The sequence below is a fragment of the Martes martes genome (assembly GCF_963455335.1).
Source record: "Martes martes genome assembly, chromosome: 6".
Lineage (NCBI taxonomy): Eukaryota > Metazoa > Chordata > Mammalia > Carnivora > Mustelidae > Martes > Martes martes.
In genome coordinates this window covers 42,920,642-43,064,820 of record NC_137893.1, presented here as the reverse complement: position 1 = coordinate 43,064,820, position 144,179 = coordinate 42,920,642, and the positions used below count along the sequence as shown (strand labels likewise).

General features: G+C 37.9%; 1 protein-coding gene across 1 annotated transcript; it reads left to right on the top strand.

Annotated features, from left to right (window-relative positions):
* The first annotated feature begins 45,408 nt into the window (after positions 1 to 45,408).
* Positions 45,409 to 136,986, top strand: ZNF292 (zinc finger protein 292). The gene is made up of 8 exons (XM_080806085.1): positions 45,409 to 45,597; positions 92,031 to 92,185; positions 92,750 to 92,828; positions 95,031 to 95,166; positions 110,966 to 111,168; positions 117,543 to 117,679; positions 120,091 to 120,232; positions 127,898 to 136,986. The coding sequence occupies exons 1-8, from the start codon at positions 45,430 to 45,432 to the stop codon at positions 135,044 to 135,046; spliced, it is 8,169 nt and encodes a 2,722-aa protein (XP_080662211.1). The 5' UTR covers positions 45,409 to 45,429; the 3' UTR covers positions 135,047 to 136,986.
* The last annotated feature ends 7,193 nt before the right edge of the window (positions 136,987 to 144,179 follow it).

The following is a 144,179-nucleotide window of genomic DNA, read 5'->3' as shown; positions in this document are numbered from 1 at the left end:
TAGAAAATTTTTAATACATATATATTTTTTTTTAAGATTTTGTTTATTTATTTGAGAGAGAGAGAAAGAGTGGGAGGGAGAGGGAGAGAATCTGAAGCAGACTCCACCACTGAGCTCAGAACTGGACTCCGGGCTCAATCCCACCAACGTGAGATCACAACCTAAGCCAAAACCAAGAGTCAGATGCTTAACCAACTGAGCCACCCAGGTGCCCCCCCAAATTTTTAATATATTTTTAAAATGAAGACAGAACCAGAATGTTGACTTGGCAATCAAGAGGAAGAAGCAGGACTTGTTTGTTTGGTTTTTTTAAAATCTTAATAATATATTCTATTTAACCCAACATATCCAAAGAGGCAGAGCTGTTTTTAATGGAGAGGAAACTATTTAAAGTCCAAAAAAGACTACGTAAAATCAAAACTTGACCACAACTACATTCAATCTGACCACACTGTCTGTTCGGCTTTTGTGAGACTGGTAAGATAAAGAGCAGAATTTAATCTAAACTGTTCAACACGGGGCTCCTGGCTGACTCGGTCAATGGAGCACGTGACTCTTGATTTCAGTGTTGGGAGTTTGAGCCTCATGTTGGGTGTAGAGATTACTTAAAAATAAAATCTTTCAAAAATAAATCAATAAGTAAACACTTCAACGGGCGAATTTTTTAAAAGCTTAAAACTGGAAAACTGTGCCCTCAGCAAGCACTTATTTCTGCTTTTGTGACTGCTGGCGCTGACTGTGTGGGAGAGTCAACTGCTGTGTAAAAAGTGAAATTAAAATTTAAAAGTTCTTATGTATATTTTTAGAGAACAGAAACAATTAAGATTAAATGTAGCTCAAAATACAGTTAGTTGAGTTGGCACTTAAATTGGCTGTTTAATTAGCAAAATTCTATATGATTAAAGTAGTCACTTGAAAATATCTTTCAAAGCAAAGCATTTATTTATTTATTTATTTATTTTAATTTAAGTATTTGACAGAGAGAGATCACAAGTAGGCAGAGAGGCAGACAGAGAGAGGGGGAAGCAGGCTCCCCACCTAGCAGAGAGCCCGACGCGGGGCTCGATCCCAGGACCCTGGGATCATGACCCGAGCCGAAGGCAGAGGCTTTAACCCACTGAGTCACCCAGGCGCCCCCAAAGCAAAGCATTTTAATATGCCTCAGTTCTTAGATGATCTGAATCACTGGACCTTCGTGCCTCCTCTGGAATTGATTTGCTCTGCAGTCTGAGTGAAGGTGCTCCTGGACTAAAGATTTCAAAGGGAGCTTATCAAAACGAGAGCAGAAAGTGAATCTTATTTGACAATGAAATACCCAAGACCTTCAAAAACTTGTTAGCTATCTCTAGTAAATGAAGGATTATAGGGAGAAAACTTTTTCCATATTGAAGTCTTAGATTCCTAGCCTACATTTCATCTGAGACACTGAGAGGGTGATTACCTGTGAGTGCATTAATGAATCACAGAGTTCTTCAGGTTGTGACCCTGATCTAAAATGGGTTTTAAAGCACACACTTTTAAAAACCCTTATACACAATCATAAGAAGGTCTTTGAGAAAGGATATATAGTTCGACCCCCCTTTTTCACTTAGAACTAGAACAAAACTGTAACAAGTAAATAAAAATCCGGATAGTTTTTTTATTTTTTATTTACTTTTTTAAATTTTGTTTTTAAGTAATCTCTAAGCCCAAGGTGGGGCTGGAATTTACAATCCCCAAGATCAAGAGTCACGCACTCTAACCACTGACTCAGCCAGCCACCCCCAAATGGTGTTTTAAAACTCCCCATGGCAGAGACTAGCTAGATATTCACCAAATGTCTTTCCCCTCCCTGGGCACCCAGATAAACTACATTTTTCTGACTTTCTTGCACCTAGAAGTGGGATCTTTGGAACGAAATGTGAAAAAGGATGTGCAATTGCCTCATCATGGCAGTTAAAAGGGGCGTGCCTTCCCCTTTGTGCCACCTGGATGATGCCAGGGCCTTTGAGGTGATACACTGAAGCTGGCAGAACCACAGCATGAAAGGACGCTATCTTTAAAAGTCTGTATACAGGAGACCTCCCCTCCACATTGTCATGCACAGCCCTGTACCTCCCCACCTCCCACCACTGATTGCATTGATTTGTGAGGTGAGCCAGAATTCAATTGCAATTATGGTAAGTCTCTGGGTTTTGGGAGCTTGTTTATTAGACCACTGGGTGTTGGCCTACCTGCGAACTCTACATTGCCTTGGGAAGAAATTCCCACTACCACTGTAATTCACAATGCAATGTCCAAACAATGTTGCTTCATGTCCTTTTGTATTAGTTGCCTATAATAGGGCCCTGTGAATCCTAATCTTTTTGGAGACAAGGACTTTTTGGAACCTAAAAAAAATTCAAAACTCTCTCCTTTGGAAAATAAATGCATATGTACTCAAAATTTTGCCTAAAATTTCAAGGTGTCTTGAGAACCTCAAGAAGCTCATCAATAAATTCCCAGTTTAGACCCCTGCTATCAGTAATTAGTGTATTAGAAATGTAGAGGGACTCTGAACAAGTAGTAATGTGTATTATCCCAAGCTTTCTAGTTGTCTTCATCATTCCTTTCATATACAGCTGCCCTGTCATATTCATGCCTGTGATCTTTGGATTTTAAAAATGCAGAAAATTAAACATTTCAACATCTATGTTTCTCTCCCAAAGCAAAAACATCAGTGTAACAGTCCCAATGCCAAACATCAATTCTGTGACCATGCCTTTTGATTTCTGGATCGATTGTGAGCAGCCTGTACATCAGAACCACCAGCAATGGTTCTGTGATGATCAATATTTTATGCCTGGTACTGTGCAATTGTTTTTGGAAACAGAATCTTACCTACCTAGCATGACCCTTGAAATGTTTTCTTTTTCTTTTCCTTTTTTTTTTTTTTGACCCTTGAAATGTTTTCAATTTTGCTTTGTCAGACTCCCTAACTTCATTGTCATCATCCCTACATCAACTATTTGTTCTTTTAATTAATTAAAAAATTAATTAATTAATTTTACATTTAGAAGATTTTTATTTATTTATTTGACAGAGGTCACAAGTAGGCAGAGAGACAGGCAGAGAGAGAGGAGGAAGCAGGCTCCCCGCTGAGCAGAGAGTCTGATGCGGGGCTCGATCCGAGGACCCTGGGATCATGACCTGAGCCAAAGGCAGAGGCTTTAACTCACTGAGCCACCCAGGCGCCCCTAATTTATTTATTTTTAAATATTTATGGGGTAACTTGGGTGGCTTAGTTGGTTAAACATCTGCATTCAGCTCAGGTCATGATCCCAGGGTCCTAGGGTCAAGTGCCACATCAGGGTCCCTGCTCAGCAGAGAGCTTGCTTCTCCCTCTCCCTCTGCCTGCTGCTTTGCCTACTTGTGCTCTCTCACTTTCTATCAAATGAATAAATAATTAATTAAATCTCTAAAAAAAAATATTTATGGGTGCCTGGGTGGCTCAGTCAGTTAAGCATCTGCTTTCAGCTAAGATCAGGATCCCAGGGTCCTGCGATAGAGTCCCACATCAGGTTCCCTGCTCAGTGGGGAATCTGCTTCTCCCTCTCCCTCCTGCTTGTGCTCTCTCTCTATATATTAAATAAATAAATAAATAAATAAATAATCTTTAAAAAATATTTATTTAGTGATTTGAGAGAGATAGAGAGGGAGACAGCGAGCAAGTACACAAGTAGGGGGAGGGGCAGAGTGGAGCCCATGCCGTGCTCGAGCTCACAACCCTAAAATCATGACCTGAGCCAAAACCAAGAGTCCCATGCTCAATTGATTGAGCCACCCAGGTGCCTCGACTTTTTTATCCTTTTAATACCACAGTGATCATGATGCACTGAACATGTTCTTCAATGTTTCATGACTTTGGCTGCAATGTCCTTTCCTTGACTGTCCAAAAGCTCCTACTATCCTCTAAGATTCAGCCCTAGCATCACCTTTCAGGTAATTATCCCTGGCCTACCCTCTCCTGAATGAAACATCCCCAAGAGTGCTCCTACTGTGTGGCGCAACCCCTGCCATAGTCCTCATCATGCACGGTGAGGATTTACTTCTCTGCCTCCCACGGAACTGCTGGCTCCTTTGGGGTAAAGACTATCTTCTATCCTTCATGCAGCACAGTGCCTGGAGCAGATAGAAGCCTGCCACCCATATAGCATGTCTATGCTCCAGACAACATGAGGGAATGAATAGCTGTGAAGTTTTTTTACTTGATTAAGCTATTAAACTCCTCTGAGTACCCTCAACAACTAAGACTTCTTTATTGTAATATGACCAGTTGGTAAATTAAAGGCAAGGATTCTAATATGTTGGCTTTCTGGGGCATATATATTTTCTTTGGGTAGAAAATATATATGTGCATATTCTAAAAAGGAATTAACTTTATCACATATATAAAAATATAACATAAGATGTAATGGCATATTCAATAGCTTTCATTGGATGTCTCCCACATAACAGACACTGTTCATCCAGACACCGACGATGGACAAACAAAACTTATACATGAACAAGATATGTATGATCCCTGCCTTCTCAGTGCTTATAGGGATAATAAATACTAAATAAGCACAAATGAATATGTACTTATAAGTTGCAATAATGTTCTGAAGGAAAAGAGGAGACAAAATGTGAAACAAAACTTAAGGGAAATAAATTTAGCTGGGAAACAGGTCAGAGAAATTTTAGAGTTTTTCTCTCTAAATTTTCTCTCTAAATTTCTGATTTTTAAAATAAAATCAGAAATGAAGATGAATTAGGTAATTCAACACTCACACTTCCCTAATAAAGCCCACCCTGAGTTTTGGGTGTATGGCTTTTCTTTTATGTTCTTCTCTCTCTCTCTCTCTCTTTTTTTGTTTAAATAGCCCATGAAGGATTGGTGGTGACTTCCTGAGGAGCCCTATCTTAAGCATTCTAGTGAGCCATTCCCTAAGATTTAGACATATTTACCCAAAAGGAAAAATTCTCTCTAAAAGTATTTAAGCACAGAATCTGGGTGTGCTGAAAGGTAGCAAGTAAGATAAATATAGAACAAATTTTGACTGTATCTCCACCTTGGATATAGTTACAGATGATATCATGTTTATTTCCCCCTGCTTTCTCTCAAATTGAATATTTGGATAAGAATAAAGTGATTATTTTTCCCCTTTTCCATTCCTTTACAGAGTTTACCTAGAAGCCATTTACTCTCGGAATTGGATGGCAAAATTTAAGGTGCTGGAAAGGTGAAAGGGATCGAGAATATTCTTGGTTCTATGGGTGTCTTCCAAAATTCAGCATTGCTGTTTGCTCCCCTCACCTCTTATCTATGGATTGCTGATCACATACATGCCACACTCTTGATAAAGATCGTAGGAGTCAAAAAGCCATAAAAGTAACAAGACTTCTAAAACAAACTGGAAGATGCTATTGATTTATTAGTCCCTAAAAATGATTAATCTCCTTAGTTCTCTTTTTTAAAAAAAGAAGGAAAGAAATTCAAACTCATCTTGGATTACAACAGGATCTGAGATTTTAACTATCAGATCAGATGGTATAATGAGGGAAAGTTCTGGGGCCAAGTTATTCGAGATATAAATTTGTGAGTTAAACTGAGGACCTCATATCTTTATCATCACAGTTACAAGTGATTTCTGAGGGTCAAAACTCAGACTAAGCAATTGATATACATCATATTACTACAATACGGTCATTACAACTCTGAATGAAAGGAACAGCCCTGAGAAATGGGGAAAATTATCCCCATTTTACAAATGAATGAAAAGTCACTTCAAAAACTGGAAAGCAGTAGAACCAACATTAGAACTCAATCGCCAACTTCCCACATCCCAGGATGCTCTCTGATTAAGTATCACTATTGTTTTCATCTGTTGTATATTGACTTTAAAAGCTCAACCTAAATGAATAAAAGAGTAGGAGCACAAGATTTTGTGGCTGTAAATTGTCAAGCCTGAAGCATCGTTTTTTAATGCATGCTACTTTGTTTAACTTCATTAACTCTACACATAGAAACCTGTCAATTTAGACACCAATAGTAATTTAATCCCATTTTTCTAAGGGCAATTCTTTAACCTAGTAACTTACCACATCTTCCATCCAATGTGTATTTTAAGTGCTGGCTTTCTCAAACCAATGTTGGCTGTGAAAAGCAGGCATTCTTTAGAGAAAGTCATTTCCCTATTAACATTATTAAGCTCTCCAATTATCTTGTGGAGAAATCTGTTTCAAAAATGTATTAGTAGATTGCAAGCTGGTGCAACCACTCTGGAAAACAGCATGGAGGTTCCTCAAAAAGTTGAAAATAGAGCTACCCTATGACCCAGCAATTACACTACTGGGTATTTACCCTAAAGATACAAACGTAGTGATCCCAAGCGGCACATGTACCCAAATGTTTATAGCAGCAATGTCCACAATAGCCAAACCATAGAAAGAACCTAGATGTCCATCAACAGATGAATGGATAAAGAAGATGTGATATATATATATAATGGAATACTATGCAGCCATCAAAAGAAATGAAATCTTGCCATTTGCGACAACGTGGATGGAAATCGAGAGGGTATTATGCTTAGCGAAATAAGCCCATCGGAGAAAGACAACTATCATATGATCTCCCTGATATGAGGAAGTGGAGATGCAATATGGGGGGCTTTGGGGGTAAGAAAAGAATAAATGAAACAAGGTGGGATCAGGAGGGAGACAAACCATAAGAGACTCTTAATCTCACAAAACAAACTGAGGGTTGCTGGGGGGAGGCGGGTCAGGAAAGGGTGGTGGGGTTATGGACATTGGGGAGGGTATGTGCTATGGTGATTGCTGTGAAGTGTGTAAACCTGGCGAATCACAGACCTGTACCCCTGGGGCTAATAATACATTATATGTTTATAAAAAGTTTAAAAATTAAAAAAAATATATGTTAGGGGCGCCTAGGTGGCTCAGTGGGTTAAGGTCTCTGCCTTCGGCTCAGGTCATGATCCCAGGGTCCTGGGATCGAGTCCCGCATTGGGCTCTGGGCTCTGTGGGGAGCCTGCTTCCTCCTCTCTCTCTATCTGCCTCCCTGCCTACTTGTGATTTCTGCCTAAAAATCTCTGCAGAGATCTCTGATCTCTGCCTAAATAAATAAAATCTAAAAAAAAAATTTTTTTTAAATATGTTAGTAAAGAAGGGAAAAAGAAAAATATATTAATTGAAAGCCAATAGGTAAGGCATCATTTCCACCTTCCCACAGCAATTCCTGTCGATTCAGCCTCCAGAGTTGCAGCAAGTCTGATCACCTATGTGTCTCTCCCACCCCCTCGCCCCACAAAACCCTGCCAGTCTGCTTTTCAGCAGTGCCAATGACAGTCTTTTAAAGCACAGCCTCATCCGCTCCCCGCTTACAATTCTTTCATTGCTGCCTTTGCCAACTGGACAGTCTCCCAGCCCTCTCCCATCATCCCTTGAGCCTTGAGGGGTCTGCCCAACTCAGGCCCACCTCTTTAGCCTTCTCTTTGTGCACCTGTTCTTGGAACACACCAGTGTCTCTCCTCCCTTTGCATGTGCTGCCCTGCTAAACCTTCACTTTCATTTTGCTTGTCCACCCCACTGCCCACCCTTCCCTTTCAGGGATGGAGTGAGACCATCCATCCTGACCTTCTCACACTGGCCCATCTCTGTCCTCTGTTTCCTGACCCTCTACTCTCTCCTTTGTTGTCTGCTCCAGGCATGTCTTCCTTGCTGATTCTAGAGAGAGCAGGCAGTTTTCCCCTTCAGGGCTATGCCTCCTGCCCCAAACGCACTTTCCTCGGACACAGCTTATCCTCTCCCCTGCTTCACATCTGCTCAGGTGCAGATTTCTCAGTGGGGCCTTCCCTGAGCACTACATTTAACATAACATTTCCTTGCACCTCCTACTCCTCTCCTCTTTGTTTCTCCCCAAGCAGCCATTTAGTGTAAAGCCACCCTTTAATACATTCTATCGCCTACTTTTTTTTAAAAAAAGTATTAGCTGAAATGTACGGGTTCCACAGTGATTACAAATTAATCCTGATTTCTCAATGGCTTAACATAATGCAGATTTATTTCTTGCTCATACTACACATCCATCACAGGTCAGCTGTTTCTACTCCACTCAAGGACCCAGGCTGACAAAAGCCCCACCAACACGTAGATGCTCTGTAGGGAACACACAACATCCCTGATCAGAAGAAAAGAGAGACTGGAAAATCATACATAGCTTTTCACTGCCTCAGTCCGAAGATCACTTTTTTTCCTACTTCATTGGCCAAAGTAGTCACAAGGGCTTACAAACTACGAGACTCATAAATGCAGGAGGTCAAATGGAACGTTTGTGAGCATTACTGTCTCTGTCACAAATAATAGTTTTCTTGTCTTTTATTCATCCATCTTGTCCCTTGAGAATAGAATAAATTATTGGTCAGGTTACATGAACTCAAATAGAAATCCTTTTGAAATTTTGTTTTATGCTTATTTGAAATCCATATATAGTTGAAGTAGCTTGAGAATAAGAGTCTGAGAAAAGGAAGAATCTTTTTAAGAGTGGTTTCTTTATGTGTTAGCTAATAATTTCCATTGAGGCAAAATGGGAATCTGCAAGGGCTTCCCCCTTTGATATCTTTTTGTCCTTGTGATTTGACACTTTTCCATGATCTGGTTACATGACCCAACTATGAAGAAAAGAAAGATAAATATTTTCTTATATAGATGATATATCTCTATTCAAAGGTTCTAAGATTGGCTTTAAGAAAGAATTAACCATTGCTTCCCCCACCACCACCAAATGGTTAGAGACCAAGCATTCTAGAAATAAAGTTATCATTTTTTTAAAAGATTTTATTTATATATTTGACAGACAAAGATCACAAGTAGGCAGAGAAACAGGCAGAGAGAGAGAAGGAAGCAGGCTCCCTGCTGAGCAGAGAGCCCAACTCAAGGGCTTGATCCCAGGACCCTGTGATCATGACCTGAGCCGAAGGCAGAGGCTTTAACCCACTGAACCACCCAGGTGCCCCTAAAGTTATCATTTTTGTTCAAAATCACCCCACATTAAATGGGTTTATGACTTTAAACTCCGTAAATCTACTTATCAATATTTAACAATCACTTTAACTTAATATGTTCACTAGGAAATTATATTTCTTAAAGGTATACATCCTCTGGATCCTTTACTAAAATAGCTTTATGGCCAAGGCCAGTGTCTAGTTACAACTGCTCTATAGTTTTTCTAGGATGAAATAATCGTGGATATAATTAGGGTGAAGAACTTTGACCTTCTGAGAGCTCATTTGCCTATGTTTTAGAGCTCACCACATACCACTTTTGGAGAAGAATTTTGCCCTGCCTAAAGATGTTGCCATAGCTATCTTCGTGCAGAGGTGAGGTAGCTTCCTCATCAGACTCTAAATTGTGCTTGCAACCAGTACACTGTTAAATACTAAAGCCTGTGTTTCTACACATTTGCATCACCAGAGAGTTTGTTAGATTTGCAGAAAGCAGGGCCCTAAGTCAGACCAGTAAATCAGAATCTGAACTTTTAACAAGATTTATATGTCCAGTAACATTCAAGAAGCAGTACTCTAACCCACATTAACCTTGGGGTCCAAGGATCCCTGGATGGGCCTCAGGAAAACTCTAAATCCCTTGAAATTGTATTTAAGTGTTGTGCATTTGTACATTTTCTAGGGAAAGACTACATGATCATCACCAAATTTTTGAAAGGTTTCACTTCAAACATATTTGTCTCCATCTGTAGATTTTCTAAAATATTTACTAAATTATTCTTTGGTCTTAATTAAAGAATCAGAGAGGTTTGGACCTTTACCACTTCTATTAGTTATTCATCGCTGCATAACATATTACTCCCAAATTTGGTGGTTTAAAGTAACATTTATTATCTCAGTTTTTATGGGTCAGGAATCTGGAAATGGCTTGGCTGGGTACTGTGCCTCAGGATCTCCTATGAGGAGGCAGTCAAACTACTGACCACGTTGCAATCTTATGAAGGCTCAGCTGTGGCTGGAAAATCTACCTCCAAGCTCCCTCATACAGGTGTTGGCAGAAGCCCTCAGTTCCTTACCGGCTGTTGGCTGGAGACCTTAGTTGCTCAGTTAAGTGGGTCTCTCCATAACCTGCCTGAGTGCTCTCTCAACATGGTTGGGGGGGGCACTTCCCCCAGAGTAAGTGAGCCAAGAGAAAGACATAAGGAGGCAGGAAACCACACTGCCTTTTGTGACCTATCTCCAAGTCCCATTGCATCACTTTGGCCTGTTTCTAGTCTGTATCACAATGTTTTTATGAGGATTAATTGACATATGTGTGTAAATAAATACCTTAGCCAAGTGTTTCTCACATGGTAAGTTCTCAGGAAGTGTCATCATTTCACTGAAGGGTGCTATAAGGACCAATCCTATAAAGATCACTGTTACAGAAACATAAAGGTATTACTAAGAACATTGTCCACTATGCTCCTCAGAAATCTCTTCACAAAGTACTATGCAAGGATTTCTATTTGGTCTCAGAGAAATGAATAGGGGAATCCATCTCCTAGACATTGTTAGTTAGATGATTGTGTCCTTCTTGTGTTGACTGGTAGAAGGATATAACCACAAACATGGCCTGACCTAATAAGGGAGCAAAGACCCTCTCAACAAGCATTTTGTGCTCTACTCTTGCTCTTAACTTTACATTACTTTCCTACACTATGTCCTATCTACTCTGGTCCCCTCACATATCTAAAGTAATATTTTATCTTGTTTCATTATATTTAGTTTTTGAAAACTTTTTGAACCATGCAAGATATAAAATAATCTTTCAAATTTCACTAACAAGAAAGAATACATGAGTTATAGGAAATTTTACTTAGTACATTCTCTCCATAATATGAAATTTAAACATTTTTAGTAGTAGTTACTTACTGATAAAAGCTATGGAAATTCTCCCTCCCTCCAAAATGCACAAACACAAAAGACATTTAGCAGAATTTTAGGAGGTTTATGCACTACACTAAAGCCCATCCACAAGTCCCACAAGTCCCACTAAACCATCCACAAATGGATTAGAACCCATTCTCTGCAGGGGTTTCCTTGATATTTAATTCAAAAGATTCCTCTTCCCCAAACTTCCTATGAGTAAAGCATAGTCGTTAAGTGGAGCTCACATGATCCTGGGAGTATTGTAAGACTTTTCAAAGAATAAAGGACATGAATAGTTTTGAGACCATCAATTTCCAAATCCTCAAATTCCATAGGCATTATTTTCTAAACTTGATCTGTCTGAGAACACCTCACACAGTCAAGACACGCCTGTTCTCCTTTCCCACCTTCCCTTTCTTTTCATATTTGCATTTCCCACATTACAGAATAAAGACATGTCTCTCATGCAGCCCAGAGCTTACTACATTGTATTGCCCTGAGAGTAAAAATCCACAGACTGAAAATGGAGGAAGATCCAAAATAATCCAAAATATCTGTATCAATGAAGCCATCTTTATTTTTTTAAAGATCGTATTTATTTATTTATTTATTTAAGAGTGAGAGGGGGAGAAAGAGCACACAAGTGGGGTGAGGAGGCTCTCCACTGAGGCTCTCCACTGAGCAGGTGTGCCGATGTTGGGCTCGATCCCAGCATTCTGGGATCATGACTCTGGCCAAAGGCAGATGCCCAACTGACTGAGATACCCAGTGCCCCTGAAGCCATCTTTGAGATGCCATAAGCCCACAGTAGACCTTAGCACCTTTCTTTGTCTTAAATCTTTATTTCCATTAAGAGTGAAGGTAGGTGCTAGAAATCTTTGCTGAGATGTTTCAATTTAAAATTTTTAAAGTAATCTCAAGCACCCTGAGATGTTTCCATTACAGATGGATAGTAAAGTCGGGCAGCAGTGGTCATGGCAATTGTTGCTCAAAGACCTCATTACCTGGATCATCTACACAGTGTTACAATGTGCATTGCCCCTGAGGATAGGCTCTCTTGAGAGCAAAACAAAAGAATCTGGGACACCTGGGTGGCTCAGTTGGTTAAGCGGCTGCCTTCGGCTCAGGTCATGATCCCAGTGTCCTGGGATTCAAGGCCCACATCGGGCTCCTTGCTCGGCGGGGAGCCTGCTTCTCCCTCTGCCTCTGCCTACCACTCTGTCTGCCTGTGCTCGCTCGCTCTCTCTCTAACAAATAAAAAAAAAAAAAAAAAAAAAAAAAGAATCTTAGCAAAGCAAAGTAATAGTCTTTTCTTTCTTTCAGTAACAAACTTCCAGCAAAGTTCCGTGACTTAATCTACACACTTACCCTAGCACTAGAACTAGGAAGGACAGTGGTAATTGATGGGATGCATACTAACTCATACATTTGATTCAAAAAAGAAATCAGATTTCTTCTGATGGAAAGTAAATGTTATTTGATTCACTGGTTGAACAAAAGGGCTGGTGTGGCCATTTTATACTTTGGACATTTTCATAGATTGAAAAAAGCTCTAAGGATTTTGCCCCCTCTTAGAAAAAAAAAAAAAGTAAATCACAAGATAGAATATATTTGCAAAGGTGAATTGACATCAATGGTTTCTCAATTTCCCCAGTCCTTTCTGAATATATTGGGATGCCTCTAAGGGATCGAGTAAGAGTAAGAGTTACTAATACTCATTTGATAACTCTTAGTGAAGACTCTTTGGGAGACTTCCCAGAAATCAAAGGACTCCCATGAATGAGTAAGTTAGGTGGTTTCTAATTCTGTGCTTTCAACAAAATTGGAGGAGCCACTAATCAAGATGTCAGTTGCAATATTTTTAGCATATAACTTGAAAGAAATTTTTTAAATTGATTAAATTGCCACAATAAAACTTCTTCTATTCCCTTAGTTATAGGAATAAAGATTTCTCAGAGCTTACTTTATTAAAATAAACAAATATAGAATAGAACCGAGGCTGAAAATCCCCTCTTATAATGATAACAGTTACCCATAGATGCACCTAAAATGTGAGTGGTAAGCATCACCACACCGTAGGATTGGTGTACAAAGTAAATAAACTAACATGAAAAGGACTTAGACAATGTGTGGCACAAAATGAATGGCAATACACATGACCTATGACTATTACCATCCTCGTCATTATCATCATCATAGAGTGGACAATTGTGAATCACAGGTATCTCCACGTACATTGCCCAAATGTTTTGTGTTAATAATTATCAAATCATAATATATGTATGTTGTTTTGCTGAATTGGCACTAAAAATATTTTTTGTGGCAAAGAAGGATTTTAGGATTATCTGATAAGAATTTTCAAATATTGAAATATGTTATGTTGGGATAAAATTATGCGGGGAAATGCAATAGAAATGAGCTTGGGGAAAAAAGGCAACAATGTAAAACTCCTTTATTAAAGAAGAGTTCATATATTTTTTTAAATAGCTTATGATAGATATCAAATTGGTACAGCATTTGCATTATATGTGATACATTCAAAAGAGTGATATAACCATTTCAATTTAAAATGTCAAGCTTAGAATAAGCAGGAAATTACACACTTTGCAACTACTTAAATTTACAATGGAAATTTTTTAGAACCTAAAAAATATATTGACTGGGCACATATATAATGAAAATATTATGAAGACCACTGCCCTGGAGCTCTGTCTTTGATTTTCCACTTACTGTATAACACCTGCTTAGTCACACTCATTGTTCCATCAGCCTCCTTACCACCAAATTTAACTGTTAAAGGGAGATTCTCTGAGCAGACATCTCCATATATTTGCATTTTCGTTTATATTTCCAAATGTCTGTGGAACATCTCCAGTTACTGTTCTAACAACCTCATGCACAACTTGTTCAAACCAAACATTTCTCTTCCAAATTCTTATTCTATTTTTGCTAGTGTATATATTTTGAAGTTATCAGAAAACTAATACAAATGGAGCTCATTTTAGAAGGGAATCTATTGGCTCATATAACCGAAGCTTTCATTAAGAGGGATAGTTGGACTGGCTTCGGGGCTCAAAACCTGTCTTTGGAGCTTAGCATCCCTCCTTATTCCCTCCGGATTCTCCCTTCCACTGTGCGGGCATTAGTCACAGGCGTCACATGATAGCAGCCAGCTGTAGCAGCTCTGGACTTCACAGTCTCTGAGTTCTAACCCAGCAGCCTAGAGCATCTGTCTTTCTCCTCAAGAAGGGCTCCTACTGTCCTACTGTCTTAGGGACTCCTTTGGGATTGGTCACCCCCAGATGACTAGGGCCAAGGGAACTGAAGGTCTGGCCAGGATGGAATCACCCAAATAACCTTTACACATTTCAGGGCCTGATGGAACTCAGTGCATGAGAGCTACACAGACTGAGATTCTGAAAGGAGAGATTCCAAAACGAAACTTGAAGGCTATAGCTAACTCAAAGGAGTTCAGATGCCAGGCCACAATGCCACTGTCGGCCCTACAACCTCACTTCCATTCCAACCTTATCCTCCATCTTGGGACTACTTTTGACTTTTCCTCTTGTTTGATCCCTATACTCATTCACTCAGAGTGAAGGCGGTCTGGGCTTAAATCCCACCTCTACTCTTTCCTAGCTCTGTAAATTTGGGCAAGTTTGCTTCACTGCTTGTTTTGTTAGTTTCTTCATCTATAAGATGTGGATATAGAATCCTTTTCATGGGGTTGCTGTGAGAAGTAAATATGCTAATTCAGGGGTACTTGGGTAGCTCAGTCAGTTAGGGGTCTGACACTTGATTTCAGCTCAGGTCATGATCTCAGCGTAGTGAGACGGAGCCCACCTTGGCCTCTGCGCTGGGCATGGAGCCTGCTTAAGATTCTCTCTCTTCCTCTCTCTCTGCTCCTCCCCCACCCTCTCTCTCCCTCTCTAAAAAAAGGCTAGTTCACATAATGCACTTAGACAATGACTGGCACATAAAAAAAATTCTATGCAAAATTATCATCATGATCCCCCCTATGCTTGGCACAAAAGTTACAAAGATTAGTAATGGAAACAATGTAGCACATGCATATCAGTCCCTACCTGGTCCCACACTGCTTTTCCAGCTTTCTTTTCCATTATGATCCCCAATGGAGTTGCCCTGGGAGGCTTTTATCTACTTTCCTTACATTCTCTGCATTTCCTGCCTTCTGCTTCTCTGCTTTGTTCCCTCTATTCACTTTTCTCAAAATGTTCCTGCTTTACACATCTGGGTTTACCAGGGTTTGTTGTTGGTATTTGTTTCTTTTGCTTTGTTGGAGGCACAGGTTAAAATAATTACAGACCGGGCTGCAGTTTTTGAAGACATAAAGGCCGGTTAGTTAAGGAAGGACACAGGACACACTTGTTCTCAGTCTGACTTCTAGTAAGAGTCCATGCAGCTTCTCTTTTAGCAGCACCATCGGGATCTTGTTGATGAAGAGAGAGAGAATGCTGCTGGTGAATAATAAAATATACACTTCATCATAAAAGGTGAGAAGAATGTGTTCTTCACCGTTTGCAGGGCAAACTGGAGTTTGATGGAATGAGTTGGCATTCTGGGATGAGTAAGCTAAGCAGCCCAGAATTGAAAGACCCTGGACTCCTGACCATCTGTAAGGCCCAGACAGATGCTAATAAGATTGCCTATCTCCTAGGCGCCTGGGTAGCTCAGTGTGTTAAAGCCTCCGCCTTCGGCTTGGGTCATGGTCCCAGGGTCCTGGGATCGAGCCCCACATCGGGCTCTCTGCTCTGCGGGGAGCCTGCTTCCCCCCCCCCCTCTCTGCCTGCCTCTCTGCCTACTTGTGATCTCTCTCTCTCTGTCAAATAAATAAATAAATAATCTTAAAAACAAAAACAAAAACAAAAAAGATTGCCTAACTCCTCAACCTCATCAAAGTCATTTGTTGAAATTGTGGAACATTCGAACATGTCCTTCTGACCAGCATCACAAAGCAAGATTATTCCAAGGTTCTGGGCACACCTGGTCTCTATGAGGAGATGTCTTCATAGTCCACTCCCATGGGGGACACCATATCAGCCCATCCACTCTATACTTGGTCCAACCCAGATTCTCTGACCACAGCTGTCACGGAAAAAGTATAACTTGGCATACATAACTCCAGAGTTCTTAGCCAAAACGGAGTTTTGGCTTTAAAAGAAAGTCATGTAAGTTCATAATCCCACAGCCTTACATCTGAAATCTAAAAATCTCTTAAAACTGAAATTTTATTCATAATTCAGTTGACAATAAAACCTGACCCAATTTAGATTCATTTGGCAGTAAATCCTGGCCTGAACTGAGGAAACCATTTATAACCTTTATTTTACTTTGTGTGAATATTTATGTTATGCTGAGAAATGTTTGTACACTTGATTATGAGTTATTTTCCCAAACTGTACCAAAGAGAGATACCAAACAATATTGTATTCTCTCTATATAGCTATATCTATGTCTATAGCCTCCAGTAGAGCTGGGGAAAGTAACTTGTAATCAAGTAATCTAGCACCCCAATATTTCTTAACAAAACATACATACACATATACTTCTTAAAAAAATTAATACCTCTTAAAAATGTCTATAAATTGTGAAATACATCTATCCCCAAGGGTTGTAGACATGGAATTATTGACCTGAACAGATATAAAAACAGCTACCAAATACAGTCTTCCTTTTGCCACATGTTTAACCCATTAGATAGGGACTGGGGTTGATTGAGGCTGGGTCTAAAAACATTTTAAATAGGTAATAATGGGCACCATACAATTAATTTTCATTTACTAGTTCCTGCTTGCTAGAAAGTTTTCCAAATCTCCTTCTCTTGCAGTCTCATGGAAATGCTGGTAAACTTGTTTTGGTTCCTTGGAGACAGTGCACATCCTAAAAGTTATCCTTTTTTTTGCAGCTGCTGCTTGCTGCAAATGCTAAAGCCTTTCTGCTCTTATTACCCAGGACTTGCACCGTTGTCCCAGATTCCCAATGTAGGCCTGAGGGGAGGCCCCAATTCACCTGCTCCTTTAGAGTTATCTCAGTGTCCTTTGTTCTAACAGAGGTAGCAGACTCGTTCCAAAGTGTGGCTTCTTTTTTTCCATCTTTGTCTAACTCAAGATTTCTAAAATCCTGCTCTCCTCATTTGCTATTAACACTTTTGTCCTTTTCCTCTTTTTTGTTTTCAACGCTCTCTTTCTTTTATTGCTCCCAAAATAATTGTGCACTTATTTTGGAAATAAAATTTTCATAATTATCAAAATACATGTAGAAATAAAATTAAGTACACTAGAATTTCATATAGAAGGAACTTGCACCTAGGGAAGGATCGCAGACTTTATAAGATTTCAAATATAATTTCTAGGCATCACTTTCATGCAGACAGCCCTGATTGTGTACATGCAGCATAGTCGTAATAATTTACTGGATAATGTGACTTTGACCCAAAGCCAGGACCGATAATTCTTGTTCCTGGCTTATGAGTGGCTTAAAAATTTCAAGCGGTCCCCCCCACTCCCCATGTCTTCACACCCAGTGCAAGCCATTACCAATCTGGGATTTGTTTAATCATTCAGTCTGATTATCCTGACGGTTCTCTACCCCACATTTTTCTAAGGAGACATTGCTAGAGAGCCGGGCATTTTCTCTGGTAGATAGTTCACATCTTCAGTAGTAAACTGTGCTTTTTAGTTTTATACTCATTAAACTAGACATACACAACAAGCAAAAAATCTTGAGCTCTGTGTCTGCACCAATAATCAGCAGCACAGGATTATTTTTCCATAAGATTCTCAGAGAAAGCTCGTAATCTGTACAAATTGTAAAAGCATGGTCTTACCACAGGAAGACGTGAGACTTCCTAATCCCTGAGATAACACGAAGGGCTTCTCTGTCATTTGCGCGTCGTTTGTTCTCTAAGTGATCTTCTCTTAAATAAGTAACAATTGGCGTGTCTTTGCCAGCGGCATTTTATGACTAGACCCAGCTCTGGCACAGACGTGCTGACATGGAAGTGGTAAGAAGCAGCAGTTTATGTTCATGCTAATGCTTTCCTGTAGACTAAAAGTCAATAACCACTTGACATTCAGAAAACATGCTCATGCTGGCGAGTCCAATTCTTCTGCCTTCGTTTGTTCAGGCTGCCATAACAAAATACTTTATGGGGTTTAAACAACAGAAATTAATTTTCTCACAGTTCTGGAAGCTGGGAGTCCGAGATCGGGATGCCAGTATGGTCAGTTCTGGTGAGAATCCTTCTCCTGGCTTGTAGACAAACACCTTCTCACCGTGTCCTCCCATGGCAGAGAGAAAGACCAGGCTCTGGCATCTCTCCTTAAAGGGGCACTAAACCCACCACCAGGGCCCCACCCTGATGACCTCGTCTAAACCCAATCACCTCCCCAGAAGCCCATCTCCAAACATCATGAAACTGGGGGTGAGGGCTTAACCATTCATTGAGGAGAAGGGACACCATTCAGTCCACAGCAACTTCATAATACTTCATCAGAATGAGCTATGGAATAGTTACGCAGAAGCTAAGCTTTGTGTGAAAGCACCTGGAGAGGGGTACCTGGGTGGCTCAGTGGGTTAAAGCCTCTGCCTTTGGCTCTGATCATGATCCTAGGGTCCTGGGATCGAGCCCCAAATCAGGCTTTCTGCTCAGCAGGGAGCCTGCTTACCCCTCTCTCTCTCTATGCCTGCCTCTCTGTCTACTTGTGACTTGTGATCTCTGTCTGTCAAATAAATAAATAAAATCTTAAAAAAAAAAAAAAAGAAAAAGAAAAGCACCTGGAGAGAATGATGTAGTAGGTACAAAGCAAGGGCCCTATTTTGAACTACATACATGCACACACACACACAGACACACACACACACACATATGATTTCACAACATGGCATCTGAGAAAATCCCCAAAGCTATGGTGCTTGGTTCTTCACACAAGCCACAATGCGGTCTCTAGTTTGATGATTCTATTAGGGAAATTTACATTTCAGAATAATTTCTGGTGTTTTTGATAATTCCACCTGGAGGCTAGCCACAGAAATAAAAACAGGGAGCAGTAATTTTCCCCTAGCCCTCTTTCCTGCTGAACTAGTCTCCTTGCATGCCTGTGTCCACAACTGAACCTCCACAAAGGCACTCCTTTGCCCATTACTGGATTGGACATGTTGAAGGGAAAAATGAATTGTCATTTACTGTTCACTTACAATTCTTTTCAGTTTCTGTACAGCTGTGCTTCAGTGATTGGGTTTAACCTACAGGGGATTCCAGGAATAAAAGACTATTTGGGGTTTTTTAAAAGATTTTATTTATTTACTTATTTATTTGCCAGAGAAAGAGACAGAGCACAAGCAGGGGGAGCAGCAGGCAGAGGGAGAAGCAGGCTCCCCACTGAGCAGGGAGCCCAATGTGGAACTCAATCCCTGGACCTTGGGATCATGACCTGAGCCAAGGCAGTTACCTAACCCACTGAGCCACCCAGAAATCCCTAAAATATTATTCTTTTGAACACCTATTCCTTACTTGACTGGCTTCTGTGTTTGGGCTTTGTTATACTTTTACTGAAAATCAATGTCTTCACTTCCCACCCAAGACCTATCTCCTTCATGAAACTTTCTTTGGCTCTTAAAACATGTGTTATGTGGACTGCATCATAATTTTCTCAAAAATTTTTGAAGGTGGTCAGATATGACACTCAATGAATATTTGACTGATTCATTAATATTCTTTATAAATAGCTCTAGTCCATTAATTACAAACCCACAGTGTACAGTTTTTAAAAAGAGAGAGAAAGCAGGGGAGAGAGCAAGTTGTGTGCAATTAATTGGATTTCTTCCTGAAAGCTTCTTTATTGTTTCTGCCACCCAAAGCATCTCATCTGACTCATAGGGCCACCTGGAAGAAGGCAGGACACCAGACACACCCACTCTTGGATACCCAAATTTACCTGGAGAGCCTATTAACATCCCTCTCTTAACCCAGAGTGTTGTTTGAAGAGGTGCAGACCTCTTTTCAAGGGACATGTCACTAACATCTGACTACTGTTTACTTTCCAGTGTTGTCTTCCTCTCCCAGTGCAGGATGAGGTTCATATGGGAGTTTGGTTTTGTTTTGTTGTCCTGTTTCCATTGTTCTCAGGTAGGAACAAAGAGAGGCTGGGGCAGAGTGGAACTCACTTGTCAAGTATTCCTTCCAGTCTTTCTGCTTTATCCTTGGTCCTGGAAATTTGAACTTAAAAAGCAAGCAAGCAAGCAAAAAAAGGAAGTTCCTGCCTCAGCTCTCTGGTTCAGTTGCCCCTGGGGCAACGATGGCCTACCATCCAGTAGTGTGTTATTGGGGAAGAATTAGGGAACAAAAAATAAAAATAATAGAAGGAGACCGCATCCATTCATATTTTGAAACATCATCTAGTTGTAGATTATGGCAATTTGGTTCAATGCCAGTGGTACTGCAATAAGTACTGAAGAACTTATTAAAATGATACTTCTGGGGGCACCTGGGTGGCTCAGATGGTTAAGCATCTGCCTTCAGCTCAGGTCATGATCTCCAGGTCCTGGGCTCGAGCCCCAACTTGTGCTCCCGGTTCAGCAAGGAGTTTGCTTCTTCTTCCTCTGCCTCTTCCCCTGCTTGTGCTCTCTCTCTTTCAAACAAATAAATAAATAAATAAAAATTATACTTCTGGGAACCGGATTTTGTAATAAATTCAAACATTATTTTTAAATGAATCATAAAATTAAGTTTATCCTGGATTCCTTCGTTTTTCCCCAAGTCTTAGCTCAGGCGACAACTTAACACCATCAACAACCTTTTTCCTGTGAAAGTCCATGTGCAATTTCTGTCTATAAAGTGGAATTTTGATCTATGATTGCTGTGAAAGCAGTGGGTTGCTTTCAGCAAAGGTGACATTTTGCCCCTAATCAAGTAAGAGAATAGTTGTGTAAGGAGCTGTTATCTGGGCGTGAAAAAATGGAGACTGTGCATCCCTGACAAGGAATGTATTTGCAAGTTGTTGATCTCGGGGGAGATTTGGGAGAGGAAGTTAATATTTTCTTGCTAAAATCTCTATCACCATGAACTGTGAACTAATTGTAAATAATGCAAAGGCTTGTATGGGCGAAAATTATCTGTATACAAAGAGCTGTAGGAAAGTAAATTAAGCTGCTGAAGATATATGTTATAAAGGCTTTTTATTAAAAAGTGCTTAACATTTCATTCTTCTCCCAATATTTTCTACATTCTTATTACCGCTAGTCAACTATGTTACAAGAGGAATTTATTACATTCGTTGTATTCCTATTAATCTTTTTAAAAATAAATATTATATTCTTTTTCATTTAATCATTGCACAGCTATTGTTTTTCCACTAAGCAATGATTTTTACCATATGGCTGAAATCAATAGACATTTCACAAGTAATATACATAGGTTTATCATCAATCAAAAACCCCAAGGACCTAACATAGCACTTAGTAAATTGAGTTTGAATTCATCCTCGCTATTATTGTCTCTTTTGAAAGCCTTTTAAAAGGTCCTGGTTTGTTTTAATGAGAAAATAATGCAATTCTCAGTAATAATTGACAAAAATTTAAGGAAATATAATTTGGAAAAAAATTATTTATTTCACATAGCTCGAATGTGAAAATTTGGAAACTTTTTCTTTCATATTTGCTCTGCCTCTGGTAATACAGCACAATAGGATATTTTGAGACTACTTTGATTTTCTGCAATTTTTGCATATAAAACCTTCACCTAAAAAAAGAGTTGGAAATAGAGTATTTGCTTTCCAGGAAGGCAAAACCAAACTCCTCTCTTAGGAAAAGGCATATGAAACCATGAATTATTTTGGGTTATTTGATTATACCACCTGCCCCCAAGTCAAGACACTAAAATGAGGAAACTAAAAACTTAAAGGGCCAGGGCACTTGGCTGGCTCACTTTTACAGCATGTGACTCTTGATCTCAGAGTTCTGAGTTCAAGCCCCATGTTGGGTGTGGAGCCTACAAGAAAGAAAGAAAGAAAAGAAGGGAGGGAGGATGGAAGGAAGAAAGAAAGGAAGGAAGGAAGGAGAAAAGAGAAGAAAAGAAAAGCTTAAAGATCAAATTTTTAAAGAAATTGTAGCACCTAAATTAGAATATGACAGTAATTGATATTGAGAGTAGAAAGGGAAATACAGAGTTAAAATTAAGGAAATTTGAAAACATGGCTGTGGATGGGTACACATATCAAAAGAATCTAACTAGCACTTAGAGGTCCTGGTAGAGAAAACCGGACAACTCCAGATACAGAAATTACGGAGATAATAGAAATCAAGTGTTGTTACAATAGGACCTCAAACTTTTCATACATCAGTTTCCATGTTTGCAGAGTATCTGGGAATCCCTGCTTCTTGTGTATAGTATAATCCTCCTTCATATGGTTACCTAGTCCTTCATCATACCCATCATAGTTCAGTCAGCACTTCTTTGGGTTCTAGAACCCACCTGCAGGATTCTCCCACCTGCCAGGAAGAATTTCATGGTTGAGTGTTTACCAATGAATAATTTCTCACTTATATTAACATGGCAGAGCAGCAACAGTGTATAAGCAAGAAACTTGTTGCAATGATTTTTACACATTACCCTCAGGAACTTGAACTCAGTGTTATTTGGAATGACAGTACACGTGTATGCACACACAAAAGTTATAAAGGAAACTTGCCAGGGAATGTTTCGATAGTAGAAAGAAGGAAAAGAAAGGAAGCGAGAAAACACTTTGGACAGAATTAAATTTAACAATTAACTGTAGGGGCACCTGGGTGGCTCAGTTGTTAAGTGTCTGCCTTCAGCTCAGGTCATGATCCCAGAGTCCTGGGATCAAGACCTGCATTGGGCTCCCTGCTTGGTGTGGAGCCTGTTTCTCCCTCTCCCATTCCCCCTGCTTGTGTCTCTCTCATTCTCTCTCTCTGTGTCAAATAAATAAATAAAATCTTTAAAAAGGAAAAAAAAAAAAACCTGTGTTAAAAAAAAAACAATTAACTATAAACCCCTGCAAGATACTGGAAATCATTCCATAGTCCTTCTGACCTCTCCATAAAAGCTGTCAGAGAGCTAGCCTTCTGCCTTTCCTGCCTTTTGATTTAGAAATTAGAATCAGACATGTTTTGTTGAAAAGGACCAACAAACCAAAAGGTAATAAGGACCATTTGAAATTTGCAGTTTGGAGAAAAATCAGAGCCAGAAACTTTTTGACTTCTCTATGGTTAATATTATTTTTGCAGAATATAATACAATTTCGCTATGTAGTAGTAACCCATAAAATGTTAGAAGCAAAATTAGAGTAACAATCACCCCTTCAAGCTTTAGTTAGTATTCCTTTAGAACAGGGTGATTTTCAGAAACTTAAATGCTTGCAACTGAAAACAGTTTTTATGAATAAGAATAAGGTAGATTCTTACCAGATCAATACCTTGTTTTCAAGGGGCCAGGTTCTCATTCCATGTAGCTATGGAAATCAGATTACACGGGAAGGCAATCTTCCCCAGAGGGAGCTGGTTACAGGTGAACTTTCTGATACTGCCAGTGAAATTGAAATTCTGGATCCAAGCTATGTTAATTGAATTCAACACACTCTAATGGGTATATACATCATTATAGTATTTTTATTCTGGTAAAGGGAAAACAAAGCACAAATAATATGACTGAAAGTCTTACTTTTCCTCTAAGTATATGCTCCTGAACAAATGTGGGAACATTCTCTACATGTTTAAAACCCTATTTAACAAGGTATCTTTTAACTACTTCCAGCAGTAACACATTAGCAATTGATTTTGATAAATCACTATCTGAGCCAAATTACTAACTTCTACCCTAAGTATGTCTATTTTAAAGTTTCAAGTTGTTGTTCATCATTATATTAAAATTGACCAGTTTAAATACTATCTCCCTATTATGACACTAGCACTTGTATTAGTCTCCTATGCCTGCTATAATAAAGTTATCACAAACTTGGTGACTTAAAACAATGTCAATTTGTTCTCTTCTAACTCTGGAGGTCAGAAGTCCTAAATGGGTCTTACTGTGCTAAAATCAAGGTTTGGACAGGTCTGCATTCCTTCTGGAGGCTCTAGGACAGAAACCCTTTTCAGGCCTTTTCTAGTTTTGAGAAGCCACTGTACTCCTTGGCTGGTGGCCCTCTTCTATCTTCAAAGCCAGATATGGCTGGTCAAGCTCTTCTCACATCAAATCATTCTGACCTCCTCTTCTGCCTCATTCTTGCACATTTAAAGGACACTTGTGATGACATCAGGTCCCCTCAGAATAATCACCTATCTGAAAGTCAGATTGGCAGGTGTAATTCCATCTGCAACCATAATCCTCCTTGGCCTTGTAACCTGACCTATTCACAGGTTCTGGGGCTTAGGGCATGGACATCCGTAGGTGAGAAGGCATCATTCTGACCACCACAGTATCCCAATGTTTGTTGTAATTAATTTATCACATCCTCAAAGACTCATTTTTGGACTAAGATATATTTCAACTTTTAAGAGGTCTTTATAGGTCATACTCTGTTACAGGTTGGGATTGTGTCCTCCAGAAAGTTAGGTCAAAGTCCTGACCTCTGTTACTGTGACTGTGACCTTACTTGGAAATAAAGTTTATGTGGATGTAATCGAGTTAAGATGAAGTCATTAGGGTGGGCCCTACTCTAATAGGACTGGTGTCCTGAAAAAAAGAGAAAAATGCCTTGTGACACATAGATACATAGACAAACCACCACAGAGACACTTGGGGGGATGCCATGTGATGGCAGAGGTGGAGATCGGGGTTACCATCCAAGCAATGTCAACAACTTACAGCCACCACCACCAGAAGCTAGGAAGAGGCAAAGAACGACTCTCTCACACAGGGTTCAGAGTAAACACAGTGCTGCCAGCATCTTAATTTTGGAACTCTAGCTTTCTGAACTATAAGACAATAAATTTCTGTCATTTTAGGCCATGCAGTTTGTGCTATTAAAGTATGACTCTATTACAGCAGACCTAAGAAACGCATGAAAACTCTATGTTCTTATCACCCTCATTGACTCTGTATGGATACTTTCTAGTCTACCAGCATCTTTCTTCTAATGGGCTCCAAAGTACACAAAACTTTACCCAAAATGGAATTTTACCAAAGATGAGTAGAGATGACTTCTTGCATTTCTTCAAAGTTCCCTGGTTTAGACATGTTCAAGTATTTCCCTCATTTTGTGGCAAAATTTCCCACTGCATTGTGAGCTCCTGTAACTTTCAATCAAACCTGTATTGTTCACTGCGCATTAAGTAAATTATCAGTTTAACTTCACTTTTAATATCAGCATGGTTTCTAGGAACCTTACAATAGAAGTTTTCAGCTCTTTCCTTAACAATTTTTTGAAAGGGTCTATGTGATGATGAGAAAATACAAAAATGAAAAACACTACTTGTGCTCTAATGACCTGATTTTTTTTATACATTAAATATCTTTGGAGCACCTGACCCTGAAGGGACTTTCTCTGAGAACAGCCCAGCCCACATAGGGTGGGCCTTGGAAGCCAGGTTTGTCTGAGATGACCTGTCCTGCTGCTGTGACTGACTGCCTGGCTTAGAATGAGTGCTAACCTGATTCTTTCCCCCAGAATTTGGAATTGGGAAGTAGGGCCCTTCGATCTGTGTGTGGAAGCAAGTGGATGGAAATAACAAGGCCTTAATGGAGAGACGTGTTGCTCCTGGGTATAAGGAGAACTTGAAAAAGTCAAAGTGCAGGGGCAGAAAATGAAGTCCCCAGCAACCCCAAATCAAGAATGATTGAGAGAGTGCCTTCCATGGTTCCTGAGCACTTTCCGGTTCCTGGCTAGCCCACATGTGTGAGTTAATAATTTCCTTCCTTTTTACTTAACTTACTGTGAAGAGTGCAGGTCATCTGTAACTAAGAGAATGTTGACTAAGACGGGGGAAATGAAATAAATGCTAAAAGACAAATTAGAAAGTAAGAGACATCTTAAATAAGTGATATGCCTACAGAACACAGTTCAGCAGGTGTGACTAAAGAGAGTTTTAAAAGGTCAATAAATGGGATTCTGAGCTAGAAAGGTAGGTCAGAGCTGCACTGTTCGGTTGACATGGCACCATTGACAGTTTGGAGCAGCAAAGTGACATGATAATAACTGTTAACATTTATTGAGTGCTAATTTTGTGCCAGGGATGAAAATTTTATGTGCATATTTCCATCAGTTGCACCAACTACAGGTTGGGGGAATTATTAAAATCCACAAAACAAATAAGGGAAGAAGGTATGAGAGATAAAGTGGCTTAACCAAGCCCCCACACTTAGCTCACTCCACATTTGGGGTTCAACTCTTTTAGATTGTCTTCTCTCAAAATCAGAAGGACAGCTCTAGCTAGGAATCCTTAGCACAAAATAGATGAAGAGGCAGATGGTAAAGAGACAAATTAAGAAAACTTACCCTAGGAGAAATTAAGGAGATCCACTGGGAAAGACATTGGGCATGGGGAAGAGAAAGGATGTAGTGATTTCTTTGGCACATCTGAACAGCTTATGGCAACAGGGAAAAAGAAGGGAAATGTCAAAGCTGAACTCAAGCTTTGGAAGCTAAAGCTTGGAGGGATACTAATGCCCCAAACAAAAAGAGGAAAGCCAGAGCTTGGGGGAGAACAAGGGTGGGAGGGGAATTTGATGAGTTCATTTGGGAATTGAATTTCCAGCCAAACATCTAGAGGGGGCTGCCCTACAGGTAGGAGGATGTGTGATGCTAAAACTCAGGGACAAGTTCAGATGGGAGGTATTGGTTTGGGGAGTCATCTTCACAAAATAAAATTTAAAGCCATGGATATGGATGAGGCTGCCAAGGGAGAGATAAAACGAAAAGGTTGATAGTAGAAGAGTCAAAGAAGATGAAGGCAAATATTATATAATCTTGAAAAAGAAAAAAAAAGATTGATAGCAGGAACTTAAAAAACCATTTAGCAGTTTCTGAAGAGTTTCTAGTGAGATCAAAGATGTAATATAATGGAATTACATTATATCACTGGAGGCAAGAACGAAGAAAACAATTAGTAACTCAGTATCTTGAGCAACTAAGATGCAATTTCAGATCTTAAGGACCTAGAAGATACATCTCCAAACTAGATACTTAATGGTGCAAATGTGGCTCTTCCTGGTCTTGGTCCTACTTTGTGGCAACATAGCTAAACACACCAAGGTCAGAATTGTCAGCAAATAGAGGAGCCATTATGGTGTGTCCTTCCAGAAAATGGCTAGGAAAATTGAAATAAGCCAGCATGCCAAGTACACTTTATCCTTTGGTGGCAAATCCAAAGTGAAGAAACCAGCTGTGGGGCTCTGGCGCTGTGGTTCCTGCATGAAAATAGTAGCCAGTGGTGCCTGGGCCCCCAATGCCACTCCTGCCATCACAGTAACATCTGCCATCAAGAGACTGAACGAACTGAAAGACCAGCAGAAGATCCACCATTTGAAACCTTGCTAGCCTGTAAATGATGGGTAAGTGTAGGCAACAAAATTACATGGTTTCTTGTTATTAATTGAATGTTCTGGTTTGCATTACATTGATTTTGCGTTCTCAAAAAAAGATTTGGAAATTAAAATCCTTTTAAGTTTTATGTGGAAAAAACTCCTGGCAAATGTGTCACAAAGGAGTTATTTTCTAAAATAATTGTATAAATAAGGGCTTTATGAGATCAGAGGTGGAAGGAAGGAGCTTGCGGTTCAATTCATGAAAGTCTTCATTGCAAGTTTCTGGGCAACCTACACTATACACTCAAAGTACGTGTGATAATCTTCAGTCACCTTCGACAGAATGAGGGGGTTTACATTTACTGTGCTTTAAAGGGAAAGCATCTGGAGTAACTGTGAAAATTCTCAGTGCAAAAAAAAAAAAAAAAACTTATACAGGGAAGTGATGGTAATCAGTTACCCTTTTAAAAATAGTCTTTTGCTTCCCGTATAAATAGTGCAAGTATATGAAAGATGCAAAATACTCCAAAAGATTGAGTTTGTCATAAAACTAGTTTTTAGAGTGTATAGCTTTATAACCTCAAGAAAAAGTACAAAGCAGTTTCTAACAATCCTGTGAGGAGCAATACAGACTGATCATTTGGAAGTTAAAAACTCATGTTTTGACTTAAATCTTGAAAGTTCATTTGAACCACATCTGGTTCATTTTTAAGTCCTGGTTTTATGCGTTTGACAGGAAACTCGAGCAAAAAGAAAACAAATTTCTCGTGGTTTCTCCTTTCAGCTTTGCTCCCCTGCTGTGTTGTGCCAGTCAGTACTCAGCCAGAAATGATTCTTGCTTTCTAAATGATGCACCAAAGCTGTAGATAGTTGAGTGCTTATAAAGGTTCTGTTACTTTCTACAGTTAAAATAGCGCAGAGCATCGAAGAAGGAAAAGCTTCAGTGGAATAGAAGGGACAGCAAGATTTGAGCATCCTGAAGCAAAGAGGAAAGGAAGTTGCTGCCTTGTTTCACATTATATTTCATGCATAGAATAAGTAATTCTCCCTAGAAATCAAGCCATTTACCTTTGTCTCTAATTCAAAAGAGGAATAATATGCCAGAAAGCTATTCAATGGGCAGAAATATCAAATAAGAAAGAAACATTAGGGGCGCCTGGGTGGCTCAGTTGGTTGAGCAACTGCCTTCGGCTCAGGTCATGATCCCGGACTTCCAGGATCGAGTCCCGCATTGGGCTCCCAGCTCCTTGGGGAGTCTGCTTCTCCCTCTGACCTTCTCCTCTCTCATGCTCTCTCTCACTCATTCTCCCTCAAATATATAAATAAAATAAAATAAAATAAAAAAAAGAAAGAAACATTAGGTCCATCTTAATATTCCCCTATCAACTTAAGAGTAAAGTATTCCCCTAAGAGTATACTTTAAATCTAACTTTAAAAATTTCAAGCACAGTATATTTATGGAATTCCATATTAATGTTATGCAGAGCTAACAATTTCTTAAAATCCTATGTGATTTTAATTGACTATATCCTTCAGAAATCGATAGGAGCAATGATCAAGTCAAGAGATACTCAAATTCACCCCAAATTTAAGAAATGCTCATTAAAATGGAGTACTATTTTTAAACTATAAAATAGTTTTAAAAGTTTGACAAAACAGTTCTACTAAGAATTTAGAGAGAACTGGCTCTCTTCGACTCTGTTGATGGGACTACAAGTTGGTCCAACATTTTGAAAGGTCAATTTGGCAATATGACTAAATTAAAAGCACACATTGCTTTTGACCCAATAATTCCTTGTTGGGAATTTTTCCCATGGATATTTGCTTGCTCAGATAGGTAGATATGTGCACCAGTTTACTTTAAAAAAAAAAAAAAAAAGAAAGAAAGAAAGAAATGATGCAAGGGCCATGAGTTGGAGGGAAGGAAGGAGAGGCAGAAGTAGACAACCATAGGTCTAGAACAGTATGATCTGAAGTCCCCTGCAGTATTAATTAGAAATGCAGGTTTCCAGGGCCCAACCCTAGTCTACTGAATCAGACTTTCTAGAAGTGCAGTCTGGGAAACTGCATGTAAGTTAACTTGTCCAGTTGATCTTTACCATACTAAAATTTGAAAGCTTTTCTCTCAGAGAATTCAGATCCTGAAGAATAAGTCCTACCTGGACCCAGAAGTAGTCTCCTTGCATTCATTTTCTCTTTAGATTTCTAGGAAGGTAGTAAGGGCCCATATTAAGCAGTGCATTAGATGTTAGTTGGTAAACTCGTGGTGAAGAAATTGAGAAAAGAACCAGTCATGTTAAGAAAATTACTGGGTTGGAAATTTAGAATCTCTCAAGAAGACGATGGGAAAAAAATCAATATTGTGACAAAATCCAAGACCTAAGACAAAACTAAATTAGACCTGAAGCACAGATTAAGGTGGTGAAAGAGAAAGCTAGAGCCCACGTATTTGCAGTTCCTCTGTTACCGTGTAACAACTGAGCATATATATTCTCTTCTTTCTATTGTACTTGAGTTACAACTTTTGATTATAGACAATTTTATTGTTCAATTATAGATCCCCCTAATATTTGAAAGACAGTTGTAAATAAGCTTCTAAAGTTTGGAGGGCATATGTTCCCCCTGCAGAGTCTAGGACATTTTAAATAATAAGGATAAGTATAAATCCATATCCGTAGGACTGTAAAATATAAACTGAATTGAATTGGTTTCAATGGGCATTTACTGACTATTTATTATTATCTTGCAACATGCCAAAGGGTTTTAGAGAACTGAGGCTGAATACAAAACAAGATCTCTACCCTCAAAAGGCTTATGGGCTCCCGAGCAAGGTTCATCTATAGATTAACTGTAATAAAGGGCAAAGTGACAGATTCCAAACCAAATGTAGTAAGTAGCAAATCAAAGGTATGGGTATTTGAAGAGCTGTTATTTCTGTATGGGAAGGGTAGGTAAGGGAAAGCAGAACAAATGAGTCAAATGTACTCTAATGACGATGTTACACCTAGACTTCCCTCCACCCAAGCAGACCAAGGAAGGCTTCACACAGGAGCTCAAGAGGACGGGGATGTGGGGAAAGAAATAGTAAGAAAACACTTTTGTAAAGGTAGGAGAGAGGGTAAGTGCTTAGTGGGACTGATTCTGCCCAGTACATGAATAGAATACTAAATACTCCAGTGATATTAATTGAATGATTGTTATTGTTTTATTGAAGAATATGTCTGTAAGAGTCACAGACATCAGCAAAACTTCTTAAAGTGAACCTTTTTAAAGTTGATGTCCGAAAACGGGAAGAGACCTGTGCTTTTCCAAGTTTGTCCCACTTTGGCAGGCCTATTTTTAAAAAACCAGGTGCATCGCTTCTCGGCCTTTTGGCTAAGATCAAGTGTAGTATCTGTTCTTATCAGTTTAAAAAAACCAGATGTTTATGGGTGAAATAGCTGAAGGCCATTGGGAGATACAAGCTTCTAGTTATAAAGTAAATAAGTCACGGTGACGAAAAGTTCAGCATAAGGAAGAAGTATAGTCTAAAATATTGTGATCGCATTGTATGGTGACACATGGTGACCATACTTATTGGGATGAGCATTGCATAATGTATACAATAGTTTAATCGATATTTTACATACATAAAAGTAATATAACATTGTACATCTATTTTATTTCAATAAAAGAAAGCGTTAAAAAAATCCAGATGCCTAAAGGGAGCAGAATTTACCACCCCAAAATGTGTCTCTTTAGCATGAGGTTTATTTTAATTTAAATTCAATTAGCCAACATGCAGTACCTCATTAGTTTCAGATGTTGAGTTCAATAATTCTTCAGTTGTATATAATACCCAGTGCTCATCACATCTCATGTCCTCCTTAATGCCCATCACCCAGTTACCCCATCCCTCCACTCACATCCCCTCCAGCAACCCTCAGTTTGTTTCCTAGAGTTAGGAGTCAGCATTAGTGGGCACTGGGTGGCTCAGTCATTAAGTGTCTGCCTTTGGCTCAGTTCATGACCCCAGAGTACTGTGATCAAGGCCTATGTTGGGCTCCCTGCTCCACTGGAAGCCTGCTTCTCCCTCTCCCTCTCCCACTCCCCTTGCTTGTGCTCCCTCTCTGATGCGCGCTCTCTCTCTCTCTGTCAAATAAATAAATAAAATCTTAAAAAATAAAAAAAAAAGAGACCGCATGAGGATTATTTTAAACTGGTTATTATTATAAACTGATTAAGAAACAGCAGACACAGGTCAAGTTCTGAAAACTGAGAAGTTACTCTTTTTAAGAGACATTTATATTGATGAAGGAAATCTCTGTTTCTAAGGGTGTCTCCCTCTCTGTGCCAGGAAGAGGGGAATGACTCAGTCTCTAGAAACTTTTATCAATAGAGAAAACAAGACTGAAATCTGCATTACAACCATACCCTGGTTTGGTGTGCTTTTTCCTGTAATCTCCCTTAACTGCCCCCACCCCCAACATCTTTTGTCTTTAGCTGAAGATGATATTTAAGGGGCTTTGATGACTTTGGCCATTTGGGGGTTACTCAGTTTTCCAGGGTCTCTTCCATGTATATAGGAAGTATATATGAGGAAGCAAGAATTCTTTTCTGTAGAGGCCACTTTAGGCAACAGGGTTGAACAATGGAAACCCGATGGAGATAAAAGGGCCCATAGCAACCATGGGGCTGAATGCAAACAGGTTCATTAGGCAACCCACCTTGAAATAGCCATAGCCCCTAGCAGACCAATGGGCAACTTACAACTCAGCACGGGGACCAAAAAAGGAAAATTCCATATGTTCTCATACCTCCTCACCTTCCCCCCTTCACTACAGCCTCTCAGCACTGCCTCCTGGCAGACGGTCTCTCCTTTGCTGTCCTGCTGGCTGCTCTTCTGCAGTGTATTCAACCCTTCCACCTCCTGTGACACCTGGGTGGCTCAGTGGGTTAAGAGTCTGCCTTTGGCTCAGGTCATGATGCCAGAGTCCTGGGATGAGCCCTGCATCGGGCTTCCTGTTCATCAGGGAGCCTGCTTCTCCCTCTCATTCTGCCTGCCACTCCCCCTGCTTGCGCTCGCTCTCTCTCTCTCTCTCTCTCTCTCCCAAATACATAAAATCTTTTAAAAATTAAAACTAAACAAAAAACCTTCCAAATCATTAGTTCTGCCTTGGGTATAGTCTTTCACCACCCTTGCCACCAGGCTCCACCCCAGGTCACCCCACATTGTCCCCTCAAATGTCCTTCTAACTGGACTAAGATCCAAATTGACATAAGGCAGATTCATGGGAGAAAGTCAAATTTAATAGGTGTCCACACAGGGAATTCACATAGACAAGGAAATTCCAAAGACAGTCAGGTAAAATGAGGCATATATGTCATTCAGAACTAAGTAGAGGGAGTAGGGGGTCCGGGATTTCAGAGAAGAGGAATGAACTTCTCAGGGTGCCAGGAAGAGCAGATGCTTGGTAATTAGGTGTTTGCCCTACCATACAGAGAGGTCACTCAGATAAAATTTACACCTGCTAATAATTTTTAGTCTGAAAGTCCCCCAGTTTAGATTCTTCTGTGTGACTAAGGGAGGAACAAAAGTTTCACTTGAGCCCATAAGGTCTCAGGTGCTTTCAGCTCAAAATGACCCATAGGCCAAAGTGGCACATTCGGTGAGGGGCCTGTCCTGAACCCCTTCATATACATGTTATTAAACTTCATTTTTCTCCTGTTTATCTATTTTTTTCCTGTTTATCTATTTTATATCAATTTAATGATGAGGCCAGCCAAGGAACCTGGATGGTAAGAAGGGAAAACTTTGCCACCCGTAGAGTTTTAGCAAGTGGGGTGGGACCTTCACCAGCCAGTCACTGATTGTTTTAGGTGATCAGCCGCTGAGAGATTCTGGGACCTCTGACAAAAAGCTGGCAGAAGGTAAGAATTCCTACCAGCATCAGTCTCCCAGATCTCTGCCTGCAGGGTCTGGTGGAAGTGAAAGTGATGAGAGTCCTTTTTTATTTTTTTATTTGCTTTGCTTTTCTAAATTTATATTAGCAGAGAAAATATTTGTGGAACTATTTCCTTGGGTATAGTGATTTTGGTAAAGATTTGTTTTGAGTACAGTTGGGTTTTATTGATCCTTGTTCTCCCAGAGATACTCAATGTTTTTCTTAGTTTCAGTCTGTTGTGTTGTTTGTCATCAAGAGGAAAACCATAAGGTAGGATGTAGGCATAGGCATGCCTCTCCATCAGGTTTTTGAGCCAGCCTTGGACTGGCAGTTCATGGTTCTCACCAGACCAGCATCTGTCTGAACTAACTTGACCGTAGGTTAATGTGAACATGAGGTGAGGTTGTTGCTAAGGGGCATCTCAAAAGCCAAAGCCACTATATCGGTGGGCACAAATAGAGCACTTAAGAGTGGTTAGAGTGCTTGCCCCCAACCCATAGAACCCCCATGTTAGGATACATTGGTCACAGAACAGGTTAGATTGACGCAAGGTCACCCACCAACCCCAGGATAATTTCTGTGCAATGAGACACTCTGTGAAACACCACACATAGTCCCCCTAAGGTATTAGTTTGACTCCAAGAGATCCAAGACTTAAAGCTGTTAACGTGCATATCAGAAAAACCGGATGAGGCTTTCCTTTGGTCTTCTATGTCTAGGGAGCACGGCTTTGTGACCAGAGAGAATATTCTCACTGCCAACCGCAGGATGCACATACTGGTGTACATTTAACAGACAGTCCAGTAGGCTGAGGATCTAAAAAGAGAGGGAGTCATGGGAACCTCTGATTTATAGCCAGTGGGTCAGAAGCATAGGTAACAGCCTGGGCTTGCAACTGGCAACCGCGTTCTGTTTGTCCAACAGTGCCAGTTCTCAGGAGAGTTTGTTATAAGGGGTCCGGGTTCATAAGGGACCTTTGTTGTTTCAACCTCTGTTGTTTTGAGAGTGCTGGAAAAGTCCCAATCCAGTAGCGCCTGCCCAGTGTCACAGATTAGCGGGTCTGTGACCGGAGGCATCTCACATTCTCGTGGGAAACTGGATACACAGCTCTACACCATTCTTATCACCTGTGCCAGTGAAGTCTGACTTCTGAGGCTACTGGTGGGAGTGAGTTTTTTGAATTTTGTGGGTGCTGCATCTTTTGTGTTCTCCCTTGGGGACACCTCTTGTATCTGTGGTTAAGGCATAAAAAGCCTTGTTGGTTTGAGTCATTATTAAGATTAAAATAAGTTCCGGGGCACCTGGGTGGCTCAGTGGGTTAAGCCTCTGACTTCGGCTCAGGTCATGATCTCAGGGTCCCGGGATCGAGCCCCCACATCAGGCTCTCTGCTCAGCAGGGAGCCTGCTTCCCCCTCTCTCCCTGCCCTCTGCCTACTTGTGGTCTCTGTCTGTCAAATAAATAAATAAAATCTTTAAAAAAAAAGATTAAAATAAGTTCCTACTTATCAATCGTTGGATGATGGATCCTTTGCACTGGAAAAATTTCTGTATCTAAATTTTTTTTTTCCAAAGAGCTTTTATCCTAAACAATTGTCTTATTGGAAAGACCAAATTGAAAAGTAAATACAAAGGATGGTGGCTAGCCTTAGGGACCAACTCCCCTAATAAGTTGGAAGAATAGAAATTAAACATTGTAAAAAAATTAGAGTCCTCATCTAACGTAAATTCCCCTTCTCCACTCTCTCATACACTCCTTTATCCTCACCTCCCTGTCCCAGACCCTTCAGAAGATCTTTTATATCTCTGGCCCCCTGGCTTAACCCCCATTTCAAAATCCAGCCTCATTATCCCAGCAAAGTCCCTTACATACCAAAACTTCTCCACTTGCCCCAGAAAATCCCTTAAATACCCAGCTTCCTGTTTTTGTTTATTTGTTTTTAAGATTTTATTTATTTAGGGGTGCCTGGGTGGCTCAAGTGGGTTAAGCCTCTGCCTTCAGCTTAGGTCATGATCTCAGGATTGAGCCCTGCATCAGGCTCTCTGCTTGGGGTGGGGGTGGGGGGGCGCTGCTTCCCCATCTCTCTCTCTCTCTCTCTCTGCCTGCCTCTCTGCCTACTTGTGATCTCTGCCTGTCAAATGAACAAATAAAATCTTTTTTAAAAAGATTTTATTTATTTATGTATTTGAGAGAGAGAACTTGATTCCCCACTGAGCAGGGAGCCCAACGCCACTGCTAATAATAGGGCTCCATCCCAGGACCCTGATCCCAGGACCTTGACATCATGACCTGAACCAAAGGCAGATGCTTAACCAATTGAGCCACCCAGGCACCCTGCCTCCCACCACCGCTGCAGCTGCCTGTTTTGACTTACCTTTCTCTACAAGACTTATAGACGGCCCTCTAGTCTCATTTCCACCCCCAGGGTATACAGGTTACTCATGTAAACATTAAAAGTCAGGAAGTGAATTTAGCAGAAGCACCTTAGACTAGGGTAGAGATCACTCTGCTGTTTCTTACAATTCCTCCTGCTTTCCAGGGCTCTGTAATCACACAGTGCCAACTTCAGGCCTTCCTATACAATGTTCTTTGTGGATGTATCCTGGACCTCCACTGCAAAAAATTCATATCCCCTGGACAGCAACAGATCTTCTAAATTATAAAGCCCTTTCAGAAGACCCCACCAAATTTAGACGGGAGTTGGAAAGATTAGTGGTCATTCACAAGCCCACTTAGAGAGACCTAGATTGGCTGTTAAGGGGTGTTCTTCCCTCCCAAGATTATACTATAGTTATCAGACAAGCCAGATGGCCCCCTGGGGGAACTTCCTCCCCTCACCCCCAAAGGAAACAGATGACCAGAATCTCTTCCAGGCCCTCCTACAAATGACCAGGAAATAGCTCAGCTGGAAGCTGATAGGGGCTTGATAGAAATAATATCAGAGACTTTCTTCCTAAAGTGAATTGGTCTAAGGTTGAGTTATGGTTTGGAAAGAAGAGCATCCAAAGGCCTTTGTTAAATACTGTATACAGACTTTTTAAAGACATAAAATATTAAGCCCTGAAGTTCTAAAACAAAGACATTTTTTTAAATTCCCATTTTATTTGTAATGGAAGTCTTCCTGATATAAAGAAACAAACCGAAGATAATTTAATTGGATGGGTAGGTCAGCCCCTTGATATTCAGGCTGCAATCCAGTTCTTTAAGGAATTTGAAACAGCTGTCTTTATCGTGCAAATCTCTACGAAGCCAGAAATGTGGTTCTAGAAGCAATTCAAAGTTTACTATTCTCACCAATCCCCAAACTCCCTACTCATCTCAAAATACTTATAGGTATTGTAAAAGATCAGGACATTGGAAGCACAAACGTCATGCCCTTAGGGAAAGGAAAACATTTAAATAGTAACTACCATAGGGGAGCCTGGCTGGTTGGTAGAGTGTGCAACTCCTGACCTTGGGGTCATTAGTTCAACCTCCACATTGGGCAAAGAGCTTAATTAACCAAAACAAAACAAGGTAGTAATTAATTTAAACCTCTGCTAAGAGGCAAATATACCCTAAAGCTCCTACTGTGAGGCCTTGCCAGGTCTGAGGACCCAGGAGGGGTCCGGAAGGACCAGCCAGAGGGGTCCTTTGTTATATGCAGGATAGAAATCAAATTTGAGCCAGTAGGAAGTGAGACTAGAGTTTACTGATGATATATGAAGAAAGAGCAGATATAGATGGAGAGGCTGGGAGACTCAGAAAGGAAAAAGAGAATGAGTCTTGTTTAAGCTCGGGGTCTGGTGTTTTTACTGAGGACGGTCATCTGATGTATGTATCTTCTCGGGCATTCAGGAACTGGTTGAACAAGGACAAGGGTTCAGCAGTACTCCCATAGGTTACTTACGCCCTAAAGCCAGGGGTCTTGGTGTCAGGGTGTCTGTAGTCAGTGGTCTTGGAAAATGTACTTGATAACCTTGCCTGGTGACTCTTTAGATGTTATCTATTATGCTGGAAGTCTCAAAAAAAAAAAAAAATCATTAACTCCTTGACCTTTATAAGGAGAATATACATTAAGGCAGGGGTACAGGTTCTAGCAAGAATAGAAGCAGGAAAAGGAGCAAAGGGAAAAAAAAACAGCTGTTTTCCTTTGCATCTCTTCAGTTTCCCTCTTTCACCATCTTGGAGGAAAACTGGATAATTTCTCTGTGTCTTTTTGATGTAGATTTTCTTTCTTTCTTTCTTTCTTTTTTTTAAGATTTTACTTATTTATTTGAGAGAGAGAGAGATTACAACTAAGCAGATAGGCAGGCAGAGAAAGAGGGGGAAGCAAGCTCCCTGCAGGGTCTCCATCCCAGGACCCTGAGTCCATGACCTGAGCCAAAGGCAGAGGCTTAACCCACTGAGCCACCCAGGTGCCCATGATGTAGATTTTCTACTCCCATCTTCTCTGGGAACTAAGAGCCATTTTTTGAAATGCAAACTTTAGGGAGAAGTTTCTCATCAGCAGAAATACAAAGGGGGTAGGTATTTAGAAAGTAGGCTAATAAAAAATCTTAAATAGATTCTTCACAAATATAAGTAGAAAAAGCTTTAGCTATCTAAGGAGGTAAACTTAACTTATTACATTTGCCAGAAACACAGCTTGGATCCAACTTCTCTTTTATAAACCAGTAAGTTTTGCACTATTATGCCCATCTCATAGCTAAAGCTTTTGTTTGTTTGTTTGTTTTTTGTTTTTTTTAACAATATGCATTTTTTTAGATTATTTATTTATTTGATAGACAGAGATCACAAGTTGGCAGAGAGGCAGGCAGAGAGAGAGGAGGAAGCAGGCTCCCTGCCGAGCAGAGAGCCCGATATGGGGCTCGATCCCAGGACCCTGGGATCATGACCTGAGCCGAAGGCAGAGGCTTTAACCCACTGAGCTACCCAGGTGGCCCTCATAGCTAAAGTTTTATTTTACTTTATTTTTTTAAGATTTTATTTATGTATTTATGTATTTATTTATTTAAGAGAGAAAGAGCATGAGCAGGGGGAGGGGCAGAGTGAGAGAGAGAAAGAGAATCTCAAGAAGATGCCACGCTTAGCTTGGGCACCAATGCAAGGCTGGATCTCACAACCCTGAGATCATGACCTGAGCTGAAACCAAGAGTCAGATACTTAACCAGCTGAGCCACCCAGACATCCCTCATAGCTAATATTTTAAAACAAAGCTTTAAGATTTCTTTGAGTCTGTCTATATGTTTATGTGTATCTATGCATGTAAACACATGTTAATAGATATGGGATATTTTTGTTGCTAAAATTAATTTGCAAGAGATCTCTGTTTAATTGGCTTAAAAACAAATTCTTCTAAACAGTTGTTGGGAACAAATGATTTAGAGAGACGTAACTGGGATAAGATGTAAGTTACAGATAAACTTTTTAACAGCAATTATATTTTAAAGTATGTGTCCTTAGAAAAATTTCCCAGATCTCTGGTAATTTGAAACTTTAGTTTTGCTAAGTTAAAATAAAAGATGAGATATTTATTGAATATCTAAATCATTTTCAAATAAGATAAAATATTGATTGTAGAAAGAAAGAATTATGCCTCAGTAGAAATTACAGTGCGTAGTGCATAGATATCAGATTTTAATCCTGTTAACTCCAGTCATGTTAATTGTCTTTGAGGTCTTAATATTTCCTGTAAATTGGATGGATCCTAAATTCTTCTAGTTTCTTCATCTGGTGACAATCTCCAAAGTAACTTTTCCAATTTTTCTCCTACTCTTTGATTTGGGAATCACTGAGAAATAAAACTGTCCTTCACTTTGAAGCCCTGCAAACTGAAACTAGACACTTGATAAAATTTTCAGAGAAATTGGGGTGCTTGGGGGGCTCAGTCCTTTAAGTGTCTGACTCTTGAGTTCAGCTCAGGTCATGATCTCAGGGTCATGAGATCCAGCCAGAAGTTGGGCTCCATGATCGGCTCGGGGTCAGCTTGACTCTCTCTCTTTGACTTTCTTTGACTTTCCTACAGCTCTTCCCCATCCTTGCCCCCATGTTCTCTCTCTCTCAAATTTAAAAATTTAAAATTTAAATTTAATAAACTTAATAAAATTTAATAAAATTTAAAAAGATTTTATTTATTTGATAGAGAGAGAGAGAAAGCACAAGTAGGCAAAGCCGTAGGCAGAGAGAGAGGGAGAAGCAGGATCCCCGCTGAGCAGAGAGCCTGATGCAGGACTCTATCCCAAGACTCCTGGATTATGACCTGAGCTTAAGGCAGATGCTTAACCATCTGAGTCACCCAGGCATCCCTCAAATAAGTCAATCTTTCAGAAAATTCAGAGAAATCGCCACAACAGCTCATATTTAGACAATCTTTTTTTCACACTTGTTATTATATGGTCTTCTCAGGAAGCTTATTGGTACACAGATGATATAATCAGAGGCATTCAAACTGCAAACCACAAAAATCTCTCAGATTGTCATTGCCTCCCCTCGCTCCATCTGAAGGTGCTTCAACCCTGACAACTAGAAATCTTGACTGGCTGTCCCCTGGACTCAGAAACTGATTTATTATGTGCTCCAATCATCAACTTTTGCTTTTCTTTTGTTTCCACAGAAATGGTTCTTGTTAATTATCTGATTGTTTTCACAATACAGCCTAACTTTGGGATCCCATCTAGACTGCCTTCTGAAAGGAGAACTGAGTGCTTAACTGAACTGAACAATTGTCAGGATTAAGAGACAGCTTCAGTGAGAAGGAGCAACTCAAGCCTCTTGATGGTGAAATTTCTTATTTAAGGTTTCAAAGGTAGGACTAAAGGGCAGCAGAACTTGCTACCCCAAAAATGTGTCTCTTAGTCTGGATTATTTAAAACTGGGTGTGTTTTTTTTTTTAAATTCTATTCATTTATTTGACAGAGAGAGATCACAAGTAGGCAGAGAGGCCAGCAGAGAGAGGGAAAACAGGCCCCCCGCCGAGCAGAGAGCCCGACTCTGGACTCAATCCCAGGACCCCGGGATCACGACCACAGCTGAAGGCAGAGGCCCAACCCACTGAGTCACCCAGGCACCCCTTAAACTGGTTATTTTTAAGAAACAGCAGACACAGTTAAGCTCTGAGAACTGAGTGGAAGTTACTCTTTTGTAAGACACATTTATATTTATAAGGGAAATCTCCATTTGTAAGGGTGTCTCCCTCCTTCACGGTGTCTGGAAGAAGCGGAGGATTTGATCTCTAGAAACTCGTTATCAACAGAAGAGACCAGGACTTAGATCTGCATAACAACCATACCTGGCTTACAGTTTTCCTGGGTCTGTATACATGTTATTGAACTTTGTTTTCTCCTGTTAATCTGTCTTATAATGATTTAATCACTAGAACCTAGAAGGGAAGAAGGGAAAACTTTTCTGATCCTTTATGCTACAAAAGTAATACTCTCTGCTGGATTTCCAATGAGGTCAATGAGATACAGTGATTAAAACAGAAATATAAGAAAAGAAAGGCACTTTCTACATTTCTCTCTTTGCTTCTTTGGAGAGATACTGTGAACTAACTCAAGGATTCTTTGCAGAAATGATGCATACTACTTTTGTGCTTCCAAGATTTTATTTTGCTTTATTTAGTGATTATTTTCACCTTAGTTGATTTATAAGTTTGAATAATTGAGACTGTATTAAAAAGCATTTCCTGGGACACCTGGGTGGCTCAGTCAGTTGGGGGGCTGTCTTTCACTGTGGTGGTGATCCCAGGTTCCTGGGATCCAGCCCCACCTGTGGCTCCGGGCTCCATGGAGAGCCGGCTTCTCCCTCCCCTCTGTCTGCCACTCTGCCTACTTGTGCTCTCTATTCCTCTGTCAAATCAATAAGTAAAATCTTAAAAAAAAAAAATTTCCTTAAGTTATTGTTCCTCTTTCTCATTCACACGTGGCTTTTCTTCCTGTGAAAAGAAAAAAATTAACCAAATAGGCAATAAAAATGTCCCTCCTCACTTAATTACCTGTCCATCTTCTTTCTGGGAAAACTCAAGGTCTAAAATTAATCCTCCTAAATGTGGGTCCTGTGACCCGGTGCGTTTGGAATCATTTCCGGCAAGTGTAACAGCACCTGTCTTGTGTTTTCAACATCTTACTTGACTCCCTTCCCTGTTCCTCTCAAGAAAAATGTCTTCCTTGTCAAAGTGTGGTATGTTTTTAACCGATGCCAACAGAGCCTTAAACCCATGCTCCTTCTTTGTGTCTGTGGGCACGGCAGTGGTTCCCAGACTCTGGGGATACTTTCTACTGGACCGAACCCCAGACGGACTCCATTGCTCACTTCTGAGTTCCAGGAGGTGGTCTGTCTGGGGCCGGCGGCCCAGCTCTTTGGAAGAGAGCAGGCTGAGCTGCCAGAGACCAAGCAGCCGTGCCCGCATCGCGGCCTCTTCAGGACAGGAGCATCCTTTCCCGGTCGGTTTCCGGAGGCCCAGCGCCCCGCCGCGCCTTGTTGAAGCTCCAGCATTTCTAGGCCCGGAGGCCCGCGGCGGCCGCTGCTCCTGGGCCAGGAGACACAACCGCTCTGTGGACTTGATCTGCGGCGCTAGGTGGGAAAACCGCCTTGGCCAGGGCTTCGTTGCTAGCGCGCCAGCGGCGGCGGCCCCACCACCGAGGACGCAAGCACTCCCGCGGCTGCCAGGCTAGCGAGCGAGGTGGGCCACGGTCCGGGGAGCCAAGTGTAAGCCTCCGCCGACTGGAGACCCGAACACAGGGTTAGAGGAGCCGAGAGAGATTTTAGTCGGCTCGAGTCCTCTGGACCTTCTCAGCCGCGGGTGACCACAGAGAGAGCCGGGAAGGGAAAAACAGCCGCTCGAGAGCAGCGCGCTGTCTCTGCCACCTCCTTGCCTTGCGCTCTCTCCCTGCGTGTTGGGGTGGGGGTCCGGCTACGGTGGTTCTCTGAGCCCGAGGTTGGAAGGACCTGCCAGGCCTCACCCCTCAGCGATCCGTTTTCTGCAAACATCGCGCTCGCTGCATCCCTGGCACGGCTCTCTGGCTCTGTTAGCAGGCACAACCCACCTCCCTTCATGCCCCTGGGCCCTGCTATTTCAAGAATTCTAGTGAAAAAAATGTGCACTGGCGAGATGCAGGCCGGGGCAGGCAGGGCAACTCGGGAAGCAGGCAGGCACAGGTGGCCTGGATGCAAACCTATCTGTCCCCTAAAGTTTTCCCCAGCTTTATTGATCGCAGGAGTGGGATAGGGGTCTATTCCCGTCTCTCAGATTTACTGTGAAATAGAGCCTCTTGGGAGTGAAAGTCCATATGATTGTAACAGTTGCGCTGTGTCCAAAATGGGCACGGGCATTCGTTGTGCTGACACTGAGTTCCCCAGAGAGACGGATTATCTTGGCCCCAGGGTTTATTCTTATTTCTCGATGGAACAGGCCTCCGATTTCCCCAGGAACGTCTCAGTAAGTAGGTGTGTGTGTGTGTGTGTGTGTGTAATGATTTTCAAGAACTGACAGTTTGGTATTTAAGAACAAATGGACTTAGGTAGAAACAAGTGGCGTACTTGTGGATACATATTTTCTATGGATAAGAATGAGATTTCTGGTATCTCCAAGACAATGTTGACCTCGTAAGGGAGAGTATTTCCAATCCCCCTCATTTCATTAAAAACCTGTACTTTGTTGAGATTCTGTAGACATTCTACTCAGCACCTCAGACTCTTGTGTTCTGAATTGAATCTACATGCATTTTCATAATAGAACACTTATGTTGTAAATAATGCCTTTGCAGGTGACTCTTATCACAACTGTAAGCTTCTCCAAGTCAGGAATAGTGTTTATTCACCTTTGATGTTCCCAAACCAAGCAGTGCCTGTACATAAATACTCAGTAAATGATGATTAACTATTACACCATTTACTCCTAGTTCTTCCATTTTCTGTAGGCTCTAAACAGAGGAATGGGGAGGTAGAGCTCAAAGATAACAGATAAAAGTGAAGGACTTAGTCATTCCTGCTGAGGGACATTTGCAAAACCTTTATAGTGCTCAGAATCGATTTGCTAATCAAGTCTCTTGGTTTTAGGGCTATCCTGGGCGGGAGGAGGGAATGACCTACATTCTCAGGCTATTTTTTAAAATCCGTATTTGGATATATTTCTCTTTTCATGTATTTTCCTTTCTTTGCTCTGTTTTTCTTCCTTTCTGTAGATTAGGTGTGGTGCAAGCCATTATTCTTGAAGTGAAAATATGCCTTCCTAACCTTTTGATATCTATCTTTGGATTTACAGGTACATTTGGCTAAATTTCATATTTCTCACTTTTTATATTTGCACTGTCATCCTAAAATAATATAAATTGAGAAACCTGGTTTTGGATGTCTAAAATATTTCACTTGGGAAAGTGAGCTGCGAATATTAAAATCTATTAGGTGCCTTAATTGTTGCTTTTTCAGCTATCAGTGGTACTTTAAAATATATCCCCATTCCCTAGACTCTTCCATAAGTACATATTTGGAGAACTTGTCTTGTTAATATGTAGTATCAGCACACTCTGTAGTACTAGTATTTTAGCTGATACTGTTTTTCATAAGGGGTTCAGTTGTGTCCACTCATCTTATACATTGGTACTTAACAGATGTCACTACCACTGATGCATTACAAAATATTCATTCTGTGCAACATACTATCTAGAATATTTTCTGTAGCTGCTAGAAATCTCTGAAAGAGGATGCTGCACACAATAGGAATTCTTAAATTCTTGTACTAGAAAAATATCACTTTGAATGATAGTGAAAAGACTAGGTAGGTGCCTGATCAGTATAGTTTCTGAATTTTTGTAGTTTTAAGAAAGATAAGCATCTTGTCTAATTTTCTACTAACAAAATATTCATTTTATTATTCTGAGTATTAGGATTAAGGACGTGACTTTTTGTTGTACCTCTTCTGTTTTGTTCAAGTGTCACCTATTCATTCCTTTCAGGTAACCAAATAAAATATGGTTGAGAATGCCATCTCTATTTGCAGCACCAGGAAAAAAAATGCTGTTGAATTTATAATTCTCGGTAACCTTGCTCTTTTATTTTAGCATCAATTTTCCCACCTCCGTTATCATTTTAATGGAGTTCTTATTGGTTTTTTTTCTCTTGACCTACTTTCAAGAGCTTTCATATAGAGTGTTTTCAGTGATGGTGATTTCTGTAGTGTGTAGGAGAAAAGCCTTCAATAAAAGTGAAACAGATTAGTTGGCTATCACTTATTTTAGAAATGTTTTCGTGGTTTAAAAATCATCTGGTTACATCGTCCACAATTTCATAAAGCGAAATCTTTTAAGCTATGTTTTTCACGAGTTCGCTCCGTTTTCCAGACTGAGGATTTGAACCTCATCCTGCTCTGATCCAATTGTTATTTTTCTTTGTTGCCTCCACCCCCTAGAGATTGTGTTTCCACGGGAGAGGCGTTCTTGGGGCTGAAGAGCAGAGCCCAGTGAGGTATCTGGTACCTCAGGAACTAGATCCCTCCTCCCCCGCCTGGTGAGAAGTCAGAGACAATTTTGACAGCTCATAGTACCGCTTTGGCTCTCACGCTTGCGGTCCATGGGTAGGTTTTCCCTTCTCCCTTTTCCCCTGTTCTGGCTTGCCTACAGGCCAGCCGCATGTGTAGCCATTGCCCCAGCCGACCCAGAGCTTTCTCTCACCTATCTTCTTGGGGAACTGGGGCAAATGTCCGCAGAAGACTTCAGGGACTGGGGAAAGCTACGCCGGAATCGGGACACTCGAAAGGGGAGCCGCTCCCCAGGCTTCCCCCCACCCCGAGTCGCGGGACCCACGTGACCGAGAGCTGGCCTCCACCGGCCCGCCCCTTTCGGCCGCTGCAGCCCACTTCCCGCTCGGGGTAAGTAAACCGCGGTTTTCCGCACCGCCCCAACCCCGCCCTCTTCCTTTCCCCTTCCCTTCACCTCCCTCGGGCTCCCTCGCGCCACTCTCTCCGCTCCCCCATCCTCCCCACCGGGCCCTTTGTACGTGCTCGGCGGCGTGCGAGCGCGCCCGGCACGTGACCCCGCCGAACGTGGCATTGTGTTATCACGTGACCCAGGTGCGTACGCGACGGAGCGGGGTGTGAAGATGGCGGACGAAGAGGCCGAGCAGGAGAGGTTGAGTCGCGGCGGAGGTGGCTGCGTCGCGGAGCTGCAGCGCCTGGGCGAGCGGCTCCAGGAGCTGGAGCGACAGTTGCGGGAGAGCCGCGTGCCGGCCGTGGAAGCGGCCACGGAGTACTGTCAGCATCTGTGCCAGGTGAGGGCGCCTGGGGGTCCCCTCCCCCTTTTCCCCAGCTAGAGGGGGAAGAGGGCGAGCGAGCGTCTGGGGGCTGAGCGGTGGTCGTCTCTTCTTTGCCATCGTTGGCGCCGCCGCCCAGGCGGGAGCGGGGAGTATGAGGAAGGCGCCTTTGTGTGGCTGCCGTTGTGGCGGTTGTTGTCGGTAGCTCCCGACTGGGGGAAGGGAGTTGTGGTCAGGGCGGAAAATCCCCCTCCCCTTTCCTTCCCCCAACTCGGGACTGCTTGTTCCCCGAGGCCAAGGAGATGTAGACGGCCAAGGACCGGAGTCCTCTCTGCCGCAGGGATAGGGTAAAGGAGGAATGGAGGCCAGGTCCTCTTTTTCCTCCTCCTCTTATTGTGCACTGGGGATTACCGCGCCCCCCGCCTCTGCGCCTCTGGTTTCCCACTCCGACGGGCCTCCGCCCCCACTGGTTTGATTCCTTTGCTTCCCCCTGCTTTCATCCGTCCCGCCCCCGGCCCCGTCCTCGCTGTCTCCCGGCCTTTGTTGTTCGAGTTTCGCCTTAGGACTGAAGGGGCCTTTGTTGATGTTCCGTGGAACAGTCCTCGCCGACCCCTTCTAGCTGGCTGAGATGTTCCGGGGTGGGGGCGCAGAGGTTGTCCCTTCCTGCCTTTGCTTGCCTGGTGCACCGCTTCCATGGTAAAGGTTGCTCTCCTCGGTAGAAGAGAGGAGCTCTCTCCGTATCCTGTGGGGCGGCTTTCCAGAGTCTGCTTCTCTTTTTGCTTTCACCCTTCGAGGAGTACGGTTTCCTCTGCCCTTCCTCCCGCATCTCCCCACCGCCTCTATTACTTGGAGCTTTCCCTATTTGGCCTCCTGGTGAAAAAGAGGATTGAGGTTCTTACGGACCTGTGTTCAGGTCAGTTTCAGTCCTTTCCTTCCCTTTCTTGGACAAGGACACTGCTTTCCAGTAACTGCTTTCTAACCAGGATTTAGAATGTTAAAAGCACGTTTGCTCGATAGAAATCGCAGAGTTTGGGTATGCATTTGGCCCTGATTACGAACCTTCCAGTTACGTTTGAAATTTCAAGGAGCTGCTGCTAGCTGTGGTGAAGATTTTGGTTAGATTGTCTTCTCGAGGAGGAAACAGACGATTTATACAGATCACATTTAGAGTTAACTTGTCAGTGTATCGTTATAGAGAAGTTGTTTTGGAATGTTAACTGAGCCCAAGGCCGAACAATGGGTGGACTATTTTGGAATCTCCGAAAAGATTACATTTTCATTTAAATTTTAGTCTTCAGAAATCTTTCCTGTAGAAGATAGGGATACTTGAACCCATAGAAAAAAATTTTCCATTAATGTATGCACGTTATTGTCACTAATTATTTGGTAGTACTTCATATCTTAAAAAAAGAAAAAAAAAACTTTGTGAGATCAAGTGGTGACTTGTTTAGGAGTCTGCAGTGTCAAGAGCTCCCCGCTTAAGGTAATAAAGGTCTGATGAATACCTGTGGCAAAATTAGAGATTCCATCCTTTTGAATCCTTGTTTTAAAGAATTGTTGAAATTTGCCATTTTGACCCACCCTGGGAGTGCCAACTCATTGTTAATTGGTCTTTTAGATATATTTATTTTAGTTGGGAGAGAATACTTAAAGTACCCATAAAAGGAAGTGTTTCTGTTACAAGTAAAGTCTGCTTTAGCCAGTGAAAAGTATTAAAGTCTAGCTTTGCTGAAAGGTACTTTTTAAATAGCAGTATCCACTGATGGGTTTATAGCTAATTACCGTAAATACTCTTAGCCAGCAATATTTATAAGCCTGATTAATAATTCTGGAAAAAGGAATCTCATGCAGGTTGGACTTTTTTGAGTGTGTGCAATATCAGAAACATCACTTTAAAAAGTATTTTTTTTTTTTTTTAAAGATTTTATTTATTTGACATAGATCACAAGTAGGCAGAGAGGCAGACAGAGAGAGAGAGAGAGGGAAGCAGGCTCCCCGCTGAGCAGAGAGCCCGATGTGGGACTCGATCCCAGGACCCTGAGATCATGACCTGAGCCGAAGGCAGCGGCTTAACCCACTGAGCCACCCAGGTGCCCTAAAAAGTATTTTTAATGGATAAAATACCTTTCTTTTTAATCAATATGAAAGGAATTTACTGTTTTAAATGATTAGTTTTATACCATGTAAATAGTTTTTATTGACCAGTGTTGCAGGAAACAGTAATAAAACAAATGCTAGGTTTCTGGATTTCAAGAATAATAAAATATTTCATGCACTAAAATGCCGCAATAATTTAAATGCATTTAAAAGTAATCTCCATTACTTGAAAAGTTACAGAATGTGTCTGATATTTGATCCTCTCTAGAACAAATGTTCTGTTTTTTTGTTTTTTGTTTTTTTAATAATCTGTTTTAGTGATTTGGTCGAATGTGCAGTAACTTGAAACAATTGTTTCTTTAAAATTGTATCCCTGCCATTATTACTTAACATGCTGATAGGAATTGAGCAAAACAGTGGTTAACAATTAAAGAATTTATTGGAGCAATTTAAAAACAGTATTTGAAATGCTAGGAGCTGGAAATTGTTTCTGACCTTGAGATTAGCTTTTTCTTTGTAAGTTTTTCTGTAAAAGTGTGATATTCACATGCTTCAGAAAGGCAAAGATAAACAAATATTTGTCAGAGTTAGTGGGCTTCAGATTTAATATTCTATACCTGTTAACAGTTAGTGCTTGTGCAGTCCTTATTGTTACATTTGTTTTTAAAAAATGAGTTAGTTAAAAAAATTAGTTTAAAAAATGAACTAGTTTGGGACGCCTGGGTGGCTCAGTGTGTTAAAGCCTCTGCCTTCAGCTCGGGTCATGATCTCAGGGTCCTGGGATCGAGCCCTGTGTCGTGCTCTGTGCTCAGCAGGGATCCTGCTTCCTTTCCTCTCTCTCTTACCTGCCTCTCTGCCTACTTGTGATCTCTGCCTGTCAAATAAATAAATAAAATCTTTAAAAAAAATGAACTTGTTTATATTTTGAAGTTTTACCTCAGCAGAAGATGAGTTTCTGGAGAATACAGTGAAACCTACAAAAGAAGAAGTTGCTTATGCATCCTAGTTTGTAGATTTTCTTTCTTTTGCAATGAAGTACAATATAATAGATTTCTTTAGTTCTGAGAAGTAAAATAGAAATAAAAGATATTAAGTAAGTTTTTCTTACTGTTAACAGTATTGTTTATATTGTGTTGGAAGTATGCCCCACTTTTACTTGTTTACCTGAACATTTGCTTAAAGCTTAAGTAGGAGGAGGGAAAGGTGGTAGAGGATGAGTATAAGGGAGTGCCTGTCAAAAATCTCAAATTTATTTAAATCTTTACAAGCTAGCTTTAGTCTAGGTAATGTAGTTTACTTCATTGGTTTTTTTTTTTTTAATCAACTTAGAATAAGAATACAGGATAACCAGAAATAATTTCTTACATTTATTTGTGTCAGGATCATTACTGTACATAAAAATTGATTATAATTGGAACTTCTTGGACTATTTATTGTATTGGACGGGGTCAGTGTTCACTCAGTCACTCAGCATCGTTATTGAATACCTACACTGTGGGCCAGCCAATTATGATCATGGTCCTTGGCTTCACAGAGTCTACAGTCTCTGAAGGAAGGTAGACAACCACTGATTGTTGTGTACTGTGACTTATATCTTTTATTTAGGAGATCAGTGCAGTACAGTGGAAGGTTATTTATTTGGGAGTTTAAACAGAAGCATTTCAAAAGAAGAATTGTTCTAAAAGGATTTTAAAATTATTCATTTAAAAAGTTAAGCCATTTAATAGTTGAAGAATGATTTGTTAGGGGATGGTATTTGTTGACAGCATTATACGCAGGGCTAGATGGCTGGGTTGATTAATACATGAATTGTGACTGGTTTTGCTCATTCATCTTCATATGGCTGATAATTGTTTTAAAAAGATTGACTTGGGGACACCTGGGTGGCTCAGTGGTTAAGCGTCTGCCTTTGGCTCAAGTCATGATCCCAGGGTCCTGGGATCCAGTCCCGCATGGGGCTCCTTGCTCATCGGGGAGCCTGCTTCTCCCTCTGCCTGCCCTGCCTGCTGCTCTCCCTGGGGATGCCTGCTCTTGCTCTCTGACAAATAAATAAATGAAATCTTTAAAAGAGTGGATTGCATTTTTGGAAATACGTATTTTCCATGTGTGCCTACATGCACACACATACTTCATACTTTAATTCATGTAAACAATGATTCTTAACTGCCTAGTACTTTCTCTCCTGAAGATCTCTCTTCAGGGGCATTTGAAAATATGTGGGGTCAGTTGTTTGGTGGTTGCAGTGTCTGTGGATGTGATACTGGCATTTAGTGTCCATGGCCCATGGATACTAAATTTTCTGAGGTGATTAGTAGGACAGTCCCACTCCACCAAAATGGATTCCTCTGCCTAAATACCCACAGTGTTTTTTTGAGAAGCACTGAACAGTAAGAAAAATAATATATTAAGATTTTTTTTAGTTGCTATGATCTTTTCATAAGTATGTAGCTAAGAAATGTAACTAATCCGGAACAGGTCTAGGTAAATGTTGTTCAGCGATACTTAAATTCACACTGAGCTTGAGAGGTCAAGAAAATGTCTACTTCCTTAGTAGAAATTACAAGCAATTACTTAAACAATTACTAAAACAATTCTGTTTTACTGGGATAAGAGATTGGCAATTTAGCATACTTAATTGTCCTGATTAAAGCACAGATTTGACCTTTTAATATAATTAAAATTCTGTACTTTTTAAGAAAGCATTTAATGCAAAGACTAGATTAAGATGTTAGCAGGGGACATAAGATACAGAAGACTCTTGTAGTATATAAAATAAGATTTAAATAAAACTTTAAGATGAAAGTTGAAGAGGTGTCAAAAGGCAGTGTATCATTAACAAGTTTATTTTTTATTCTATTTTTTACTTATTTTTTAAAAAGATTTTATTTATTTACTTGAGAGAGAGAGCATGAGAGGGGAGAAAGTAAGAGGGAGAAGCAGACTCCCCACGGAGCTAGAAGCCAGATGTGGCACTCGATCCCGGGACTCCAGGATCATGACCCAAGCCGAAGGCAGTAGCTTAACCACCTAAGCCACCCAGGAACCCCTTATTCTATTTTTTTAAATTGAAAGTGTAGTGTAGGGATGCCTGGGTGGCTCTGTTGGTTGAGTGTCTGCCTTGCATTCTGGTCATGATCCCAGAGTCCTGGGATCGAGTCCTGTATCCGCCTGCTGCCCCCCTGCTTGTGTGCCCCCCCCCCCGATCCCTGGCAAATAAATAAAATCTTAAAAAAGGAAGTGTAGTGTACTGAAATTTTTTTTTAAATAAATTCAAACAGAGAAAGGGCATATAACAAAAACTTGATCTTCCCATCCCAGACCTCCTGTCACTCTGAACAAAGATAAAGATAGTCTCCTAATAGTTTTTTTATTCCTCTTTCCAGGAATACATGTTTTCTCTTTTTTAAAAAAATTAAGATGATGGGGTGCCTGGGTGGCTCAGTGGGTTAAAGCCTCTGCCTTCCGCTCAGGTTGTGATCCCAGGGTCCTGGGATCGAGCGCCGCATCGGGCTCTCTGCTCAGCCGGAGGCCTACTTCCCTTCCTCTCTGCCTGCCTCTCTGCCTACTTGGGATCTCTGTCTGTCAAATAAATAAATAAAATCTTAAAAAAAAAAATAAAGATGAGGACATACTGTACTTTTATTCACCAAAAAATACATATCTTTGAGATCATTCCACAGCTTCTCATGTAAATTTGTAGCTTTTTTTTTTTTTTTAAGATTTTATTTATTTGTCAGAGAGCACACAAGTAGGGGGAATGGCAGACAGAGGGAGAGGGAGAAGCAGGCTACCCTCTGCTCAGTGAGGAGTCTGCCTCTCCCCCTCCACCTGCTTGTGCTGTCTCTCTCTTTCTCAGATAAATAAATAAATGAATAAAATCTTAAAAAAAAAAACCTGTAATAATTCCAGTCTATGGCAGTGTTTAATCAGTTCATTATTGGTGGCTATTTAGAGAAATAAGTTAATTTTATGTATAGTAATTTCAACAAATTGTTCAAAGTAGGAGGTAAGCATTTCTGGCTGGGGTATGAGAGAAAGCTTTACAAGCTTTACTGAGACAGGATTTGAGCCAGACCTTACTGCTTTTATTAACTGGTGCCTTACTGGAATAAGAAACAAAAATCAAAGTAAAACTGTTAGGAGAGCTTCTGAGTATTTGAATTATGTAATTAAAATATTTCAGAGTATATTTTAGTTTCATCTGTTTGATACAAGTTGATTGTTTTATCTGCATGTTCTGTTTAGCTTTGTTATAATGGCAAATGTTTTGAAAATGCCCACTTCCCTCAAAAAAAAGCTAGGTTTTTTTCTTTTGATTATTAGAGGATACCTTAAGTTAATTTTTAGGACACTTTGAATCGGAAGAAAGGATGGCTTGCTTGTTAATTAGTGATAATTACTTTAGGTATTGAGGGAGTAATAAGTCATTTAAACTTTAAAAGTGTAGGTAATGCTCAGGGGAAATAATTTTTTGAGTGTTCATAATTAGTATGATTGCATATTGGAGATATTAAATTCCACTTTCCAGAATATGCTTCTACCAATTTTAGCAAAGGAAGACTTTGCCAAATTTTGCTTGCCGCCTTCTTGACACTTACTTCCTGGTCCTAAATTGAAATGGAGGAAGATAAGATGTATTCTGCAGTTGCCCCTCATAATATTTTATATGACGAACCTGTAAAACCAAGGATTTTTGAAAATATGTGTTCTTAACCATATGAAGCTTTTGCTGTATTTATGTTCCTTGAAATTCTGTCAGAGTTGAGAATTTACCTTTTTTTCCTAACTCCCACACATAAATCCAGTTCATGAAATTAACCAGTCACTATGGGAGGAGCCTCATTTATAAAATGGAAAGTTTGTTTTTTATTCATGCATTTGTTACATACCCCATATAACTTTTTAACTATGTATTGTTCCCAGGAGAATCTCCTGATTCATTATTCCTTTTTAGCATTGAGAGTTGCACAGTGCATCTCAGAATTAAAATGTTAATCTTTTTCCCCTTAACTTTACATTACAAAAACTTTATGGTCTGTGAATACACATTTTTAGTTAAGAAGATGTGTTAAAATTCAGTCAATTACGTGTATTTTTTCTTAATTTATCCATTTTTTAAAATTTTCTATTTATTTGGCAGAGAGCACAAGCATGGGGAACAGTGGGCATAGGGTGAGGGGGAAGCAGGTTCCCCAACAAGCAGGGAGCCTGATGTGGAGCTCGATACCAGGACTCCGGGATCATGAGCTGAGCTGAAGGCGGCAGACTCCTAACCCACTGAGCCACCCAGGTGCCCTTTTCTTAATTTATTTAATTAGGTAATTAAATTCCTCATGTGGGATGCTAAGGGAGCTGTGGAGAATTATGGAGATCTCTGCCTTCAAAGCCCTTACAAATTTGATGCATATATTAGCAGTTAAACAACAGTATTAGATAGTAAAGTATTTAGTGATAAATAACAGTAAGTAGAGTGTAAATTAAGAGCATTTTGAAATTAATTTAGTAAAAATTGATCTGGAAAGGAAAACACTTATTTACATTGAGTCCTTAATGAATTTGGATAAGTAAACAGAAGTGGGAAGGGTGGGGATAAACAGAAAAATGAAACAATTTCAAACTGGCATCTTGGAGGAAAATGTCAGGGGTTGGGTTGAAAAATAGGATAGAAAAGATAAATTAGAACCAGAGTAAGGGTTTAGGATCCAAACAAAGGAATTTTAACTGTTTTTTTTTTTGTTTTTTTTTTTTAAAGATTCTATTCATTCATTTAACAGACAGAGATCACAAGCAGGCAGAGAGGCAGGCAGAGAGAGAGAGGAAGGGAAGCAGGCTCCCCGCCGAGCAGAGAGCCCGACGCGGGGCTGGATCCCAGGACCCTGGGATCATGACCTGAGCCAAAGGCAGAGGCTTTAACCCACTGAGCCACCCAGGCGCCCTTAACTGGTCTTTTGAGTATAGATAATATATAGTAACATTGCTTAAAGACTCACCCTTCTAAATTTGGGACATTGAAACAGACAAAAAAGCTGAATGTCATAACTTCAGGCTGTTTGTTTGTTTGTTTGTTTGTTTGTTAAGTAGGCTCCGTACCCAGTGTGGTGGTTGAACTCAGCACCCTGAGATCGAGAATCACATGCTCTACTGACTGAGCCCGCCAGGCACCCCCAGCTTTGGTTTTTCTTGAAGTATCATGTATTATTGCAGTGTAACAAACTACCCAAAAACATAGTGGTTTTAGGAGAACAGCTGTTTTTTGTTTATTTGTTTTAAGTAAACTCTGCCCCTGATGTGGGGCTGTAACTCAGCTACCCCAAGATCAAGAGTCACATGCTCTAGCAATGGAGCCAGCCGGGTGCCCCAGAAGAATAGCTGTTTTTACTAATTGTACTCCAGTCTAGGGGTCTGTTGGATGGTTTGCAGTCAGCTGGGAGGTTGTCTGGGGCTGAATGATCCCAGATGGTCTCACTCACTTGTCTTGTTGTCAGGTGGGTTGGATGCCAAGGTTCCTCAGTTGGGTTGGCTCATCTGCTCCACTCTTATCATCTAGTAAGGTAATCTGGGATTTCTTTACATGGAAAGAAGAGATCAAGTTCTGTTGCACAACTGTTTTTTAAGCCTCTGCTTGTGTCATGTTTGCCAAGATCCTTTTGGGCACACGTGGTCAAACCCAGCTTCTTTTGGGTATAAGGAAATGGGATTCTTTCTATAGCATAACAGTCTGACACATATCCCAGTTCCCTTTATTCCCCACTGCAATGTCAGATACTTTATAGGTCAGATTTCATTTTTTCCTCTCTGTAGCCCTACTTCTGCTTTTTTCTTGTCAATCTATATTTTATAATCAAAGCATATCTCTTTGCTCCTTTTCTCGTAGATTGGCTAAAGGCATTTCCATTCCCATTTTCTGATCTCAGTTTCTAAGTAGAAGAAGGGTGTCCCTACTACATCACTCAAATTTTGGGAAATTTGTAGAACAACCTGTTTATTTACAATAGTTCTTTACCTTAATATTAAATCTGGTCTTAGTTTGGTGTTTTGTGCTTTCTGAACATTATGCAGTCCAACAGTAGCCTCCTAGGTCTTGTTCTAATCCTTGGCCTTTTTTTCTTTTTTTTTTTTTTAACTGATAAACTTGCTTTTAACCTTATTTTCAATTTGTGAAAGTCCCCAGTATGCTGCTTTTATCTTTCTGCCTGATTGGCAGTCCAGTATTTGTAACAGTGTTTCTCAAGCTTGAATTTGCAGAAACCATAAAAGTGTGAGTCTTTCAATCTTAGAGTTACAAATTTTGACCTCAGCTTATAGTAATATGTAACTTTTTTTTTTAAATTCACCACTTAGTTGTCACTCTCAAACAAAAATCTCCCAAAACAGTACTTATCCTTACTAAGTATGATGTATTCTATTTTATTATTATTATATTGCAAAGCTGCTCTTGATTTTATAGTCCACTGATAGTCATAACCAACCCCCCTCCTTATAGGGGGAATCATTGTGCTCAGTTTAGTAATTAGCACAAGGGTAAGGCAGGCAGTCCTAAGTTATAAGGCGGCCTTCTAGTCTAGCTGATTCCGAACTTCTTACACTTTATTTAGGAGGAGGATCAACATGAAAATACGGTTTTAAATTTCTTACAATGAATACTAGAAACCCAGCATAATGGCCATGGAACCCAATTCGAGAAATACTGGTGCATAGGATAACATACAAATTTAAGCCTCGGGCCAGGACTGTGCTTGCTCTGTTGTTCACTTTTCCCCCATCCTTTCGCTGTTACAACAGGAACTTTCTGCTCCATTTAAATTGGTCTCTCCATTCCTCACAAGTATGCCTGTTCATTTTACTTTCTTCCTGATTTTGCTTGGAGGAGCAGTGTTACGTAGTTGAAAACCAAATGGATTTGATGTCAGATATGAGCTCATCTCTAATCAGGACAAGATCTTTAGCTCATGCTTTCTTTGAAAAAAAAAAAGCGAGATGAGAGGAAGCTTGGAGTTAGAGAGGCTGGACTAAGATTGAAGAGGAAGAGAATTAATGTTCAGAAAGGCACTGTTAGATTCTTTACTAGAATTGTTTGTTCTGAAGACCTGTGAGATCATAGGATTAAATACCAGTTTGTTTAAATGTCTCACTTAATCCAGAGTGCCTCCTAGGATCTCATCATTACTAAATAATAGTTGTTTAGTATGACACTGAATCATTAGAAAATATTAAATTTTATTAGGCATTTGTTTAGGAAGACAGGTATTTGGATAAATGGCTAAAATGAAAACAATTCAAATATCCTGGACATTGTGTTCATGTGGAACATTTGGCATCCTTATTGATGCCTGACATAGGCAGCGTTATATTTTAAGTTCATAACTCAGATACAGGTTTTATATTTAAAAGAAAGTAATCTGAATTTAAAAGTGGTAATTAACAATTGACTGGATTCCCATCCCAGTTTTATCAGGATATCAAGTATTTAAATTGATTGCTGTGGTAATTTTAGCTTACCAAAGTTAATTGAAGCAGATATTTGTGATTTTTGAAAGAAAATTATTTCATTAAATAAGAATGATTTTACTACTACTTTTGGATGAACCATTATCATTAAAATGAGGCATTTAGAATCTTACTCCAAATTAATAGCGTACATTTTGTATTATCTGTATAAACGTTGTACATATTCTTGATCTTTCCCAGATTTTTGCAAATATGATAAATCTCAGTCTGTAAAAAACCTGAAACATATATTTAACTCAAAAGCATTATCATTTTGTCAGTTTATATTCTGAAAACTACAAATTTTTGTTTTTAATTTTTGAACAAAACTTTCGTAAGATTATCTTTCAAAAGAATAAAACATAAAGTTTAATACAATACTTACTAAAATTGATACTTAAGTAGTTTGAATCTTGTGACTTACCACAACTTATCCAAACTGTATTTGTATAACTTTATTTTTAAAAAATATGTATTTATTTCAGAGAGAGAGAGAAGTGCACCCTTGTGGTGGCAAGCAGGGTTGGGGAAGGTGCAAGGGAGAGGATGAGAGATGCTTTAAGCAGACTCCATGCTGAGCACAGAGCCCAACTTGGGGCTCCATCTCATGACTTAGCTGAAACCTGAAGTCCCACACTTAACTGTTCCACCCAGGCACCCCGGTGTAACTATTTTAAAGCTCTATTGGGATAATTACAAAAAAAAAAGTTGCCTGCCTAAAATGAGATATTGCACATAAAAACAGATAAGATGAATAAAATGTATATCCTCGAACAAATTGATCATGAACTTTTTTGTTAGCATGAAAATATTTTATAGGAACAGTTCTGAATGTGCCATAACTGCTGTTTCTTTAGTAATTAAGAATTCACCACCATAATGTGTAAAACTGAATATGTTGGCAAGTCACGCTTAGCATACTCAATATTGTGACCTATTTATAAAATATTTCTGAAAAGGTGACCTGATGTTGCAAATGCTACCAGAGAGAAATTATTTTTAACACCAAAAAGACCTTTGAGGGTTTACTTATCTCGAATGAAACCATTTGTGGTGTTTGATTTCCACCCCACCCCGAGAATCATCTTTTATAGATCGCGTTTTACTTAATGGAAAAAACTTGCTCTTTATATCCTGTCCCTCAAAGATACTTTGCTTGACAGCCCATTAGATACTGTGAATTAAAGTTGGGATTCTAAGGACACTGGTTTTAATTTCCACAAAATTGTTTATTATGACCCTTGGCATGCTGCTTACAACTCTGCTTGATCCTTGAAATGGAAATGGTACAGACCTTTGTTGTTGTTGTAAGAATTGATCAAGGACATGTAGTTATTTTAAATGATTGTTACAATATAAAGCAACATTTTCATTTACACTTAGAGACTACTTTGGAAACACCTTTGATATTTTATATATGATAATGACCTAGCATAATTTAAAAACAAAAATTCTGTCATATTCAATGCCATCTATTATCATCACATTGAAAAATAACATTATAGAATACCGATCTACCAACTTTTTTGAAGTCTGTATTTTAGAGAAGGTGGAATTTTATTTCGTAGTAATTTATAAAAAATTGTTTTGATTTTGGGGGTGTGAGCAGGAGAGAGATTACTTGATGTGTGGAATGTACCAGGAGTAGATTATTGGCTTTACAATTGAAACCTTTCCTTTGTCCAAAATTTAAACCTAGGATTTGAGAGGCTGGGGATGGGAGGAGGTTTTACAGAGTAACTAAAAGTACAGTTTTTGAACTGTGATTCAAATTACAACTCCCTTACTTCCTTTAGGACTTCAGGCTTCATTTTGTGTCTGTGTTCTCATCTACACAGTGGAGGTAATACCTGCCTTAAAGCTGTCATGATTAAGGCATAATATTTGCTGAGCACTTCGCATGTTATAATGCTGGAAGTACACAGTGATTGCTAGCTGTTAATACACTTAAGAGGACTAGATCTGAAATTTTCCCTTGTAAAAGAACATTAATCTTAGTGTTAGTAAAATACTCCCTAATTTATTGCTATCTAGATAGTGGTCTTAAAACTTTAAAAAATTGGGGTGCCTGGGTGGCTCAGTGGGTTAAGCCTCTGCCTTCGGCTCAGGTTATGATATCAGGGTCCTGGGATTGAGCCCCGCATCACACTCTGCTTGGTGGGGAGCCTGCTTTCCCCTCTCTCTCTCTGCCTGCCTCTCTGCCTACTTGTGATCTCTGTCTGTCAAATAAATAAATAAAGTCTTAAAAAAAAAAAACACTTTAAAAAAATTAAGGGAACTCCTTCCCTTTACCCCAAACTCTTACTTGGTATCTTGATGTATAAAACAGAAAAGTTACCTCTGCAGAAAAGTTTGAGAAGTACTAATCTAGCATATATAACAATACCATTGCCAGAAGTTGCAACGGGAGTTACAGTATACTGAACTTCTTAAACAGGTGTGGGTTTTTTCCCTTTTGTTTCTTTCATTTTACTGCTTTCTTCTCTGTATTCTGGAGGACATAATGAATGTTCTTGTCTTAGAGACATAATAAAGCCATCACTCAGAACTTTCATTTATTTTTCATTTCATTCATTTCATTTCATTCACTCATTTCATTTCATTTAATTTTTAAAGAGTTGTAATTGTGTGGCTTGCTTTTGTTTTATGTACTAAGTCACATTAAATAAACTCGGGTTTTTTTGTATCTAATAATTAAAATACATTTATTTCTTAGGAAGCATGGCACTGAGATGTATATAATGTGAATAGAGAAATTGTACCTTATCAGAATAACAGTAAATGTTAATAGTGAAACTTGTGCGCCCTTCCACAAATATACTCATTGCTAACATTTAATTCTTCTTGAAAGTTCATGAAGAAGACCTGCACCATCTTACACATTACCCCCAATCTTCATCTGTTTTTCTCTGGATCTTTCATTTTCTTCCTTAGGTTTTGGAGAATGCTACATCACAGTGCCTATGTCGTTCACCTCACTTTATCTCATTGGGTAGGCATTACATAATTTCATCCTAAGAAGAACAAGGGTTACTGTAGCACAATAAGATATTTTGAGAGAGTGTACACACACACCATATATATGTACTATTACAGCTTATGTAGTTATTTGAGTATGTTTACTAAATTACAAAGTTTATGTTTTAGATAAATTCAATAGAAGAAGAAGTTTTTTCCCCTTCTGTACTTCACTGTGTACTCTTTCTTTGGAAACCTCTGGTTTATAGTGCTATGAGTAGCTGATATTTCTGAGATAAATTATTAAATAACTGCCTGATTTATTTTACCCATTTTCAGAGTGTACTGGAGATATGACAACAGGACAGCAGATTTTAGTTACTATCTTTTAGTCAAATTTAATGTAGTATGTATTTCTGGTTTATTGCTTCTGTCACGCTTTACCCTTTATAAAGATACCTGAGTATTAAGTTGTCCCAGTTAACAGATTCCCTCTCAGCTCTAAATCAACTCAGTTACTTGCTCTGTGATATTGGAGCTTGACCCATTAAGCATTTCTTTTTTGATTGATGTTCCGCTTTGTTCGTAGAGCATACTGAAGGTATGCTACACAAGGAAGGGGCTTTAGTTTTTGTTTCTCACTCCTACTGCATGACTGCTAGTGGGACAGGTATGGGGACATCCCGTGGTGCTCTGTCCCAGGATGAGTGTCCACAGTAAACACACTTTTGGTGAGCTCACAGTCCCAGCCCCAACTTCATGACCATCTCACCGTAGTTCCCCTGACATGTACATTGCACACCCCGAACATATGTCTCCTTTCTGGAGAGCCAGCGACTAGCACCCCAGTTCTCCCTGCATGTCTTCTTATACCATTGAGAGTTGTTTTCCATGGCCCTCCATGTAGGCACTGTTGGGTCAGGTTCTTTGTGTTTCATCTCCCTATGTGTGCTCACTAACCAGCCTGTTAGGTCCAGGCATCCCAACCTGGTGAACTTCCTTGCCATCCAGCAGGCTGCAAGCACACCTTTTCCTTGGTGCATACCCTAGTTTGGGGGGAGGGCCCTCTTCTGTGTTTGTTTCTGCCTTGGATACTTTCACCCAGCCCTCTGGTATTCTTTAGAGTTCTCCTTACACATTTATATATGTTACTCCCTTGTTTTATTTCTTTAAGTGCAACTTCCCCTTTTCAAATTACTATGTGGTTCCTATTTCTTGGTTGAACCCTGATGCAGTAGGCTAAAATGAAATAAATTATATACCATATTTATGCATAAAACCTATAGATTGGTATACTTTTTCCCTCATATACACGGTATTATTTGGGTCATCACCTAGTCCATGGAAACTTAGTTTAGTATTAAAGAAATAAAATAACATGGTTATAAAATTCAGTTATTCATTCCAGTGGGCTTATAACTGTCTAGGAGTCATCCTTATAAAAGTCTCTGGCACCTGGGTGGCTCAGTCAGTTGAGCATCCAACTCTTGCTTTTGGCTCAGATCATGATCTTAGGGTCCTCGGATTCAGCCCTCAGTTGGGCTCTGGGCTCAGCGGGGAAATCTGCTTCCACTCTCCCTCTGCACCCCCTCCATCCCACTTGTGTGTGTGCTCATGTGCATGCACGCTCTCTCTCTCTGAAATGAATAAATAAATCTGAAAAAAGTCACTGGCCTCAAAAATTGTTGAGATGAGGGAATGGAATAATTGTGTTTTCATAGTTAATTTTGTCTCTAAACAGTCAAGAAACACCAAGTGAGAACATCTCAATCCTGTTAAGTTATGAGCATATTTGATAACTCAGAAAATTTCCACCTGGTCATTTCTTTTCGAATAAATTAGCAAATGACAGTCAAGTGAATTATCTTTTTAAAATTTACCCAAATAGGAGGTTGGATTAAAAGAAAAGCACACCCACAGTCTTAGAGGATGTGGGGCTGGTAAGGAATGGAGAGACAGAAAAGCTGTTGTGACCAATTTATTAGTAATGCTAACTTGTTAAATGTTATTTGTAGACATGTAAATTTGTTCATTTTCATATCTGAATCTTGTGGGTATTTAAAATCAGTACTTTTGCTAATTTTATGATCCCCTTATATCTCTCATAACATCGCATATCTGTAGTTATTTCTTTGCAGTTGACTAAAGTGTTCTGTTAATACTACCTTCATTCCCAAGCATTTTTCTCAATTCGGTGGATACTGAATTTCTGACTTAATATGTTGGCTTCTGTGCAACCTAGTGCTTGTTTTTTCTTTGAAGCTGTGATATATATTTAAAATGGATAATGACAGTAGCTCCAGAAATTGAAGGAGGAAGGAATAGAATTAATGATAGATTATTGATTCTATAGCAAAATTTGTTAAATCTGCTATATCTGATAGCTTTTATACTAGTACAGAAGTAAAGAATCTGCATTTTGTATTAAATATGTTAAAGTAAAATCAATAAAATAGGATATTAGACTCTTGTTTGAGGGGTTTTACCTCCTGGACCTACTGCTTTAATTTCACTATTTGTGACAACTTTGGGTAGAGATATTATTGAGGATAAAACTGATGCCACTGACTGTGTAGATGATGATCTTCCCAGTGGGACGTTTATCTAGTTAGTATTTTAAGTAAATTTTTAAAAGCAAATGATGTTTTCTGTAGAGGAGCCCCCCCCCCTTTATTTTAAACTTAGGATATAATTACTATGTATAAAGTGAATGTTCTTGGAAAGGAAAAAGTACTTTTCAATAAATTTACAACTAGGAGTTTTCCTCCCTTGCAGCGAAAAGATTCCTATTTTATTCTGTTCTTTGCCATGTGAAACTTTGTAAGGGTGTAATGTACTAGAGAAAGATAATTACAAGGGAATGAATCTAATCGTAACAGAAAATAGAATTCTTTGCAACAGTAAGAGTAATAAGGAAGAAAATATTTTATAATATATTGCTATCGGATACATTTTTCTCTTTCCTGCCAGCCCCTACAAGAAAAATAACATGAAATTCATATGGCATGTATTGTATCTTACTAAGCAGTTACTTCTTTAAAAACTTTTTTAAAGGCTTCTTCAGTTAACACAGTGTGGCAATTTAACTAACAGAGTAGTAATTTTAATTTTGTTGGTGTACTGTTTGTATTCTTTTAGAACTACAAGCATACTTTTCTGTGTGTATTGATAGAGGTAAAAGTCCCAGGCTAATCACAAAAGTCTTTTGTTATTTACAGTGTACGCTTTATTCTTTTTTAAAAGATTTATTTTTTCATTTGAGAGAGAGCTTATGTGTGCAAGGAGGGAGGGGCAGAGGCAGAGGGAGAGGGAGAATGGAAGCAGACTCTTTCGTGGGGTGATCCCATGGTCCCCGAGGTCATGACCTGAGCCAAAATCAAGAGTCGGACACAACCAACTGAGCCATCCAGGCACCCCTACAGTGTATGCTGTAATGTTATTCCGTATTCTAGGGACATTGTGCCATGCAGGAAAGAAGGGTTTCCTATTCTTTCTCTTGAGTATTAGGCAAGCTTACTATCCAAGTTAGAAACAAGAGGGGGTGTGTGTGTTTCTGTAAAGGAACATCTAGAATAATTTATAGGGATGTGTGGATATGTCTTAGATAGATAAGATTATAAGTAGATAATAATGGGGAAATATGGGTAATTCAGGGAAGAATAATTGGAATAGAAGAGTCTCAAAAGAGACAAGCTGCCTCGTTACTGTTGAGTGCAGTCTTTTTTTTTTTTTTTTAAGTTTCTGTGCTCCTGAACCCATCATTTCTCTGAAAACTTGAATTTGAAACTTTTTCTTAACTATGTACATTACATTAGCAGCAAGGCTTCGTGGAGTAGATGAATAGGGCAGGACTGTTGCGTGTGGTTTTATAAGTTCAGGATTCCAGTTGCGCTGTCATCACTCTGGTCTTTAACAGTTATTAAGTGAGTGAATAAATTACCTTTTTTCCCCTTTAAGTGACCTTGTATTAAATTTCTCATCCTAATAAAAATAGTGATCAAATTTTTATGTAAAAAGTGCTTACATAAAACAATATGTCAATTCTTTCTGACTTAAATACATTAAAAATATTGTGAATTATGGGTACAGATCAATTGTGATAAGTATCTGGGAACTCTTGTCCACTTGAACACTTGACTAAATCTCTGGATTTCAAGGCCTGGCCACTTAGTACTGGAAAATGCATATATCCATAGCCAGGTCTGTAGCTGAAGAGCTATTGGATGAACCTATTCTATGGACAAATACATGATATTTACTGATGACTAAATATAGTTTGGTGTTTCTGGATTAAAAACTACTGTCAGGGGCGCCTGGGTGGCTCAGTGGGTTAAAGCCTCTGCCTTTGGCTCAGGTCATGATCCCGGGGTCCTGGGATTGAGCCCATATAGGGCTCTCTGCTCAGCAGGGACCCTGCTTCGCTTCCTCTCTCTGCCTGCCTCTCTGCCTACTTGAGATCTCTGTCTGTCAAATAAATAAATAAAATCTTTAAAAAAAAATCATTTAAAAACTACTGTCATTACTTAACTGTTTGTCTCTGCCAGTCGTGACAATAAATGTCTACAAACCCCAGGAATGTAAAGTAGGGTAGGGAAAGAATAGTGAGGAACCACAGTTCCTACCCAGATTCACTGCCTGCTGACTACCTCCTTATTACTGACTGCTGTGTGGGAATTCTGGCATAGTGTTGCAGGATCTTCTGATTTCTCAAGAACTGGCAATCCAGATTCTTAGTATAACAGCACAATTTTGAAATATTGGCAAGTAATTAAAAATGTCTGAGGGGAAACACCCCCATACACTGTTTGAGCCAAACAAAACATGTCTGGGTAATTTAAATTTATTCCTGGATATTTTGAGTGATCTATCGTTTGCCAGAAACAGGACATGAAAAACAGTTCCTCCTTCAGAGTGAGTTTTGGTTCTTTATGATTCCATCACACTATATGTGTTTCCATTTTTCATTTGCATCCCTGGAAATTGTAGTCTCCTGAATGCATCTGGAAAGAGAGTTGTACAAATAGCCAATGAGGTAAGGGGAGGTAAACAACTCAGGTTGCTTTGGTACCTAATTTGGAATAGAGAGATCTTAAGGTAAAGATTCCCATTGGCAGATAGGTAGAAATCTCTTAGCATCTTCCTGGTTGTCTTTTCCTGCTTTGTTTAATTTATTCTGAGGCCTAACAGATTTTTAGCCAGTGTTTTAACTTTCCAGAACTATTTAAACATTGTATATACCCCAGGTACGATTTTATGAATATTTCAGTGGAAGGATGGAAGAGAACCAATCAGATAACACTAGCTTGCCACCATGTTAACTTGCAGCTAACATGATTAAAATTTAGAAAATATACTTACGTTAAAATTAGTTTATAGAATGTCAGTATTGCTTAATTTTTTGCATTATCTGAGAAAATTCTCATGTTTAGATTAATAATTGCCGGCTGTATTAGTTTCTGATTATTTTAGCAAGTTTAGTTCATAGTGTTGAAAGAGGCAGTATCAAGTTCGATGGCCAGGTAAAAATAACCAATATCAGGTATGAAAAAGAGTATAATAATGAAGGGTTTTTACCCTTCATGGTTGCTTACCATCTGCCTTGGCTCAGTCCCACATTGGGCTCCCTAGTCCGTGGGAAGTCAGCTTCTCCCTCGCCTCTCTCCCTTTCGCATTCTCTCTCTCTCAGGTAAACAAACCTTAAAAATACAAATCTTAAAAATAATTAATTGCAAATACAAATCCTTTTTTCCTTTCTTTTAAGTTAGCTTCCACATGAAGCCCAATGCAGGGCTTGAACTCATGACCCTGAGATCAAGACCTGGGCTGAGATCGAGAGTTGGATGCTTAACCAATTCAGCTAAGTGGGTGCCCTGACAAATCTTTGTTTTTGTTTTTTAATAAATTTTTATTAAAATGTTTTTAAATTTACAGAAACATTGTGAAGATAGTACAAATTGAATTCCCAAATACCCCACAGCTAATTTCCCACATTAGTCACATTTTGTATGGTACATTTGTCACAATTAACCAATATTGATACACTATCATTAAAATCTATATTTGGATTTCCTTATTTTTTATCTTAATGTTTTTTCTGTCAGGATCCCATGAGGATACCACATTAACTTTTGGTTGTCTTAACTCCTTTGGCCCTTCTGAGCTGGAGCGATTTCTCAGACTTTTCTTACTTTTGGTGACTTTAAGTTTGGAGTACAGATCAGATACTCTGTAGAATATATTCCTCAGTTGAAATTTGTCTAATGTTTTTCTCTTGATTAGGCTGGAGTTATGGTATTTTGGCAGGAAGAGCACACAGGTAAAGTGCCATTGTCATCACAGTCACATTAAGGGTGCATATTATCAACATGACCTAACACTGTTGATACTAAGTTTGATCACCTGGCTTAGCAGAGTTTGTCAGTTTTCTCCACTGTAAAGTCATTCTTTTTTAGCTCTTTCTGTATTGTACTCTTTGGAAGAAGTCACTGTGTACAACCCACAATTAAGATGTGGGAAGTTGTACTCTACTTCCTTGAGAATGGAGTCTAGGTAAATTATTGGGAATTTTTTTCTATAAGAGGCTTGTCACTTCTCCTGCATTTACTTATTCAGTCACTTTTTTACATAAGTACGGATTCATGGATATTTATTGTATGCTTTGTGTTATAATCCAGTACTGTATTTTCTTGCCCAGATTATTCCAACTTTGGGCATTGGGAGCTCTTCCAGTAGACTCATGTATGCCTTTGACATTGCTTTTCACCCCAGTCTCTGTGTGTGTGTGTGTGTGTGTGTGTCTGTTTTGCGTGTGGATGTGTTGTAGCACAAGTCTTTTGATCTAGAAGAAAATTTTTAAAATACAGGTTATGTTTTATGTACTAATTATCCCTCCATTTTTACACCCTTGTTAAGCCTAAAGTCCCGTAATTAACACTGGTTATGCCCTGTCAGCCTTCATTCACGTATTTCAGAGGCACTGGTGAACATTGTCAGGATAGAGGATTCTGGAAGAATTTGAAGTTCTCAGAGCAGTAAAGAATGCCTATGCTTGCTACAGGGAAATTTACCAGGAAAAGGAGTTTTTAAGCAAGTGGATATATATTTTTAAGAAGACTGAAGAAAAATTCCTTCAAAGGAGTGTTTAAATAGCTAAAAAACATCTTTGAAGCCTAAGTTTGTTTTACTTTTGATCAAGTTTTTGGTGGTATAAAACTCATTTCCAGTAATTGGACTTCCATATATAATCAGCCTGTATAGTTGGATTTACTAGGAGCCAGAGAAGTCATTGGTTGGGATGGGGGTGATCACTGATACTAATTTATTTATAGAAATGTAATCAGCATCCCAAGTCATTTCTAACAGTTTTCTAGATAGTGGAAACATCTTTTAAGACAGATACACTTGTGATTAGCTTTTCTTAACTCTCTAGTACATAGTATAAAAAGCCCCTTTCCAGTTTTTTTCTTCACTGTTTCCTTTTTTAAGTTATAAAAATAACATTCTTGTTATTTAAAAATCCAAACAATACAAAGATTGTTATCTTCTCCATCCTGTTCCACTTTTTACTCCTGAAGTAACTAGTTATAAAATTGAGTATCTTTCCAGACGTTTTTCTATGTATTCACATAAGTATAATTCATTCGTATTTATATGTTCAAGCTTAAAAAGTGGGGTCATATATATTGTTCTGTGCCATACATTTTTTTCACCTTATGATGTATCCTGATCATCATTCCTTGTCAATAAACTCAAAACTACTTCATTTTTAAATTTTATTTATTTATTTTAAGATTTCATTTATTTATTTGACACAGAGAGAGCAAGCAGGGGGAGCAGCAGGCAGAGGGAGAGGGAGAAGCCAAATATGGTCTCAATCCTGGGACCCTGGGATCATCATCACCTGAGCTGAAGGCAGACGCTTAACCAGCTGAGCCACCCAGGCGCCCCTTAAGATTTTATTTTTTAAGTAATCTTTACACCCAACGTGGGGCTCTGACTCATGACACCAAGATCAAGAGACACACACTTTTTCAACTGCGCCAGCCAGGCACCCCTACTTCATTCTTTTTAAATAAGACATTTCATAGTATGGACATACCGTAACTTATTAAAGTGTCTTCTATTAGTGACATTTAAGTTATTTCCAATATTTTGGATTACAGGAAATGTCAGAATACCCTTATATCTATTTTTGCATGTATGTGGCAGTATTTGTAGAATTATTTTGTAGAACCAGGATTTTTAGTTTAACAGTTGTGCCCATGTGAAATGTTTTTATTGCCAGCTTGACCTCCAGAAGACTGTACTGATAAATATTCTACAGCACTGGTTGTTTTTAAAGTTTTATACTTTCTGCCGTTTTGCACGGTGAAATGGTGTCTCTTTGTAATATTTTTATTTCTGACAACTATGGAGGTTTAATTTCTTTTTGTTACACATATACTTTGCAAAGAAGAAGTCTTTAAAAAGTTTTAATTTTCCGTCTCTGAATAGGGGTAATTGAGGGTGCTATAGTAAAAGTATTTTTCAGATAATTTCTATTTTAGGAGTATTTTTTTGGTACCTCTGAATTATAGTTAATGTTTTTTTTTTTAAAGTAATATGATTTTGAACCATTAATATTTAAGCAGTGTTTAATATATGTTGATTGGTATTTTCTTTTTGATTAATTTCAAATTCATTCTGTAAATTTGATTACTTATATCAGAAAATTCAGGTAGCCAGGGATCTTTGTCTTAAGTGACACTAATTTGTTTAAAAATTTTCCAGTCTGGTTCTATAGAACAATCCTAAACAAACTTTCTCTATATCCTCACTAAAACTTGGTATTGTCTATCTTTTTAATTAAAGCCATTCTAGTGGATGTGTAGTGGTTTCTTGTGTTTTAATTTGCATTTCCCTGATGCCTAATGATCTTTCATGTACTTTTTAAGCCATTTTTTTTTTTTTTTTGGCAAACTGTCCATTTACCTTTGCCCATTTTTGAGGGGTCATTTGTCTTTTTATTATAGAGTTGTAATAGTTCTTTATGTATTCTAGATACAGGGCCTTTATCAGATAATATCACTTAAAAACATTCTCTTCCAGTCTGTGCCTCTGTCATTTTTTAATCTTCTTTTTATTTTTATTTATTTATTTATTTTTAAAAAAGATTTTATTTATTTATTTGACAGAGATCACAAGTAGGCAGAGAGGCAGGCAGAGAGAGAGGAGGAAGCAGGCTCCCCGCGGAGCAGAGAACCCGATGTGGGGCTCGATCCCAGGACTGTGGGATCATGACCTGAGCCGAAGGCAGAGACTTAACCCACTGAGCCTCCCAGGTGCCCCTTAATCTTCTTTTTAAATGAGAAATGCTTTTACCCCCCATTTTTTGAGGTATAATTGATAGATTAAATTATATATATTTAAGGTATGCAAGATGACATTATGAAATGATTACAGTCAAGTTAATTAAAACATTCATCACCTCAGTTGCCGGTTCTGTGTGTGTGTGTGTCCACGTGTGCATTGAGAACACTTAAGATTTAACCTCTTAACAGATTTGAAGTATACAATACATACTATTTTTTTTTTTAAGATTTTATTTATTAAGATTTTATTTATTTATTTGACAGACAGAGATCACTAGTAGGCAGAGAGGCAGGCAGAGAGAGGGGAGGAAGCAGGCCCCCTGCTGAGCAGAGAGCCCAATGTGGGACTCGATCCCAGGACCCTGAGATCATGACCTGAGCTGAAGGCAGAGGCTTAACCCACGGAGCCATCCAGGCGCCCCTACAATACGTATTGTTATATAGTAATTCTAGTTACCATGCTAAACATTAGATCCCCAGAATCTGCTCATCTTATAACTGAATTTCTTAATTTCCCTCACTACCACCCCCAGTCACTGCCAACCACCACTCTGTATTCCCTGTTTCTGTGAGTTTGACTTTTTTTTTTTTTTTTTTTTAAGATTCTCTGTTTCACTTATGGTGTTCTCTAGGTTCATATATATTGTAGCAAATAGCAGGATTTCACTTATGGTGTTCTCTAGGTTCATATATATTGTAGCAAATAGCAGGATTTTCTTTTCTTTAAATGGCTGAATAATATTCTGTAGTGAATATATACCACATTTTCTTTATTCATTTGTCAACAGCTAGGTTATTTCCATATATTGGCTATTGTGAGTAATGCTGCAGTGAATACGGAAATACAGATACCTCTTTGAGATAGTGATTTTATTTCCTTCAGGTATATACCCAGAGGTGGGATTGCTAAGATCATATGGTAGCCCCATTTTTAATTTTCTGAGAAACCCCTTATTGTTTTCCATGATGGCTGTACCAGTTTACATTCCCACCAGCAGTGTACATGGATTCATTTTTCTCCACACCATGGTCAACATGTACATCTTATTTTTCTGATACTAGGTGTGAGGTGGCATCTCATTGTGGTTTTGATTTGCACTCCCTGATTGGTGATATTGAGCACATTTTCCTGTACCTGTTGGCCATTTGTATGTGTCCTTTGGAAAAACGTCTCCAGGTCCTTTATCCGTTTTTTAAATGGATTTTTGTTGTTGTTAGCAAGTTGTGTGAGTTCCTTATATATTCAGATATATATATATTTCAGTTATCAACCCTCTTATCAGATACATGATTTGTGAATATTTTCTCTCATTTCATGTTTCCTTTTAATTTTGTTGAATGTTTCCTTTGCTGTACAGAGCTTTTTGGTTTGCTGTCCCCCTTGTCTATTTTTGCTTTTGTTGCCTGTGTTTTTGGTGTCATAGCCAAAAAAATCATTGCTAAGACCAGTGTCAGGGAGTCTTGTTTTTAATGTTTTCTTCTAGGAATTTTATGGTTAGGTCTTATTTACATTTATGTCCTCAATATATTTCAGGTTATTGTGAGTGGTATGAGATAGGAGTCCGATTTCATTGTTTTGTATGACCAGTGTCAAGGAGTTTTTTGTTTTTAATGTTTTCTTCTAGGAAATTTATGCCTTCAGGTCTTATTTACATTTATGTCTTCAATATATTTCAGGTTATTGTGAGTGGTATGAGATAGGAGTCCAACTTCATTCTTTTGTATGTGAATATTTAGTTTTCTCAAGACCATTTTTTGATGAGATCATTTAATGAAGAGACCGTTTATTTAAGAGTCTTTCCCCATTGTCTGTTCTTGGCACCCTTGTCAAAAGATTAGTTCACCACCCCCCCCCAAAAAAAACAAAACCCCAAAAGATTAGTTGACCATATATGTATGGGTTTATTTCCACACTCTCTGTTACATTCCATTGATCTCTATGTCTGTTTTTATGCCACTGTCACACTGTTTTGATTATTCTAGCTTCATAATATAGTTTGGAAACCAGGAAATGTTGATGGCATCCATCTTTGTTCCATCTCAAGATTGCTTTGGTAATTTGGTGTCTTTTGTGGTTCCATATTACTTTCTCTGTGGCAAATGTCATTGGAATTTTGATAGGATTGCATTAAATATGTGGACTGCTTTGGCTATTTACAGACATTTTAACAATATTCTTCTAATCCATGTGCATGGACTATCTTTCCATTTACAGGTTTCTTCCACTATCCAAAGTAGAGCATTCTTATGAAACTTTTCATAAGCCAAAATTGTGTAAAGCTATGAAGCAATTACCATTTCATAAAAGCAAAAATCTTCAGATTTCTTTTAGTTAGTGAAAACAGATACTAATGTAGGTCTTTAGCAAAAGCCTAAGTGGCATAAAGCAAACTTTCAGATAGCAGGGGAAAACTATATCTTTTGCAGTTTCTTTAATTGATGTCTTAAGTTTTCAGGGTAGTCATCTCTTTGGTTAAATTTATTCCTAAGTATTTTACTGTTTTCGGTGCTATTGTCAGTGGGATTGTTTTCTTAATTTCTTTTTCAGATAATGTTACTAGTGTATAGAAATGCAACTGATTTTTCTATTTTAGTTTCATACCTTGCAACTTTACCAAATTTGTGTCTTTTCATTTTTTAATGGTTTTTTGAAGTGCAAAATTTTTAATTTTGGTAAAATCCAATCAACTTTCTTTTTTTAGATCACACTTTTACCCTTGTATCTTCGAACTCTTTTCCTAAGCCATTGTCACTAAGATTTTATCCTACGTTTTCTTTTAGGAGTTTTATAGGTTTGGCTCTTCATTTAAGTATAGTCCATTTAGAGTTAATCTTTATATGTGATGTAAATGTCTCATTTCCCTTTTATGCATGCAAATATCCAGTTGTCCCAGTACCATTTGTTATGTTGAGAATGGATCACATCCCCTCATAGCTCAGCTTATAACATTTTGCCTGGGAAGAAGTAACTTTTTATTTAATTTGTTTTTAATCAAAGCTCCTTGTGGATCATTGAATATAATATAAATGATTAAAAGTTCTAGAAATGAAAGAAATTGAGCATCTTTTAAGCTGGGCTTCCTGTCGTTGTATTTCATGTTCTAAGGTAGGTATACTAGTCCATTTGGGCTGCTGTAACGAAAATACCATAAACTGGGTAGCTCAAAGAGAACAGAAATTGATTTCTCACAGTTCAGGAGGCTGGAGAGTCCAGGATCAAGGCACTGGCAGATCCAGTATCTGGTTAGAGCCGCCTTTGCAGTTCATAGACTGTGTGTACCTTCTTGCTGTGTCTCACATGGTGGGAAGGGCAAAGGAGCTCTCTTGAACCTCTTTTATAAGGCATACTCACATTCATGAGGGCTCTACCTTCAGGAGACCTAATCATTTCTCAGAGCCCCACCTCCTAATACCATCGTCTTGGGGGTTAGTATTTCAGCATATGAATTTTGAGATACACGTGTATTCAGTCCATAACAGTGGGGATATCATATATGTGGCAATTGACCCATGATAGGCATGCCCAGTAGACTCTGGTACCTTTTCTCACTGAGCCCAGCAAGTTCAGATTGAAACTCATGCTGTTGTTATTTATGGTATCTTGATTCTGCTTCTTTGAATAGGGCTATATGCAAGTGGGTTCGTAGGTTCCTGGACATAGTAGGGTTAAATTCTGTGTAGAGAATTTCTTTCCCCCACTCTGCAGGATTTTGGACCACCCATGTGACATTTGCTGTATGTTGAGATAAAATCATCCCTCTTGAATTTAGCCTTGTGCTTCCCTTCCCTAGGACTGAGTATTGGAATCATGATAAAAGGTACAGGTCTGCCAGACGTATGCTGTCATGGTTCTTGGAATATAAATACAAAGTTAGAAATGTTGTGGAGATTAAACTCCATGGTTGGAGTTGTCCTTTTTAAGGTGCCCTATGTACAGAAATAATTATATAGCATTATGAGAACTAGTTCATTGAATGGGATCTAGAAACATTCCTTCTCTAGGTTATGTAGTAGCATTTTTTTATCACTACTTCCATTACATCAAGTTTTATAGGAAGTTAGTTACTTGTGAGCATTGTGAATAGTTTCATATCAAACTGGTTAATATTGATCCAATATTGACACCTTCTACACCAAGAAACTGATCTGGTTGCATATGTAAGCCTTGCTTATTGCAGAGGATATACTCTACAAGAACTGGGCCTTGTCAGGGTAGGGAATAGGAAATTGGGGATCATGATGTTCATGCTACCGAAGTGCTGTGAAGAAAGTAGGCCTTGGAGTCTGAGAAACTCTGGAGAGTGAATGTTTGTAGCATCTATACTGAAGAATTTTTTTTTGATTGAAAGCTGTCAGAAGTTCCGTTTTTGAATGATTACCTCACTCCCTAGAATGAGTTTATGAGGGTGTGAATTACATCATTGAAAATGGATTTTCTTTGTCTTAGTAAAACATTTATTTGTTAAAGTGTCACAGGTTATTCAAGGTTCTGTAGTCTTAAATCATGGATTGCAGTGTAACATGGATTGTTACGGAATTCAGTGCCAGTGTAGTCTTTTTCTGTACTTTGAGAAAAATACTTGTAGGCCAGAGGAAGAAAAATATTTTGATTTTAAAAGGGGATGAACCATGGTCTAATGGAGCCAGTTCTGCTGGTATGAGACTTCTGCCTTGGCTGCTGTGGACGGTTTCTTCAGGCCACCAGTTCAACAATTAGCCTTTGTAAATTGAAACATTTTTTTAACTTTATCCAATAAAAATATCAGTGGCAACTTTTCGAGAGAGAGAGAGAGAGAGAGAGAGAGAGAGAAAGGGATTGTGGTGCTCTTCAGGTTAATTTCAGCTTTTCTGGAGCCTGAAGAGTTCCTCACTGCTGTGAAGGAATCAGCACTGTGCCTGGTTGCTGCAGATGATGCACAGGGTGAAAATTTCTTCAAAGCTGATTCCGAGGATGGTGTTAAGAAGAAAAGGTACTCAGCTACTGTGTATCTTCCCCACACCTGAATGGTTTTAGGGACCTAGATTACTGGTTTTAATAATAAAGACTATAACTCAGGAACAGCCAGATGGAAAAGATGCACAGGGCAAAGTAGGCAGAAAGAGCACAAATGTTCTATGACCTCTCCAGAGATGTCACTCTCCCAATATCTTCATGTGTTTATCCTGGAAGCTGCCGTAATAGATTTTCTTCAAAAATGCTAAAGTGCCCTGAAATTGCTAAAATAGTGGCCATTTGCCAAGGATAGTAGACTAAGATGTGAGACAACAAGTATCAGGACCAGAATAATGTAGAAGTAAGATGATAAAATGATCTTGGATTTCATTTTAAGTAAGAGACTCTCCTGAATTCTTAGCGTTTAGGAAAAGGTGTATGAAAGTAGCATCCTCAGAAGAAAACGTGGTGGAAAGTCAAACCTGAGATAAAGAGGCAGACTTGGGAGTTGGAAGTGATGTTGATGAACAACAGTTCTTTAAGTGAGGCTTCTGACAAGCTGGGTATTTGGAATTCTCTTGGACATCTTATGTATGAATTGTCTCCCATAGTGACATTTTTATTTTTCCTCTCCAGTCTTTATTACTTTCATTTCTTTTTTGAATTCACTAATTAGTCTTAGGTGTTGAATAGAAGCAGTGGTAGCAGGCATTTTTGTTTTGTTTCTGACTTTAAAGGGAAATGATTTTAACATTTCACTTTCACCAGTTCTAGTCAGAGGTACCTTCTTACCCCAGAGTCTACCTGGGATTTTAGTTGATCACAATTTTATCTTAATACTGGATTAACCATTTAGCTAATAGTTTCTATCCTTGGCCCATTTCAGTTGGATTGTGCATGTGTTTCTTTTTTCTTTCCATCTTTCTTTTTTTACTGATTTGTAAGTTATTTTTATATTATGAAGATATGAATAAGTATTCTTTGGGAATATGGATTGCAGATATTTCTTCGCAGTTCATGGCTTTTCATTTGATTTTTTTGTGGGTTTTGATGGACAGAAGTTTTAAGTTCTAATGTTGCTGCAGTTGTCATTGTCTTGCTTTATGATTTTGTATTTTGTGTCTTATTTAAGAAGCCCTTCACTTTCCCTTGAGATATTCTCAAGCTCTTGAGATATTCGAATCTCTTATGTTTTCTTCTTAAAATTTTCAGATACTACTTTTCACATTTTTGTATTTAATCCATATGGGGTGTAATTTGGCTGTATGCCGGGAATAGTTGTAATTTTTTCCCCTGTATAACTGGTTGTTTCATCATTATTTAAAGAATAGTCTGTACTTTACTCACTGATTTCTTAATGGCACATCTTTTATGTACTAAGCTCCTATGTATACCTAGTAGTGCTGTTTTAAAGCTCTGACTTTTGGGACACCTGGGTGTCTCAGTGGGTTAGGTGGCTGCCTTCAGCTCATGTCCGGCATCAGGCTCCTTGCTCAGTGGGGAGCCAGTTTCTCCCTCTACCTGCCGCTCCCCTTGTGTGTGCTCTTTCTCTCTCTCTAACAAATAAATAGATAAATATCTTTAAAAAAAAAAAAAAAAGCTCTGATTCTCTTCTGTCATCTATACCTGTACCAATAACACATTCTCTTAGTTTTTCTTTAGGATGAGTTTTGCTATCTCATTAGGGCAAATACTGCCACCTTACTTTTCAAAATTGGTTTGTCCTTTTTTATGAATTTTTCCAAGTTATATGAAAAATCCTGTGGGGGAATTTCATTGACATTGCTTTGATTTTATATATTAAATTTGGGTCACATTGCCATCTTTATTAATTTTATCTTACTACATCCATGAGTGAGGTTATTTCCATTTATTCAGGCCTTCTTTTATGTCTTTAAGTGAAGTTTCGTATTTTTTTTCCTGACAAGATCTTAAAAATGTTTTGCTAAATTTATTCCTAGATATTTTCATGGGTTTAGTTATTGCAAGTGGTGTTTTTTAAACAATTATATTTTCTACTTATTTACTTGTGAACAGAATTGATTTTTTGCATTGGCTCGATAACCCTGCAGCTATATTGAATTCCCTTCAACTTCTTATGTATGCATTGTCTGCAGTAATGACATTTAAAAAAAAAATATATATATATATATATATATATTTGGTTATTAGAGCACGTGAGTGCACACCAGCAGGCAGAGGGGCAGAGGGAGAGAGGAAGAAAGAATCTTAAGCAGGCTCCCTGCCCAGTGCAGATCCCAAAGCAGGCCTCTGTCTCAGGACTGGAGATCGTGACCTGAGTCAATCACTTAACTGAGCCACCCAGGCACCCTGATAAATGATGCTCCCCCCCTCCCCCATCTAGCCTTTATTACTTAAACTTTTTTTCTAACTACACTGATTAGCCCTACCATGTTGAATAGAAGCAGTGATAGCAGGCATATTTTATTTGGTTTCTGACTTTAAAGGGAAATATTTTAACATTTCACCATAAGTATGAGATTTGCTCTGGGTTTTACTGAATACCCTTAATTATGTTGAGGAGCTTTCCTTTTATTCATTGTTGCAAAGAAGATTTTGTTTTTTTTCTTTACCTTGAATGGGTTGCATTTTTCCATGTTCTTTTTTTTTTTTTAAGATTTTATTTTTTTATTTGACAGAGGTCACAAGCAGGCAGAGAGGCAGGCAGAGAGTGAGGAGGAAGCAGGCTCCCAGCTGAGCAGAGATTCCCGCTGCTGGGCTCAATCCCAGGACCCTGGGATCATAACCTGAGCCGAAGGCAGAGGCTTTAACCCACTAAGCCACCCAGGCGCCCCTCCGTGTTCTTTTTTGAGTAATTACTGAAATAATCATATAGGTCCCCTTTAGATTTATTATTATGGTAAATTTGTAAATATATTTTTCTAATTTTAAACTGTCCTTGTATTACTAGGATAAATCCCACTGGATCCAGAATACATTTTAAAAATACATTGTAGCCATTCTTTCCTTCCCAAATAACTCAGTCCTTATCTTTAATCCATTACATAGGGTGAAAGAGGTAATCTGGGGATGGGAGCAGGGGTGCTGCATTGACCCAGAGTGAGTGTCAAAGCCCAGATTGGGCAAAGAGGGTATCTGCACAGAATAACAGCTCAGTGGGGCAGGAATCAAGCCCAGTTAGGATGACGAATGCTCCATAGGGAGGTGGCTTACATGGCTGTGTGTGGAGATTTAGAGCCCAAGAGTGATGAGTAGAGAACATCCATGAAGAGGAAAGGGAGCAGCCTCAGGTGGAACTTCACAGCCCGACCAGAGGGGAAGGGGGCATTTCTGTCAGAGCCTAAGCAGAGGGAGAAGGGTGGTCCGGGGAGTGTGTGTGGAAGAGACCGCCACTTCCAGCACGCTAAGTCAGAACCCCAAAGAGGGCAGACCCAGCTTCGATCAAGTGATCAAAGGGAATGTCATAATGGGACAGATTGAAATCAGATACCACTTAATACAGTGAGATACAGTGAGAAGAAATCACTTATCACTTCAGTGGTATTCCTGCCAAAATGCATAACATGAATATAATTACAGGAAAATACCAAACTTAAATTAAGGGACATTCTACAAAACTGGCCCATAATTTTTGATAGTGTAAGGGTCCTAAATGAGTCTTAGAGACTGAAAGGATATGATAGCTAAATACATTGCATGGTTCCAGACGTTGTACTTTTCTCTACAAGGAATGATCGGGATAATTGGCACACTTGAATTGTGTTTGAAAACTAAATGGCATTAACATCAATATTTATTTCCTGATTTTCATGGTCATACTCTGTTTGCATAGGAGGTCCTTGTTTGTAGGAAATACATGCAGGTGTTTAAAGGCAGTGGGGCATCAGGTTGGCAATTAACTTCCAAATGGTTCAGGAAAAAATTTTCTCTCTACTGTATTGCCAGCTTTTCTGTAACTGTGATCGTTTCAAAATATTTTTTTTTAATTTTTAAATGTTTATTATAGGATTTGATTTAGTAATATTTGGGATTTTTAAAAAAAGATTTTATTTATTTATTTGACGGAAGGAGAGAGTACATGCAGGGGGAGCGGCAGGCAGAGGCAGAGGGACAGGGAGAAGCAGGCTCCAGTGTGGGGCTCAGTCCCACAGTTCAAACCCATGACCCTGAGGTCATTTCCTGAGCCAAAGACAGACGCTTAACTGACTGAGTCACCCAGGCACCCAATATTTAGGATTTTAAAATCTCTGTTTATAAGTGAGATTGGCCTGAGATTTTCCTTTTTCATACTATGTATGCTTAGTTTTCTTCAAGTTTGTAATAGCCTCAGACAATGAATTGGGAGAGTTTTCTTTCCCTCCATATTCTCGTTCCTTTTTTCCAAAAGTTTCTATACTAAAGAGATTATCTGTTTTTTGACAGATTGTTTTCTGGATTTTCCTGTAAAAATCATTTGGTGATTTTGTTTTTTAATTGGATTCAGGTTCTTTAGTTAAGTAAAGGACTTGAGTGGGTAAAGGACTCTTTCTTTCTACTTCTTTTTGAGTTAGTTTTAGAAACTTTTTCTGAAATACTTCCATTCAGATTTTTAAGCCTTTTCATTAAAAATCAGTTAAATTAAATAGTTAAAGATTTTTAAGCATTTCAAATAAGGAGTAACGTTATTTAATGTATTAAGAGTTAAAAAATTGTAATGCTTCGGTAGTGGTGGTCTCTTTCTCATTCCTATTCTATGTACTTGTGCTTTTCTTTTTCTTTCTTTCTTTCTTTCTTTTTTTTTTGATAAATTTTGTCACAAGATTTCTTATTTTTTAATCTTTTCAAATGACCAGTGTTTGGATTTGTTATCTTTTCTCTTGTATCTTTATTTTCTATTTCATTTATTTCTTACACTTTTTTTACTTTTAAAAAAATTCTTGTACTTTGCGTTTATTCTGTTTATTGTCTAAGTTAAGTTGGCTTAAGTTGGCTGCTTAGTTGTTTTCACAGAATTCTGCATAATAACCACAAAAGTCTTAGTGATGTGTAACACTCAGCATGTATTGCTCACTTGTCCGAAGTCAGAAGATGATTGGCTAGGCAGTCTGCTTGTCTTGGCTGGAGTCATGCATAGGTAAGACGCTGGCTGGGTGTTGACTGACACAGGTTGGCTTCAGCCAGAGCAACCAGATGACATCTGCTTCTCATCCTCCTAATTAGGGTAATCTGGACATATCTTCTCATGTTGAAAGTAGAAACAAAAGACAGGACAAGAGCTTTAAATTTACAGCTGGCCTACCATTAGTCCTGCCCCATTCTTTTGGTTAAAACAAGCTGCAAAGGACAGGAAAATATTCTCTACCAGTATGGGAAGTATTCCAAAGTCACGTCAAAAAGAGCCTGGAATGCAGGGAGTGGAGAATTCAATCTGCCACTTTTGCCATCGCCAGTGTTTTGCTTTTCCAAACTTTTTATTGCAGAAGAATTACAGAATAGTACAATGGACACCTTTCACAAGATCTGCTAGTTGTTAACATTTGCTGTGTTTGCTTGTCTCACACTTTATTTTCTCTTTCTCCTGGATTTTTTAAGTTAGTAGGCATCATGACATTGTCCCCCTTATATTTTTATATCCTAATGCCAAAGACAGTCATCACACTTGGGAAATTTAATATTGACTCATTAATATTATCTAATTACAGTGTATGTTTAGACTTCTGTATTTGTCCCAATAATATCCTTTATAAGTGTTTCTCATTGTATCTGTTCTAATGCAGTCAGTTTTGCTTTATCACAACATATGTATTCCTAGCAGACCTTGTTGTGCAATTGCACAACAAAAATCACGGGGTTTGGGGCACCTGGTGGCTCAGTGGGTTAAGCCTCTGCCTTTGGCTCAGGTCATGATCCCCGTGTTCTGGGATGGAGCCCCACATGGGGCTCTCTGCTCAGCGGGGAGCCTGCTTCACTCCCCTCTCTGCCTGCCTCTCTGCCCACTTGCGATCCTTCTCTCTATCAAATAAATAAATAAAACCTTTAAAAAAAATCGCAGGGTTTATGGAGAAAATGGGGTTAGAAGCACAACATTGAAAAACTTCATGTCTCTCTCTCCTTCCCTTCCTCCCTCCTTTTCGCTCTCTCCCTTCCTTCCTCCTGCCCCAACAGAGAACCTTATAAAAACAGTAGTACTCTTTTATATCCATTTAGTGGTTAAGACCTATGTAAATACTAAAATGAATGTGGTACTTGCCTTGAAAAAGATCTGAAGTTTGCTTGTGGAAGTAGGTGTGAGAAGGGATACAGCTTGCAAGTTATTGTGAGGTGGTGGAAGGAGGGTTCTCTGACGTTGGACAGAAAGAGTAATACTGTAGTTGTGTGTAGGTGTGGTTCAACACACCTGGTGAACTGATATAGATGGTACATGTGTTTAGTTTTGTGTATTTTGCATGTTCCAGCACAGCTCAGTTCCTCTAGGTTTAGTTTTCTGCTTTCACCTGATGTTTCTTACCCAAAAAAACAATCAATCAATCAATCACACACAGCAAGTGGGAAATTCATGTCTTACTATGTTGAAACAAATGTGTGGGATTTTTTTTTTTAAAGAAAAAACTATAGAAGAATTTCGAGATAAACATTTGCATCTGTAAATTTCCCTTTTTAGATTGCTTTAGCTGCATCCTACAAATTTTGATATATTGTGTTTTTGCTGTAGTTCAAGTCTAAGTATTATTCTTTGTTTTCTATTATGATTTCTTCCAGCCATGATTTAGAAGTACATTTAAAGATTTTTCAAGTTTGCAGTTTTCCTTACAGGAATGTTCTTTGGTAATAGTTTCTAACTTTATTTCACTGTGTTCAAAGAATGAAATATATGACATGAATTGTTTGTGGGTATTTTTTCTTTCTTTTTTCTTTTTTTTTTCCTTTGGTGACCAATTAGTGGTTAGTTTTCATAAATGTTTTATTTGTGTTTGTAAAGAATGTTCATTCTCTAATTGTTTACCATTTTCTGAAGACTTTTTGCTTTATCTGAATTACATATATATATATGTATATGATTTGCTAATTGAATCCAAACTCTTCCCTCAGTTGTGTAAATCTCCTCTTCAGGCACATCAGGTAGTCCATCAGGTTCCTCTTGAAGAAATTTCTCCTAGAGCCATCTTTTAGGTTGCAGTTATTCTTTGGGCCTGTTACACAGCTTTCTTCTTGGATCTTCATTGCCTCTCTCTTTGTTAGCTTCCCTTTTCTTGGATATCACTATCACTTCTTTCCTGCTTTATTCTCATTTTGGCAAAATTTTCCCTTTGGTAGCATCCAGAAAAAATGTACTTAGAAGGTGAAATTTTTGAGAATTTGCATGTCTGAAAATGAGTTTGCTGTCTTAATATTGTGATAGTTGGATGGAAATAATTTCCCCTCAGTTTTTAATACAACGCTTCATTTTCCTTTGGCTCCATTCCTGCTGTTGAGAAGTCTTTTTTCCTTTGAGCTTGTTTTGATCCTCCTTGTCCTTGAGCTCTGAAATTTTATGAAAAAGTGCTTTGTGTAGGTCTACTTTCAGCAATTATGATGGGCACTCGGTGGGTCTTTCCATTAAAATTCATGTCCTTAGGTTGTTGGAAATTCACTTGAATTAATTCTTTGATTTCCATTTCTCTGTTTTGACTTTCTGGAATTCCTGTTGTTAATTATGGGACCTCAGGCACTGATCTCCAGATTTCCTTATCTTTTCTCTCCTATCCCTTTTATTGTACTTGCTGGGGACCTTTCCTCATCTTATCTTCTAGCTCTTTGAGGATTTCATTTCTGCTATTTTTAATTAGATCTTTTTTTCTAATATGACACTGTGTTTTGTTCATAGATCTAATGTATTCTCGTACCTTTGAGGACGTTAATGATTGTTTTTGGATTTTGTCTTCTCCCATAGTCTCATAGTCCCTGCTTACTCCACGTTTCTTTCTTGTTTGTTTGTTTTGTTTTGATTTTGTGTTTGTGTGTGTGTGGTTTTTGTTTTTGTTTTTTACCATTCGTTTTGATCTCACTATTAGATGCTTTTTATCAAATGTCTAGGTGGTCCTTGCTGGTGCATATCTAAAGGTATACTACTGAAAAAGTGATTCAGAGCTCCAAGCCCCTGAATGGGGTTTGCTCTGGTCTTCACCTAAAGGGAACCTAGCTAGTCGTCTCCCCCCGCCCACCCTGAAAAGCCTGGCAGAATCTTTGGGTCTTTTCTCTTGAGTTCCAAGAGAAGGACTCCACTAAAGCCTCTGGAGGTTCTGACAATGATTTGGGGAAGAGGGCTTGAGAAAGGGATCTGCCTCTGTAGTTAGTCTGTGTGTAAAGTTGAGTTAATGCTTTGTTATAAAAGTAAGATACCTCTCCTCAATTGTGTATGGACACCTTTTTTTAAAAAAAAAGGGTTGGGGGAGGAAGAAAGAAAGAAGACTTCTCTGCAGAATAGCTTCTGGCAATAGAGAGGGTAGTTCCTAGATTGGGTCACCTAACTGTGGAGAGCGACTAAGAAATCAGAGAGGCCTAACTGCTTAAATAGACTTTCAACCAATCCTCTTCCTAGCTAGACCCACCTTCACCCCCATTTCTAGAGGTACCTGGTGCTCCCAATTCTTGAACCCTTTGGTGTTCCTGCAGTTAGTGATTTATATACTTAGGAGTCACTTTTCTTAAAGTGCCATTCTTCCACTCTTCCATATGCTTTTTAGTGTTTAAAATTTTATTCTCGGGGCGCCTGGGTGGCTCAGTGGTTTAAGCCCCTGCCTTCAGCTCAGGTCATGATCTCAGGGTCCTGGGATCGAGCCCCACATCGGGCTCTCTGCTCGGTGGGAAGCCTGCTTCCCACCCACCCCCCTCTCTGCCTGCCTCTCTACCTGCTTGTGATCTCTGTCTGTCAAATAAATAAATAAAATCTTTTAAAAAAAATCTAACTTAAAAAAAATAAAACTTTATTCTCTTTCCTCCATTTCTATTTTCTTGGTTTATGTGGGCTTATAATACTTAATTTTAATTTAATTTAACTAATTTGGCAGAGAGAGGGAGCACAAGCAGGAGGAGCGTCAGAGGAAGAGGGAGAAGCAAACCTCCCCACTGAGCAGGGAGCCCAGCGCAGGGCTCCATCCTAGGACCCTGGAATCATCACCTGAGCCGAAGGCAGACACTGAACCAACTGAGCTGCCTAGGTGCCCCTGGTTTATGCTACTTTGGTGAAGTTGGAGAGAGCAGGGTACAAAAATGTGTGTAACCAGTCAATCATTTTTACACAAAACCTTAAAATAAATTTTAGTAACTTTGAAATTTAAAGAGCATTACACACCAAGTGCTCAGGGGGTCCAAAAAGTCAAAACTGTAAGATGTTATTTGCCTTCTTTCACTTGTATACAGTGGAGTCTTCCAGAGGTTACATGATGTGTGATATTGCAACAGATTAAATGCAGAAATAGGCGAGTCATGCTTTTTTCTAAGTCAAACACTGAAGAAATTTGAAAAATGTAAAATAATGGCATTCATTTTACTAATTTTTTGGAAAAGTTTTTCTCTAAAAATATCTCATTTGTAGTAACGTGATAGGTTTATTTCTTTTAAAGATATGTTCAAAAATATATAGTTGGAAAATCTTAGTTTTCATTTCTCATATGGTGAATATCAGTGGTTGTAACCCACATAAAAAACAGTCACTGGTATCCTCAGTAATTTTTTTTTTTTTAAGATTTTATTTATTTATTTGTCAGAGAGAGGGAGAGAGAGAGAGAGCATGAGCACAAGCAGGCAGAGTGGCAGGCAGAGGCAGAGGGAGAAGCAGGCTCCCCGCCGAGCAAGGAGCCGGATGTGGGACTCGATCCCAGGACACCGGGACCATGACCCGAGCCAAAGGCAGCCGCTCAACCAACTGAGCCACCCAGGCGTCCCCTCAGTAATTTTTAAGAGAATAAAGAGTCATGAGGTCAAAATTTTTGAGAGCTTCTGCTCTAGACTATCCTAGATATAAATTGGAACAGAACATGAGTATAATGGTATAAACATATCCAACACTCCACTAGTCTCAGCTTTACATAGAACAGTAGTGTGGTTTAGTCCTCATGCTCATTAAATTTAACACTCTTGTGGTTTTATTTAAAATTCTTTTCTTTTCTTACCTAATAACCCTTAGAGGAACAAAAGGAAGCTGCTGGAAGTTAATTTATACTGTCTTTCTCCTTAGAGTATTCATGTTCCAGTCTCTGCTGACTTAGATAATGAGAAATAAGTTTAAGAGCCAAAATGTTAAAGTGTGCATTATTATTCCCAGGGGGGTGAAACTTGGCTCTTCAAGAGAAAAACTTAGAATTATAATAGTTTGTGGCCCATAAAGAGGTATACAATACATCTGGGTATTAAAATTTCATTGGAGATGGGGGATGGTTAGGGAAAAAAAGTCAAAAGTTTCCTTAGGAAAAAGAGTTTGGAAAACAGTGCATTAGAGATTCTGTTAGAGCGTGATCTGTTAACCTTTCTCTCACTTATGTTTTTTTCTCTTCTCTGGGCTTGTTCCATAATGCCAAAGAGTAGAGGCTGTAACTACAAATACCTTGTAGGGGTGCAGTAGGTCCCTTAAAGAGGGAGACAACTAGGTAAAGCTAGTAGCAACCAGAGAGTTTATGCCCAAGGACCTTGGCTCATTACTCAGCTCCAGCCAGTTGTTGTCATAGGGGAATATATGCCCAAAGTTGCCAAAATTCCTAAATTTTTTAAAAAGAAAAGCCAGAAATCCAAATTTTATGGAAAACTTATTTTTAGGGGCTCCTGGGTAGCTCTTTCGGTTAAGCGTCCAGCTTTTGATTTCAGCTCATGTCATAATCTCAGGTTCTGACATTGAACCCACCTTGGGCTCCACAGTGGGCATGGAGCCTGCTTAAGATTCTATCTTTCCCTCTCTTTCTGCCCCTTCCCCTTTTAAAAAACTTATTTTTAAATATCAGAAGCTAATTTAAATAATTTTAAAATAATACAGCATTCAGAACCTCTATGAACCCCTGGTTTAGGACACTCCCACACACACCACAGTAAGTGTAGTCTCTTCCACTGTGATAGAATGTGTCTCCAAAATATGACTCTCCTACAGTATCCTGAACTCTGAGTCCCTGCTTGAATAACTGTGGTAGATCCTCTTGTCCCAGGAGGCTAACCTGTCCTATTTTGGTTAACTCTGATTGTTTGATGGCTCTGCCTCAGAGGAAGCAGAAATACATCTTTTTCAAACTTTAACCTAGTGGTCCTGGTTTGTTTGTGAGATGACACAGAATAAAATTTACTCTTCTCTTACATGACAGGTCTTCAGATTTGTGAATTTGAGAATCAAAAATTTCTTCAGAAATGTAGAGCATAAAACTTAAACTCTAAAGTCAGGCTTGTTAGGGTTTGGATCTCTTCTCTGCCTCTTAACTAGCTCTGTAGTGTTGGAGCTTGTTACTTTAATCTTTTTGTACCCCAGTTGGTCCAGTTTAGTATGGTACTGTAATTTATCTAATTGCTAATAGGTATTACATGTAAAGCTCTCAGAACAATGCCTAGCCTATAGTAAATATTCAGTAAGTGTTACTGTCTGGATTAAGCATCCTTAGTTCCATCAGTCATTCTTCATATAACAGTTTTATATTTTCTTGCCATACTTTACTTATTAATGGAAGCAGTCTGGTGCCTTACAGGAAACTTTTCTTTCCCAAACTCTTACCTTCTATACTATCCCCTCACACTTCTCTCACAACCAGATTACAGTGACTTATCTTTGTTTATATGTATATACAAATATAAATATACATACATATATGCACACATAAACATTCACTTCTTCATTCTTGAGGGTATGTGGACATAACCATTAGACAGCCAAACTGTAAGACTGGCTTCTCCCTCACTTTCCTAATAGAACTCTGATTTTATTCAGTTTCCTTCTTCTACACAGCTTTATGCTTCAGAGAATCAGGCCCTATCTCCAGCCTTGGATAGTGGGTTCTCCTTGGTTTAAAAGTCAACCAGGGGGTTCCATGATGTCTGGGTAATTTTTGACATAGGTGTGTGATGCAGTTGTGGCCATTGAGATCTGAGGAGAAGTCAGGATGAAAATTGGGTTTGGGGTTTCTGAGAAAGGAATCCTTGTTCCTAAATGAGATGCACATGAAGAGATAGTCTCATCTTTCTGGTTACTGCTGAGACTGGATAAGAAACCTGTTTCACTGTCTTAAGGCCTGGGAATTGGGTAGGGGAACCACCTGAGGATAGCAGAGTGAAGACAGGTGGGTTCTTGGTATAGGTGGGTTCTTGAAGACATTGTTTTTATTTGTCCATACTTTTTTTCTTTCGAGTTTCTGCTTAAATTCCAGTTAGTTAATATACTGTGTAATATTAGTTTCAGGTATATGCCTTAGTGAATCATAGCTTACATCATCACCCAGTGCTCATTACAATCTTGAAGACTTGAGCTGCTAAACTAACCAGCCCTTCCTCTTAATTTCCTGTTATGTGAAAAACTTTTTTATTGTATGCTTCTTTGAGTCTGACCTCCAACTAAAATAAGCTTAATCAATAAAGAGGTTATTTATTTCTAGTATGGCTGGCAAATTGGATAAATAGGACTTCATGTCATAGTTATGAGGAATAATTGAATTAATAGAGGTAAAAGGTACTTTGTAGTTACAGAGTAACACCACAGCTGTAAAGTTCTCTTATAATTACACAACCAGTATTTGTTTGTAGTGGACAGAATGTTTCACAGAGGGTGCCTGGCTTTGCAAATTACCAGTTCTTTTAGTAGTGTGCAGGTCACTAGACCCTTTAATTACTACTCTTAAAACAGAATTAAATGATCTTTAAGATCTCTTGTAATTCTGTGAAAAGAATAGGAGTCTGATCATTCCGACATTTCCACCTGAAATTCCTTGTATAGATTAAGGCAGTAGATATAAATAACTTTTTTAATTGAAGAAGCATAATTTATTAACCAATTATGTTGGGGATAGTCCAGTTTCACAGTGGTTCTACTTAGTGTTTTGAGAAACAATGGAGGCTCTACTATTAATACACTTACTGGCTATAAATACCAACTCTCAAAGCTCTCTATACACATAGATATTTGCTTTTTAACCAGCTTTTTAACTTATTTTCTTATATGTAATCATTATGAGTATATCATCACGTTTCTCATATTATCTCAACCTGCTGTCATCTTTCTACCCTCTTCCTCATTACATTATTCCCAGACTATTAAATAGCCACCTAAGTGGTCTCGTTTTCACCAGAATCTGCTTCCTCTCCCTCTTTCCTCATCAATAAAATGAGGTGAGGAGAGAGAGTTTTTAAGGTGCTTTCTGGTTCTAACATTCTGTGATTTGTCAGTTGTTTTTCTCATCAATTCAGACTCTGTTAAACCCAAAAGGATTCATCCTTGGTTAGCTGTTAGAGTTAAGTTTAAAAACTTCTTTCATCTGAGGACAGTAGAACTCAGTTCATAAAGGAAAGAAATAATGGATGAGTACCCTTTGCAGAGTTAGACATATCAAGAAATGTAGGTCTTGGGAAAAGTGTAGGTACAAGCATACCTTGGAGATAACTGCAGGTTCAATTCCAGACCACTGCAATAAAGCAAATATCACAGTAAAGTGAGTTAGATGAATTTTTTGTTTGCCCACTGCACATAAAATTACACTGTATTGCAGTCTATTAAGTATGCAATAGCACTAAGTCTAAAAAATATGCACTTAATTTTTTAAAAGATTTTATTTGTAAATAAGCTCTACACTTATATGGGGCTTGAATTTACAACCCCCAAGATCAAGAGTTGCATGCTTCACCAGCTAAGCCAGCCAGGCACCCCTGTACTTACCTTAATTTAAAAATACTTTTATTGCTAAAACATATTAACCATCATCTCAGCTTTTACCAAGTCATACTCTTTTTGCACATGGAGGGTCTTGCTTCGATGATAGCTGCTGACGGATCAGGGTGGTTGTTGCTGAGGTTGGGGTGGCTGTGACATTTTCTTAAAATAAGACAACACTGAAGTGTGTTTTGATTGACTGTTCTTTTCACCAGTAATTTCTCTGTAGTGTGTGATGCTATGTGATAGCACTTTGCCCACAGTAGAACTTATTTCAGAATTAGAGTTAGTCCTCTCATATCCTGCCACTGCTTTATCAACTAAGTTTATGTAATATTCTAAATCCTTTGTTTTCATTTGAACAGTCTTCGTAGCACCTTCACCTGGAGTAGATTCCATCTCAAGTAACCACTTTCTTTGTTCATCTCTAAAATGCACCTCCTCATCTGTGTAAGTTTTATCATGAGGTTGCAACAATACATTCACATCTTCAGGCTCCACTTTATTTTTAATCTCTTCATACCATGTGGGACTCAGACTCTATACCTCAGCCAAGATCAAAAGTCCCTTGCTCTCCTGACTAAGCCAGCCAAGCACCCCTTTAGGCTGCCCTTCTAATTCTAGTTCTCTGGCTGTTTCCACCACATCTGCAGTTACTTCCTCCACTGAAGTCTTGAACCCTTCAAAATCATTCATGAGCATTGGAATCAGCTTCTCCCAAACTCCTTTTAATGTTGATATTTTGATCTCTCCCATGAATCACAAATGTCCTTCATGGCATCTAGAATGGTGAATCTTTTCCAGAATGTTTTAAACTTACTTTGCTCAGATCCATCAGAAGAGTCACTGTTTCGGGCAGTTGTAACCTTATGAAAGTACTTCTTTAATAAGATTTGAAAGTTGAAATAACTCTTTGATCTATGGGCTGCAGAACAGATGTTGTATTAAGTATGAAAACAACATGAATCCTGTACATCTTCATCATAGCTCTTGGGTGACCAGGTGCATTTATTGAACGGAATCTTTTTCTCAGCAGTGGGCTTAAAATATTAAATAAACCATGTTGTAAATAGATGGACTATCCTTCAAGTTTTGTCCCATTTATAGAGCTCAGGCAGAGTAGATTTAGCATAATTCTTAAGGGCCCTAGGGTCTTCAGCATGGGCTTCACTTAAAGTCACCAGCTGCATTAACCCTTGACAGAAGATTTGGCCTTTCCTTTGAAGCTTTGAAACCAGGCATTGACTTCTCCTTTCTAGCTAAGAAAGTCCTAGGTGGCATCTTTTTGTGATAGAAGGTGGTTTTGTCTACACCCAAAATCTGTTGTTTACTGTAGCCACTTCCATTAATGATCTTAGCTAGATCTTCTAGGTGACTTGCTGCTTCATGTTACACTTTGATGTTACAGAGATGGGTTTTTTTCCTTAAACCTTAAACCGTTTCTTGAAGCAACCTCTGCTAGCTTCAAACTTTTCTTCTGACAATTACCTCTCTCAGCCTTCATAAATTAAAGAGAGTTAGGGTCTTGCTCTGGATTAGGTTTTGGCTTAAGGGACTCTTGTGGCTGGTGATATTTTATTCGGACTACTAAAACTTTCTCTATACTAACAATAAGGCTGTTTGATTTTATTAGCATGCCTATGTTCATGGGAGTAGCACTTTTCCTTCAAGAACTCTAACTTTGCATTCATGACTTGGCTGTTTGGCACAGGAGGCCTAGCTTTCAGCTTGTCTTGGCTGTTGACATGCCTTCCTCATTAAGCGTAGTCATTTCTAGCTTTTTTATTTTATTTATTTATTTATTTTTAAAAAAGATTTTATTTATTTATTTGACAGATAGAGATGACAAGTAGGCAGAGAAGCAGGCAGAGAGAGAGGAGGAAAAGCAGGCTCCCTGCTGAGCAGAGAGCCTGATGTGGGACTCGATCCCAGGACGCTGAGATCATGACCTGAGCTGAAGACAGAGGCTTTAACCCACTGAGCCACCCAGGCGCCCTCTAGCCTTTTTAAAGAAATGTGTGACTCTTGTTTCACTCGAATACTTAGAGGACTGTTGTGGGGTTAATTGCCCTAATTCAGTACGGAGGCCCAAGGAGAGGGAGAGAGATGGTCAGTAGAGCAATCAGAACACACGCAACATTTATAGATTAAGTTCACTGTCTTAGATGAACGCAATTTGTGGTACCCTAAAAACAGTTACAGTAGTAACATCAAAGATCACAGATCACCATAGCAAATATAATTATAATGAAAAAGTTTGAATTATTTAAGAATTATGAAAATGTGACAGATACAAAATGAGCAAATAGCTGTTGAAAAACTATGCTGATAGACTTGCTCAATGCACGGTTGCCAAAAACCTTCAATTTTTAAAAAAACGCAGCTTTGAAGCACAATGAAGTGAAGTGCAACAAAAGAGGCGTTCCTAGATATGTACATGTGTGTAGACCTTTTTTAGGGTTCCTTTGGTTAGGAGATAAGAAAAGGAAAAAGCTTATAATTTCAAACCCATTCGGAAAGTGGTATGCTATATTTTGTCTTCTTTTCCAGGTAAAGTTAAAACTCTTTTATGGAAATTAATTCGTTACTGCTAGAGGACTAATAGGGGAAACCTAAGCTTTTAATCTTATCCATGTTAGATTAGAAACATTTGCCCAGCATGAAATTTCCTAGACATCTAAACATGTTTTTCCAGAAAAAGGAAAATAATATTTAATAACTTTGTGTAGAAAGACAGGTGTTAGCTAAAGTAAGAATTATACGCACAGTTTTTAATTCTGAAATTCTTTTTTTTAAAGATTTTATTTATTTATTTGATAGAGATCACAAGTAAGCAGAGAGGCAGGCAGAGAGAGAGGAGGAAGCAAGCTCCCTGCTGAGCAGAGAGCCAGATGTGGGGCTCTATTCCAGGACCCTGGGATCATGACCTGAGCTGAAGGCAGAGGCTTTAACCCACTGAGCCACCCAGGTGCCCCTAATTCTGAAATTCTTGAAGATGTGAGGTCATCCTCTGCCACATCACCATAAAATGCCCAAGGAACACATTAAAACCAACTTTATAAACAGAGCATTATACTCTGTTTCATTCCTAGGAATAGAAAGATGGTTAGAAACAATCCCAAAATGCAGGTATTTCCATTCAGTTGGTAGGTTTGGTTTAGATTTTATAAATTCTTTTTTTTTTTTTAAGATTATATTTTTGTTAGAGAGTGAGCAAGCATGCGTGCATTCACAAGCTGGGGGAGGGGCAGGGGGAGAGGGAGAATACACAGGGCTAGATATTTATAAAAGTTCTGTTGAGGGATTTTTTTCTTTTTACTGCTAACACGAAATACATGTTCTTTCTCTATACCATTTCTCTAACTCTCCAACACCAAATTAGATTTCCTGCCATTGAATTCTGACAGTTAACTACCTGAGCTTAGCATCAGACCCCCCAGTTTAAAGGCCCAGTCCCACAAGACTGCCCTCGCTTTAGACATCAGTGGCAAGTTTGGGTCTCCAGGTTACCTGCACTTCTGTCCAACTTGGAGAGGATCAGGGTCTGTGAATATATGACTGCTCGGAGAGTGAGTTGTTACTATGCTGCTCTTTAGTTTACCAGATTCCTCCTTTTAGTCCTTCTTTCTTCCTGATCAGTTACTGCTGTTAGAGGGACTAGAGAGGACAAGGCAGTGTTTTGAGTGTTTATAAGTTCTTCCTTCCTCCTTCCTAACTTTCTGTCTTCCTTCCTACCTTTCTGCCTATCTACATATTTTTTAAAAGCTGCTTCTGTATGCCAGAGGATGTAAGCCCTCACGGAGTTTTCATCCAAAATACCCTCTTTTCTGGGAAAGGGCAACTGAATTTCCAGATGTGGGGAGATGAGTCTTAAATCTTGAAGTGTGAAGAGAATCAACTATGGCAGTTTTCTATTTTATGAAAACAATTAGTATAATTATAGAACCTTTTAGATAATACTTTTTAGTAATTCACTATTTTAATAGTTGTAGAGTCTTAAATGTGGGTGTCTTTAAATGCTGCTGCCAGTTTCTTCCACCTCTTCCTTCTATAGGATGAACAGCAGCGGGGGTGGTTGTTTTGTTGTTTTGTTTTCTTACTTTTAGTAATTCTGATAAGGTATATTTGAAATATTTACTTCACTAAGGGATAAAGAGTTTTTTATTTTAAAAAATAAGCACTTTATTCCAAAAGTTACTTAATCTTATAATTTTTAATATCTTTAATATTGATTTTATGTATGTTGAAGCTCTTCATACGATTTTTTAAATGATAAAGGTTGTCATGAAAATAGTAATATGTTGGACTATTATTTTTTTATTAACTGAAAAATTACATGTCTTCTGGCTGTATGCAATTTATTTATTTTAGGTGTTGAATTTTATGCTCCTTATATGAAAAATAGAAATGTACATATTTGAAATTCTTTACTGCTTGCCTTCTGGTGAAGCTTGTCTAGATAGCTTCTTTTTAAAATAACTTCTAAATCTTAGCAGTTTTGAGGTGAAAGGTGGCATTTTGACTAGAGAAGAAAGAAGATAATGCTTGCAGTACTTAACATCCTTCATGAAATGATGCTGTTGTTGGATAATTAACACTAATCTTTTCTCCTACAGAGAGCTGTTGGGAATAAGACTATGGCTTTATTACTTTAAATATTTTAATCAGTGTAAGCTACTTCTCGTTTTTATAAATATGTTATTTTTCAGGATTTCTCAGGGAGGAAAGAGAAACAGTTGATGAGCCAATGTGTATTTTGATTTACATTGAATACTTTTTATTATTCTTTCCAAAACAGACACTCCTTGAATATGCAGAGAAATGGAAAACTTCAGAAGATCCTTTACCTTTATTGGAGGTATACACAGTGGCTATCCAAAGTTATGTTAAAGCCCGACCTTATCTTACCTCTGAATGTGAAAATGTAGCATTGGTTCTGGAACGCTTGGCATTGTGAGTAGACCTTTGAGTAAATAAAAAATTAGATTTAGGTGTTTTGTTTTGTTTTGTTTTTTTAAGAATTTACTTATTTATTGGGCAAGCAGAGGCAGTGGGAGAGGGAGGAGCAAGGAGCCCGATGCGGAGCTCCATCTCAGGACCCTGGGATTAGGACCTGTGCCAAAGGCAGATGCTTAATGATTGAGCCACCCAGGCGCCCCTAGATTAAGCTTTTTTGTTTTAATTCTGTATCTCAGGATAGTTTAATTTTTTTTTTAAGATTTTATTTATTTATTTGACAGAGATCACAAGTAGGCAGAGAGGCAGGCAGAGAGAGAGAGGAGGAAGCAGGCTCCCCGCTGAGCAGAGAGCCCGATGTGGGGCTCGAACCCAGGATCCTGGGATCATGACCTGAGCCGAAGGCAGAGGCTTTAACCCGCTGAGCCACCCAGGCGCCCCGGGATAGTTTAATTTTAAATAGAATAGTTATGGGGTATCTGCTGATACTAGGATTATTTGTTTTATTTTACTTTGAATTTTAATAAATGTTTGTATCCTTACCAATTTTTTGTTTTTTAGAAGCTGTGTTGAACTTTTACTGTGTCTGCCTGTTGAGTTATCAGATAAACAGTGGGAACAGTTTCAGACACTGGTGCAGGTGAGAATATTTACCTATTAGATTTCATATAGGTATATCATATCCTTTTTCTTTATTCTTAGTAAATTATTTGGTTACACTTCACACCATCTAAGTAATAACATGCATTATTTGCAGCTCTTATTAACACTAGTGTCATTCATATGCTAGATGTTCAATGTGTGTTAAATGATGATATACATTTAAATAGATTGATTGAATATTGTTGCACTGTTCTTTAAGATCAGTTAATTAGCACTTTGTCAGACCAGTAAGGGAAAACAAAAGAAAATGCCCTAATTTGTATTTAGAAACAGTTTACTTGCTGAACATCTGCAATGTGCCTTAAATGAATTTAACATATCATTTAATCCTTATGAAAACTTTGTGGGGGAAGGTGTATTTTTCCCATTTTAAAGGTGAGGAAACTGAGGCTCATACTTTAAAATATTTATCTACCCAAATTTATACAGCTAATACTACAGAGTAGTTACTGGAATCAAGGTTCTTTTTTTCAAAGTCCATGCTTTTCTCCTATAACTGAAAACACATGCTTTGTCTCTCTTGTTTAGTGCTGTTACTCTACCTTACAGAAGTACTACACAATTTAGTACTTAGTTGTGTTGGAGTATTTTCAAGAATGTTAAATTTTGTTTCAAGCACTAGATAGTGCTGGATATACTATAGCTTCAAGTAAGTTTTGATTAATTGATTAACTAAAAAGAATGGTTTTGCTAGTTAGTTTCAGAAAGTATTTCTCTTTCTCTAGCCAGAGTTCATAAAATATGTTTTGGCTTGATGTTTTTTTTCTGTAGCGATTAAAGAGAATTAGTTGCAGATTTCAGAAGCATGCGAAATAAACTGTAGTTAGGTAGAGAAGTCAGCTTTCCTGTTTTAATATTAACCATTAAAATCAAAATTCTGGGAAGGATTTATATCTTAATATCATAGGATTCCACATAGTGTCTTACACATAATTAATTGTTGAAATGAAGGTGTCTTGTGTTGGTTACATTGCAACTAACTTTTTGATCACGCAATTTCTACTTCAGTGTATCAGTAACTCATGTCTTAGGTGGTTTTTCCAGCAAGTATTTATTTTTAGGCAAGTAATTATTTTAGAATTTTTCATTGTTTGGCATTCTACATCAGAATTAATTAAGTTGTTTATATACAAATACAATACTGAATTCCTTACGCTATTTTGTCAGCATATGATAACTTTTAAACTTTCCTTTTTGAAACAGTAGCACTGGTTGATACTTTTTCATACGGGTTAATGAGAAGGAAATAACTCTTTAAATCCTGATATGGTAGATTTCAGCAGTTGTTTGAAGAAACTTTCTTAAAGCACTGGAACTTGTTGCAGTGGGGAGAGTTTATGGTTTTGAGGAATAAACTTTTTGTATAAACATAGCATATAGCTTTACGAGTTTCCATGACACTTTGCTCTCATTTCAGAGCTCCCTTGGGGTTATTTTGTACCTGCTTAACAGCATTTGTTTCATTTTACCTGTGTTTTACTGTTTTAACTCTTTACCCCACTAGAGGATAAGCCCCATAAATGCAGGGACCAGTTGCTCTTTTCCCTAGTCCTTTGCCCATAGAAATTCCCAGTAAACATTTTCTGAATTGAATAAAAACCATTGGTCTTTCGTGTCTTGAATATGCTAATTGCATGAACACTTGGAAACAACTAGTAATCAAGTTTTAGTGTCAGTTTTAAATAGGATATTGCCAAATCTATATAATGAATAAATGAAAAATCATGCATTTAGTTGTTTTCATAAGTCCCTTTTATTGGAATATGTGTACATTGTCATTTAGGCCTTGAGGCAAATCTGTCCTTTATTAATGGTAGTTTTTTTGGAAAAAGTTTTTTTTACTAACACAGGATATAAAATGTGTAAGGTCTTTTATACTATGGATATTCTGATAGCTTCCTTCAGAAGTAACTTTGTTCTTGGTTTAGATTTTGGGGGAAAAATAATTTTGACTTATTTCTAGAAATACATTGTATTTATTTAAAAGTTACAATTGATACAATTCTTGAGATTCATCTTTAAGAATCAGAAATAAAGGAATTCAGCACTTTGTAATGTGATGTGAAATTTTTAAGATAAAAGTCTGATTTTTCAAAAGTTCAGTATTATATTTAGAGCCTGATAAGCTTGCTTTTAAAAATCTGTTGTAATTCTTTGGATGTTTATTTAATATTTATAGGTAGCTCATGAAAAGCTGATGGAGAATGGCAGCTGTGAATTGCATTTTTTAGCTACTCTAGCTCAAGAGACTGGGGTGTGGAAAAACCCGGTACTGTGCACTATACTTTCCCAGGAACCATTGGATAAGGATAAAGGTAAATTTTCTAGAGAGAGAGAGAAAAAAAAAAAAAAAAAAAAAACCATTAGACTAGAAAAAAATAAGTACTTAAAATTGTTTTGATAAATATAATTCATTTCAAGATTTCCCAAAGAAGGACCATTTAATTAAATTTTAGCTGAGGTACTTGAGGCCCTTCACCTTAATTTTATTCGGGGGAAGATGTATTTATAGGCTATTACACAGTCTTACAGTAACAGAAAAACTAAAATTTTTCCCCAACATGTTTTCACGGAGAGGAATTCCCTCTGCAATATCCTGACAGGTGGCAATCTAGCTTATATTTGATAACTTCCTTGACAGATGGGGAAGCAGAAGTAGGTAGTTAAATGATTTTCCTCAAAATAGAGAAAGAAATTAAACCTAGAACTCTCAAGTCTTCTGCTTCTAAGATTAGTACTCTTTCTCAACAGCTTATCACTCCATTTTATTTTATTCTGTTTTGTTGTTATTTTATGAGCTTGGGCAATAAAGATCCCAGTTAAACTCAACTGGCAGATACCCTGTTGGAAGTAGATGGTTCAATCATGAGTAATATGTGTAAACGCTTAATGTTCAGAGCTCAAAAATTTTATATACCATGAAGAAGAGCATAGTTACTGTCTTTGGTACTTTTCTTGAAATTACTTAGGAAAGTGCCCAGATTTCACCCAAACTTTTCCCAAGGTATTTAACTGAAGAAGTAAATAAACTTCTTCTCTTGTTTATTGCTGCTTTGCTTGTTGATGGATGGCAAACTTTAGGTATTTTGCTGTGTGGTAGCAAATTGTGAAGGCTCTGAGAAAGAAGTTAGGTCTGTTGCTTGTGAACTCTTCTGGTACATTGATACCTTCCAGCCAATCGCCAAACTTCTCCTCAAGCTGATTTTTCCTACCTGGCTCCCCTCTTAAAATTTCTCTGTGCTTTCCTGATAGTTCTAGCAATGTTATCTGTTTCTTAATTTTCACAAGCAAATTATTTTTTAGTACCCCCTTCCATGGTAGATATCCACAGTATTCTCACAGTATTACAATATTCTCAAGACTTTGGAGAAATGGGGACTGGACTCTCATTATTTAAATTAATAATAAGAACAACACTTAAAATTGAGAATCTTAGATTTTTTTTTTTTTTTTGCATTTGGCATATTAGTTACATTCCCAGTATACTAATACCACTAAGATTTTCTTCTTATAATCAAATTATACTTTCTAATCTATTCAGCTTTTGGATGTACTGGATATAATATATTACTACTAATACTAGATTACATTGTATAGTTCCTAACAGTTTGAAATATGCTTTTATATTCATGGTTTCATTTAACCTTGATGATCCTGTGAAAAAGGTAGGATCTTTATTATCCCTATTTTACAGATGAGAAAATGGAGGCTCAGAAAGATTGGTTGTCTTTTCAGTATTACATTGCCAGTGTTGTGAGGCAGAGCCAGGAATTGAAGTCAGGACCTCTCTTCTTTTAAATCATGCCCTGTTGCACCTAGCCTAATAAAATTGCACCTAGCTTAAATAATTAACTCCTTTTTTCTGTTGTCAATTTCTGAAGAGCATTTTTGCTGAGCTCACTGAGACATTACACTAAAACAGGAAAATGGAACCTTTACCTTAGCAGAGATTTAAAATTTATTTTAAAAGAGTATGTGCTCCATTTCCTTACTTGCTTAAATGTGCCTAACATCATTTCTGTTAGCAAAGTCTCTGCCCATCTCTTTGCTGCTTTAATTCTAGTTCTTTGCCTGACATAGCTACTGGAGTAATTTGGATTATTCAAGCAATAGGCGTTTTTTAAAAATAGCAGTGGATTGTAGGTAGCCAGACTTTAATACAACTAAGTGAAGCAGTCAGATGTTAAATGACAGAGATTTTGCAGCCATAATCTTTACTTGGTTCTCTGTTATTTAGAATGTCTCTTTGATGGGAGTCATTTTATGGATAATCACAGAAGCTAGAAGTGTATGTTGAAAAAGTTGAAGGAATTAACATTTTACACAAAATATTAATTTATTTACATTATCAAACTTGATGATTCAGAAGGATGGGGAACTTTTAGCTTTAAATACCCAGTCTCTTAGTTTAACTGAACTACAGCAAGTTTGAAGAGAACTAGAACTTAGAGAATAATACATCTCAGGAGGCTATGCTCATTAGTTTGTTTATAGTGAACCCTTTGGAGGTTTGATGTATTATTTGAACAGTAATCTACCAAATTGTGATTTCTTTTAAAATATTTTATTTATTTATTTCTCAGAGAGGGGGGGGGGAGCGAGCGAGCGCACAAGCAGGCAGAGTGGCATCCAGAGACAGAGAGAGACAGCAGGCTCCCTGCTGAGCAAGGAGCCCGATGTGGGACTTGATTCCAGGGCTCTGGGATCATGACCTGGGCCGAAGGCAGCGGCTTAACCGACTGAGCCACCCAGGCGTCCCAGAATTTTTTTTTTTTTTAATTGACTTAATTTGGACTCACTAAAACCCAGCTAATCCAAGAAATGCTCTTTGATTTGGGGGATTGAGGGTGGGTGGAAATGCTGATTTCACTATTAAGGTTTTAGAATCCTAGAATAAAGTAACTCTAATTAAATTTACACAATTCAAGTAGGTGCCCTTTGAATTTCACAGGAACTTTAAGCTTACTTATTACTTATATCTTTCTTCGGTCATAATCTCAGGATTGGAAAGACAATACTTTTTTTTTTTTTTTAAACCCAATTTTAACTGCCTTCTAAATATCACTGACAAATAAATTGGCCTTCTCTCTTTATTTTTTTTTTTAAGATTTTATTTATTTATTTGACAGACAAAAAGGAAACACAAAGCAGGGGGAGTGGGAGAGGGAGAAGCAGGCTCCTTCTGAGTGGGGAGCCCGATGTGGGGCTCAGTTTCAGGACCCTGGGATCATGACCTGAGCTGAAGGCAGATGCCTAACGACTGAGCCACCCAGGCACCCCAATTGGCCTTCTCTTAAACACCAGTTTATTTGCTAGAGAGATGGTTTGCTGTGTAGTTCAGTCTATTCTTAACCTGTGATTCTTCACTATAAAAATTGTGAAAACTACATTCTTAGAATTCCATCTTTTGGATCTAGTACTGCCCCTAGAGCCATGCCAAACAAAGTATAAGTCCCTCTTTCATGCCATAGCAAGGTTTTTTTAATGCATTTTTTGGATCTCTTTAATATGTAATTCTCAGAACTTAATGTGTACCCTGAATATGATCTGGCTGACTTTGAGGTCATTGGTTCTCTGATTTTTCATTCTGACAATTTATACTTCTAGTGTGACTTAAGATGACATTAAATTTTTTGGGTAGCCATATCATTCTCACAACTCCGTGAGATTACTAATCACACAAAAATTTTTAAAAATAAACAGTACCCTTAAATTACCAACTACATTTTTATACTTTTCCTTTGGCACACACAGCATTGCTTTTTCCCCCCTGCTTAATTTCAGTGTTAAATTCATTCTGTGTTTGCAACTTTTCAGTATTCTTTTCAGTCTTGATTTTGCTATTCAAGGTGTTTGCCCTTACCAGTTGCCTCTTATTAACATATATTCTTTTGGCCCCCAGGTCCTTGAAAATAACCATAAAATGGTCACGTCCAGAAACCTAGACAGATACTTAACAGAAATCTTCCTTCTTGCCTTCAGTCCTTAATCAATACTCTGATTATGGTTGTTTGATAAAATACGCCTGTTTTTCCTTATGTCTGCTCCATGATTTTCCTTTTTTGTATATAAGGATTTGATGAAAGACCCTAACACCATAACAAGTATTTGGCTAGAGTTCTTTTTTTTTTTTTTCTTGCTAGGGTTCTTTTGAGCAATAATGTTTAATACTGAGGTTAGTATGACCTAATTTATAATTTTTTAAACTTTTTATTTTAGAATAGTTCTAGAATTACAGAAAAATTGTGAGGAGTTCGCTTATACCTCACTACCAATTTTCTTTACTCTTCATATCTTGTGTTAGTATGATACATTTGTCACGGTTAATAGACCAGTATTTATACTTTGTTATTAACTAACTTCCATTCTTTATTCAGAGTTCCTTAGTTTTTACCTAATGTCCTTTTTCTGTTCCAGGATCCCATCCAGGATACCACATTACATTTAGTCGTCATGTCTTCTTAGGCTCCTCTTGGCTGTGACAATTTTTCAGACTTTCCTTGTTTTTGATGACCTTGACAGTTTTGAGGAATACTGGTCAGGTATTTTGTAGAATGTCCCTTAACTGGGAGTTGTCTGATGTTGCTCTCATGATTAGAACTGGGCTTATGGATTTGGGGAGGAAGATCACAGAGGTAAAATGCCATTGTTATCACATCATATCAAGGGTACATACTGTCCACATGACTTCTCGTTGTTGATATTAACCTTGATCACCTGCCTGAGGTAGTGTGTTTGTCAGGTTTCTCCACTTTAAAGTTACTCTTTTCTCCCTTTTTATACCATACTCTTTGGAGGGAAGTTACTACATGCAGCCCACACTTAAGTGGTGAAATTTAAGCTCCACATCCTGGAGGGGGGCAGTATCTACACAGATTATTGGAATTTACACAGCTTTATCTTTCCCCCATTCATTTGTTTATATCAATATGGACTAATGAATATTCATTTTATACTTCGGTCATAATCCAATATTACTTTATTTTGTTACTCAAATTGTCCCAGCTTTGGCCATTAGGAATCCTCTTATTTATTAATTTCTGTTTCCCTTTGATATACCCTGTCATTACGGGTTGTTTTTTATTTGAGTACTCTCTTGCTTTCTGGCACTGTAAGGTGCTCCAGCTTATTTTACATATTTCCTGTCCCAGTCCTAGAATCAGCTGTTTTTCCAAGGAGCCCTTATTCTTTTTTCTTGGAGAACAGTAATAGAAACCAAGACCTGATAACTGGGTGTGTTTATTGCTACTGAAGTGACGTTGCTTCTAGGGTGTCATTGCTTCTAGGTCCTCTCAACAGACAAAGCAAATTATATGTAGGTATACTAATCTGTGTGTAGACACATCTGTAACTATTTCCACATGTAACCAGCTGTATTTACATCAGACTAAATAGGAGGGTCCATACTGATATCTTTCTTCCACTAATCCATACCAAAAGGATCACTCTAGTCTTTTCTTTTTGCTTATCTGTATCCTCTCACTTCAACAGACTGTCCTATAATTGGAATCATGCACTAATATAGTCTTTTCAGACTGTCCTTTTACCATTGGCTATCTATATACTTGGTTAATCAGTATTAGTGTACATGTATAGTGATTTCAAAATTGGTAACACATACCTTTGTGGAAAACAACTTTACTGATTAGAATACAATGCTTATGTACAATTTCTCTTGCCATTTTTCTTATAGACTCCACTCATTCAAAGATAGTTAGGCAAGCACTTTAGTTCCCTACCTCTTTCAGTGAAGTTCTTTCATAACATTTGTAATACACTTAGGTTTTTTATCCCCTGTATTCATTTCATCCTGGGCTTCCCCAACCTCCTAAAATTTTTTTTTAAAATTTGCATACCTTACGATTTCTTGTTTGTGCTGTAAAGTTCTATAGGCTTTGACAAATGCATAGTATATACATGTATCCACCATTACAGTATCATACAGAATTGTTTCACTACCATACATAAAAAAAATCAACTATCTTCACCCACTGAATGCTCACCTAAACACCTGATAACTACTGATTTGTTTACCATCTCTGTAGTTTTGCCTTTTTGAGAATGTCATATAATTATAGCCTGTGGTCTAGCTTCTTTTATTTGGCATATGCATTTAACATTCATCTATGTCTTGAATACCTTAATGGCTCATTCCTTTTTATTGCTGAATTGTATACCGTATTATGTGTGGTATGACTGTACCAGTTTCTTCGTTCACCTATTAAAAGACATCTTATTTACTACCATTGCTGTTTATGAATAAAGCTACTGTAAACATTTGCATGCAAGTTTTTGGGCAGACATAAGCTTCACATGAATTGGGTAGATACTAGGGGTAAGATTGTTAGATCATGGGGCACCTGAATGGCTCAGCTGTTAAGCGTCTGCCTTTGGCTCAGGTCGTGATCCCAGGGTTCTGAGATCGAGCCCCACATTAGGCTCCCTGCTCAGCAGGAGCCTGCTTCTCCCTCTCCCACTCCCCCTGCTTGTGTTTCCTCTCTTGTTGTCTCTCTCTCCTTCAAATAAATAAGTAAAGAAAATCTTAAAAAAAAAAAAAAAAGATTCTGTTCTTTAAAAAAAAAAAAAGATTGCTAGATCATATGGTAAGACTATGTCCTGCTTGGTAAGACTATGTCTTGCTTTGTAAAAAACTGCCGAACAGTTTTCTAAAGTGGCTATACCATTCTGTATTCTCACCAGCAGTGAATGAGAATTCCTGTTGCTCTAGACCCTCATTTGTAATTGGGATTACCTATTTTGGGAATTGTACCCATTCTAATAGGTCTGTAGTAATACCACATTTTTGTTTTAATTAGCATTTCTGTAATGACAGCAGATACTGAACATGTTTTCATATGCATATTTGCCATCTGTGTATCTTTGATGAGCATCCCTTTAGCTTTTTTTCCTTATTTTTAATCAGTTTGTTTGTTTTCCTATTGTTATAACAATTCTTAGCATATTTTGGATATGAGTTCTTTATCAGATACGAGTTTTGCAAATATGTTCTTTCAGTCTGTGGCTGATGCTTTTTCTTAAGTGTCTTTCACAGAGCAGAAATTTTAAAATTCTAATGAAGTTCAACTTACACGAATTTTTCCATTTGTGGATTGATCATGCTTTTGTTGTTTTACCCAAAAACTCATTACCACGGGTCGCCTGGGTGGCTTAGTTGGTTAAGCCGCTGCCTTTGGCTGAGGTCATGATCCCAGGGTCCTGGGATTGAGTCCCACATCAGGCTCCTTGCTCAGCGGGGAGCCTGATTCTCTCTCTGCCTCTGCCTGCTGCTCTGCCTGCTTATGTGTGCGCACACTCCCTCCCTCCCTCTCTCTCTCTCTCCTCTCTGACAAATAAATGAATAAATAAAATTAAAAAAAAAAAACACGTCATTACCACTATGTTAACTATACTGGAATTAAAATGAATTAATACAGGGCACCTGGGTGGCTCAGTAGGTTAAGTGGCTGCCTTCAGCTCAGGTCATGATCCCAGGGTTCTGGGATCAAGTCCCGCATCAGGCTCCTTGCTCAGTGGAGAGCCAGCTTCTCCCTCTCCTTCTTCCTGCTACTCTGCCTACTTGTGCTCTCTCTCTCTGTCAAATAAATAAATAAAATCTAAAAAAAAATCCATACAAAAAAAAGTAAAATGACTGGTATTTGGTATTACCAAATCTAGAGTTCTGTAGATTTCTCTCAAAGAAGTTTTATAATTTCACATTTAATATTTGGGTCTCCAATACATATTGAGATAATTTTTATGATAAGTGTAACCTAGTTTATGTTTAGTGAATCTGTCTTGGCTCTTAACACTCACATATCTTCTGAACAGTCGCAGGCCATGTTTTTAATATGATTAATTATGAAATTTATTCAGGATTATATGTATTGCTCAGCCCCATTTTGAAAATTACTTTTTCCCATCTATTTTCCTTTGTTCCATTGTTCCGCCCTTTTAAATCCAAAGCTTATTAACAGAACCACCATTAGAGGAATTCTCCTTTTTCTCTGTCATCATAAGTAATACTAGTCAAACCCAAATAGTCTTTCTCCAGAAGTCACCCACCTCTGCCAATTTGATTGTTCTCAACATTTTTTGTAAGCTAGGGATCATTTTGGATTCTAGCCTTAATAACATTTTGCATAGGTTAGTACCAGCATAGGCTAGTACCGGGTCTGTAACACAGTGTGTGCATCATTAGTCCTAAGCCTACTTTCCATTTTGTACATGTCATCATTTTATAATCTAAACTCTGAGAGTGCCCAATTACAGTCACACTGAATTCCTTCAAACCTGTCCCTTATGCTTCTATATTGGGATATTTTGCAGTTGCACAAATCACATTTTTGTTAGCTTGCCAGTCCTTTCTTAATCTTAAGCTGCAGTCCCCCCCCAACCCCTTCTTTTTCAAAGGAAATTTCTAAAGCTTAAGCTTTACTACAGGACTTAAAAATCCTTAAGAATTTTGTGAGAAAATAAGTTTGTGAGAAAAAAAGTTTGTTCAGTAACAAACTTTACATTTAAAAGTGAAGGTGGAAAATTGTTCCCTGGTTTATGAGATGTTAGCATTCGTAAGATGTAATATTTTGAAGGGAGGGAAGATGGGAGGAGAGAGCAGGTGATAACTCATACTTCCCAGGTAAATGGGATGAGGTCAGATCTGATTACATGGAGCTGCATTCACTCTGATACTTCTGGTATATTTTTCATGTGTGTATGTATAGCTTTACATACACACACGAATGCCAGAAGAGGTGACTCTGAAAATTAGGTTTAAATCTATTAACATTTTTTTTGTGTTAGGACATTTCTTACAGAAGGACTATATTAAGTACTTTTAGAAGTACAGAAAAGACTATATTAAGTACCTTTCTTACGGAAAAGACTATATTAAGTACTTTTAGAAATACAGTTGGCCTGACTTGTTTCTCTCTATTTTGTGTAGTTTTTTTTTTCTTTTCTCTTTCTCTCTCTCTTTCTTTCTTTCTTGTTGTTTGATCCCCCCCCCTTTTTTTTGCCTTACCTCCTCCTTTCTTCTGTGCCCTTAATTGACCTTGTCTTGGTATAAAAAAGTAATTGAATGGAACATTCTAGATTTTATTTTTAAAAATCACTTCTAAATTAGACTGCCTTTTACTTATGTATGACCCTTAGATCCTTGAGGATCAGTGACTGGATAGAATTAAGCTGATAGAATTTAACTGTAGAAAACCTATAAAAGTGTTCACTTCCATTTTAGGCTGATGACATACTTGTATTTAATATTAATTATATTCTTATAAAATTAAATATAAATGTAGTGACCCCCAAATTTTCATTTTTACTAAAAATGTTTTTAAAATACAGTCATTGGTTTCTTGAAACATCTTGAAGCATTCTGTTTTAATGAGTGTATTTTATAATAAAGTTAATGGATAAATATGTCAACTTAATTAAATTCAGAACTCATAATGAAATCTTATTTCACATGAAAATTTTAGTGTTGCATACTAACTGGGTTCATCTGTGGCATGGAATTTTTTTTAGTCTTTAAAAATTCTTTTTTTTTTTTTTTAAAGATTTTATTTCTTTGAGAGACAGAGAGCGGGAGTTGGGGGTTGGGAGGGGAGGCAGAAGCAGACTCACCACTGACCAGAGAGCCCAGTGCAGGCGGATCCAGGGACTCCAGAATCATGACCTGAGCTGAAGACAGTTGCTTAACCAACTTAACCACCCAAGCACCCCTGGTCTATAAAAATTCTGTTTTATAGCAACCATGTCAAAAAATCAGCTATAATCAATAAAGTTTTACCATAATCAAGTAATGACCATAAAGTTTCAGATTTAATGAAAAAGCAAGCAACTTGATTTAAGAAATAATGAAATCTTTTAAGTAAAAAATTCTATTTCTTATAAATATACTCCCTCAAGAAAGAGTGAGTGGTAGGGTAAAGATTAAGACTATCCCTAATTAGTAATTTGGACTCTGAAATACAGATACCTAGAGGAGTGCTTCTCAGTCCTGTCTGTGCTTAAATTCCCTAGAGAGTTTTTAGGCATTTCAGTGCTGGAGGCCTGCCTCAGACCAGAGTCTCTGGGTCTGAGCCCCAGGCATCAGTGCTTTTTAGAAGATCAACATAATTGTGCAGCCATGGTTAAGAACCACTTAAGTACATCTTGAAGTGTTGTGGTTTTTTTTTTTTTTTTTTTTTTTTTTGACAGAGAGAAATCACAACTAGGCAGAGAGAGAGGAGGAAGCAGGCCCTCTGCGGAGCAGAGAGCCTGATGCGGGGCTCGATCCAGGGACCCTGAGATCATGACCTGAGCTGAAGGCAGAGGCTTTAACCCACTGAGCCACCCAGGCGCCCCAGAAGTGTTGTGTTTTTATTATATTTCTAAATTTGGAAATTTGTGACAGTGCTGCATTTATTTTTTACTGTGGTAAAAAAAATACAATAAAATACTATTTCATCATTTTTAATTGTGTAGTTCAGTATTGTTAAGTATATTCATATAGTTGTAAAACATATCTCCAGAACTTTTCATCTTGCAAAACTAAAACTCTAACTTTTTTTTTTTTAATAAGAGAGATTACGCATAAGTAGTAGGAGGGGCAGGGGGTGATCAGTAGATGACCTGCTGAGCATTGAGCCTGACTTGGGGCTTAGTCTCAGGACCCTGATATAATGACCTGAGCTGATGGCAGACACTTAACTAAGCCACCCAGACTTCCCAATAATTTAAAAATCTGTAACAATTTAATATCAGCTCCCTCTACCGCACCTCTCCCAGTCCCTGATTAACCACCATTTTACTTTCGGTGTCTGTGACTTTGATTACTTTAGTTACCTTTGTAAGTAGAATTATATTTACCTTTTTGTGACTGGCTTATTTCACTTAGCATGATGTTCTCAAGGATCATCCATGTTGTAGCATGTCCCAAGATTTCTTCCTTTTTAAGAGTGAATATCTTAATAATAGTCCATTGCATGGATTTACCACATTTTGTTTATTCATCTGTTGGTGGACATTGGGATTACTTCCTCTTCTTGGTCTTGTGAGTAGCACTGCTATGAACATGGGGGTGCATATGCATATCACTTGAAGACCCTCCTTTCAGTTCTTTTGTGTACATACCCAGAAGTGGAATAGCTGGATCATACGGTAGGTAGTTCTGTTTTTAACTTTGACAAGCTTCCAGATTGTTTTCCATAGAAGTTGTACCATTTTAAAGTCCCTTCAGTACTGCACAAAGATTCCAATCTCTCCATATCCTCACCACCAGTATTTTCTGGGTTTGTTGGTTTTATTTTTTTTTTAATAGTAATTATTCTGATGGGTATGAGGCGATACCACATTGTAGTTTTGATTTGCATGTCTCTGATGATTAGTTGGGTGCCTTTTCATGTGTGTGTTGGGCTTTGTATGTCATCTTTGGAGAAATGTCTGTTTAACTCCTTTACCCGCTTTGTAATAGGATTATTTGATTTTTTATTGTTGAGTTGCAAGAATTCTGGATATTAACCCCTTATCAGATACACGATTTGCAAATATTTCCTTCCATTGTGTAGGTTGCTTTTTCACTCTGTTGATTCTTTCTTTTGATGCATAAAAAAAAATTAGGTTTGATGTAGTTGCAGTTGTCTGTTTTTGTTGTCTATACCTTGGTGTCATATCCAATAAATCCTTGCCAAGCCCAATGTCTTCAAGCTTATCCCCTTTGTTTTCTTCTAGGGGTTTTATAGTTTTGGGTCTTATTATATTTAGATCTTTAATCCATTTTGAGTTATATAGTAATTGTCCAGCTTCATTCTTTTGTGTGTGGACATGAGTTTTCCCAGCACTGTTTGTTAGAGACTGTCCATTTCTCACTGAGTGATATTGGCACTCTGGTTAAAGATCATTTGGCCATGTCTGTGAAGGTTTGTTTTTGGCCTTTTTGCTCAGTTGCATTGCCTATATGCCTATATGTCTGTTGTTATGGTAGTACCATATTGTTTAGATTACTGTAGCTTTATAAATTATTTTGAAGTGAGGAAGTGTGACACTTTGTTGAAATTTTGAAATTTTGTTCTTTTTCAAAATTGTTTTGGCTTTTGGGAGTCCCTTGAGATTTCATACGAATTTTAGGATGAATTTTTCTCTCTCTGCATAAAATTATTGCAATTTGAGAGGAATTGTATTGAAATCTAGAAAGTTTTGATAGCTGGACATCTTAACAGTATTAAGTCTTTGAATCCACAAACATGGGGGCACCTGGGTGGCTCAGTGGGTTAAGCCTCTGCCTTCTGCTCAGGTCATGATCTCAGGGTCCTGGGATCGAGTCCCACATCGGGCTCTCTGCTCAGCAGGGAGCCTGCTTCCCTCTCTCTCTCTCTGCCTGCCTCTCTGCCTACTTGTGATCTCTGTCTGTCAAATAAATAAAAAAATCTTTGAATCCACAAACATGGGGATCTTTCTACTTGTGTCTTTAATTTTTTTCAGCCATGTTTTGTAGATTTCAGGGTATAAGTCTTTCACCTTCTTCTTTAGGTTTATTCCTGAGTATTTTATTTTTTGTTGATACTACAAATGGAATTGCTTTCTTAATTTCCTTTTCAGGTTGTTCATTTTTAGTATGTAAAAATGCTACTTATTTTTGTATTTTAATTTTTGAATCCTATAACTTGGCTAAAGTCATTCTAATTGTTTGTTTGTTTGTTTTGTTGAATTCTTAGGGTTTCCTACGTAAAAGATCATGTCATCTGTAGTCAGATTATTTTACTTCTTCCTTTCCAATTTGGATGCCTTTTCTTTTTCTTTTTTTTTTTTCCTTGCCCAAATGCTAAATTGTTTTTAATAGAAAATACAAACTGTATTTTTTAAAAAGGAGTAGTTGATGCAGATTCAGGTAGGCCGTAGTGAAAAGTTCAGAATCTACTCTTTGAAGTCAAAGGGAAAGCATTGGAGTATTTTAACCTCAGAGAAGATGTGATGTTGTAAGAGTGAATCCAGAAAACTAGCAGAGTGGTACAAAGTGGTCTGATGGATAAATGACAGGCTGGGAGGAGTGGATGAATGGCAGGAGTAGAGAGGGAGAAAAGTGAATGGGATGGAGTATTTAGGAATTAGAAGTGACAGAGTTAGGTGGTAGATTGGATGTGTGGGTGAGAAGAAAGCACAAGAGAGCATTTTTATGGCTACTGTTAGGTTCTTGGCTTAAACATGACTAAGTGAATTGAGATAATAGATACTGTGGTATAGAGATTTCTGTATGCAGAGTTTGAGATGCTTGCTAAATAGCTAGTTCAGAGATGGTACAGAGGAGATTGTGTGCAAATCTGGCCATGGAAATACATGCCCAGTAACTAAGTTGACTCCACTTTGAAGGAAATCCAGGACCTAGTTAGTCTAAGCTTTGGTGCATAGGACATGTTCATTGAATATTTGTATAATGATCGGTCACAAAAATTGAACTTAGATATTGTAATATATTTAAAGCTAATTATCTTTAATGTAGAAACTAGTACTTTTTAATATTATGTAAGTGGCATTCTATGAGAAGAAGCCATTCTTTCTTAATTGAACTGGCTAAATTAAATTGAACTGGCTAAATTACTGATTTACATTGTCATTTTATGTCATCCAGCTCTCTTGATAGACTCTAATGTGGTAAAACCTGTGTTTCTGTTCAAGTCCATTAGAGAAAATAGATTAAAAGGCTGCACACAAGTGAAATTCAGGATATTTTTATTTTTCTGGGATGGGAGTGGGAAAAGCAGGGTAGGGAATGAGGTATGATGTGACTAGCTACTCAGGGATAAGTATAAAACTTTTTTCGTAAGTCTGGCAAGCCCGAAAACAGGTAGTCTTTGATGTGATATTATAACCCTATAAGAAAAAGCATGTCCTGGATTGGAGAGAAGTAGGGAAAGATAGAAGGAATGGGAAATGGAAAGCAGTGAAGAAGAAATGAGAAAAAAGCCTGGGAGAGTAAGCATTCAGCAGGTTCTGAATTGAGTATTAGAACGTAATCTACTTTTGATCCATTTGAATCCTGAGCTTCAGAATACATGATTAGTTTCCTTTAAAAGTTAATGCTACTTCACAGCTCTTGACTGCTTTAAGTGCCATTCTAATCCGAAGTAGACACACTTAATGTGAATGTTTTTCTCATCCCACCACTGTATTAAGCTGGAAGTCAGAAGATCCATTATTCCGGTCCTGGTTCTGTCATTAACTGGCTTTATGACCCTGTGAAGTTAACTTACTTTCTGTGAGCCTCAGTTTACTCATCTGCCAAATGATGGAGCTGGACAAAATGATCTGTAAAGTCCCTTCTGCTCTAAGATTCTCTATTTCTTTGGAATGAATCAGTTTTCCCCTAAGTGTGGCAGTGGTTTCCCATCATTAGAAAAATAAAAATCTGTGTTTTTGAAATTTTATATTAGCATATATTCTCCTGTATATTAGCACAGAAATTATTTTGCACAATCTGTCATTCTAATTTATATGTTGCTATTTGAGATTTTTAGGGATTATTTGAGATTCTATTCAGTGTCATCAGTTTTATTAAATACTTGCCACCTTTAAATCATTTCTTTGCCACAATCCTCAGAATTTGTTGATCATGAATTCTAGTGGGAGTATTTTAAGTAATTCTCAGACTTTTTATTTCTTGGTTTTTCCCTTTGAGAGAATTATTGTATTAGGAAAGTAAAGTTGTTTTTTAAGTCTATGACTGACTTATGGCCAAAACTTTAACTTCTTTTTTTCTCAAGTTTTCATTTAGAATCTTGGTTTTGATTTGACAGTGAACCGAATGGTGAAATGATACTTGTGATATAATTGTGCAAGGGGGATCATGTGATACTAAAAAAAGAAAAGTTAATAACCTGTATATGTAAGACATTACTGTCAGAGGCACCACAGAGTTACGCATTTAGTTTTATTTATCTGTGTTCAGTCTTTATACTTTTGATTTAATGTGGCAGAGAGTAGAATAAAGTCTGGCAGGTACAAAGGTCTAGACTTCAAGAAAAGGATAGAATTTGGGATCCTGTGTTAAAATACTTATACGTTCATGGTTTTAATACTGAGGAGCCATGATTATACTGTCTAATAGAAGAATCTTTTCACAGTGGAATACAGTGGTGTTAAATCTAAAAAATAAAAGTACGAGCAGGTAGCAAAGGATAATTAAAAAAGGAAGAACATCTCTCACTCTCCATCTTTTAACCCACAAATTACTTACTAGATGTATCTTCCAGTCTGTTCATAAGTAGAGAAATTGTGTGTTTTATTTAGAGTATTTAAAATTTTATTACTAAAAACCTTCCAAAGGTTTCAGGCTAGCTATCACCAAGTAAATTTTTAAACATGATTTTCTTATTCTGGTAAAGAAAACCGGGAAGAGTTTAAATTTGCACTTGTTAAAATTTAAAGTCTCACTCACAAACACAAAAAATAAAAAATTTTATTGTAGTTGATCAAACAAGCAGTAGGAAATTCAGAATAGAAATGTATTATATGTAAGTGGTTCTTAAGCAAATGTTGAGGTTTACTGGTCTATGTTTTAAAAATTACAAATCTACAGACATTTCAGTAGACTTCCCCCTCTTATTTATTTTTCTGTAGATATTTAATTTGTTCTAAAATATCTATTAAAGCAAAGTAGACTTCACCTTTGTAAAATAAAAAATACATCATCAGTATTGAACACAATTTTAGTTGAATCTCATCTAGAATATCCAGTGGTTACCAATGTAAGTGTGTAATGCCCCAACACTGCAGATCTCCAGGAATGCAACCTTCTGATATTCAAGAATAAATGCTGTGGGGAAAAGAATTTAGTGTAATTTTAATAGCATGGACTATTAGAATTCAGTGCAAAATTATTTTTACTATAAAGAAGTTAATTCACCTCATTCTAAATGGTATTCTCAGGGGTAAAAATATTTAATGCAACTTTTAAAAGTTAGCAATATTATTTCCTTTTGCTTATAAAGTCAGGTATTTTATAGTAGCATGATAGTAATAGAGAAATGGAAAGCAAAAAAAAAATTTGTTCCTGTGCTTTAAAAAAGATACTCCAAGTATTTGTATTGCAAATGAATTATTACCAAATGTTAATAATCTATTATGTCTTGTTTTTTAAAGTGAATGAATTTTTAGCTTTTGAGGGTCCCATCTTGTTGGATATGAGAATTAAACATCTAATCAAAACCAATCAGTTAAGTCAAGCAACTGCTCTAGCAAAGCTGTGTTCTGATCATCCAGAGATTGGTACAAAAGGTAGTTTTAAGCAAACTTACCTTGTTTGTCTTTGTACATCATCACCAAATGAAAAGTTAATCGAAGAGGTGAGTATGTTTTCTTTTGTTAGTAATTATTTTTAAAAATGAAGAAGTTAATTTTCAATTAGATTAGAATGTCTTTGACTTCTCTTAGATAGTGAGGGACTGTTGTCAGTCTTAAATTTTAGTATGCTCTGTGGTAGTGATTCTAAGCAGCTTTCAGAGTTATATGTAAACTGATTTCACCTAACTTCTTTTTAAATTGAATCTTTACTGCTGAGGTTAAATTATGGGACGGTGGAGGTAGCTTAATAATTGAGTAGGATGTATTTATTTGTCAGCAGTTGGGCCTTAACTTTAGTTTTACCTGACTTCAGGATACTTGTAGATCTAACTGGCTAATTTAAGTAACTATAGAATTTATATGACTTCCTCCTAAAAATATGTTCTCTGTTTTATACACATGCGTGTGCACACACACGCATAATGTATTCCTAGGGAGAAGTGTACACACACACACACACACACACGTATAGATCTGTATCTGTATATATTAAGATCAAATTTTTATTTGCATATTTAATGTAAAGTTTTATTTTCTGTGAGACATACGCTTTTTTTTTACTTCTAGTTTGGCATAAAGCATAGTATTCGTGCATTTGTTTTGTACTATAGAATTCTGAGATAGAATCATGGTCCAAATGGGAATTTGGATTTTGGAGGACTCGTAATTCCAAAATGAAATTGGAGACGGTAGGAAAATTAAAAAGTTGCTGAATAAGATACAGGGAATATGTATTTAAATAATTTAGATAAGAAAACTATAATGTTTAACAGTGTTGACTGAGCATTTAATGCACACGAGTGTCTTGTATCTCTAAAACAAGTATCCTTCAACCTCAGAGCAATAGAGAGGAGAAGAAAATGACAAAAGGACACTCTTAAAGATGTGTAACAGGAAGAATTGAGATACAAACCAAGACAATTAAGAGAGCTTGCATAGTCATCTGTGTAGACAGATACTGTAATCAGTCTGGAAGAAGGATAGCGTCAGACAAAAAGCTGAATGCCTACATGAGGTTAGAGGTGCTAATGGTAGTGATAATTTTGTGATTTTTTTTTTCTTAGAAAATGAAGAGGAAAATGGTAGGCTTGGACCAAGATTAGAAATAAGGTTATTGTGGATGGTGAGGATAATGAGGGTACTAGGAAGAGTGATGTCTGGCAATTCCTAGGCTACACAGAGTAGAGCTAAGGGTTGTAGCCTAGGAAATTATATCATTAGTTTGGACATATAGAAGATTGAAGTTTTCTTATTAGTTCAGAATAGCTATGTAGACAGTTAATTGGCAGACAGAGTTTCTTGAGATAGCTTTTGAATTTTAAGAGTTTTTCTAAAATTCTTAAATTATTGTGTTGCTGCTATATCTTAGATACTTTTCAGCTCCTTAATAAAGCTTTAATTATCAGTTCATTCCTTGCCCTTCTGTCAGTCTGTCCATCTGTCTATTCTCCCTTCATCAAATTTTTATTAAGTGAATGATGTGTGCTGTCTAAGCCCTGGGGGGTTAAATGTAAGTTAAGGCACAAGTCTTGGCCTAAAGAAACTTAACTTCTAATAGGAAACTATCTAAATGTAGGGTCGTTAGGTTAGCTCTAAAGTCCCTGCTTGAAGTTGAAGACTATGAATTTGTAATCTGCAGGAAAAATCTGTATTTCTAACTCTTGAATAGTAAGTTTTTGTAGAACTGAACTTTACGTTCCCTTTTGGTTTAATTTTTCAGATTTGAGTAGCAGCAGCCTAGCTTGCTCTGGGAGATCCTCAGGAAAATTCTCTTTGAGGGCCTCAGGTATCTCTGATATCATATAAAATGATTTTTTTTTCTTCTTACATTAACCAGGTAGAATTAAGGCATTTCTTGTTTTTAAGCAGAGTTCACCAAAAGTTTCTGTACCCTACTCCAGAAACAACACTAAATTTAAAGTGCAGAACAGGACAGGATATGTGTAAGTCTACACATTCCTTGTTAAAAGTCCTCTTTTGCTTAGAGATTGTTTGGTTACTCTTTTATGTTCCTATTACAAATAATAGAAATTTTCTCTTCATTGTTCCATGTGAAGTGGGTTAAGATTGGCTGTCAGCAAGGCCTGTATTTGCCCCAAGGGAAGGTAGTCACTTTGGAACAATTGCCCAAAGATATTGCCCCCTTCATAAGAGGTATGCTCTCTCTCTCTCACATTCATTTGCTTTTACTTGTCTGATTCTTTAAAAGCATTTGAGTTTTTTACCCATTCATTTGTGTGTGGTAGGAAGAGATAGTGGAGTCAGTCATCTGTGGCCTGAATTCTGTGGTCCTTTTGAGGAAATCCTTGTTCAGGGAAGCCAGTAAGCAAGGAATCAACTAGGATTTTCAGGATCCTTTCATTGTAATAGAAATAGCAGCTAGCACTGGTAGATGGCTGAGGAATGGAGCTAAGAGATTTGTGTTCATCTGGCTTCTCTGGAAGGAAAACCTTGGCCCGTATTCTTGGTATAGGTATAAAACAAAGTGAGCAGTGTTTTAGTATTTTAGAACTGTTTAGAGCCAGTATAGCTCTTGGTTTTGTCCTTAAAATAAACACAGAATTTTAAAAGTAAAATCCTCTTTCTCTCTAACCACCCCTTCTCCATTTAATACTCTCCCACTTAATCATTCAGTTTGAAATTTGATATATAATCTGATCCTTTTCTATGCACATGCATATATTTTTATATGCTCCAAAATTCATATGCACACCCTGTCTGCTGTTCACTTTTCCCCATTTATTATGGACGTCCTTTCATATCATTCCATATAAATCAACCTCATTCTTTCTCATGGCTGCATAATTCCATAGTATGGATTTGTGATATCTTTGGTCAGACTAGATGGCATTTAAATGGTTTCCTTATATATATATACTTTCTTTCTTGTCAGTGTTAACTGGTAGGGCAAATTTCTGGAAACAGTTGCTGGATTAAGGAGTCTACACATTTTAAATTAATTTATAGAGCAATGCTACCATCCAAAAAAGATTATGCCAGTTTAGGCTCCTATAAACAGTATATGAAATTTCCTCTTTACTAACACTGGAGATTATTTGTCTTTTAAATTTTTGTTTGCCTGAGAGTTAAAAAATAGTAGCTCATGATTTGATTTTATGTTTTTTCAGTATGATAGGGTTAACATTTAAGTTCTTTTTTTCTTTTTTTTAAGATTTATTTATTTTAGAGAGAGGGCTAGTGGGGGGAGGGGCAGGAGGAGAGAATCTTTCAAGCAGACGCCTTGCCTAGCAGGGAGGTGAAGGTGGGAGGTGGAGGGCCAGGGGCTCCATCCCAGGACCCATGAAATCATGACCTGAGTTGAAATCAAGAGTTGAAACCAAGAGTCCTATGCTCAACTAATTGAGCCACACAGGCACCTTCTAACTTCTTTTTTAGTTGGAAAGCAATTTTATGTTAATAAGCAAGACTTCTTTTTTTTTTTTTTTAAGATTTTATTCATTTATTTGACAGACAGAGATCACTAGTAGGCACGGAGGCAGGCAGAGAGAGAGGAAGGGAAGCAGGCTCCCCGCTGAGCAGAGAGCCCGATGCGGGGGTCGATCCCAGGACCCCGGAACCACGACCTGAGCCGAAGGCAGAGGCGTCAACCCACTGAGCCACCCAGGCGCCCCAATAAGCAAGACTTCTTAAAATGTGATTAAAGCCAATACATTTTAAAAGTACACTTGGCAGTTGTATATAGAATACTGTTGAAGTGTTCTGTGCTTTTTGAATACCTGGCATAAAGAGCCATATTAAAACATAAAAATCATTATTCACATTCTTAAAATGATTTTTGTTTTACAGAGGGAGTTAGCATAATATGTCTTTAACAAACAGATCATTCTGACTTTGAAAATTTATTCACAGTTCTAAATTTTCTGGTGTTTAAATTTTTGCTCATGTTTCAAAGCAATAGAGAAAAGATACCTATCTATACTATGTAGTCATTAGGTATATAATGGTAATTCCTACTTTGTGTTGCCTTGGATTAAAAAAAATAATTCTTGTTCATTGATAGCTATATTTGACTTGTTCATGGTTTGAATTCAGCCATCCATTAGTTCAAATATGGTTTCGGTTTTCCCTGTCATTCTCTTTTGTGTCCTGTTTTTTTCGAGAGGACCATCTAGTGGCAAATCAGGGAAATGAAAGCTATGGAAGTATACACGAAAAATTGTTTTCCTAGCATACTTTAAAAAGTGAGGGTTTCTGTATTACTGAATATGGCAAATGTTTCAGTTTGATATGTTGTATATATGTGAAAAACATTGAGGCTATTTTAATACAAATACATATATGTATTTCTAATTACTAAGTGCAAGCTAATAATGTAGGTAATGTCATTGGGGAAATGAATTTCCATATATATATATATAATGTACACATTTTGCATCATTTGAGCATTCAAGAAGATTAGCTTAGGTTTTAGAACAACAAAAAACAACAAAAGATCAGATTCAAAACAAATCGCACTGTCAGGATATAAGATTTTTTATTAAAGCAGAATGTGTAAAGGGGTCAATATTTAGCAATAAAAGGCCTCAGTATGCTTATGCATGGAGAGTTCTGGAAAGAGCAGACTTTGAATCTGTACCTGGGTTAAAATCTTGACTGCCACTAATTAAGTAAGCATGTGATTTTGAGCAAGTAACTTAACCTCTCTGAACCTTATTTCTAGAAAGTAGTAATATCTACCAGGCAAGCTGTTGTGCTGGTTAGCAGTGCTATTTCTGAAGAAGCTGGCACTAATAAATAAATAGTAGCTGCCATTATTGTTATTATTAACATGAAAAAATAAAACTTACAGGGTGACTTCTAACATTTGTCCGCATGTCTGTAACGGGGTAATTGTTTAAAGTTAACACAGCTTGCAATAAGAGATAATGTGATGAAATGGAAAGAGCTTGAGTGTTTAATGCCAGTTAGACAAAATTTGATTTATAGTTCTACTGCTTAATTAACTCTTGCAATTTGGGCAAATTAACATAATTTCTTTGAATGCCACATTCATTGTTTATAAAATGTTAATGGTAATACCTACCTAGTAGGAAATTTATGATTAAATAATAAAATATGTCTGATAATGCACTTAACAATGTAGAATATTTGAAAATATTCATTGTGTGATTATATATTGATCAGCCCTTTTTTTTATTTAAGTGGGGTCACTTAAAGATTTGTTAGAAAGAGATGAAAGAATAATGGAAAGAGCACTGCACCGGGGAATTCCAAGACATAGGTTTCAGTTTTAACTTGGCCACTAACTTCATCATTCCTGTAAGAAGTCATTGTTGTTAAATACACAGACTCAGAGTTGGGTCTTGTCTTGTCTTAGAGTTTTCTAGCCCAACTTAATGTATAAAATGGAACCTCAGAATCTATCCTCATGCAACCTTTATCCTCCTCAAAGATCAGTCTCAAGATTATCCTCATTTAGACATTTGTTCAGTCCTGAACACATTACATTTACATACACACACACACACGTGCACACACACACTTTTCCTTTACTCAAAAGTTGATCAGGACAGACAGAAGGTCAGCAAGGAGGGGCATGGTTATCTTTGTGGTACATGGGTGCCAGTCATCTGTATTGGTCTTCATTTTTTTTTCTTCCCATTTGTCAGTTATACCATGTTGAAATTAATCTTTTTTGTGGAACACCAGTGATTTGTGATTATATGCTGTTTGCTTATATACTTGTCGTACAGCAAATGCTTATAGAGATCTGTTTACATATTAAATCCTTGTAATGTAATAAATTTTAATTTTTTCAAAAAATAAGTAATAGATAATACATGTATAATTAAATGAAGAAGTTGCCTTCATCTAGGTTATACTTATGCATGCATGACTGTTGACAGGCTTTGAGATGGAATGAATTTATATGAAAAGAAAAATAATGGAGATTTATAGAACACTGAGGTGAGCTTAATTTAAAGGTGGTATAACTAAATAAAATGTTTCATAGTATACTTTTTCCCCCTCAGATGAATAGACACTTTATTAGTGTATATCCAGCATACCTTTCTGTGTCTTTCTGCTGATTTTAATGCTTTTTAAATTACCAGATAAAGGGGGGAAAATACAGCTTTTCTTTTTCAGTTTCGTAGTCCTGATTAATGGGTAGAGGGTACTTATAATAAGCATTAGTTATTTCAGATAAATAAGTATTTGTAAAGTTTATGAAAATAGTTGGTTCTCCGACTTGAAGAAAAATTATTTCTTTACTGCAGCCCAGTAATGGCAAACTAGCGGTTTTACTGATAAAAAATGATCTGTAAATATCTAGTGAAGATTCAAAAGTATATTATTATATATCCTAATAATAAAACCATTTTATGGCATATTTTCTATATCCTTTTTTCTTTAGATTTCAGAAGTTGACTGCAAAGATGCACTAGAAATGATTTGTAACTTAGAATCTGAGGGTGATGAAAAAAGTGCTCTTGTCTTATGTACTGCGTTTTTATCACGTCAGCTTCAACAAGGAGATATGTACTGCGCTTGGTGAGTTGGTTTTATTTTGTAAAGAAAAGTTTGTTAAATAAGAATACAAGATAGGTTGTGAGAATTCAGAGAGCTTAAGAACATACTTTTTAATATTTTAAAATCTTATCAAAACAAAAAGCTTATAAAAGCTTATTTTCAGTTATTACATGCTGTTCAGACTGACCATGAAGTAGTTCATACTGTAACTTTAAAACTTTTCTATGTTAAGGACCACACAACTCCTTAGTATACCAGTAATGGTTATATAATGATTAATAATGATCAGGAAATTTTTAGATGTTAGAAGATGAAGGAAATGTTTATTTTGTCTAATGCCACAATATTTTCAGATATCTAAGCACTCTGTGATTGTGTATATTTTTTCCTCTACATATTACACACTTCCAACTACATAACTAGCTTAGTCATTTATGTGTGGAAATAAAGTTCATTTATCATTCTACTTGACTAACTTCTTGAGTGCATATTTCTTTATATGGTACATTTTCAAGTGTGCAGAAGCCTGTTATATATAACATACAACTAATAGAGATGTTGACTTCAACTGACTCAAAAAAAATCTTAAGATCAGCTGTCTTTCTTTTTCAGATTTTTAAAATTTATTTGACAGACGGAGATCACAAGTAGGCAGAGAAGCAGGCAGAGAGAGAGGTGGAAGCAGGCTCCCTGCTGAGCAGAGAGCCTGATGCGGGGCTTGATCCCAGGACCTTGAGATCATGACCCGAGCTGAAGGCAGAGGCTTTAACCCACTGAGCCACCCAGGCGCCCCAGGATCAGCTGTCTTAAATTAATGTGTTAGCTAAAACTGACAATTTATCTGGCCAGTGAACAGCGTTATTAGTCTTCAGTGTTGTGTTGGTAATATTGGAAACACAAAATTCAGTTTACAACATTCAGACATTAAGAATTTTTACCATATGACATACAAATCCCATGAATATGGGACAGGCTAGCTAAATCAGTGTGTAATTAAAGAAGAATAAAGTTCACAGTTATAAAGGTTTTCTGAGCAGTTTTGAGTTTTGTTATGAAGGGAAAATCATATATGCAGTACACAGAGGATTGATATAAAAGGTAGATAGAAAGATTATGAAGGGATAATAAAAAGCATGCATTTAACTGAGGAGAAGTAGATTTTCCATGTAATATAAATATTAGTAGTGACTTAAAAATTAACTCTTACATTGCTTTGAAAAATTCATCAAAGTCTGAATTTCATTACAACGAAGGCAATCTATTAAAAGTTCTTAAGTAGGGGGGGTATAAAAAATTTATGTTTAAGAAATGCTATTCAATACAAGTACTTGAGAATGATTTGGGGGTCTTAACAGTTGGGGGGAAGTGGCAGGACGGAGTTGAGCTTGAAAAGTCAACTAGAAAGCCAGTTAACAGTCCATCTGGGGAGTTAAGAAGGCTTCCTTATGGATGTAGGATGGGTTGAAAAAATGTTGACACAAACAGTCTTTAGGATAATAGAAAGCAGAGGCTTTTATAGGGTCAGTGATAATGATGCATTAAATTACAAAGATATGAACTGGAAAGAATGTTAATCATCTTTTTCATATATTAAGTTTCAGGTTTCAGAAGAGATCAAATTGGAGGAGTCTTATAGAGAGGTGAAAGTGGTCAAGACTGGAGAGACAGATTTTGAAGTCCTCAGTATATAGGTTAAAATCCATTAAATGAGCAAGTTATTCAAGTGGGTGGTGAAAGGGCAGAGTTCCTGAGGAAATAATAATAGGAAAGGCCTATATTGAGGAGATCACTTGGTGAAAATAGTTGAAGAAAGGAAGAAGATTTTTGTGGAAATTAACCACAGAGGACAGAAGAGAAATAGGACGATAGGTAAAAGGGAGGAAAATTCATCGTTTCATAGGATTATTTTCTGCGAAACATACATTCTAACTGTATTTGAAATAAATTTCAAAGTTTATTTTATTATTTCACTAATTTGACAGAATTAGTTAAGTTACTTTCTTTTGAGTTCTTTGTCATTATTGATTGTTAATATTTAATAACAGGTTTTTAAATTTAAGTGACCAGTTGGTCAGTTTTCAGTCTCAGGTAGAAGATAAAATTAAATGCTTTTAAAAATACGCCATTGATCTGTATACATCAGTGTGGCTCAGATACCATTTGTATAACGTGTTTAAATGAGAGGTGCTTTACTAGTAATGGGTATTGCTTCTCTCTGACATTGAAAAATATTTAAAGAATGATATCCTGATTTTATGTAGTCTCTAAAAAAATTGAAATATACTTTATATTTTATATCTAATTTAAATTTAATTTCCGCATGTAGAATTTGGAATCTAAAACCAGTTTTAATTTCAAATGTAATGACTGGACCAATATAGTCAATGATTACTACATTATTGTTCCAACTTATTTTTTATACTTTTTTTTAGGGAGCTTACTCTCTTTTGGAGTAAATTACAGCAAAGAGTAGAACCATCTATACAAGTGTACCTAGAAAGATGTCGGCAACTTTCTCTGTTAACCAAGACAGTATATCACATTTTCTTCCTGATTAAAGTTATTAATTCAGAGGTAAGAATGATCAAGCTATTTTTTCCTCAATTTAAGATGTATTAATTACCTTTAATAAAAACTTTATTATTTTGGCACCTCTTCCAGTGACTTCTGTTACTTCATTTAGAGTTTTGAACATTGCTTTAGTCTTATAATAGGTATTTGATAACAGAAAAACTTAGAAGTACAAATGAGAGCCAGGGGCTTGCTCTTGACCTAAAGAAAAGTAATATGCATATACTGGTATTTTATCATTTGACAATTTTTACTCCTAGGTGTTACACTATTTTGATAATTGGCTTTATAGAAATTTAAGAAAGTATAAAGAGAGATATGGAGATGGCTTCCTTTGCTAGCAGTTTGGCAGGTTACATTATCTAAAAATCCTACAAAGTGCCCCAACATACTCGGTGAAATAAAATAAATATTTCTTTTGATATATAGCATCTAAGATTGCAGGAATGTTAGGGAGAATCCATAGGCCCAAAATGGAACTTAAAAAACTTAAAAGCTTTCTGAAGCAGAAAGCTTAAGCTGCTGCTGGGTCTCTCCTGGCCTGATGGGTATTGGGATAGGTTACTACTTGCAGTGACCAAGGAATTTGCACATTGGGATGGGAGATAGCTTTATGGGCCCTCACCAGTTGGGGAGTTGGAACTCAGCAATCTGTCCCCCTGTCCCACCTGCAAAGTTCTATAATTTCTTTGAAAAAGTAGACTAGAAAAATGCTGCTTTTTAGTACAGATAGATGCTAGGCAAGCTTGTGCATGTTCTACTGGGCTGTGGGTCAGAGAAGGAAAAATGTTTCCCTTAAGAAGTTGTAACCATAGGTCTACCCTCACACAGATTTGTGGCCTAAATTTACCCTATTTATATAGTCCAGAAATCCCCATGCCAAGTAAGTAATGTATAAGAAGGTAAGAGTGGAGTACTGGGCTGGTAACACCTGGCAGAATGCAGAACTTCTTTGAAGGGACATATACTCAGTGCTGGATTCTCAGGTAAAGCCCTGGTTAAGATGAGTTCATGATCAAGAATTACGGAACATGAAACAGTTTGTCATGAGGCAATTTTGTCAGAGAAAAATAACAGTAGAATTAAATAGACGATTTAAAAACATAAATTTAACCATCAGGATTTATACATCAGGGTGCCTGGGTGGCTCAGTTGGTTAAGCAGCTGCCTTCACCTCAGGGCGTGATCCCAGGATCCTGGGATCAAGCCCGACATCAGGCTCCCTGCTTCTCCCTCTCCCTCTGCCCTCTACCTGCTTGTGTGTGTGTGCGCACGCGTCTCTCTCTCTCTCTCTCTCACACACACAAAAAATTTTAAAAAAAAAATTTGTAAAGCATATGAAACTGACGTGAATGAATTTCAGTAGAGAAAAAGAATAGAATTATTTGCGTAATAGTTTAAGTAATGCAATTATGGAAAATTACATAAAATACATCTATTTAAAGACAAAATAAGGAAGTAAAGCATGAGAAAGAAAGATACTATCAAAATGACCAAGCAGATTTTAAAGAGTCAAAAAAAACTTCCAGGAATAAAAAAAACATAGTTATTGAAATGAAAACACTTAATAAGTAGATTAAACAGATTAGATATAACTGAAGAGGAAGGTGATAAGCAGAGGTTACATGTATGTTTCTAATTATCTCAATTGGAGTCCAAGTTTTACAGAATTAATTTTTTTTAAGATTTTTTTTTTAATTTATTCATTTGAGATACAGAGAGAGCGAGTGTACACCAGCAGGGGAGAGAGGCAGAAGCAGACTCCTTGCTAATAAGCAGGGAGCCTGACACAGGGCTCAATCCCAGGACCCTGTGATCATGACCTGAGCTGAAGGCAGATACTTAACCACTTGAGCCATCCAGGCGCCCCAGAATTAATTTATTTTCTTATAGTAACCCTTGTAGTAATGCAGTTGGTTTCCATTTTAAATGTACACAGAAGACATTTTCTAAAGTTACCAGTGTTATGTAGAATGGGGTGCCACACAGTGTTTAGGAATCCTTAAGAACGGAGATGAAGCTTGAAAGAAGTATTTAAGATTCATAAGTATTTTTTAAGTCATCTGTAATTTTTTTTGAAAGGACAGACCGAAAGATACTCTCCTGTTGCCCCTTTAAAAGTAACTTTTAAAATCTGTAGTTGATCAGTAAATCTTACATACTTCCCTTTTTCTCTTGAAACAATTTCAGAAGAATAGAATTTCTCTTTCAGGAGTAAAGAACAGGGGTGAATTCATCTGTATAGTTTTTGTCTATCAACCTTGTTAATTCATTCTGATTTTTCATTTTCTATATTGTGCTGCAGGTAAAAAAAAGAACTTAATATTAAGTTTCTTTAAAAAATTATTGTGCAATTTTAAAATACAGGTTGTGCCTCTGCTTTATGTCTAACTTGAAGAGCAGTATAGCAAATTGGAAGGACTTTGAAACTAGAAGCCTGGCAGATTGGGTGACTTTCTCTTGACCACCTGGTAACTCTAACCACTTTGTATTTCATTTCTTACTTAGATTAATCAAGGAGGTTAGGTAAAAATGACTCTCCTCCCTCAACCTTACACCCCACTAATAAGGAGATTGTGTTGGAGAGGGAAAAACTGGACAAGAGCTATAGTGTCCATTATGGTAACCAGTAACCCTTTATTTTAGGTGCTCAGTAGTTCCATGGGGCTAGTGACATTGCATAGGAAAAAGAATGCTTCTATCATCATGGACAGTTCTGCTGAATAGTACCTTTGTGGAGAGACTTTAGGTTTAGAAGTAAAGCCCATAAAAAAGCAGTTAAAAGCATGAATAATAGCTTAGAAAGTTGGGTGAGAGGGGAGCTCACCTATTCACAAAAATAACCTGGAACCTGCTAATCAATTACTCTGCCCCCAAAATCTTGTTTCCTATTGCATAAAATGTTTTTCCCTTTGTTTTTTACTTTCTGAAATCTGATCAGACAGGGGTTTTATTTATTTATTTATTTATTTATTTATTTATTTAAGATTTTATTCTTTTGAGAGAGAGCACAAGAGAGAGATGCAGGCTGCCTGTCAATCAGGGAGGCTGATGCGGGGTTTCATCCCAAGACCTGGGAGCATGACCTGAACTAAAGGCAATTGCTTGACCATCTGAGCCACCAGGTTCCCCTAGAGGTTTTATCTTAAAACTAGAATCATAGGGCACCTGGGTTTCTCAGTTGGTTAGGCATCTGACTCTTGATTTCGGCTCCATTCAGGATTTCATTGAGAATGAGCCCCGCCTTGGGCTCCAAGCTCAGTGGGAAGTCTGCTTGAGATTTCTTTCCCTGTGCCCCTACCCCCACTGGCATGCATGCGTCATACTCACTCTCTCAGAACAAAACAGAAAAACTCTAGAATCATAGATTATTATTGTTTTAGAACTAAAAGAAACCTTTAAGTTAATGCTCTGGTAACTAGGTTCTAGTGTAACTCTTTATTTTTCACATGACGTAATTTAGTCTCAAGGTTAGTGATTTGGGTTAACTGGCAGCCTTCTTTCAGTATTCCAGGAGCTATTGGACGGTTTATTCGTACTTTTTCCTAGACCCTTGAAATTAAAAGGTGAAAAATACAGCCCTGCCCTAAGGCATTCGTAGTCTACTAATGGAGACACACAAACAGTTGCAGTATGGTGTATGGGTCTTTCTGTTTTGGTGGAGTGCTGAGACTCCTGTCAGAGCACATTGCTTAGCACTGTGCCTGGTATAAAGTAGCTGAATGAATAAGAGGTGGGCAATCTAACCCACTTGTCTGTGTTGACTCTGTGTGGTAGCCACACAGAGTGGGAGGGGGAAGTGTTCCTAGTAATAGAAAAAGCATGAAAAGTGGTATGTGGAAAAAACTTTTCTCCTCTCTTCACTACTCACTGAATATTTTGGGTCATCAAATGTGTGGGGATGGTCTCTGCATCAAGCAGATACCTGATTCTGTGGACACCAGCTGGGTATCCTACAACTTAAGTCTAACACTATTTACCAGGAGATAGGACAGTCCCACAAGACTGCCACACATACACCCCTTCAGGTGCTAATCACAAGTCCAGTTTGTCATCTGTGCTTCTGACCAACTGGCTAAAATCAGAAGTTCCCACAACCACCTCCTCAGATTTGATTAATTTGCTAGAGTGGCCCACAGAATTCAGGAAGACACTTTACCTACTAGATTACTGGTTTTATGAAAGGATACAACTCAGGAAGAAGCAGATGGAAGATAGGCATAGGGCAAGGAGCAAGCTGCCTTCCCAGATCTCCATATGTTTACCAGTACAGAAGATCCCTGAACCCTGTTCTTTTGGGGTTTTTTACAGAGGCTTCATTACATAAGCATAATTGATTAAATCATCAGCCACCACTGGCAACTGATTCAGACCCCAGCTTTTCTCCCTTCCTTGGAATGGGGGTGTGGGCAAGAGCTGAAAGTTCCAACCCTGTAATCACAGGTAGTTCCCCTGTCAGACCCCATCCGGTGGTTATCTAGGGGCTTTCCAAAAATCGCCTCATTAACATAAATAAACTTCTTTGTGGTTAAAGTGGCCTTATTAGTAACAGCACCTGTTTCACAGTTTAAGGCTATGGAGCTGTTTCAGGAGCTGGGAACAAAAGATGCCCATATAGCTTTTATCACTTAGGAAATTACAAAGGTTTTAGGAGCTACTTGCTGGGAACCCTGGATGAAAACCAAAAAAATATGTATTTCTTATATCACAATATCACAAGTGGTATCAAGACAAATGAGAGAATGACATATTTGAGGAAATATAGTTAGCTTAGTTTACCTGGAATATAGGCTATTTGGATAAGGCAAAAGATAAAAGATAAATCTAGACCAGATGAGGCATACTTAAAGATTGTGAAGGCCCTTTTGTATTCCCCATTAAGAATATATATCTGAGGTGGGGCACCTGGATGGCTCAGTGGGTTAAAGCCTCTGCCTTCAGCTCAGGTCATGATCCCAGGGTCCTGGGATCGAGCCCCATATCAGGTTTTCTGCTCAGCAGGGAGCCTGCTTCCTCCTCTCTCTCTGCCTACGTGTGATCTCTGTCTGTCAAATAAATAAAATCTTGAAAAAAAAAAGTCCCTTGCACATCTCCTATCTTTAAAAAAAAAAAAAAAAAGAATATATATCTAAGGTACAAAGGTAACCACTTAAGAATTTTAAAGCAGGTTAAGACATGTTGCTGTGTGTGGATAGAGAAGGCTGAGTAGGATGTACCGGGGGGAGCTAATCAGTCTTTAAGCCTCGGGTAGTTTTGGGCCAAGGATATTAGGCAGTCAGAGGAAAGAAACAGAAAAGGGTGGGGCGGTACCAAAGATAAAATCTTGTATCTTTTAGAAGGTTGCCTCATGCTGGATCATTGTCAGTGGGGGGTGATTCTATATTCCTCCTCTCAATTTTTAGCACTTAACTTTCATCTGTCACTCTTAAATTCAAGTTGGTATTATCAGTAACTTTTATTAACTAATGATAGGAATTAAGTAGATTTTTAAAAAAGATTTTATTAATTTATTTGAGAGAGAAATCACAAGTAGGCAGGCAGAGAGGAGGGGAAGCAGGCTCCCTGCTGAGCAGAGAGCCCAATGCAGGGCTCGATCCCAGGACCCTGAGATCATGACCTGAGCCAAAGGCAGAGGCTTAACCCACTGAGCCACCCAGACGCCCTGGAATTAAATAGATTTTTATGGGCTAATTGTTACTTACATATTTATGGGAAATTATTAATTCAAACTCATCTTTAAAAACACTTATTTACCTATAAACAATCTTTAATCACAAAGATGAAAAATTCACAAGAATAAAAAACATTGTTGTAGTTTTATTGGCATTAAGATTTCACATTTAATTACAACATTAAGGTATTTTTAAAGCAAACTTACTCAAAGCCATTTGCCCTTAATGAGTTGAAATCACCCTTGAATCCAATAGCAGACTGCGTTAAAACTGTTGAGTTTCTCTCTGAAATAATTTTAGTTGCATTTTTAAAGCAGTAAGTAGAATTTTTGAAGCTGCTTTTGTTGTTTATGAAGAGATCAACAGTCACATGACAATAGTTACAGTCCCTCTTCCTCAGTGCAGATGGCATCCACAAAACAGGCTTCCTTAAACCTTTCTTAAAGTCATTTCTTCCTCCATCATTTCCTGAATTTTCTAAAGAAAAACATCCTTCTCCACAATTCTTGTTCTGTACATAACGTGCTAGTCCTTCTGGTATATGTCTTCATTATCACTTCATATCATCTTTATGGTTGACTTCACCTTGGATTTCTCCAAAGACATCCTCTCTATAATACATACCTTTCCTCACGTCTTTTTTCCCCTTCATACTACAAGAAAGGAGTGACCTAATTATCCATTATTAGTAGTAGCCCTTAAGGCATGTAACAGAGGTACAGATGTTTTACAATTAAAGTTTTCTGGCTCAGATTTATCTCAAAATAGTAGAAAATAAATATATGGTTTTGACGTAAAAGCTGGAGACAACCATATGGTCCCCTGTTGTCCTTTCCTCACTGTCACTTTTAAATAGGTATCATCTATTGTCCATTTTCTTCTTGTCTTTGTACCCTTGCTTTTCATGAAGTCAAGCCAGTTTAGTATCCTCCCCTCACTTTCGTATTGGTCCACAAATCTAAGCTAGTTGAGTAAAATATTTTATTTCCTTCTTAGCCTGTGAAAATACCCTGTCAGCTTTTTTTTTTTTACTTATTTCTTCTCTGCCTTTGATCTGGTATAATACATACTCCATTCCCATGAATGTGACCACATCTTATACTGGTTTATTTCTTCTATTTATGTCCTCTTAGTCCTTTTAAAACCCATTTTTACCTCTTTACTACCTCTACCTTCAAATGACTCTTACCTTCATTACTGCTATCTTATAATAATAGTTCAAGGTGCTTATTCAAAAGGAAAAACATTTATTGTGTCTCCTGGTACTTCTGATTTTTAAGATGGTTCAGCAGTGAGGTAAGTGATTTGGCATTCAGCCAGTGTATAATAGAACCCCCCCACCACCACCACCCATGAAGGATCAAGTTAACTTTATTCTGTTAAAAGTGAAAATCTCCTTTCATTCTAGTAAATTAGGAAATACAGGGACTTCCTCAGTTCTGTAATTGGGTTTTTATTTCAGAAGGATTCCCTAAATACAAACTTAGGAAATAAGATTGTGATAAAGTTGACATTCATTGATCACTTTCTGTGTACCAGACATTATACTAAATTGTATCATATACTTTTGATACATAATATTCACTAATATTAATAAATAATTAATAAATAATAAATAATATTAATGCTCACAGCAGTTTTACGGAGTTTAAATGCTATTTTGATTTTTATAAGTGGGCTGTGAACGGTTAGAGAAGTTAGTAACTTCCAGGTTTGCCTACCTATTTTAGGTGATTTTATACCCAAGTCTTCTCTTTATTACCAATACTTATCTTTCTCCTGCTATTCTTTATAGTTCATTTCTCTCTCTCTCTCTCTCTCTCTCACACACACACACACACACAGCTAAGCTACAGTGCTTTAGAAGAGGCAGCATTTCATATGTTGCAGCTGCAAAATTTGAGAGTAGCAAACATTAGTTTCAAAATTACTGAATTCACAAATATGTGTTGGTTAGTATAGATTAAATTAACATTTCCTGTTTGCTTTTTCACAGACTGAAGGGGCTGGACTTGCCACCTGTATAGAATTATGTGTAAAAGCCCTTCGTTTGGAATCTACAGAAAATACTGAAGTGAAAATATCTATTTGCAAGACCATTTCATGCTTGTTGCCTGATGATCTGGAGGTTAAACGTGCTTGTCAGCTGAGTGAATTTCTTATTGAGCCTACAGTAGATGCATATTATGCTGTGGAGATGCTGTATAACCAGCCAGACCAGAAATTTGATGAAGAGAATCTTCCAATACCAAATTCTCTACGCTGTGAGCTCCTACTTGTATTGAAAACTCAGTGGCCCTTTGATCCAGAATTCTGGGATTGGAAAACGTTAAAACGACAGTGTCTTGCATTAATGGGGGAAGAAGCATCTATTGTGTCTTCAATAGACGAACTAAACGACAGTGAAGTTTATGAGAAAGTAGTGGACTACCAGGAAGAGATTAAAGAAACTTCTATGAATGGACATTCTGGTGGAATTGGTGCTAATTCTGGCCTTCTTAAAGACATCTGTGATGAAAAGCAGAAGAAGAGAGAGATAAAACAATTAAGAGAGAGGGGATTTATTTCTGCGAGGTTTAGGAATTGGCAAGCCTACATGCAATATTGTGTGCTATGTGACAAAGAATTCCTTGGTCATAGAATAGTACGACATGCTCAAAAACATTACAAAGATGGGATTTACAGTTGCCCTATATGTGCAAAGAACTTCAATTCTAAAGAAACTTTTGTCCCTCATGTCACATTGCATGTTAAACAATCTAGTAAAGAGAGACTAGCAGCTATGAAACCATTAAGAAGATTGGGGAGGCCACCTAAGATCACAACTTCCAACGAGAATCAGAAGACTAATGCTGTGACCAAGCAGGAACAGCGGCCTATAAAAAAGAATAGTCTCTATTCAACAGACTTCATAGTATTTAATGACAATGATGGTTCAGATGATGAGAATGATGACAAAGATAAATCTTATGAACCAGAAGTAATCCCAGTCCAAAAACCAGTACCTGTTAATGAATTTAATTGCCCTGTAACTTTTTGTAAAAAGGGCTTTAAGTACTTTAAAAATTTAATTGCTCATGTAAAGGGGCATAAGGATAATGAAGATGCCAAGCGCTTTCTTGAAATGCAAAGCAAAAAAGTTATTTGCCAGTACTGTAGACGGCATTTTGTAAGTGTTACTCATCTTAATGATCACCTACAAATGCACTGTGGCAGTAAACCATATATCTGTATACAGATGAAATGTAAGGCTGGTTTTAATAGTTACGCAGAGCTCTTAACACACCGAAAGGAACATCAAGTTTTTAGAGCAAAGTGTATGTTTCCTAAATGTGGCAGAATTTTTTCAGAAGCTTATTTACTGTATGATCATGAAGCACAGCATTATAATACCTATACTTGTAAGTTCACAGGTTGTGGTAAAGTTTATCGTTCTCAGAATGAGCTAGAAAAGCATCTGGACGATCACAGTACTCCTGAAAAAGTGCTGCCTCCTGAAAACCAGCGTACTTCATCTGGAGATTGCGTTCAGCCTTCTAAAGTGAATCCGAACACAGAAGTGAGCTTTGAGAAAGAGAGGTCTGTGCTTCCTTCAGAAAATAATATTGAAAACACCTTACCGACAAATGGAAGTGATGCTTGGGATAAAAGCAAAGCAGAATCCGCTGAGACCAAACAAGACCAAATTTCTGTATCAGAGCTCAGGCCAGCTGATGGACCATTGTCAAATGGTTTGGAGAACTCTGTGACCACTCCTCTGCTTCAGGCCAGTGAAGTAGCTGTGTCCATTAAAGTGTCCCTCAATCAGGGGATCGAGGATAACTTTGGAAAACAAGAGAACTCAACTGTGGAAGGCACTGGTGAATCACTGGTCACAAACTTACATACAGCAGGTGGAGATACTTGTAATGATTTGTGTCGTCCAAGTTTTCAAGAAAGAAAGCAGGATTGCTTTAATGAAGCCCAGATTACTCAGAGTTCTTTAGTAAATTCAGAAACCCTCAAAATAGGTGACCTTACCCCACAAAACTTAGAAAGACAAGTGAACAACCTAATGACCTTTTCTGTGCAAAATCAGGCAGGATTTCCAAACAGTTTGCCAGCTTCCAAGTTTGAATGTGGAGGTAATGTCAAAACATCATCCAATCTTTATAATTTACCTCTTAAGACATTGGAAAGTATCACATTTGTTCCACCACAGCCCAACCCAAGTAGTTCTTTAGGAACTCCATCAGTGCCTCCAAAAGCGCCAGTTCAGAAATTCAGTTGCCAGGTTGAGGGATGTACTCGAACCTATAATTCTTCACAGAGTATTGGGAAACATATGAAGACAGCACACCCTGACCAGTATGCTGCATTTAAAATGCAGCGCAAAAGTAAAAAAGGTCAGAAATCTAACAACTTAAATACACCAAATAATGGAAAGTTTGTTTATTTTTTGCCATCACAGGTGAGCAGCTCTAACAATGCATTTTTTACACCACAGACCAAAGCCAACGGGAATCCTACTTGTTCAAATCAGTTGCAGCATGTCTCGCCTTCCATTTTTCCAGCTCATTTAACAAGTGTGTCAGCTCCACTGCTGCCCTCAGTGGAAAGTGTCATAAATCCAAATATACCTTCTCAGGATAAAAATGAACAAGGTGGTGGTATTATATGTTCCCAGATGGAAAATTTACCTACTACTACCTTGCCAGCACAAATGGAAGATCTAACCAAAACAGTTTTGCCTTTGAATATTGACAGTGGTTCAGATCCTTTCCTTCCTCTACCTGCGGAAAGTAGTTCAATGTCTCTCTTCCCTTCACCAGCAGAGAGTGGGGCTAATTCTGTTTTTTCCCAACTGGAAAATAATACAAATCATTTTTCCTCACAGATTGAAGGAAACACTAATTCCTCCTTTTTAAAGGGAGGTAATGGTGAAAATGCAGTTTTTCCTTCACAAGTCAGTGTTGCAAATGACTTTAATAGCACCAGTGCCCAACAGTCTGCACCTGAAAAAGTTAAAAAAGACCGTGGGCGGGGCCCAAATGGGAAGGAAAGAAAACCGAAGCACAACAAAAGGGCTAAATGGCCTGCAATTATCAGAGATGGGAAATTTATCTGTAGCAGATGTTACAGGGCTTTTACTAATCCCAGATCTCTGGGTGGACACTTATCTAAGCGATCTTACTGTAAACCACTGGATGGAGCAGAAATTGCTCAAGAACTTCTACAGAATAATGGACAGCCTTCTCTTCTTGCCAGCATGATTCTCTCCACAAATGCAGTAAATTTGCAGCAGCCACAACAGTCTACCTTCAATCCAGAAGCATGTTTTAAAGATCCATCGTTCCTGCAACTTCTTGCTGCTGAAAATCGCTCAACGTTTTTACCAAATACATTTCCTCGGACTGGTGTGACTAGCTTTAGTACCAGTGTTAGCCAAGAAGGAAGTGAAATTATTAAACAGGCTTTGGAAACTGCTGGCATTCCCAGTACATTTGAGGGTTCTGAAATCCTTTCTCATGTTCCAGCAGGTTGTGTTCCAGATGCAGCACAAGTAAATGCAACAGTGATGCCAAATCCAGCTGTACCACCCCTGTTGCAGACTGTGTGCCACCCAAACCCCCTGCTGACAAACCAGAATAGGACACCAAACTCCAAAACTTCCTCCATTGAGGAATGCAGCAGTTTGCCCGTTTTCCCAACAAATGACTTGCTACTGAAGACTGTTGAAAATGGTTTGTGTTCTAGTTCATTCCCTAATTCTAGTGGGCCATCACAAAATTTTACCAATAACAGTTCACGTGTTTCAGTTATAAGTGGTCCTCAGAACACGAGGTCTGGTCATTTAAATAAAAAGGGAAACAGTGCTTCAAAGAGAAGGAAGAAAGTTGCTCCTCCCCTAATTGCACCTAATGCTTCCCAAAACTTGGTAACAAGTGACTTAACAGCAATGGGACTTATAGCAAAGAGTATTGAGATACCAACTAGTAACCTCCATTCAAATGTAATTCCAAATTGTGAGCCTCAGGGTTTGGTGGAAAACCTAACCCAGAAATTAAATAGTGTTGACAATCAGTTATTTATTACTGATGTGAAAGAAAACTTTAAAACCAATCTTGAGTCCCATACAGTGTTAACGCCTTTAACATTAAAAACTGAAAATGGTGATTCCCAAATGATGGCTTTGAATTCAGGCACAACTTCAATAAATTCTGATTTGCAGATTTCTGAAGACAATGTTATACAAAACTTTGAAAAGACTCTTGAAATTATTAAAAGTGCTATGAATTCTCAAATACTTGAGGTAAAAACTGGATCTCACAGTGTTGGTGAAACGTCACAGAACGCTCAAATAAATTATAACATTCAGCTTCCTTCAGTAAACACTGTACAAAATAACAAGTTACCTGATTCTTCTCAGTTTTCCTCCTTCGTAGGTGTCATGCCAGCAAAAAGTAACATTCCTCCATCTGAAGTATTACATAAGGAGGATCAAATACAGGAAATTTTAGAAGGCTTGCAGAAATTGAAATTAGAAAATGACCTGTCCACTCCAGCACCCCAGTGTGTACTAATAAATACATCAGTGACACTGACTCCCACTCCTGTTAAACCAATTCCAAATGTCACAGTTGTTCAGCCAGTTTCTGAAATGATAAACAGCATTCAGTTCAGTGACAAAGTTAATAAACCTTTTGTGTGTCAAAACCAAGGCTGTAATTACAGTGCTATGACAAAGGATGCTTTATTTAAGCACTATGGTAAGATTCATCAGTACACTCCAGAGATGATTCTTGAAATTAAGAAGAATCAGTTGAAATTTGCTCCATTTAAATGTGTAGTACCTACCTGTACAAAAACATTTACAAGAAATTCTAATCTCCGGGCACACTGCCAGTTGGTCCATCATTTTACAACAGAAGAAATGGTAAAGTTAAAAATAAAAAGGCCTTATGGAAGAAAATCCCAGAGTGAAAATTTGTCAGCCCCACGAGTTACTCAAGTAAAAAGACAGCTAACTATGACAGAGGAAAATAAAAGGGAATTCCAGCCTGCTTTAGACTTGGGAGCATCAAAGGAGAATGCCCTCAGTAATGTAGCAGTGATCCCAGAAAAACAACTTGTAGAAAAAAAAAGTCCTGAAAAAACAGAAAATTCCTTGCAGGTGATCACAGTTACTTCAGAACAATGTAATACAAATTCTCTCACAAACATACAAACCAAAGGACGAAAAATTAGGAGACATAAAAAAGAAAAGGAGGAGAAAAAACGCAAGAAGCCAGTTTCTCACTCTCTTGAGTTTCCAACAAGATACAGCCCCTACAGACCTTATCGATGTGTTCATCAGGGTTGCTTTGCTGCTTTTACTATACAGCAAAACTTAATTCTGCATTACCAGGCTGTACACAAGTCAGATCTACCTGCGTTTTCTGCAGAGGTTGAAGAAGAAAGTGAAGCTGGTAAAGAAAGTGAAGAAATTGAAACCAAACAGACTGTGAAAGAATTTCGGTGTCAGGTGAGTGACTGTTCTCGAATTTTCCAAGCAATTACTGGCCTGATACAGCACTACATGAAACTTCATGAAATGACTCCTGAGGAAATTGAAAGTATGACTGCTTCTGTGGATGTTGGGAAATTTCCATGTGACCAGTTAGAGTGTAAGTCTTCATTTACCACATATTTGAACTATGTTGTTCATCTTGAGGCAGATCATGGAATTGGAATCAGGGGAAGTAAAACTGAAGAAGATGGCATATACAAATGTGACTGTGAAGGCTGTGACCGTATATATGCAACTCGGTCAAATCTCCTCCGACACATTTTTAATAAGCATAATGACAAACATAAAGCTCATTTGATTCGGCCAAGAAGATTAACACCTGGTCAGGAAAATATATCAAGCAAAGCAAACCAAGAAAAGACAAAATCTAAGCATCGGGGGACAAAACACAGATCTGGAAAGGAAGGAATCAAAATGCCTAAGACAAAACGAAAGAAAAAAAACAATTTAGAAAATAAGACTGCTAAAATTGTGCAGATCGAAGAAAATAAGCCTTATTCTCTGAAACGTGGAAAGCACGTATATTCTATAAAGGCTAGAAATGATGCCCTATCTGAGTGTACGAGCAGATTTGTGACCCAGTATCCATGTATGATAAAAGGGTGCACATCAGTTGTTACAAGTGAAAGCAATATAATAAGACATTATAAATGCCATAAATTATCAAAGGCATTTACATCACAACACCGTAATCTTCTCATTGTCTTCAAACGGTGTTGCAACTCACAACTAAAGGACACTTCTGAGCAAGAAGGTGATAAGAGTGATGTGAAAAATTCTGATGCATGTGTATCAGAGAGTAATGATAACTCCAGAACAGCTACAGTTCCACAGAGGGAAAGTGAAAAAAATGAAAAAGATGAAATGGATGAGCTAACAGAATTATTTATTACAAAATTAATAAATGAAGACAATGCAAGTGTGGAGACCCAAGCTCATACCTCTTCAAATGTAAGTAATGATTTTCAGGAAAATAACCCCTGCCAGTCAGAAAAACAAAAAACAAGTAATTTGAAGAGAGTTAATAAAGAAAAAAATGTCTCCCAGAATAAAAAGAGAAAAGTTGAAAAAGCAGAACCAGCACTGGCAGTTGAGTTAAGTAGTACGCATAAAGAAGAAGAAACTGCTGTTGCCATTCAAACTACAGAGGAGCATCCTGCATCTTTTGACTGGAGCTCATTTAAACCGATGGGATTTGAAGTATCATTTCTGAAGTTTCTTGAGGAGTCTGCAGTGAAGCAGAAGAAAAATTCTGACAAAGACCATCCAAATAGTGGAAATAAGAAAGGATCCCATTCAAATTCAAGAAAAAATATTGATAAGACTGCTGTGACTAGTGGAAATCATGTATGTTCTTGTAAAGAAAGTGAAACCTTTGTACAGTTTGCCAATCCATCACAGCTTCAGTGCAGTGATAATGTAAAAATTGTTTTAGACAAGACTCTTAAAGATTGCACTGAACTTGTGTTAAAACAACTTCAGGAAATGAAACCTACCGTCAGTCTGAAAAAACTTGAAGTACATTCAAATGATCCAGATGTGTCTGTTATGAAAGAAATTACTATGGGTAAAGCTACAGGTAGAGGGCAGTACTGATAACTAATGTACTATAAATACATTATTTACGGTTTTATTTTAAATAGGAAGCCATCAAGCATGCTAGAATTGTGAAACTTTTTCATTAATTTTTGTTGACATGAATTAACCTGGCCAAAAAAAAAAAAAAGAAAAAAAAAACATGACATTTGTCATGTACAACTTTTTTTTTTATCCCTATGGGACTTGAGTAACAGAATCAGTACTTCAGTTATTGTAAATAGTTGAGCTACACCTCAAATTTCTATCAGCCAGTTGCCCTTTCCATGAACTAAATTGAATTATGTGTGTGATTGATAGGTTTCACCAGGTCACTGCTCATGTAGGACAGTAGTCTTTGTAGATACCTATTTTGTATATATTTATTATTGTAAATCATTTGCTGCCACCAGCAGTGTGTAAGTCTAAACTATTAAATGACACATTTATATTTGGAATTTTAATTTTTAACTAAGTGATCAAGTTTTTAAAACTGTTCTTTTATTGTTTTAAATTAAGAATTTTTTGAACTAAAAGTAGAAACTCTGCCATAGTTCATTGATTTTTACATAAAACGTTTATTTACAAGATCTCAGAATTACTTTTCACAAAGTAGGCACATTATATCAATATTTTGCTCTGCTTTGTAAATTTATCCTCCAGAATTTTGGGGTGGTATTCATGTGAAATTATAGCAGATTCTTTAGCGGTTTCCTATAGCTACAGGTTTTTTTTCAATGCTTCTAATTGGGTATAGTTACTATGATTCCATGAAATATAATGGAAATGTGAATAAAGAATTTACTACATCAAAGATTTTAAACATTTGGTATTAAAAAAAATCCTTTGTGAATGTGATAGAAACTAGTAGTGTGGAGCAGTGTAAATATTTGAGGTGGTGATTTGTGAAGTAGCCCAGTATTGCCTTAAATAAAATCACATTTCATTTCTTGTTTTATACATGTGATCTTACAAAGTTGTTTTTTTCCATTTTCTGAGATTTATAGATTGGTGTATAGCTTTAAACTGTATAAACTTTTGTGGAAAGATTTTTTTAAACATTTTTATAAATCTTAAAATTGGTATCATCAAAGTGAGCCCATCTTGTGTTTATAAAATGCAAGAGTCCTTAACATTTATAATTACATAGATGAAACACTTTCTATAAGGAAGTTGGATGTTTTGATTTTACTGTTTATAGATGTTAGATTGTACAGATTTGTATTTTCCCACCACATCTAATGATACTTTTTTCATTAGATTGGTCTTCCAGAGCAGTATTAGTTGTTATAATTGATTATTTTGATTATTCAGTATATAGTTAGCTCTTATAGTTTAGCTTTATTCACCATATTTATACTGTGGATTCACGGCAGAGATAGAGGTTATTTCAAGAGAGTTTATTACCTTCATTTGAAGTCCAGCTAAAGTCAGGACTGGAAACAAAAGAAAATACCTTTTGAATTTACTTTTGTTTCTGTTTGCCGTATATAGTAGCATTGATTTTTGACTTTGTGTTTGTTATAAACCAGTTGCATTCACAATATTATTAGCCTGAGATATTGACGATGTTGTAATAATAAGAAAATGTGTATATTCCCTGTGCAACATCAGATTTGCAGGAAGAATGAAGCACTTAACTGAAGTTGCTGGTACTCTGAATAAATGAGCATGGTCAAGGAGTGAATTATTTTCTTTTGGAAAATTTTTTTTTTTAAGTTTTATTAAAGCATTATAGTTTTATTTTTAGGGCCTAATGGGTTGTATTGAATAGTTGGTTTCACCTCCTTAAGGTTTATTACCAATATGCATAAAACTTGACACATTAAAATTCCTTCCCTTTGATAAGCCCACTGTTATTTATTAAAATAAAAGTTGTTCTTATGGGTAATTAATACATGTTTTTTTCTAAATTAACAGTAACTTAACTCTGAATAATTTTAATATTAAATTTTTGTTAACAACTGAATGTTTCTGTAAGTTTCTTGGAAGTTGACCTAGCTCTTAAAGATAGGCATTTGGCAAAACTGCCCTAAATAGTGCAGTAGCAAAGTAGATTTATTTCTGGTGAATGTAGTGATGAACCACTGTTAAGTGAAAATATCATTGTATTGGGGCTTTTCTTTTGCTCATTAGCTCAAGAAAATTGACCCTTAGACATTTCTGTAATTATTCTACATGTCAGGAGAAAGTTTGCCAACATTGAGTTAATTTTTTTTTAATTCCAGGTACTGCTTACTAAACATAATTACAGCAGAGTGGGCTTTTTAGCATGAAACAGAGAAATCAAGTTATGGTATAAAAATACAGATTTATAGAACAGCATGTTGGTAAAATCTGATATGGAATGTAATGCCTAAGTATTAAAAAAGGAATCTTAAAGTATGTATTTTTCATGTATACTTTTCCTCAGTCTATTGAGGTATTCTACAGCCTTAGTTTGCTTAGGTTTTATCATTCAAAAATGGATTTTTTTCCCTTCTTCCAAACCCAAAGAATTTTAATCTACAGATCAGAACATGTTATTCATAATATATCATGTGAAGTGAAAAGGTAACAGTTTGGGAAATTTTCAGTTGTGTTAAATTCAGTATAAATTATTTTAAAGGGCTAGACAGAGATCAAGTTTCTTTTTGATCATCGGGTAAGCAAACAGTTGCTGTAGCTATTAAGATGACATAAATACTATAGCTAAAGATAATCAAGGAGGGAATGCTGTATTGCAGGGGCGGTGTTTATGGAAATCTGTGGAAAAGATGAGTCTTGAAAGATGAATGACTAGTCCTTGAATGGTCATGGGGAAACGGAAATTCTGGGTATGGATGTATGAGGCAGCATAGTGCATTTGCAATATTGCAAGTGGTCTGTGTGGAAAGATCGGGCGTTGGAGAAGCTGAAGAGGAAATGGGCCAGGTCATGAAGGTTCTTGTATGCCATATAGTTTTCAGTTTTGATTTGTTGAGTGGTTACTGAATGCATTTAAGTTCAACAGTTTGACCATAGATAATATGTATTCTCTAGAGAGATAATATGATAATATGTATTCTATACAAATAGATAATATGTATTCTATAGAGGATGATAGATTGGATAAGTTGGAAGTTAAAAGCAGGGAGACTTGACGCAAAAAATGGTGGGGGCCAGAAGAAAAGGTCTTAACAGAGTTGAGAATTAGAACAGTAAGACATTCTTTTTCAGAATGTTTATTGTAGTGGGATACCACCAGGTTGGAACATCCTGTCATCAGGGTTGTCTAAACTGCAAGTTTAAAGAATCCAGTGTGCAGTAGTATATTAAAGACTGAAACTTCAAAAAAAAAAAACAAAAACAAAAGTTCTATGCAGGGAACATGTTAACTGTTAAATGGGAATTTTTCAGACTTAACTGAAAATGAAAATATTTTTCTTTTTTAATGAAAGAAATACTTAAATATATCCTACTAACTTAGTGTTCTAGGGAGCACCTTTTAGGAACCACTCCTCTAAAATGGCATTCATTAAACCAGGGCTGAGAATAAGCAGGTGTGTGCACTAGTGCAGCTTGTATCAGCTGTTTACAAATGGTGATTTTTCAGATTGGCCAGTTTATCCATTCCAGTTGATAGGTTTCACATGTCCTTTTATAACAATGCTTTTAATTTTATATTGTTTGTTGTCTGTGCCTCCCAACACTACCTACCTCTCAGTGAACAAAATGGTAGTATCTGCTTTACTTCTCAGTGGTTTTGCTCCTTAGAGGTGGTTCATTTCAGTGATTAGCTCTCCATAAATGGGAGCCCTACATGTATGACTTCCATATTTGGAATTTAGATTCCCTTTGTCCAACCACAAACTGCTAGCTCACCTGCTTGGGATATATCCACTAAATAACTTCTACCTCATCGAAACTAGTCAGTTAATCCTACCACCCTGTCCTCAACTTGTCCTACTTAGAAACTAGATCCCACTGTTAACATGCACTCTTTTACAGTATCCTCAGACCATGCCTTTCTCTCCGTGTCGTAATCTAGAACAATTTCAAAACCTGTCTGCTCTTGAGCAGTTGAATGGGAGGGAAATGATTACAACAGGCAAGTTTATAATCTCAAAGATTCCATTTAACTATAATCCCTTTTATTAGGTTCCCATCAGAGCTAATCTGAGTTGTCAAACATTCCATTTCTTTTCATTTACTCCCGCTATATATATTCCCAACAACTGTTCTGAAATTGCTCTCATCAGGATCACCATTCTCTTCCATGCTGCCATATCTGTTCTTTTTTTCTGCTTGTTCACTGCTTTAGGAGCATTTAATAGGTTTAATGAGTTCTCTTGGAAATACTCTCTTGGTTATCTTACCTTTCTGGCTGCTACGTTACTGAGTCCAACCCTATTCCCTCCCAATACCTAACCTTGGCTTATTGTGTGTGTATGTCACTACTCTCTCTTTGGATGATTTAGCCCATTCTCTGGTGTTCAGTATGAATGTACCGTCACACCCAAATTTATACCTCTAAGACCAAACTTTTCATAGTTATAGACTTGTAATTTCAACTGCCTACCTCCACCATAACACCTCCAAATCATTTCTTTCCCTACCCCACCTTCAATCTGTTCCTCTCCCCTATTCCTAATCTGGATAAGTGAAATAACTACCTAGGTTCCTCATTCTAGGTTCTCTAACATCATCATGGTAACCAAGTCACACCCATTACGTTTGGTCACAATTTTAGGCATTTTTACCTCAAACAAAAAGGAACCCACTTCTCATCCAAATCATTTCTTGCCCACATCACTATAGCATTCTCTTTACGAGCTTTCTTCCAGAATATTCCCCACTGAACAGCTAGGTTATTTTTTTTATTTTTTTGTTTTTTTAGGTAATTCTAGTGGGTCTGTGGGAAGTGTGTGGAGAAAGGAAATTTTTTCTGCACACTGCCCTTTGAATAAAACATGGTGTTTGTTTTACTATGATGCCTGCCCATCTAAATTCTTGTTGTTCTCCTTTGCCCATTGTGTTCTAGCCACATGGATTTCTTTTGAGTTCCTCAAACCAACCAGGCTCTTTAACATCTCAAGGCCCTTGCACTAGTGGTTCCTTCTGCTTGGAATGCTGTATTTTACTGTGTTCTAACTCACTCATTCTTTAGGCCTTAGGCCTCATCCCCGTTATTAATTACTCCATTGCAGCATTCAGCTTTCCTTGATAGCATTTATCAGGTTGTAATTGCTTTTTATTCTGTGCCAGGGAACAATCTAGTACTTCAAGCATAGTACATATTTAATGGTAGTAAAAACTTCTTGAATGCTTAAATGGGAGATAAAGAGAACTTGATTCTGACTGAAATCAAGAGTCTCTGGAGCTCAGAGTCTATACAATTAGCGTAATTATTAGTGCCAAGGGCATTATAAGAATATGTAACAATGAGAATTTGGTACTATGTAGTCTGTAATGAGGGAAAGCAGTTAATAAAGACTTCTCTAAAGAAGGAGATAAGGGGAAGGAAGTTAGAGAAAACTCCAAGCTGGTTTTAAAAGTTCATTCTGGTGAGGGAGTGTTCCAGTGGAAAATTAAAGGAGACCAGTTAAAGAAGCTGTCCAAGTTGTTCAGGGAAGAACAAATACAGTCTTGAAGAGTGGTGATGGCTGAAGGAGAAAAGTGGACAGACTTGAGAGATCTAGGATATTTGACAGGACTTGATCATTATGGGTTATGGGAAAAGAGGAAGAGGATAGAAATTGAGAAAATTTACAGGTTTTTAGTTTGAATAAATGGTTGAAGAAATGTTATTTAGGAGGGTGAGGATAAAAGAGCAGTTTTGTGAATTGATAATTGCGTAAGGGAAGATTGTATAGAAAAGGGTCCAGGACCTAACTCTGAGAAACTCAGAATTTCGAAGTAGATTAAAAGAGAAATAGAAAAAAAATCTTGAGACTTGTAGGATGGAACTATTTCAGGTGTCATGTTCTGCTGAGATAAGGGAATTCTAAAGTCTCCTTTGGATTTAGTGGTAAGAAAGTAACCTGTGACCTTTGCAATTACTTAGTTTGAGTGGAAGTCAGTTTGAGAAGTGTAGAGAGCAAGTGTAAACACCTATTTTTGGTATTTTATTGAAATAATTTTAAAAAAACTAACACAATAGTTGCTAAAAGAGTCATGGAATCCAACCAGTTTTTCACAGTATAGGAAAATCGAGCATTTTCAGGTTCCATTGAAAAGGATTTGGTAGAGAACGGGTTAAGTTCCAGTGAGAAAGATTTGGTAGAGAGGGGTTAAGATGTGAAAAATAGTATATGTTGTAAAATTCTCAAGTTTTGGCTTGGGTAATTGTGAATGGTGACGTTGTTTGCCAAGGTAATATAGAAATAGGGTTGGATGAAAGGTTAATACTGAGTTTGAGGTTTTTATAGGTCATTAAGGCAGAGAGGAATAGTGATCAGTTCTTTCTCGGGTCTGAAACTATAGTCGTGGACTTTACTCCTTGAGTACAAGTATCTTGGCCTCTGTTTCATGAGCATTTTGCTCAGGATCTGAGATACAGGGAGCACTTACTAAATGTTGGTGGAATTGAAAGAAATAGGAAGCATGTAGGGAAGGATAAATCACCAAAGTTAGAACCCTGAGGAACACTAACACTTAGTAGGCAGAAAAAAAGAAACTAGCAAAGACGACCTGGAAAGGAAGGTTTAAATTAGGTGAGGACCAGGAATAGAGGTAAGGTTATAGGGCATTACAGAAGCTGGAAGAGAATGATGAAAGGTAGTTTTTGGTCCTGTATTGTGCCACTGGGAGATCATTAAGAATAACGGAGCTACTAGAATTAATCTTTGGTAGTTATTGATCTTTAAAGAAGTTTTAGTGAATGCCAAGTAATAAATGTTCGTGTAGTTATATTCAATCGGTGAAAGAGCTAAGGAAGTCAAGGCAATGACGAATTTAAGCATCTTGCACAAAAGAAAAGGAAATTGGGTAAGTGCTTTCCCTTACTTGAAGGATTTTAACATGAGTCTTGAATATTTGTGGATTCTGGGGAGGTACTTGTTAAAGAGGTAGAAGTTTAAGTAGAGTAGTAGATGGAACCTGATCCTAAGATCGCAGGTTAGAAATATTAGCTTTACACAATGAAAAAGGACATCTCTTATCCCAGGGTCCTGGGATCAAGCCCCGCATCAGGCGCTCTGCTCAGCAGGGAGCCTGCTTCCTCCTCTCTCTCTCTGCCTGCTTCTCTGCCTACTTGTGATCTCCATCTGTCAAATGGAGAAATAAAATCTTTAAAAAAAAAAAAAAAAAAGGACATCTCAAACTATTGTTTTTTGGTGGGGCTTTTTTTTTTTTTTTTTGTAAGATGTTATTTATTTATTTGACAGAGCACAAGCAGAGGGACAGGGAGAAGCAGGGATCCTGATGTTGGGCTCGATCCCAGGACCCTTGGATCATGATCTGAGCCGAAGGCAGATGGTCAACCAACTGAGCCAGCCAGGCACCCTTCTCTCTCAGACTGTTCAGTAAAAATGTTGAGCTCCTTGTCATGAAGTAAGGAAACAAAGGTACAGAATAGCAAGCCTTGGAAAAGTAGGAAACCAAGGTTTAAATAATAAAGGTTTGAGCTGAAGAATGGGAGAAGGAGCTAAGCAGATATAAAAGGATGATTAGCATTCAACACAGCTGAGTTGAGAGCCTGATGGTGTAGTGGCACAGTCTGTGTGATATGCAGTATTTCCAGTACTGCTCCTCAGCCTGAGTGGAGGAGAAAGAAGAGGTTGGATAGTTTATGGCGGAAGTAAATACATCAATGAATTGAGCCCAGTTAGAGTAGGAAATAAAGCCAAAAGGACTGAAGAGAAGACAGTCAAGGGACTGGAGGTCTTGTGGCACCAAAGAAAGAGTATGATGGGAATAAAGCCAAAATTTAGGTATGAAGGACCAGGGCACTGAAATTTAAGATTTTAGGAATAATGCAGCTTGCAGTGTTTGAAAATGGCTGTAGTAGATTGCTAAATTCGAATGTAGATGAAAGTTGTTGGAGTTGAAAAATTTAAAGAATTTTTGTCTAGTTTATTGAATGGATTGTGCACAGTTTATTGAATGGATTGTGCATAGCCCTAGTAGGAACTGGGTGTAAAGAGACAGAGTCAAATGCTGACGTCCTTAATTAAGAGGTTTGTCAGGAAGAAAGCTTCCACGCTATGTGGGACATGGAAGGAGTTTGGGAAAGTAGCTTCTTACATCCTCTTGGCCCAGTGGTCTTGGGAGACCCAGATTCAGTTAAGGCTGCAGAATACAAATTTGTGAAGTAGCAAACAGTTCTAGAGATAACTCTTTTTAAAGAACATAATAGAGTTGAAAGGGTTAAGCACAAGTCAGGGAGAGGAATTAGAATAGTAAGAATGGAGGTAATACGGAGAATACTACTTCAAGACCAAGGCTACATACAGTCTAATGAGAATCTGCTATTCCAAGCTCTCCCAGGCCTTGGTCGCTGAAGAGAATTTTCCCCCAGGCAATTAGAAGATAATTCGTAAATGACATTTTTAATGTTATGTGTGTTTGTACACACACACACACACACACATAAATATATTGTTTGCTGTTGTTTACAGTTAATATTGATTCCAAAATTGGGCGGGGGGGGGATAGATGAACTTCTGGAATCAAGTCTGGCACCATGAAGAAGGTAGCTGTGTTGATGAAGATAGGGAGCACAGAAGAACAAAGGGCTTACTAGTAGGGATCTTTGCTGCAGCTGTGTACTATTAAACCAAAGAAGCTAAGAGAGGAGAATAAGCAGTTGTAGAGGGGTTGAATGAATTCTGACCAGCTGTCTTCTCACTCTATGGTGTGTATTGGGAGCCCTATAATTGAAACTGGTAGTCACATGTTTTGTTTGCTGCCATTTCAGCTTCCAGGTTCTTGTGTTTCTTCAAAGTTCCCTCAAAGTAACTATGGGCATGTCAAAAGGACGTTCACTACGCAAGCTGCCCTTAAAACAGCCTTTAGTACTACCATCCCGAAGCGCCTAAAAACTTCTGTCACCCAGAGTAGGTTGAAGAAGAGGAATGGCGCATCAGTGATAATGATAGGCCTCATGTGCTGTGGTCCCTCTATAGCAGTGAAGTATTTAAGTCACTGGGCTTTTGAGGATGCAGAGTAGCTTTCAAACTATTAAGGAGCAGAT

Bases quoted from the DNA above. Each gene is read 5' to 3' on its own strand.
- ZNF292 (XM_080806085.1), top strand. From the start codon at position 45,430: ATGGCGGACGAAGAGGCCGAGCAGGAGAGGTTGAGTCGCGGCGGAGGT. The intron at 45,598-92,030 runs GTGAGGGCGCCT...TTTCCAAAACAG, and splicing joins ACTGTCAGCATCTGTGCCAG to ACACTCCTTGAATATGCAGA. The intron at 117,680-120,090 runs GTGAGTTGGTTT...ACTTTTTTTTAG, and splicing joins GGAGATATGTACTGCGCTTG to GGAGCTTACTCTCTTTTGGA.